The sequence below is a fragment of the Solea senegalensis genome, linkage group LG17 (assembly GCF_019176455.1).
Source record: "Solea senegalensis isolate Sse05_10M linkage group LG17, IFAPA_SoseM_1, whole genome shotgun sequence".
Classification (NCBI taxonomy): Eukaryota; Metazoa; Chordata; class Actinopteri; order Pleuronectiformes; family Soleidae; genus Solea; species Solea senegalensis.
Window position 1 is genome coordinate 6,090,708 of NC_058037.1, and position 102,268 is coordinate 6,192,975.

The 102,268-nt window shown below is 40.6% G+C and overlaps 6 protein-coding genes across 17 annotated transcripts; 3 read left to right on the plus strand and 3 right to left on the minus strand.

Annotated features, from left to right (window-relative positions):
- Positions 1-16,647: 16,647 nt before the first annotated feature.
- On the plus strand, positions 16,648-18,578 carry irak1bp1 (interleukin-1 receptor-associated kinase 1 binding protein 1). Its single transcript, XM_044048442.1, has 4 exons — positions 16,648-16,955; positions 17,810-17,891; positions 17,972-18,102; positions 18,206-18,578. The coding sequence occupies exons 1-4, from the start codon at positions 16,681-16,683 to the stop codon at positions 18,459-18,461; spliced, it is 744 nt and encodes a 247-aa protein (XP_043904377.1). The 5' UTR covers positions 16,648-16,680; the 3' UTR covers positions 18,462-18,578.
- On the minus strand, positions 18,498-22,147 carry si:dkey-261l7.2 (uncharacterized protein LOC569751 homolog). 4 transcript variants are annotated; one of them, XM_044048444.1, is made up of 8 exons: positions 22,056-22,145; positions 21,884-21,940; positions 21,418-21,578; positions 20,530-20,619; positions 20,330-20,418; positions 19,856-20,016; positions 18,955-19,071; positions 18,498-18,876 (listed from the first exon to the last, which is right to left on the minus strand). In XM_044048444.1, exons 3-8 carry the CDS (start codon positions 21,540-21,542, stop codon positions 18,766-18,768), a joined length of 693 nt encoding a protein of 230 aa, XP_043904379.1. In that variant the 5' UTR covers positions 21,543-21,578; positions 21,884-21,940; positions 22,056-22,145; the 3' UTR covers positions 18,498-18,765. The 4 variants fall into 4 exon arrangements, with proteins under 4 accessions (XP_043904379.1, XP_043904378.1, XP_043904381.1 ...); XM_044048443.1 differs by having other exon boundaries at positions 21,418-21,581; XM_044048446.1 differs by having other exon boundaries at positions 21,884-22,147.
- Positions 22,148-25,798: 3,651 nt separating this feature from the next.
- On the minus strand, positions 25,799-57,523 carry LOC122783618 (pleckstrin homology domain interacting protein). The gene is made up of 40 exons (XM_044048363.1): positions 57,200-57,523; positions 57,025-57,083; positions 56,910-56,939; positions 56,699-56,758; positions 53,707-53,857; positions 52,620-52,718; positions 52,054-52,214; positions 46,548-46,769; positions 44,518-44,618; positions 44,041-44,111; positions 43,663-43,763; positions 43,151-43,191; positions 42,558-42,656; positions 41,605-41,761; positions 40,932-41,066; positions 39,013-39,141; positions 38,647-38,872; positions 37,740-37,922; positions 37,210-37,393; positions 36,968-37,070; positions 36,580-36,717; positions 35,722-35,822; positions 35,387-35,594; positions 34,874-34,984; positions 34,536-34,643; positions 33,405-33,529; positions 32,950-33,032; positions 32,719-32,830; positions 31,372-31,433; positions 31,095-31,250; positions 30,178-30,298; positions 29,935-30,060; positions 29,746-29,821; positions 29,459-29,518; positions 29,208-29,360; positions 28,845-28,997; positions 28,550-28,761; positions 28,215-28,456; positions 27,937-28,083; positions 25,799-27,130 (listed from the first exon to the last, which is right to left on the minus strand). The coding sequence occupies exons 1-40, from the start codon at positions 57,237-57,239 to the stop codon at positions 26,421-26,423; spliced, it is 5,556 nt and encodes a 1,851-aa protein (XP_043904298.1). The 5' UTR covers positions 57,240-57,523; the 3' UTR covers positions 25,799-26,420.
- Positions 57,524-61,569: 4,046 nt separating this feature from the next.
- hmgn3 (high mobility group nucleosomal binding domain 3) lies at positions 61,570-71,424 on the minus strand. Of its 5 annotated transcripts, none has more exons than XM_044048451.1 (7): positions 71,194-71,409; positions 68,979-69,029; positions 68,703-68,732; positions 65,256-65,306; positions 64,698-64,796; positions 64,356-64,455; positions 61,570-62,619 (listed from the first exon to the last, which is right to left on the minus strand). In XM_044048451.1, the coding sequence occupies exons 1-7, from the start codon at positions 71,206-71,208 to the stop codon at positions 62,612-62,614; spliced, it is 354 nt and encodes a 117-aa protein (XP_043904386.1). In that variant the 5' UTR covers positions 71,209-71,409; the 3' UTR covers positions 61,570-62,611. The 5 variants fall into 5 exon arrangements, with proteins under 5 accessions (XP_043904386.1, XP_043904389.1, XP_043904388.1 ...); XM_044048449.1 differs by lacking the exon at positions 61,570-62,619 and adding an exon at positions 63,631-64,050 and having other exon boundaries at positions 71,194-71,419; XM_044048454.1 differs by lacking the exon at positions 64,356-64,455 and having other exon boundaries at positions 71,194-71,417.
- Positions 71,425-76,012: 4,588 nt separating this feature from the next.
- Positions 76,013-82,002, plus strand: enpp5 (ectonucleotide pyrophosphatase/phosphodiesterase 5). 4 transcript variants are annotated; one of them, XM_044048407.1, is made up of 5 exons: positions 76,013-76,163; positions 76,259-76,296; positions 77,428-78,338; positions 78,689-78,865; positions 80,018-82,002. In XM_044048407.1, the coding sequence occupies exons 3-5, from the start codon at positions 77,450-77,452 to the stop codon at positions 80,419-80,421; spliced, it is 1,470 nt and encodes a 489-aa protein (XP_043904342.1). In that variant the 5' UTR covers positions 76,013-76,163; positions 76,259-76,296; positions 77,428-77,449; the 3' UTR covers positions 80,422-82,002. The 4 variants fall into 4 exon arrangements, with proteins under 4 accessions (XP_043904342.1, XP_043904340.1, XP_043904341.1 ...); XM_044048405.1 differs by having other exon boundaries at positions 76,013-76,296; XM_044048406.1 differs by lacking the exon at positions 76,259-76,296.
- Positions 82,003-83,168: 1,166 nt separating this feature from the next.
- Positions 83,169-97,264, plus strand: clic5b (chloride intracellular channel 5b). 2 transcript variants are annotated; one of them, XM_044048401.1, is made up of 7 exons: positions 83,169-84,095; positions 88,690-88,812; positions 92,253-92,362; positions 92,448-92,573; positions 93,196-93,302; positions 93,533-93,714; positions 95,696-97,264. In XM_044048401.1, exons 1-7 carry the CDS (start codon positions 83,286-83,288, stop codon positions 95,858-95,860), a joined length of 1,623 nt encoding a protein of 540 aa, XP_043904336.1. In that variant the 5' UTR covers positions 83,169-83,285; the 3' UTR covers positions 95,861-97,264. The 2 variants fall into 2 exon arrangements, with proteins under 2 accessions (XP_043904336.1, XP_043904337.1); XM_044048402.1 differs by lacking the exon at positions 88,690-88,812.
- Positions 97,265-102,268: the final 5,004 nt, after the last annotated feature.

The following is a 102,268-nucleotide window of genomic DNA, read 5'->3' on the forward strand; positions in this document are numbered from 1 at the left end:
AACCACTAGGGATCGTCATCTTCGTTTGATTTGACCATCCTGGGATCGTTTAATGTTCGCTCATGTACATAACATGCAAAATAGATCATTTTCAAATCAAAGTAATTATATTTATTTTACGTTCTCAACCACGGTTTGGCTAAATGCCCGTTGACACAACTTTGCTTGGAAAAGAAGAAATAAAGAGTGAAAGAAATGAAGACGCAGATTGCAATAATCAAATAAATGCCCCCTTTTCCCCCTGTTAGAGGGTTTCTGGGTTTAAAATAGCTTCAAATAGAGACATGAAGGAAAACAGGGGCCACTGAACTAAAGTCTTTGAGGTTGAGGGAATTTCTCACCATTTTACTGCAAGTGCCAAAAACCCGCATCCTGCCCCATGAACAGAACTGGAGAGTCTTACACACACACACACACACAGCAGAACCCCCTACCTGGCAGCCTCTTTGTAGCCATGTTGTGATTGTATCGGATGTAGAGCGATAGAGGTTAGGAGTATGGGGGTGTCAGTAGGGGGATGTGTGAATTTGTAATGTGCTTATGCTGGAACCGCAAAGACAGGAGATACGGGCTCTGAAGCGATATTACACTCCCACACACTCGCTCAAACAGACACACACACACACACACTCACACACTGTAGGGAGTGCAACTCTAGCTCCCTGAACTCCTTTCATCCTCCTGAAGGTGGAAGTGAGTGCAGGGTTTCCTGGAGTCACAGTGAGATTCAGCACTCTCTATATCCTCTGCAAAACGATTGCCTGCTGCCGGTGTGTGTGTGTGTCTTTACAGTTCAAAGACTCAGGGTGCATAGTGTTGAGGTCAGCTATCACTGTGTGGTCTCCGAAGCTGTGTGTAAAGTTGGAATTATTGCATTAGCACATACTGCATAGCACGTATAATAAGGTAGTTGTAAGATTGAAGGTAGAGAAGCGGCAGATTTGTATGATTTACTTTGATTTGACTGTACACGTGCTGCTGATTTCAAGTCACAATTTTGAGTTATTTTAGATGATGACGTTGTTCCTCTGAACACGTGCACCGTCTTTAAAGATGACATTGTTACGCCCCCGTGTGTGGTGGCTAAAGTCCTAGAAGGTCACTTGAAGCGAAGGAATGAGCAGCAAATAGTGTCGCCTCCCCCCCACCCCCCGATGCCAGGTTGGAGGTCAAAGGGGAGCCACACTGGAGTGATAGTGTGACAGCATACCTACAGCAGACTGCAGTGGTACACATGAACCACGGTAGATTGTCACACTCGGCCTTATTACCTTTATAAACCTTTATTTCATGTCTTTAACTTGATTATGGTTGATTTTTATTGTTTCAGTATCAGCTGACACGTCACGTTATTTAAACTCATCCAACTCTTCATACTGTAACTGTTCCCTCACCTTTACCCCCACCTCCCCGCTTCCCAGGCTTCTACAGAACATACATTAGCAAACACCATTAAAAATGAAAAACTATGTCTTTTACTTACCAAAGGGTTTCTTTTATTCCCTAAACTCACCACATCTGAAGCTCGACAGGCTCACTTGTAGACTGTGGCGATTTTGTGAATGCAGTGGACCATGACACGCCCTGAGACATACATACTGTATACACTTAACATATGTGTAGTGCCTCTAAAGCTGGGGACACGCAAAAAAAAACCAACCTCTTCTTTGTTCATAATTTAAACAGCATTTACTGTTGTTTCCCACAGGTCGTAAACTCATAATGTGGCACAAACAAAGCTACACATTATAGAAATCACTTGTAATTTTACCATCTGCCTTCTCCGTGTACCCAAATTGACATTGTTTGTCCACATGTCTCTCTGCACAAACAATCAGTGGGTGCTCCACTGAGGGCAGATGCAGGCTTTAGTGCTGCAAATCACACATTTGACTTCATTTTTGGACAAACACCATAGTAACTACAGTCACAAGTTTCTATGAGAGAATGAAATAAGTCTTTGAGTTCTGCTTTGATATACAGTGCTTAACACATTTATTTGACCACCTGTCATAAAAAATTAGAAAATAAACATTTTAGAAATCTTTCAAAGACTTCTTAAAAACTAAGAAAAAAAAGGTATCTTTATTATTTATTTGGCAAATAAACTGAATTCACGTTCTTATATCCAAATTTGAGTCGACTCACTGGACTTCTCTGAATCAAGTAGAACATTCAACTATTAAAACTAATCTTTCTGTTCAGGAATGCAAGTAGATAACTATAATTTGACATCTTAATCAAGAAATAATAATGTGCATTACCATTTTTTCTGTTTATTTTTGGGAAACAGCACAATTGAAAATTCATGGATAACAATAATAAATAGGTCCTCGCACACTGTGTGAGTGCTTGGTCCCCAATTATATTTTAGCATTAAAAATCTCATTTTGGTTAAATAGGTGTATTAACCATTACAGAAACATAAAAACAATATTTTCTATAATTATCAATGTTGTAAATTAGGGGCAGCTGTGGCATAAACCTTAGATTGGGTGGTAGTATAATAAATGTGTTAAGCACAGTATATCTACATATACTTATACGAGTTACATATTTAGGGTTATACATATATGGGTAACATATGGGTCATTTGTGACACTATATTTAATTGAGTTTTCTTATACTGTGTCTACAAGTATACTATTCAGTAGTCCTAGTGTCATTGCACTTTTTATTATACACTACTGCCACCAATTCCTGGACAGTCACAGACATCATGCATTCCTATAGGCTCTTACCTTAACCTTTAGCATCACAACTGAATGTCTAAACCTAACCTTAAGCCAAGTCTAACCCTGAACCTACAACCATGTCCTCACAAAGATAGGTTTGGATCTAAAGTTGTCCTCAGAGCCTTCTACAGACATACAACACACACACACACCACTGACAGATCTGTCTCCCATCCTCCATTTCTTCTACATATAATATATCAAAGCACCTTTGGGTGTCTATGGATCTCAGAAAATCCACCCTCACTTCCTCAGCTGACATTCTCCCTCTCTCTCCCTACACACACGCACACACACGCGCGCACATACACACCATGTGTGGTGATGAAGGATGGTACCTCTTTTCTCTCCGGTCTCCAGCTGATGTACATACATTATTCCTGACAAAACACCTGGAATAACACCACAAACACATGTACACACAGACACACACACACACACAGTGGCTGAGTCTCTTCACTGCTGCACACACTGCAACACACCCAAACAAAAAAAAAAATCACAACTGAACTGCTGTGTTACACATGACTGTGGTATCACAATGCTTAATGAGAAAAACATAGGTACATGCTCCAGTGAAACTCTATTTCTTGTATGACACTTCAAACAAGGACCAAGAAAGTCAATCATCAAAATCTCTTAATTGTTTTTACAAGTTTACATTATTCATCTGACCTTAGTTTAACTTGCTGGACTTGCCCTTCTCTCTGCCAAAAGGCCGACACGGTGCTCAGAGGGCAAGACCGAGGTGGAGACAGAGTCGAACAAAATGGCCTGAACCATGAAAATATAGGGGGGGAAAAAAGAAAACAGAAGTCAAGAGACAAAGAGAAATAAACAGTGTGGGTGTTTAAGGTCATGCACAAGTGCGTCTCTGGCAAGACGTACAAAAAGCACATCTATATGTAAATGTTTGCTATCTGTGTGTCTGTGTACACTGAAGCAGGAGTGTGAGTGAGTAGACTGTACAGTCTGTCTCAGTTCACTTCCTGGTCAGGAAGAGGAGGCGAAGGAGGAATAAATAAGATAAGAGAAACACAGTGGAGCCATTCATGAAGCATAGTCCTATAGGGAATATGGCTCTTTGTCCAGAAAGGAACAGAGTGTGCATCTAAGAACCAGAGCGAGAGGAAAATAAATAATCCCAATAGCTCCAAGAATCAAATGTGTCAAAAAAAAGTGATAGTACTTGATGTAGAGATATGTACAGTATAAACTGTGGTATGCGTGTGGTCCCGACTTCTCATCCGGTTGAAGAAGGCGAGGGACCCCCTGTTTCCTTTGGCTCCGAACGCTCTGTTGTGACTATATTACCGCCCCTCCATTTACACACCCAACTACATATGTCTCCCATACTATAGCAAGAGGGGTTTATACACTGCGTATAAATGCTAGGTTTGGACAGACCCAGAATGCATGGATTACACTGTGAGCTTTTAACAGACATCTGTGTAGCTTTTAATCAATTAAATAACTGTTTTGGTCTTCCTACTGCTTTATACCAGTCAGGTGATTGTACATGGAAGGTTAGGGAAACTTGAAGTGTCTGTCAGTTCATTAGCATGGTTTATAAATGCTGTAAGTTTATGGGATGCAACAATTAATCCATCGTTAAATGACTGCTAGATAATTAGCCAACCACTTTTAATAATGGATAAACAATTTGTTGATAAAACAAGTGTTTTTATTCAATAGAAAGTAGACTAGTAACTAGAGCCTCTTAAATGTAAATATGTTGCCGGTCCTTTAACTGAATATCTTTGTGGACAAAACAATAGTTGATGTCGTCATCATTTAAAAAAGGTTTTAGAAAGGCAAGTCACCATTTTCCATTTTTCCTGATATTCTATGGACCTAATAACTATTCGAAAATAACACGGTAGCCTCCCTTGCGTGACACAATCATGTCCAAATAATGTGATACGAGGCATTAAGAGAAAAGGGAGAAACCTGGAGCAAATTTCTTAATGTTTATTCAAAATATACAGAGCCCAGTGTCCTTTCTTCTCATCTCAGCACTGACAAATCCGCCGGCCGCTTATCAAATTAAACCCCCATTAGCAGCAAAAGCACACTCACCCAAACAACCTATTACCAACACAAATATGCTGGAGCCCCACACATGTTCTGCTACCATTCCCGCTCCGAGTAGGTCACAGGCTCTTTCCATTAACCTGAAAACAAATCTACTTGTCTCTACAAGAGGAGCTGAAGAGCACATGTGCTCACTGCTCCTGACCTGTGACGTCAATTGTCAGCGCCTGTCACTCTGCGTGTCCAGAAAAATGTGCAGATCTAGCCCCATAACATCACACCTGATGAGACGGCATCCACTCCACAGAGCAATTCTTTCCATCCGTGCTTGTAGGGTTTTATTTGCAGCCACACCATAAAAAATAAAAAGCAGTGTACGCAGGTAACTCGGCCTTATGGATCTTCCTTCTGTGTGGCAGCTGCTAAAAGGATTTACCCCAAAATGTGGTCATGTATACCCTAAAAGTGAGACATTGCTATAAAAAGGACAATTTCATCCGTCTTCCTTCCTCTTCCTGCGTGGACCCAGGGGACGCCCTGGCCAGTGGTGGACAGAGACATTCTGGAAGACTTAATATGCACTCCATCAGCATAAAGCAATCATCAGATGAGCTTCAGGTAGATGTTTAGATGAACATGGCTGGGTGCGTTTATGGGCCGTGTCCTATAGCAACATACAAGGATAAAAACCCAACTGAGGTGTCTCAGTGACTGCAGCCAAAAGCTAAACTGAGGAGGATGTAATACAAGAAACATCGATTCAAGTGAATGCTGCTGCTGCTGCTGCTGCTGCTGCTGCTGCTGCTGCTGCTGCTGCTGCTGCTGCTGCTGCACTGACACGGTTAACTCAACCTGCAGCTCTTAACCTTAAATTACACAGATATGAAATTACGGACTCAAACATTATAAGCACACCAGGAATATGTTTTCCACACTTCCCTCTTATTAAACTAATGCAAGGCATGAGGGCCACGTCTCCAGGTCTTAGTAAAAGTACGACCACTGAGCCAGAACTTCTTTCACACATCGTCAGGGGTACGAGTGACTTTCAAAAGCCTGCTGAAACCGAGGTAACTCATACGACCGCTTCACTCTTTGGTCTTGTTTGTTAGAAGTTTATAGTCATTTGGTGAACATGCCGAGGAGCCATTCTGCTGCTGGTGAAGTGATTTCTGAAAGCAGAGCCCCATATTTGGATTACATTCACTATTCTAAGTGAAATTTCATTTCTCAACATCTTTTATAGCCTGGAGCCTTTCCAGTCTTACCACTGTAAAAAGCATCTAATCACCTCTATTTAAATGCGTTTGCTCATAAAAAGTGGATCAAGAATCTTTTTCTTTTTTTTGTTGTTTGTGTGTTTCGTTGAGATGCAGCCTCAGGCTTTTAGATGTCCTGAAATTAATCCAAACAGAAACTCTGTAGTTCAGCCTCTTTTCTCTCCTCCCCCCCCATCCTCCTCTTCCTCCTCTCTGGAATTCTACTCTCTTGCTTTTTTTTTTTTTTTCTAATAAATCTGAATGGGGCCTTTTCCACTTTTACAGGAACAGCAACTCATTAAATGGTTGATTTCAGATGGCAGAGTGTGAATGTTTTGAGTTAACTTTATTGATCTGAGTGGGTCTGCAGGCCTGAGAGGAGCGGACATGCCCTTCAGCACATGGGTAGTAGATTTACACCCGGGTCATTTAAAGACACCTCTAAGCCCAGATGGCCACTGGCCGACATTCTCTCTGTGCTGTACCTGGAATAGACACTGCGGTCGTCTCTCCCGCGCACATGTTCACGTAAACTTGGCAAAAACACCTCAGATAAGATTTTATTCACCTACCTGCATGAATGCACTCTTCTCCAAGAACGGCAGTGATGCGTAGTTGTCTGATAGTTCATGCCCGGTTTACATCCTTGGAGTCCGTAGAGCTTCACCTTTGGCTGCCTGTAGCACATACAGAGGTTTTTCAAATGAATAAAGAAATATTTCCATTTTTAAATGACTGTTTATGGGGCATTTCTGTTTTTATTATTACACACTATATAACAAGGACAAAGATTGAGCAATTGCAGGATGATTGCGAGACAAGGAGGTTTGACAAATACCACGGACCAAATATGAGTGTATAACACAGAATTAATCGCACGCAACTTAAATCAATGAACCTTCCATGACATTTTAGAAATATAGCAGCGCCTTCACCGAGTTCTTTGAGCATGAACTCACGTTAACAACTCAGGGGAATATTGAAGGTCTGAGAGAAATCGCAGTTCAGCTTAGTTAAGGAGGTTTTGGTGTTTTTGATATTTGCCCTCCCTTTACCATATCAGCGAGGGAGAGCTCGGTCTGTCTCCTATGTATGACATCACTCCCCATGCATGAGCCATTTCCCACAAACCTCTGCGGTCCCCAGGGTTTCCCACCCATGACATCAGTGAATAGGCAGGATGATTATGGAGACCACCTTTCACAAGGAACTTCATTTTTATCGCGTAAAATACCTCTATAATGGAATCAAACAGGGAGGAAATGTCATTCTGCTCCCCAGTCTCACTCTCTCTCTGTGTGTTTGTCTCACTCTCCGCCTCAGGGCTGGGCGCTGTGAGGCTGTAAGGTCCCTCTCTTCCCACAACTGCTCTCAATCGCCCCTGTGACTACTCTGCTGTCAATCACTCCCAACATCAGACCTGCGCTGAACAGATCGAGCCTGTTGGCACAGACACGCACACGCACACACATATTTATATACTGCACAAAGAAAACAAGGTTTATAGAGGGAGCGGAGATGAAGGGGGTCCTGTCAGCACCTGCTGGGCCTCACCAGAGAATCTGTGGAGACACAGATACACCCCCCCCCCACCCCCCACACACACACAGACACACCACAGGGCACTAGTTGTGAAGGTACCACTTTAATTTCCCACATATTTACTCAGCCTCCCTCTACGTTGCCTCCGGCCATGCCGTCCCGCCCTGCAGGGTCAGTGTGAAGCTGCTCTGCCCTCTCACAGAAGGAAGCACCGGGCAGCTGAGAACCACATCGCCAAACACACACAAATTACAAGTGTACGAGAAAAAGGGGGGAGGGTGGAGAGTCTGAGGTCATACGGCTTGTCAAATGTTAATGTAAAGGCACGCCGACATTTCAACACACACCTTAAGTCAGGTACTTCATACATGCAACACAATCTCGCAGAAACACACAGACTCAATTGTCGGGCTCCTCTCGTACGAAAGCAAAAGTCTATTAATTTCATCTGTTTCTGTCCGAAACTGCGCACACATGCAGATGTAACGCACACAAACATACACACAGAGTCCATTAGGCTCATGTGTTGGGCCTAACCCATGGCCCAGAGTGCTCTTTCATGGCTCCATCATTACATCAATAAGTCCTCACATTAATCTCAGCGCAGCAAGAGCACACAGGCTATTACCAGACCGGCCCTGCACCACAGAGGCTCACTCCCAAGCAGAATAGAAGTCAAATATATTCTGGATAGTTGAAAAACACACAAGTGGTGCTTGCTTTGCAAGTGATGTGTCCATTTTTGAGGCTGGTTAGAGGATAAATTACAAATACCTTGAGTAGTTCAAATGCATGAAAGCATATCTAGATATACAGTATTTGGCCACGTGTGCTCTGAAAGGCCATCAAACAGACTTTTTTTTTTGTAGACTGCTGATTTAATACAGAGCGCAAAATTATTTTAGAGGAGCTGGTTTCAATAGTGACTGAGATTAATCCTTGGCCAAAGCCTTTTCAAATCTGTGTAACATAAGTATCATGCCCCCTTTAATGAAGCTCTTGAGAGCCGTCTGAGAAAAACATGGTAACTTTTCTGAGATTAACTTACTCCATCGCATTATTAAATCAACCTTTGCTCTGCATTAAAGAGCTCCTGTGAGGAAAAGGCGGCTTGGTTAATAATCATGAGGATGAGCTAAGGCAATAGGCCGAGGCTACCATTACAAACACGGCATCAATCACAATCAAAAACACACACACAAAGAAAACGTAACTGCAGTGCAATGAATTTCAAACTCAAATGGAAGCCAAACAAGAAAATGGCATAAAGAGAAAGCAATGCTGTGGAAGTGAAAGGAGGGGCGTTTGGCCCTCGTCTGTCTGGACAGGAAATGGGGTTCTTTAACCCTTGACCCTGGTCCACCATGTCACAGAGAGCGCGTATGTGTGTTTATATGCCTTAGAACAGGTTCTTTCAGACACGGGTTTGATGGACACATGGTCCTTGTTGTCATGGTAGCCCATGCAGGTGCGCAAGTATGGGGTTTCCTGCCCCTAGGTGCAGGATGGTGGTGGGTTGGGGTGTTTATTATCCGCAGTGCCAACAGGCAGCAGACTCCTGCCGCTCCCCAGAGGTAAGAAGAATGAAGGAGGGGAAGGAAAAGAGGGGGAGACCGAGACACGGTATGAATGGAGAAAGGAAAGGAGTGAGAGTGGTAAGTTGTTAAAGTATGAGCATCCATTTTTATCGCTCTGGATCTGTTCTTGGATAAAACTTTTTCTTTTCTTTTTTTTTTATAAAAAAGAAGCTGTGAAGTATGTTTTTCACTCTTCTGAATCACTGCCATAACAAAAAAGTAAAAGATTATTGCCTCAGAAACCTCTGCCGTTCCTGGAATGGTAGCCGCCGCTAAGATGACCTCAGACATTGTTCCGTTGTATTCTTTTTATTCTCCTTTCAACATTTCGGACCACAAATGGGAGACGGGAGACGGTAGTGGGGGGGGGCAGCAGTGTGGAGGGAGTCAAGCGGTGGGGCCAAAGGTCACTGCTGAAGATTCGCCCCTGAAGGCAACTCCACTGCAAATGGGCTAATAATAAACATTTGGTGTTTTGAGTTTCTAAAACTTTCTGTCCCGACTCCACTGGCTTCAGGTTCTGGACCAAAAACACATTTATCAAATGTTAAACACTTGTGTTTTTTAAAAACACAATACAAATATTCATAAAAGGTATTTGTGGCATAATAATCTATATTTAGGAGTCTAAATTTATAACCTTTAACTCCTGAGTAAATTACAGGATTAATTTACTTATAGTAAATGTCTCATTTGGGATATTCTACCACAGCTGTATGTGGGCACAATGTATATATTTTAACTAAATAATACTTCTTTAAAATAAATTCATAATAGACAGAAACAAAAACTTGCCTTTAAAGATATAACCATCATGATTTTTAAAGTGCAGCATATATTCTGAATGTCATTTACTCATTAAAATGAGACATTAAATTAAATCAAAAAGTATAAGATTAAGAGAAAATTTTAAGAAAATTAAGAAATAAAGAAACACAGTAGATTTCCTGAAGATAACAAAGCTCCAACCATTAAAACAAAAAATCTCAGAATAGAGAGAGGGAGAGAGAATTTAGAATGGGCAAATATGTCTCTACCACCAGTCTAATCCCAGGCCTCACTGTCTGCGGTGTTTGTTTTTGTGTTTACTCTGGAATGTCAGACATCCGAGGACACGGCGGAGAGGAAGGTCAGAACTCCAAAGACTAAACAAACATTATTAAATTCTAATTTGTTGCAAAACGTTTGTGGAAAGTAGTGTTGTGAAATCATTAACGATTTCATTCTGGTTATTTACTCGTCTGTAATGCGCTGTGAGAGCACGTCCACTTTAAAAAGGTAAATTACACACAGCACTTGACAACTGCGACATGCACGGAGAAACAGCAGCTCAGCATATCGCGTATAATCTCAAGCAGACAGAATATCCTGTGAGGAAACTTGATTACAGGAAGAAATACAGCACCATAAAAAGTGGGACATGAAACCGAGACATAACTGAGGAAGTGAGGGCTTAAAAGTATAAAAGAGTTTTAGTGAGACTGTCGTACTGCGACAACGTGTGACCGGACCATGCAAGAGAAAAACAGCGCTCTCGGACGGAGACGGCGATAATGACAAAACCACATTAATTGACCGAGTCAGATCTTAAGAGTTTTGATTGTTTGCATCTTGATATTAAATGTGTTTGGACATAAACAGAAAAATCGGGAAAACATTTTCTCACGAAACGGAGCTCTGGCCATATCTGATGTTAATGATCGTATGAAATCACACATCTGTCAGTGTGATCTGTTGTTTGGAGGAGAGGAGCAGGAGAAGTGGACAGACGGAACAAACGGGGACAGGGCGCTGAAAGGGTTGTTAAGTCTGTGATCGATCTTTGGCACTCAAACGGACACGATTTCTACGGACTCTGTGGGGAACAGCGTTGTATAGCCTTCATGAGGGGAACATGTGTTGTGTGTATTGTACTTTGCTGTGTGTGTGTGTGTGTGTTGTGCACTCATTAGTGAAAAGCCTCAGTGCAGACTAGCTCCAGTTACAGTAGTAAACGCTGCCTTTGAACTTTTAATGGAGTCCTGAAACTCAACTAGGCCTTAAAAAGCACAAATCTTTAAGAGAAGACAAAATGGAGAGAAAGGGGTATGGAAAGCAGTCAATATAAAGCTGTACATTTAATTTTAAAAAAAAAGGTAAGAATAAGAGCTGTGTTCATAAATAAAAGATCAAGTTCAACAATTCTAATGAAGCATGAATAAAATGACACCTGTTGACCCAATTAAAGCGAGGCTAAAGGATCAAGGATCTCAGTGTGTTTCCTTTCTCCAACACACACACCTCATTATCATATATATATATATGGGGCAGTGCCTATAGTGTCGGCACCTGTGAGTGCGCCTGCACACAGTAATTAAAACATGCAGACCTTTCTATGTGTTTAAGTGAGTGGGTATTTATCTGGGTGGGTGTCTGAGCTGCACGGCCCTCTCTGGTGTGCAGTGCAATAAACAGATGTTGGGTCTTTATGAGGTCTTTACAACAGGTTCAGCCCCAAGTGTGTTTGTGTACCGTGTGTGTGTCTTAATGTATACGTAAGCTATATATAAATATATACTGTATGTGTGGACCGAACATAGAAACCTGTCATCAGAGAATCATAAAGGAGACCACAAAATGGATCCAAACAGGAAAGGTGCGGCATTCATCCCAAGTGTTGAGATATGTAATCACTTCATTAATGCTGCCATAATTTCACAGTATTCTTTGTAACGCACTGTACATACAGTACATGACAAACTATCTATTCACTGATGGGAGAAGAGAGGATTTGGGGACATGACTGTTTATTTGGCTCTGAGCTGTTTACAGAGATGGACAGTGTGGGGCTGAATGACAGCATGAGAAAATACCTCTGATAATATACCGACATGCAGAGAACTCAGCAGTGAACTGGCCTCGTTCTTCCTCTCTCAGGACCTATGAGCGTCACTCTCACAGTCGCCGCAATGTCTCTGCTTTCAACGGCACGTATTTATGAGGAGTTAGGATTTTGTGAAGCATCTTTGCTTTTATTAGCAGTTTGAATTGTTTTTTTTCCCCTTGTACATTTATTGAATTATTACACTAAGTGTATACATTATTTAATTATTTAAAAAGGCACAGAGCATATTAATGTACCTCAGTGTACACTATAGATGTAAATATGCCACTGTACGTTCGTAGGTGACAGACAATACAACATTAAACACAACTATTCAGATGGCTTAAAAATGTAGCAATTGTGCAATAGTAATAGTAAATCCATGCACTTTGATATATTAAAAAATGTAAATAAAAGCTACAAAACACCATTTTGTCCTTCACGTTGGGATATATAGAGAAATAAAACCAGAGTTATGTGAATACGTAAAATATGAAACATCCAATGAACTGTTTTCTTGGAGCATTGGGAAGTTGGTCTTTCAAATTCCAGAATGTCAATACGCTGTCACAAAGACTCGTTCACTGATACAATCCATGCTTTCTTCCTGTACATTCTAGAAAGGAATTATACACAAGTACACATGAAATGTTTTTATAATTAAAATTTTACATACTAGACAGCCTCTGTGCAGGGCCTCATTCCATCATATTTTCACAGCTGAAAACCCATACATGAAACACACTTTGCATTAGCTCAATTTAAAGATCATCTCAACAACGACGTTCCAGCTCGAGTTGTGATTTGGACTGTGAGCTCATAAGTTCACAGAACCTCCTGCTGATGAAACAATGATCACCACCTGAGCTTATTGTTCAACACAGCTGAATACTGTTGCTTTTATAACCAATAAAACTGTTCATTGGAGGAGTCTGGAGACGTAAACAATGACATCTACGTTCATTGTGGGGTTTTTTTCTCTCATTCTATCAGCATCTGTTTTTAAACAAAGAGGGAGATTTGTGCAGGAAATAAAAAATGAAACTTGACTTTTTTTTCTCCCCCTTTTACAATAAAGTCAGAGACAGATGACAGCTGTGGACACACAGAGTGCATGCTGCATGTTTTATCGCCTCCACTCATAAATAAAAAAACGCAGAGTGGAAGAAATACAGTCAAAATATAGGATTTATGGCAACGGGCACAGGAGGGAGTCTGGAGATTTCTTGGACAATATGAAAATAAAACTGCAATAAAACTGAACGGGCCTTGATTGTGGTCTATGGAGAGACATGGAGGGCCTCCAACACGGCTAACTTTATTACTTCATCTGAGAGAGAGGGGGAGACACATCAACAGATTTGGAGACCATTACAGTCAAATCTTTTTTCCCTAAGTGGCCACAGTCTCCATCTGAGGACCCCCAGACCCTTTTCACCCAACAACCAGGGACAAAATGGAGGCCAAAAACCTCCTCGATCCAGTTTGCCCATCTTTTTATTTACACAAGCACAATCGTTTTTTTGGGGTTTTCATAAATCTTTATAACATTTCATAGCACACATCACAGTGTTCTGTTAAACTGGTGGTAGTTATAAAAACACTGGGTAAACAAAGGAATTTATGCATTAAGAGTAAAATGGATTCATGTTTATGTAAGTGGCCACAAACCTTATGATGATCACCAACTGAACAAATAATTTACCGTCAATTTAATTTACCACACTATGTTTCTCTTAACATTAAACATTATTTGGAGTGAACTGGGTGAGAGGTGTGGAGGGACTCTAGACAGTGTTTTTGAAGAGATTAGAACAACAGATGGACCGGAAGGTGGATGAAAATGTCCTGATGGTCTGTAGGCCACAGAAGGAAAACGGTCAAGACTTTGACTGTGATTTAAAAGTAAAGGTCTCCTTATCTTCCCCATTCTCTCACATATGAAAATAGCCTATTGTTGGCTGCGGCATCTTTCTCGGCCAAAGCCGCGCATCAGATCTTGGGTTTCACAGAGCATACTGGGGGACCAGAGAAACCAGAGACAACAACAACAAATATGGCCTTGTATTTTTAGGTTGTGATTATAAAGTCCATTTCACAGTTTAATACTCCAGGGAGACCAAACAAACTTTGCTGTTTGAAGAAACCAGAATTGGATCAAATCTCTGCAGCTCCCCACTGTCCTCAAAAAAATGAAAGAGGGCAGCAAATCAAAGGTCCACAGTGCATGGAGAGACTGTGGCTTTACAAATACCTTGTTGCTTTCATATGAGATGCACAATCATGCATTTCCCTTCACTACACAGGGGGGAATAAATAAGATACTATACTTTTTCCAGAAGGCTAATTTCATTAAACAATTGTTGCACTATTTGTTTTACAATTATTCAACTGCATAGGAGGCAAAAACTAGATAGCTAATGTATATTAGCCTCTATTTTTGCTGCAAGAATATGTTTTTTGTTAAATACAATTAAATGACAAAGTAAGAATTCACAAAACTAACATTAAACACATCAAACGTCTTACAAGAGGCTCTGTACGGTGTATAAAGGCCTGATCTCTCATGCTGCATCACTTACAGCATGTGCCAGTGAAACATTTACCACCACCATTATACTTTGTTGCCACCTGCTGACCAAACATGGCTACTGACCAACTTAAATGGTGAATGTGAGCTGAAATGGAGCTTAAAGCTACTCAATATGAAACAGAAAGCTATACTTTCTAATAAATATAGAGACACAATCTCGATGTATACATGTGGAGTTCCCATCTCATTAAAAGCGATTTTATGTGATGCACAGCATGAAAATTTATTAGTCTGAATTGCACGTTGATCTTCACCATCTCGACTACCGTCTCAAGAGTTTATGTCTAGATTTCTGCTATAGATGTGAAAGTGATAAAATGCAGGACACAGAAGTTCAATTAAACTAAAGGAAAGCATTTCCTCCATATATTGTCTGGATTCTGACAATATGTGGGGAAAATTAATTAATTTGTGGCCACACACTATTTTGTTGCTTGTGCATGTTACACATTTAATATGATGTAAGAAATAAATCATTCATTCTATGGGATTATTCTCATTTACTGCTGCACATGGAGTAGTTGTGCCACTGTGCACTAAAGACCAAACCACAAAAGACAATTGAATTAAATGTTCTTATCAAGACAATTCAGGTTTGACACTCAAAGCCAGTGTGGACAGACAGACACAGCATGTTGACTAGCAGAGCTATCAATGAGTAAACATCGCCTTCAAAATGCTACTGAAATGTTTGTTTGTTTGTTTGTTTGTTGCACCTGTGAGATTGAACGAGTGCGTGTGCTTGGAGCAATTGCAGCACTGTTGCAGCTTGTTGTCCCCAACACTTCATTTAGAGAAAAGGCTCAAATTGAGACATTTATGTTAAAACAGTTCAGTCTAAATCATTATTCAAACAGAAAAGTGACAGTTTACCTGATGTTTCATCTTTAAAGTCGGAGAGCAACGGTGAAAAGACTCTTCTTCTTTCTCTTTTTTGAGTTTTAATGGCGGTTGGCAAACAACGATTTGGTGCATTACCGCCACCATCTGGTATGGAGTGTAAGTCAAAATGTGGATCTAAATGTACTACTACTGCAAAATAAATGAATGAATAATAATCATATATATATATGCATGTATACACATACACACACATACAAAACAGTGAAAAATGTATAAGTTAAATAACAAGGTGAAAATCCTCAATTATATGTAATTTAGTCTAATCTGTCACATTGTGCGACGCTAACCTCGTGACTATTATGACTGTGTGTGTGTTACCTCCTTTTCTGGCATAATCACTGACCTTGTCATGTTATCATTAATACCTCATGATTAAAGTCTGCTTTATTTATCAAATGTAATGCAATAGTCACACAAGGACACAACCTGCACATCCTGCTTGTTTAGCGACACACCTTATTTGTCTGTCTGAAAGTTGATCAACAGAAGCAGTCTGATGATGTGTGAGGAGAGTTTTAAGTCAACTGTGAAGAGTCCTGTGTAGATTTGTTGTCGTGAACCATTCTCTGTCCGTGTGTTTCCAGACATAAAACCACCATAGGTGGAGAAAACGCTTTGGGAGCACCTACTCCCACCAAGGCTCAATCAAAAGCTGGTAAAGGAATCACATCATTTTCAGTTTTCAATTTTATTAAAATTGGTCGCACAACACAAGACAAACTAATGAACTAATGAACACAAATTGGGTTATACTAATGAAACACATTCTTTTTATTATTACTACTACTGCTACCACTGCTACTACTAATAATAATAATAACAAAAATAAGAATAATAATAATAGTAATAATGTCCCAATCACCAAAAAAACTACTTTTCTTTAGTTATGCTCTCCCTTCAAAAGACATTTTATTAGAAAGCCATATTCTAATTTTAGCTAGCTGTCAGTTATATTTACTTGTTAATTTTTATTAGTAGTAGTAGTATTTTAGTTTGGTTAATTGAATACAATTTTGTTTTTTATTCAAAGTTACCGTTTTTGCTTTGTTATATGACTTTGAACGTCAACTGCTCTACAAATAAAGATTGAAGAACCATATTTTGGTGGGAAGTTCCTACAAGTCCCGACATGCACCTCGGCCATAACCATAGCAGCGGGAAGTTAGTTTCCACCATGGACGGCACGAGCAGAGTGTTTACTGCTATACTACCGGCTGCAGGGCTCGAGTTTGCCGGTAACGGAAAGGAGCAGGGGCTGGAAGTACGGACAGTTAACCGGCCGAGTCCCAGTAACCGTGTGAGGGAGGTCCAGGTGACGGGGACAGCGGAGGTTTGTTGTCCGGCGGACCGAGTCTCTCTCCGGGTCAGCGTGAGCAACAGTAAGGAGTCAGTGAACGAGGTCACAAACAGCGTTTCCCGACGACTCGAGTACATCGTGCAGACTGTCAGGTGAACAAAACAAACATACACTACATACACCTATTGAGAGTGGATCAGCAGCATTAGCTTAGCATTAGCTGCTACGTGTTTCTATCTGCATAGGATTAAGTTTGACTTCTTCAAATGTGCTAAATGTATTCTCTCCCACTGACATTAACAATAATTACTTGTAATATTCTTCTCAGTCTCTTGATATCTACTAGTGTACTGGATATCCGACAATTTTACTGTACAATTTGAGATAAATTTCAAGTTGAAAGTCCTTTCGTCAGAACTTATGGATTTATTTTTTATTACATCTCAAAGTTGATCATTTCTTTGATTGAAAGAGTGTGAATATGGGACTTTCTACTTGAAATTCCAGATATCTGATATCCAGTACACTAGATAGATAGATCATGTTTACAGCGTATGCTAAGTGAATCATTTAGGTTAAATTTACAGAACTCTCTGTCTGTGTAAGGATCCAATACAGGTAAACAGAGTATAATCTGCTTTTGTGCAATACATTTTTAATTGTTGGTGTTGATTTTATTTAACTTATTGTTAAATGTTTTAGTTTGATGTTTATTACTTGAATCATTTTAACACTTGCATCATTAAGGCACCTTGTAGCTGTTTTGAAAAGTAAGTAAAGGTATTACTGTATTTAGTGTCTACAAATCATATTGTTTTTTTAACTTTTATCTTCCTCTATATTCAGTGCAGGTATTCTGACCAGTATCTGCCTTAGTATCAGTTGGCCCATCCCTGACACCATTTCTGACATTTTATAAACCAAATAACTCTCAATTAGTTGAGAAAATAAAGTGAGTTTGCAGTAGTCATGTGTTTACATTCATTCATTCATTCAATGTGCTTAGACAACATGGCGTGAGCGACACAGACGCCACAGTGAGGAGGTTTCTTCACAGAGAAGCAGACCTGTTCCACATGGATGCAGAGGTATTCAGATACTAACAGACAAACATATAGAGTTTTTCTGTGGAGTTGTGTTTGACAGTGTAAGAAAATTGCTCCCCCAGGTGGTGGTGACTTTTTTGGATTTTGAGAAGATGGAGCAAGTTTGTAGTGTCCTGCTGGAGAAGCTGGACAAGAGTGTCTGTGTGGGATCGCCACAGTTTTACCACAGTGAAGGCTGCCTGAGTCACCTGAGGTAGGAACACACAAAGCACACCTCTCTACAGCACTGTGGGTAGAGTACCAATAAGATTTTCTGGATGCAGCACTTGTAATCGGTGCGCTTTTGTCTGTTTTAGAAAGCAAGCTTGTGTATCTGCAGTTGAAAATGCTCAGCAGAAGGCCAACGAAGTCAGTCAGCTCCTGGGACAAAGTCTGGGACACCCCCTACTCATCAGAGAGGAAGAGACGAGGGAGTGGAGGAACGAGGACGAGGACTATGGGAGCAGAGATCAGGGAGCTGCACCCTTTTCTCATCTTCCTCATGCACCCACAATCACTGCCTCCTCGCGGGTGACTGTCTGCTTCAGCCTCAGAGATAGGAAAAAACTCTAAAGACATTTGCCATTGGCTCATGAAACCAAACCCCTGTTTGCCACAGTTTAAAACACTTTATTGCACAATTGCAGCTCATCCAAAGCGTGGACAGTCAAGGTTATTTTTAGACTTTCGCAAACACTGTCATGTAAATTTAAATTTACAGAAAATCAACAAATTTCAAGCATTGATAATTATGCCAAACACTCATATGTTGTCTTTTAAAAAGACATGAAAACCTCATCAAACTTTTGACAAGGTCAATAACTGACCACAGAGGGAGAAAATTATCAGATGGATGAATGTTTTTAAGACGGATTCTTCAGGTGTCCATGACCTCATCTTCAGGAAACAGCTCTCTGAGCCAGGGCTGCATGATGAACCGCTCGCCGTCAAAATGTGTGAAGTAATTCTCCAAGGTGGGAATGTCTGGCTACAGAAACATCCAACAGTGAGTCCAAGGCCATCATGTGTTTGTGTATTTGAGTGTGCTGTGATTTCCACGTCTTACCCTCATCCCAGTGATGCGCTCCAGTTGCGTCTGAGGCAAATATGCAACCATCAGAGAGGAACCTGCAGGTCCGCCGAACAGAACTTTGTAGTGCGGCGTCCTCTCTGCAGCGTTGCCCTACACGTACAGACACACACAGTCACAGAGGTTATGAACTTGTTTCCAACATTTGAACACATTGCATTTCCATGTAAGTGGAGCTGTAATCTGGGTCACTTGCAGTTCTGAAGCACTAGTGTGAAATCTATTTACTGAATGTGTGTCCAACCCCTTTATGTAATATTGTTAGTATTAGGCATTTTCTAGTTAAGCTGACGGAGCAAAAAAAAACTCCAGAGATGATTGTCGGGTCAGGTTCGGCACATCAATTGCCTGGTAATTCCAAATTCCAAGTAAATGTAAAATATAGGGTTGAACAATTAATCAAAATGTTATCAAAATCACAATAGAGCCTAATCAGAATATTTCTTGAAGCCAAAATGTGGGAAAATGATCATTTTAGATGAAATATTGTCCAGGCCTGTTCACATCATATTCTACAGACTGACGTGTATCTTTGTCACAGTTCTGCACAAATATCACACAGTCATCATTTTAAATATGTATTTTAACTGAAAATTAGAAAAATTATGTAAATAAAAATACCATTCTCTATCATCACAAAATCATATTGCAATTGCACTTTCAGTCAACTGCTAACTAAAGCAGTTATGGTCAATTACATATATCTTCAAAATTGTTCATCCCCAGTAAACAAAGGCCAGTTTGTGTTCAGTAGCTCCACTTTCACTTACATTATGTGGGAGTGTCCAAAACATGTCTTTTAAAAGTCTGGTTTTGGTCGGACTAACACATATATTCAGTTTCTTCAATGGATAAAAAAATATTTGTGGATGCTAACCTCAAAGCTGGAATATATCTTGTTAATCCACTCTGAAGGGGCTCGCATCTCCGGGTCCCAGCTCACCACCACTCCGACCATGTTACCCTTCCTCTCCCTCACCACCTCGCCGACTCGTAGGAACACAAATGGAGGACGAGGGCTGCGCACGGTCGTGGACGCTGCAGGAGAAACGATGAAGGAAACAAGACAAATTGTCACTTTGAATAGTAGATTTTCTTTAAAATGGTCGGATTAACACTCTTTGTGACGTCTTATGAAATGCTCTTTTTGATAAACAAGGAAGAAATAACTGAAATACAAAATGTAGTTTCACACAAGACTAAAGAAGGGGATATTTTTATTCTTTCATTTGCTGATCCACATAGCAACAATGCCTGTCTAGGCTACAAGTCAAAGCCAATTAATCCTAGATTATTTCCAAAAATGTCCAGTGATGTCACACGGTATATAAATATACACACAGACACAAACCTCCAAAGAAGCCCTTGTCATTGTCAAAAAGCATTGTTTCAACGGGAGGTGAGTCCATTTTCACTTCCTGCTGCATGCCAACCATAGACCTTCAGTGTCAAGTGAAAACGAGGTCATTGGGAGTTGAAATGATAATGATTCTAATAGTAGAGGAGCAGCAACAGTTGTTATTGGCTCTACAAACACTCCAGTGCACTTACATAACATCGGACATCTGCTGATCTGCCCAGTCCATCCATGCTGTAGCATTCAGGTATGACTTTCTCCAGTCTTTCCAAATTCTCATCAACCTGAAACACCAAAGTCACCTGATGAATTTTTGAAACGGCACTGACAGCAGAATTACTCAAAGTGCATCATCCAAATAGAATATCAATAATGGTGACTCAGAGAATACAATGCAGTGTGTAGTCCTAAATCTGATGGGGAATCAATGGATTGTCATGAAATAAAAGACATAAAAAGGCAGTTCCTTTAATATTTGATTGCAAATGTTACAGATTATTTTACAGCTTGGTTTTTGCTCACAGGCCCAGTTAATATCTGCTTTAGCGAAGGTTAGAAAACATTACTAAAAAGCACATCCTTAATGTCATCATTAATAGAACACACTAAGATATGAACTTCATTCTTAATGTCTCTGAGCTCACACAGTGTTGGTTTGCAGTGACATTAAAATTAAACCTGCGAGTAACAATAACTGATACAAATATGTTTGTCCCATTTACTTAGCTTAGATTTGTTTTCCTCCATGTGATAAAATATAACTCTTTAATGATAATATCAATATGCAATCATTTACAGTATTTTCCTTTAAAAGAATAATGTATACACTACATATTAAATACATAAAACAGGTCATCAAAAAACGTTTAGTTTTACTGACTTTTACAAACATCCATCAAGTTCTAAAACACAGTCACACCCACACGGATGTGTCTTTGTTTACATGTATGGTAACACCTTCCTAAAACACTTAAAAAAAAAAACACTTTCAAACTTAATGATAATGTGGTCACACGCACACACACAAATGCATTTACATACGTCATAAAGAAATGACAGGTCCCGCACACACTCCCACTTACCGCGTGGTCGCGTGGTAGCGCTGCGCGGCGTTGGTTCCGGTCCACTGGGAGATTAAGTACTGCGCGGGAACCGCGGACAGAATGAGCGCGAGCTGCAGCGCCACGGCTACGGGGACCTGAGGCATGACTGCGGCTGCTGCTGCTGCTGCTGCTGATGTCACCTGCTGGACGGAGTTTGGTCACATATCAAAGACAAGAATAATAGAAGGCAGTGACGCAACACTGTGGCGGCCGTAAAAACGTGTAAGAATAAAAATGACGACGGGAGCGGGAGCGCGTGACAGGTGGATGTGGATGTGGCAGCAGGTGCGCAACCGGAAACTTAAGAGCAGAGTTTGTTTTTTTATTATTATGTCGTAAAGTGACATTTTAGATGTCTCAACCTTAATTTACCAGAAAGGAAACCAATACAGAAACAGTCAACAGCAAACTTTTACCATTAAATGATCAACTTGTGAGTCCTTACCTTATGTTAGAGTCCACAGTTTTTCCTGCGACTCTCTGCCAAACATAGTGAGCGCGTCTGCAAACCAGAACAGTGACACGCTTTCACTCCTGTTTTATTTACATAAACCACGCGCCACCGCCACCTGTTTATCCCCATTATTGTCAAAACTTTTAAACTCGTAGTAGTTTACCCAATAGCAGGAGCCCACGGGTGAAGTGACGGACCTTTAGCTGCTCGCCACGTCAGGACAACGCGGCGGAGCGGGAAGTGACGCACTTACACTCTGTGGACACCAGGTGTCACTGTTGCTGGTGTTTTTGTTTTCATATTATTGCATAAAAACTGTGTTTTGTTCGCATGTTATTTACTTGTATGCGCACAGCCCTAAAACAAGTGACATTCACAGTTTAATATTCTTTACTGAGGAGCCAAGATATGGAATAATCTGCCAGTTAATAAAAAAAGAGTCTTCACAGTAGTTTAATAGAGCTCTGAACTATTTTCCCTTTATTAGTTGTAACACGTTTTATGGTCTCTTGTGTATAAATTGTAATGTTTTATGCTGTGAAATTGCATTGACTTAAAAATGACAGTCTAATTTTGGTGTGCGACTGTGCCTGATTTGTTTTTTTAAGAATACTATGATAGGTTTGTGTGTGTTAGTGTCGTTTTTGTGTAAAAGGTTACCATTTCCTGTAACATGCTCACACAGGAATGCAGATTTTCACTCCCTCTGAAGGCAATTCTCCCTCATATTATCATGGAGGTTATAGTGGCTCTATGAATTTGTTTTTATATGTGAACATAAAAACAAATACTAAGTGTTTTTATCTTAATAAAAATCCATATTTTAACTATCACTTTGTGAAAAATAAGTTAGACCTTCACTATGATGGAAAACATGTATTTAAGTCAACAAAAATAAATAAACCAGGAGTAAAAGTGTATATGGAAACACAACTGTTTATTTACTTAAAATATTGGTATGAACTAACAGGACAGCAGTACTCCCCTACACATACATTCTAGCTTTATGCTTCTTTTTTTGCATTAATTCTTTTATATATAAAAAGTATCCAAACTAACAAAGACGTCCTCGCTTAGTTCACATAAATCAGCTTTCCCTTTCCCTTCCCCTGCTTCATTCGCTCCTATTCCACATCCAATTGCAACTTAAAAACAGCCCCGAAATGTTTCCCAGTGGCTCAAATGCAGCCACTTCACACACACACACACACACACACGCGTCCATACTCTCACACACACAGTGACCTTTCAACTTCTGACCCAACACTATGATGCGTGGTCAGAAAACCACACGACCAGCCAAACAGCACAACTCTGCCACACGTTAGCACAGGCCCGTGATAAATGAACGCAAATGTTCAGCGAGGGTCTAAAAAAAGAGCGAGAGCTGAGTGAAGTGAAGTGCTGACACCAAAACCTCAATGAGGTCGAGTCAGTGCAGAAAACCAGACAAGACAGACGTGACTGGTCTGAAAAGATAAGAATCAATTAATTACACCCATTTGACTAGTTTTAAGGCCCCTTTTTCATGATTAGAGGTTGTGTATTGTCACAGACACGGTTAAGGTTAACCAGCAACACTAAGTCAGCTCTTTTACTTTGACAGATTCAAAAGTATAAAGAAAAATGGGTGATATGATTGAGAGACTGCAATACACAACCTTTTTTATTAACATGGGGAACAATGGCTTCTACGTAGCAGGCCCGTGTAAACATTACGTTTAAAACTGACGTCCTATTTAAGATTTGAGAGGAAGTTTGTTTCTGGAAACATTGAAATCATGATCATCTGTGTGTAAAGGTAAATATTAATTGTGACTGAGAAAGAAAAACCCTTTATGTGCCTATGTCGAGTATAATAAATCCATTTTATGAATGAGCATAATTAGTGAGCCACCTAAAACAAACAACACTGCTGCCCGCAAAATATGGATTTGTTTAGGGCAAAGAATAATTTGCTTCCTACTTTGATAAAAGAAAAAAACATTTACTTTGATGTCAACAGGAAGACGGCTGTCACTGTTCTCAGCCATCTTCATATGCAATAAAGCTCTTTATATACACAATATAAACAAAGCATTGGTAAGTAAGGAAGTGTGTCCTCGGATAAGTGTGGCAGAGTATAAAACACCATTCCAGCAATACAACTCCACAGATCGAGCGGCTGAGACATTGTCCAAAATGGCAGGGACACAGACAGAAAACATTTGACACGTCGTAAAAAAGTCGCGAAAAGAAGCGCAACACACTCACTGCGGAGACAGTAAAACTAAACGAACAACGACAAGAAAAGAAAAACACATTCAAAAGCCATGTTCTAAAATCTCAGTGCCCAAACACAAACATTTGGCATCAACTTATCCATGACAACAAAACAACAATGATAAACAGATCAGATATATGTTGAATAATACGTGACAAGGAAGATCAGTGAAATCAATGCAAACATCCAGGTCTCTCCGGTACTTTGCCCCACAAGTGTCATATTTTAGCCTTCACTTGCCAAACTCGGAGGCCGCCATCTCTGTAAATTCGGTCCATTCAGTGTACAGAGCAAGAGAATGACACTATATATTTGTTTTCTGTCTGGGTTAGACTGTTCATTTCATTTTTCCGTCTTCTCTCGGCCTTCAGTACAAGCCTGTCAAGATCAGTCCTGGCCCCAAAGTCCAGAACCCCCCACCACCACCCCGTCAAGTACAAGAACCAAAGAGGAAAAACATATATCATGCCAGAGTAGCGAAGGCACACAGTCAGAAAGATGTAGAAATCGTCTTTCTCTTTCTCGGCTTTTTGTCCAAAACTCAGTCCGAACCAGTTTGATCTGCCTCTGTCCTGTTTCTTCAGACGTGAGAAAGTGTGGGAACAAGTGAGACAGAGTTGTGTGTGTCTGTGAGTGTTTGTGGTCAAATAGAAACAATATCAACATTTCAAAAGTCCATTTGTCTATGTTAACAGTTGTAAAACACACAGGGTTACGCCCTGTGACTGCATTGATAACTGGTCTGTTGTAAGTGCATCTCAAAGCCCAGCGCTCCACTCGCTGTACCTTAGGTATAAACTGACGATAGGTTAGTTATAGGACCATATATTTGACATGAATAATGGTATGTTCACAATAACAGTTCAGTCTTTTTTTCCCCCTTCTTTTCAAACTGCTCATAAATACATTTCTTTGAGAGGTTTCACAACGATCAAACCGTATGCCACTGTCTGTACTCTGAAAGTGAATGACACACTCAGTTGCGTTGTTAAAAAACCCACGCGCGCGCACGCTCCTTCAGTTTCACACACGCTTGCAGAATCGTGACACAAGTTCATACGCACACAGGCACATGTGCCTTGCAGGGCAGAGGCCAAACACACACACACACACACTTATACTCACACACACACACGCACGCACGCACACACACACACACCGGAGACATAAAGGCACAAGGTATTGCTAATGTTGAGGACACATTGACACATGAATGATCTAAACATACAAATGAATCCTTTCATCCACTCCTCACAATAAAAACAGTGTCTATTAAAAAAAAGATTCTTCATCTTTCAAACATGCAAAAAAAAAGAAGAAAGGAAAACACCCACACCCCCAAGCACGTCAATAGTAAACAAAACCTACTAATCTGCGGTACCTGCAAAGGTACAACATTTGGTATATTAGCTCAGACAGACACACTCATGTCAGCCAACGTGTAAGACTTCCAAAACAGAGAGCCCATCATTACGTACAAATCTTAGAAAAAGCTAATTGTGGGTTGTATGTGTATATATATATATATATATATATATATATATATACACATATGTATGTATATATATATATATACATACATATATACACATATATCATATATATGTATGTATATATATATATATATATACATACATATATATGTGTGTATATATACATATATATATGTAAAAAAAAAAAAGGAACGATGATGACGCGGATGAAAGATGTTATCAGGCCAGCGGTTGTTCTCCAATTCTAGCTCAGCGGAGCAGGTTTGACCGACCCCGCAGACACTGGACCAGTTCTCTGAAATTGTAAGACGGAGATGAGCTACGTCCATCTGTCCTCATGACATCTTCAAGTACTAAAACTCTGTTCAGCTACTGTCTTGTCCAGTCAGACAAGGGTGAGGAGTGGTTCACCAGACAGGAGCCAATCACAAGACCACCAACACAGGAGTCGGCAAACATCTATCAGATCCAACATGGACCAATAACGTAAGAGGAGCTTGAACATATGTTGTCTGAAATCCAACTGGTTGCCATAGCAATGTGCTTTCTGGGCCGAAAGAGGGAGGACTAGACAGGCCACTGCACTGCTGTGTCTCTCCAGAGCCTCGGCTTCCAACAGCAGCAGATGAAGCAGCAGCTACCCAGAGGCACATACACATACATGCACACAAATAAGCATGACTTCCACAACGTGGCCCTTTGCTCCTCTGATGCACAAATAAAGAGATTATAATCTCTTAAAATCTCTGTCACATCCTGTCTATCTCCGAAGTTACCAGCCTATCAGGTTGGCTTTGGCCTTTTCTGTTAGCTTACGGACACGCCCCTTAGAGGAGGTGCCAAAGGTGATAGACGAGTCCTCAAACAGCAGTTGCCTCTGCTCCTCCTCAGAGTCCTCCTCCATGTACCAGGCCGACCGTCTCCCCTGGTTACGTGTGCGCATGGACCCACTTGCTTCGTCCCCCTCTTCCTCCTGTGGAGACTCCCTGCGATTGGACCGTTGAGGGACAGTCTGCGGAGGAGGGGTGACCTCCTCGTTTCCCCTCCTGCTGCTCCTCCTCAGCGGCTCAAGCTCAGGCGACTCTGTGGGTGGAGTGGATTCCTCAGTTCTTATTGTTCGGGGCCGACCGCGCCGCCTAGGTGTCGACGGTGCACCAGAGTCCGACAGCACAGATGTCTCCTGCGCTGAAGATGTCCCTCCTTCATCGCCAGTGGACTGGTCGAGCTCATCGTCAGGGGTGGAGCTCCTGTGGTTCCCGCTCCTCCTCATCTCTTCCAGCTCCTGCTTGCTCTTCCTGCCTCTCTTCTTGCCTGGAGGGCGACCTCGGGGTCTGGAAGGGCTTGCTGGAGTCGTGACTTCTGGAGGACTCAGCGGCTGTTCCGTTCTGGACTTCCGCCCCTTCTTCCCAACGCCCATCGTCATAGGACTGCTATGACCGTTCAGGTGGACTGTGGTCTGGACGGAAGGGCTGGCGGGAGAAACTGTGCAAGAAAAGACATTAAATCAAAGGGAGTAAAACATCAATAACAGAAAGTGACATTTAACACTTTACTTATAGTATAATTATATATTATTAAAGGTTATATGTAAATTCTATTAAGTCATAACATTTAATAAGATTAAGGAAACACAGGTTAACTTGAAATAATGTCTTCAGTATATTCACAACTGAAACCTTCATTTGCATGTTGCAAACTATGTTTTGGTTTGGTGTTTTTCTGTTTCACCGCCCATTGCCACCCATCAAATAACGCCTCAAACCAAAGTGCTTTGACACACAGGATGCCACCAGAGTTACTTCAACACAGTGGGCTGCAGCTACGGCTCGGAAATGCTGAACATTACCAAACCAAAAAAAAAAGCCTCACTATCCCTCTCAAAACATCTCAACCAGAGGAGAGGTAAAATGAGGATCTGCAGTGGAGATGCATTAAAATATCTGACATCAGAAAGTGGAAAAGAAGTGAAAGACATTACCGGTTATTTAATCATCTATGTGAATATTTAACATTTATAAAGTTTTTAAAGTCAGTTATTGTCACTTTGTCGTCTCCTCTCACCATGTGTTATTTCTCTGCTGCTCTAAAGCAGACACACTTTCACTTTCGATCTCTGACTCAAACAGATTTAATGTTTGTAAAAATAAAACTGACAGTGGGACAATTATGTAGATGTATGATTGTGCACATTAACACAGATTAATGTCAGGTATAAATGCAGCTCCATTTTGAACTGGGATTGCAGTGACAAATTTTTACATATATACACTTTAAGCATCATCTCTTACCAGGTGTGAGTCGTACAGGCGTCCTGAGTTTCCGCCGGGTGCTTCCTCCACCGCTACTCTCTGGGGCCGGAGAGGGAGTCACCTTTTCAGGAACCGGTGGCGTTGATGCTAAAACAGAGTTATGAGCCCTAAGTGAACGAGTCGACTCTGAAAAAGGCAAAGAGAAATAACTAAAGTTAACTGCTCCACACATTTAACGCGAGACACTTTGCTCTTTTACAACAACGGTATCTCCTGAAGCAAAATTGACATGTACTGCGCAACATAAGCAAGCTCACCTGCTGTACTCTGTGTGTTGCTTGTGGCGTTTTGCGAGGAGGACGGGGCAGGTGGGGAGTGTGCAGAATGGCGCGCTGCACTTCGCGTTCGCCCCGCAGCTGGCGTATCCGCCTTCCCGTTGACCAGCTGTTGAGGCTGTTTCAGGGGGGTGCTCTGTCTCAGGGAGGAAGGCCGCGAAGGAGGTGGCGATGGCTCCTTTTTTGCGGTCACCCTGGATGACACGCGTCTCTTCCTCTCTGGGCTTGAAGCAAGAAAGAAGGAAATAATTCAAAAGATTAAATTATATTCCAACAAATGGGCCACAAAATTGAAAATAAAACATCCTTCCTTCTACCTGGATGCAGTGCTGCTTGTTGGAGACTCGCTCCTCCTCCTCCTCCTCTTCATTGCGTGCCGTGTCTGTCTGTCTGTAGTGTGTCGTGTCTGCCTGTCCGCGCCCTGTCGGGTCAGTTTATCTGTCAGGCCGTGGATGGCCTTGTAGTCAGCCAGGATGGAGCTGACGTGCTCCTCAAACAATGCAGAAAGCCTCAGACTCATACTGTAGATCTGGAGACACAATAAATGATGCACTGGATCAACTGCTGTACTTACTGTGTGTGTGTGTGTGTGTGTGTGTGCTCATGTCTTACCCGAGACTTCTTACTCGGCGTGTAAGCTTTGGAATTGCTGAAAATGAGCCGGACATCTTTGCAGAGGTCAATGGGAGACTGGTACTTTCCTTCTGTCAGTGTGGAGAGAACGGTTCCAAAGTCCATTGGAGAGTCAACTATTTGCAGGTAGTCCTGGGTGAAGGAGATGTAAACAAAATAAGGATTAGATGAGAGCAAGAATTAGGAGATAGGGTTATTATCAAGAGTTTACCCCTAACACTTCCCTTTTTAAAGTGTATCTAGTGGAAATTCACACCCAAAATAGTTTGCCAGGTTTCTGGGTTTGCAAGTTTGTGTGCACCACCATTAATTAAGAGAGAGGAGCAGCTGTTGAATAAGTACCGGGTACTCCTGGAGGTCCACAGGTTCCCTGAAGGGCTCCGAGTCTTCACACTGAAATATCAGGTCCAGCAACTCCTTACAGCGCCCCCTCCACGCTTGAGGGTCGTACGACGGAGGTCGCATTCGCCGCTGACGCTGCATCGGCCGACGTCCCTACGTTACAAAGTTTCATGTGAAGAATGAAAGGCTCATGGTGTGTTTTCACTCTTGTGGACGCTGCAGTCGGGAATCTACACAGTGAGATGTGTTACCTTATGGTTTCGAGTGGATGTTCCAGGTCTATTAGTATCTTCATCTTCCTCCTCCTCATCCTATATAAGACAAGGGGGAATGATTGTGATGGTGAGTATTGTACTGTAGTAATTTCTTTATATTTAACAATAATATAATACAGTATTGTATAGCTGCCTTACATGTGTAATTTTAGGTTCCATGAATTAAAAGAGAATTTTGAAATTGTGTTTGCTACCCTGATCTACAAAAAACAAAAGAAATACATATTTGATATGTTACTGTGTAAACATGTTTACAAACACACCTCATCTTCGGAATCAGAGAAGGTTGCCTTCTTCATAGTTTTGTAGAGGGGCATGATGTCAGTCAGACTCTGGTCCCTGAAGAAGAAAAAAAAAGTAGTTAACAGTTCAAATGTTGTGAAACTTAATGTAACATAGCTATAACTAAGTACCTAACACTTCATACTTAATACCCTATTTAACACACTCACTTAATAAACTGCAGCATGAGGTCAGAGACAAACTTGGCAGTAGTGACGATGAAAGATCCCGGTTCATTGAACGTTTGGGCGTTGTGTTCAATATAACGAACCTCCCACATCAGAGAGGACAGTCGTCTGAAAGGGAAACAAACAATCGCAAACAAACCGTGTTTGAATTCTATCTCTTCCATATACTGTATACTGTACACTTTCAGTATCTTCTGCTGTCTCTTCTGAGCTGATGCGAGTTACCTGTAGAAACGGTTCACCAGCCTTTGGCGAATCGTGCTGAGGTCAGTGACATAGGCCACGACTGTGCAGTACGTGGGATAAGCCTGTAGGTCCACTGGAAAGGCAAATGGCGCTGCCACATCTGTGATGAGAGAGAGGATTAGTACTGCGGCACAACAGATTTGACGTACAAGCATTTTGTACAACTCGGAACCAAAACAGTTTCAAGAAATGGTCACGTTGTGAGTGTGTGTTTAGTCAACACATGAGTTTTCACGATCAGTTACATCAAGCTAAAATAAGGGAGGTGAAGGTAACAAAAATGGAAACATCTCTGAACCTATTTATTGTGAGAAATTGATAAAGCGATCTGAAATCACCTTAATCTAAATATTGATCCCCAAATCTCAGCATGAAGCTCACAGCTAATGAGGAGCTATCTAGATAACTGTGATGGTTGTTGATGTCTGAACTGTGCAGGGTGTAAACCGGCTATCACACTATGTCAGCTGAGATTGGCACAGCACCCCCCCGCGACCCCCATGTGGAGGATAAAGCGGTAGAAAATGGATGGATGGATGGATGTTGACACGCTATGTGTGCATGTTTTTCCACAAACTGTCTCTAGAGGGAGCCCTCTAACCAGTTACTTCCACCAGGATTGCAGAAATACAAAGTCTCTAATGTGACATTACATCACTTTCCAGGAATACAAGCAAGCACCTCAATATCTGACTCAACATGTCAGCAGCTTATTCTTTTAAACATATGACACTTGGTCCTGCTGATGAGCTCAGAGCAGTGACTCACGCTGTGTAAAGTCATGCTGCCGTTTCTTTACCAGATGAAAGCCTCTGTGGCCTAATGTCACATCCCTGCTTACATGACATAAGCAGGCTGTTATTAATATTATTAGAAAAGGTCTGACGACGTCATACCGAGGGTGCAGAGCTGGTCGATGGCTTTGATGATGCGTTCACACTCCTCCGCACGTGTGCGGCAGCCCCATTCCCCGTCCAGAGGGACGTACAGCAGCTCCTTCTGCTCCTCTTCTACGAGTGGGACGCTCAAGCCCAGTTCGTCAGGGAACGTGGCTACAAAATGAGAATTTCCGGGGACTTTAAAGACACTTGAACTTAACTTTATTGAGAAAGAAACTGCGTGCATGTCTTAGTGTGTGTCCACAAGCGTGTGGGTGTGTATTAGATAACTCACCATCATCAGGAATAGGCTCCATATCCCACGGACTCATCTTCTCCGTGTCTCCATTGTCCCAGCTGGATTGGAAATAGTGTTGATGTGAATCATTGACATTCAACAAATTGCAAGTACTTTCTTTTTTACTTGACATAGGTGACAAGCAGTGTTGTAAGCAGTGACGCTGCTTTGCCACAACCTACATCTGAAGAAAACATTTCCAAAATGTCTCAGTGTGGAGAGGGAAAAGAACGAAACACGAACAGAGAACATAAATATCAATCGTTTGAAATGTCACGGTGAGTGAAAGAAAAACAATGCAACATAAAGAGCAGCGTCAGCCGGAATCATTGTAAATATCAAATTCACAATTCAAACTTTGCCAGGATCTTTTCCACAGAGTTTGTGGAGTTAATGAGTGTTACATGCAGCTATTTGTTTCCATCTGAGTGGGTTTCTCCATGCAGACAGACTTGTTTTTATTTGTAAACCATTTTAATCAAGCTGTTTCAGATGTCTTTTCCCATTTGTGTTGGTGTCTGCCAAGTCAAGAAATCATTAAATCCTAAACGTAACTAAATTTCAGCTGAAATTTCACTGGACATAAAATCACAAGACCTTTTTGTGATGTTTTTCCCCTTTTATTTGAGAAATGTATCGCTGCATGAGAGAGCATAAAACAAGAAAAGGGATTGTCTTACCAATTTGTCTTTGGTCAAATTACACTTTATTGTCTAGTTGAATTTTACTTTAAGTGCTATTGATATGGTCCAAAATGATCTATATGGCATATAGAGATGAAATATAAGGTACATAACCCCTTAAGTGAAAGCTACTGCAGCCTCTTTGTCCGTGTGACGACAGATTATATGTATATGATATTTGGCTTTGATAGGAGCGGCAGTTTTATGGCTCTTTTTCATTATACAGTTGTAACACTACTCTTCTCTACTCAGTTTGGTATCAGGTATAAACGTGGCTGTAAAGGTTATGATTCGGCTCACGATCGCCAGCGCTCAGCAGTGCTGTCGCTAAATACACCCGACTCCTCTGTTAAATATTGAGATTTTAGAAATGTCCGTGCCAAATGTTGGAGATTGTTTTCCGCATGTTTTCAGGATCTTTACGTCTTTTTAACTGATCTACAGTCCGGGAGTGTTCGGTTTGATTCTCGTGTCGAACGTTGCACTCCTCCTGTGACTCCTTCAGTCACATGTTTGAATCGGCTCAGGTCACTTGGAACGTCATCAGAACAAATAAGCACCAGATTAAAAAAAAACAGACGAGTCGAGTAGTGCTAGAACTGTATAATGAAATGTATAACTGTATAACTACAGGTCAAGTGAATCCAGAATGTGTTCATACCAAACATTGTAGCACTGGAACAGACTGTCAGGATACTGCGTCTGGTACGGCTCCTGGCTCTCAATGGTCCCGAACCACCAGGCATCATCAATCACTGACCGAAACCTGTCACCTACACAGACATCACACAACTATTTAGACATTTGCAAAAAAATGAAGTAGAAAATATGTATATTTTAGATTTGCTTAAAAATCCTATGCATGTTTTTAGTGATTCTAGCTTTGGCTGACCTATTCTCCACTGCCTGTCTCTGGCATTGTCAAACTGCTGCCGCAACACCAGGAAGTCAATTACATCAGCCATGTCGTGGTACCTACAAGAGAAGAAGAGTGTTTACAAATTACTAAAAGGAAGTGATGAAACATATGAAAATATAACCGCAACCATAACAATGTGAAATAAATCAGAGTTTGCAGGACAGTTCATTACTCTCAAACTCTGTAAATCAGTGGATTAAATGAGTTTATGGAACTTGACTTGTGTCAAGATGATAATTTATTGAAAAAATGTGCTGTATTTAAATGTAATGATTTACTTCATCTGCATATTGTTGGAGGAAAAGTGGAAATGAATGTAAGAAATGGAAAGTTTACATGAACATATGACACTATACTATATTAAATGTTGGCTGTTTCACATGTGTAACAAGCACTCACTATAAAAACAACAGTGGGTGGATGCTTACTTCATAGAGAAGGATCCTCCGGTCAGTTTGCCGGTGTCAGGGTCCAGGAAGGACAGCTTCAGGCAGCACAGCGTGGGCAAACCGACCTCATACTTGATGCCAACTATCTTCATCAACTCCTGCTCCTGAACATTACAAGTAAAAGAACAAATAACGCAAATTAACAAACACTGTCAGTGGAATTATTTGTTCTATGCACTGTTTTTTTTCATTTGTTGGGACAAATATGACCCGTGTCATGTTTACGACCATATACTGTATATTTATTACATAAGCATGCTGATGTCTTTACACTGTGTGTGCTTGTAAATAGAAGAACATACAAGCAGTAGCCATGGTAACAGTTAACATGTCAAGGACAAGCTACTAAAACTAAGTGCAGCTTAGCACTGCTATACTAAGTTATTTCCAGCAGTGAAAACATGATACTGAAGTCATTCATGGTTGTTAGAACTACAAACAGAGAGAGAGAGACTGCATGCGCATATTTACTTGTATTTCTGCCTTTATTTGAGAGTTAAGTTTAACTTGTGGTGAGGGTTGAGGTAAGGAATTTAGTTTTAATTGTTATGGGTAAGATAATCAGCGAAAGAATTCCCTTTATCAATAGTTATTTTCTTATAAAAAAGAAAACAGGCACGTGTGACCTACTTTGTCAATAACAATGAAAAACCAATCAATGCTAACATTTATTGAGTTTCCATTTCAAGTGCTCTGCTCTTTTAGGCCGTAAGAACTTCAGCACCTTTGTCGAATAGACGTCACAGAAAATATAACACAAACACAAAGTCTCATGATTTGATTACAAAACAGAATCCAACATCAAACGTCTGCCATATTTATTGCTCAAAGACTTTGAGGTGTCTTGAGCAGCTTTACGATTTGTAACAGTGAAGTTTACGTTTATGTTCTTAATGAAAGACATTATTATACGCTTTACTGTCCAAGAACTGTTCCTCTGTGTGAAGCTTGTATTGATTTTGCGACATGGCTCTACTGTGATCTTTATTATGGGCCTCTCCTCAGTGGTTGTGGGTAAAGAGACAATATAAATCTACAAATACATTGGTAGCAAGAGCAATGTCTCTCTTCAGACAGTCCTAAATCCATCTTTGTCAGACTGTTCCTTACCCGTAGCTCCATCTTGTGCCAGGGCTGCTTCTTGGGATTGATGCTGTAAATCTTTTTCTGTTTGGCCATCTCCACATAGGCTTCATGTCCCTGTCTGAAGTAATACAACTGCACATACACACATACAGTACATGTGAGCTACAACGTTACTTACTGGAACATCACAACATTACTTGACTAGAAGGGTATTGTCTCTTTCCTCCAACATTATCTCCTGTGGCAACACATTTGGATGTAAGCATCTAATCATGTTAATATATAAGCCTGGCTTTTTGATGTGTGCAAACATGTGGTGCACATGTGGTGGGAACACTGTAACAGAGACAGGCTGCATGTACCTCATCTCCCATCTGGGGTATGTAAGGACATCTGCGCGGGACTGTGTCTGTGATCCAAGCAGAAGGAAGCCACTCCTCCAGAGTTAGGCCTTGCTCCTGAAACTCTGTCCTCTGAAAGACATACAACACAATAGATGCTGTCACAGCTCAGGAAAGGATTTGCATTAATCTCAGAGTTACTTAACCACTTTTACAACAAATTATCAAATCAAATTTAGTGCAAAATCGCACCATGCATTATGTCAAGGCATTTTACCTAATATGACAGATAACTTACAATATAGAGAGAGAAGTTCACACAATGACCAAGCACTTGGTGACATTGGAGAGGAAAAAAACCCTTTGAAGGCGAAGAAATCTCAGGCAGAACCAGCCTCAAATATGTGCAGATTTATGCCTGGGCCAGGTGCATTCTAGGCCTAGATTCTTGTGATTAATCTTAGTTTGGTCCCTTACTTGTGCAAGTAGCTGATTGGTAATAATACCAAGGAATATAAAGGTTTTTAATCTAACCTTTCTTTTCTCCTTTGGCTGCTTCTTCTTTGGTGAGGTGCCATCTTTGTCTGGTTTGTCTTTCTTCCGTTCTTTCTTGCCTTCCCTCTTCTTCTCCCCATCCTCCTCAGAGCTGCTGCCCTTCTTTTTAACTTTAACACTCTTCTTGGGCGGTTCAAGGTTGATTCCTGCGTCCGCTGTCCAGTCAGAGTAGTCGCTGGAGTAGTCGCTGCACGGAGATCAAATGCATCCCTGTATCAGCTTGTGTTTACAATAATGATTTGCATACGGCCCGTGTATGTATGTAGGAGATAGTTGATATGATTAATGTGTGTGATAAACTGCGTCTATCTCACCTTGAACTGCTGTGGTCATCTGGCCACGGCTCTTTTTCCTCCTCCTCCCCCTTCTCTTCCTCTGAGGAATGCCCGTTAATCTGACGCACCTCCACCTCTCCCTGGAAACAGACACACAGAGGCAATTAAACACAATGAATGCCACTAACAATTATTGTCATAAAGATTCATCTCTTGCTTATTTTCTTGATTCGTCAGTTCTTTGTGGTTGTGGTCCATGATGACCCTCAGAAATGATAAGTTCAGAAATATCTTGTTTTGACCACAAACCAAAATTATTCAGGTCTAATGATTTCTTTGTTATATGAGGCAAAGAAACTAGGGCTGCAACTAACGATTATTTTATTTTCATAATTTCATAAATGTTTTTCAAAGTGTCTTCTTTCATCTACAAATCATTATTATTCAGTTTTAATGATTTTGTTGTTATATGAAGCAAATAAACCAGAACAATTTACTTCTAAGAAGCTGCAAAACAAATCAGTGAACTTGTTCGTATTGTAAAAAAAACATTCAAACCCATAAATTGATTATAAAATTAGATGATGATTAATTCAGTTATTGATTGATTGATTGATTGATTGATTGATTGAAACCAGAACATTCACATTTAAGAACAAAGATGAAACAAAGATTAACCAATGATCATAATAATAGTTAGTGATTAATTGTTGCAGCCCAGAATTAAACATCATATTATTATTGGAAAACAACTTTAGCAGAGCTCTGTGAATATAATGAAATGCAGATCAAATATTGAGGATAAATTACTAACTCATTTTAGCTAGTACACTAGTTGGAATTTAATAAAGTATAAAACCAAATCTACAACACGGCAGTAGCTGTAGTGTTGTCTACCTCTGAAGTGCTATCATCCTCGTCTGCAGCCTCAGCACTCTGGCGACTATTCTCCTCCATGGCAGCCCGAGTCTGATAACCATGGTTACCCAGGCTCCTCCTGCCCTCATCAGCTACACCCTCTGATGTGGGATGAACCTGCAACGTGAAGAATAGAAAGAGAAGGACAGAAAACAAAGGTAAGATGGTAACACTGTGGCTGATGGAATATTCATGAAGTTGCTGATCATCCAGCACTGACGCCGTGAGGGAGAGTCGGGACTGAGCTTGACTTAACTGAAGTTCTGAGACATGAAAGCATCAATAAAATGTCTTGAGAAGAAAAATGAATACTATTTCTGAAGTGTTGTAAAACAATAATGTCTGTTGAGTGTGTTCATTCACTTACCCTGCTTTCCTTGGGGAGAGAGTGGATGGTACGTCTCCTCCTTTCTGACTGATAAATATTGATTTCTTCCTCCCCTTTAGCCTCGCGCCAGTTCACCTGCCTCCTGCACGAAACACACAAACACACAGGGTCATGATGTGCACCAAAAAGCTACCACCTCCAAGGCAGAGAAATCATATAATATTTGACCTTCCAACCTCTCGCTGTTTGTTTGTATGTATGTGTGAGCACAAGTGTTTAACCTGACAGAGGCGTCCTCCAGCTCCGGGACCAGCACCCTGCGGCTCCAGGCCACCAGGTCGCCCTCTGTGGCCATCTGGCTGCGTGGAGCGTTGCTGTGCATCTGGCGGACTCCCTCGATCTGACCGCTACGACGCAGGCCTACATTGGGTGGGGAGTGCACTTCTATTGGCGATCCCACCGATCCTAAGATTGAGACATCAAATTAAAGAGAAAAACACAAGTGCTTTGTGTCAAACTGTGAAAGGAGACGTGTCATTTTCTATTGTTTATTGTCTGTGAAATATCAGAAAACAAGTTACAATTATTTCAAAGCATCAAATTCTCACATTTGAGAAACTGGAACCGGGAAAGACATTTCAGGTTTTAACAAAAATCAAGTTACATTGTCTATAACAATATTTAATTAATTATAAAAAAAGGGAGTAGGAAACCACTTCTCATTTACTTCTCAAGTGACAGCATTTGAATATTTTTTAACTCAATCAAGATAATAAATTGAAAACCATTAAGTCATGAGATTTGCTCCTACCTCTGCTGGCCCTGGTGTTTACATTAGCAGCAGCAGTAGTAGTGGAACCAGCAGCAGGAGCAGCAGCAGCAGGACCATCATTTGCCCCCAGTCTTTGGTCTTGTTCCTGCTGCAGCCTCTGAATGATGGAGTCCAGAGGACTGGGACCGTCCACAGCCTGCTCACTCACCACTTGGTTCAGGCCTGATAGAAACATGAAAGAAGAAAAAGAAATCATCTTAAAAAGGTATATAGAGAACCTGGTGAAATGTAATGTTTGAATTCCAACAGGTATTACTGCCATAAAGATTGCTACTGCCAGATAAAATGTAAACTCAGCCATCAAACGAATGATGAATGACGAATGATTTCATCTTTTTTGGTGTCGGCCAACAAAGAAAACATTATTTGTCAAGATTAGTACTGCACAATTCCACCAAAATGCTACTGTCACACATTTTATCCTAATTAAATAATTACAGTGTCTTTTCAGTTTGTTTATTGCACTTGGTCATAGAGCAATTAGACTAAACTTTACTGATCCTTCACTGGGGAAATTCACTTCTCATAGCAGCAAAACAGACAGAGGTAGACAAGACTAGATACTTATATATATTATAAGATATATATATATATATTAGATATACTGACTAGAATAAGCAATCGAAAAGATAAATAAATAACAAATACGAGTTAATAGAATTGATTAGGTTTAGATTATTTTCCAACTAATTAACTAAATGCCAGTTGCTTCCTTTTACATTTAAGATTGTGAGCTGCCTTATTAATTCTGTTTTAATTACTGACGCTAGTGCACTTAAGATGCCTTTCACTAAGGAAAGATAACACAGACGTCAAATAATGAGCTACAAGAGCAATGTAATCAGCTTGACAACAGAGTCTTTGATCAGCTGATCAGCCTCAATACCTGAGGAAGTGACGCCCATCTGTGGAATCAGCTGCTCGTCCCGGCAGCCCTCTCTGCCAGGTACCAGCCGCTGGTACCTGGGAGGGTGGGGGTTACCGTCCACGTCCACCAGGAAGGGAGGGGGCATTAGGTGTGGCGCCTGCTGGGTCTGCTCATCCAGCACATAATTGTTGGCGTCCCGGATCAGCGGCCGATAGTCTGTGTGGAAGAACATCTGGTCCGCTATCTGAAACAAGAGGCAGAGAGGAGCAAGTTCATTTCACAGCACATTAAAGACGCCTGATCATTCGTCCCTGCTGATGTCATCAGTTGCTCACATCAACATTATACGTCAAGTTGTACAAGTATGTGATCCTGTCACTTTACCTTGTCGTACTTGCTGCTGGAGCCAAACCCAAAGATGAGCAGGTGTCCGTGGGAGTCGGTGGCCGCGAAATGCTGCCCATCTGGACTGCATTTGCAGTCAAACAACGCTCCGTGTCCTTGACCCTCAATCTATCCACAGAGACACGGAGGGAGATCATAGTATTACACTGCCTGGTGGAATTGCATGCAACTGTAGCACTTTGAATGACATGGATACAGTCAATTCCACATGGCTGGTACACAAGTGTGCAAACACTATTTAATGAGCCACAGGGAGGTTGTTCAAGATGATGCATTTATGTTTATGGAACAATGTAATTGACCAACTGCATTTAATATTTCCAGCAACAAAACAGAACATCTGTGGAGGTAGCTTTACTGCCGGTTGCTTTTTGTGTTTTGCGTTTCTTTGACTTTTTCAATAATCAAATAAAATACGTGATAAAAACATGTTTTGAATTTTTCAATGTTCATTAATTAAAGGTACTGAACCCTATTCTGCTTGAGCCTAGAGGACGTCTTGTATACAAGGTGTGAGTGAGTGGATTTGAAATGCAATTCAAGTTGAAATGGGCACAATATGCTTCCATTTTTTTTCGATTTTTTTTTTAACTTTCTTGGTGAGAGTTAGACTGATACAACTCTTACAACTCTACACTCTATGTCTGTCTCACTATATATGATCACAGGGAGCTGCTCGTGAGCTAAGTCTCACTCAGACAGAAGACAAGGGAAGCAGCAAGTCTGGATTTGTCTAGAAGAAAAAAACCTGTCCATCAACACCTCTAATGCTCAAACAGTTTTGTATGAAATGCCACTAGAAAAAATTCACGATTTTTACAGCTGCACAGTTCAAGTACGTGCAGGTATAACTGTTTCTACCCGTTTCCTTTCTTCAATTTAACAGCAAAACTCTTTATTCTCATCTGTCAACAAGAAAGTAATAGGTTAATTTCCAAGATGCCGCATTATCCCTTTAAGTTTCATACTGAGAGTTGTGCCTTTTTTTTACACAATTTGGGTAAAGACTAAGGCCATTTACTGTCTGTGATCTACACCAAGTTTCAGGCAACTGACCAGCTCACTGAGTGACTCACTGCGATGAATGCTGTCCTTGGTTACCATAGAGACACAAGCAGGAAATACAACAGTGTCTTTAATGATTATCACGCTGGGTGAATATGTACAGCAGCATACGCACCACAAGTGTGGACGACATGGTTTCACTCTACTAGTGACTCATGCCTATGGACACACTTAATAATATACACAATAATACAATACGTGGAGGGGATAAAGTGAGGCAGCAAAGGGAGAAAGTGAAAGCACCGGGGGAGGTGGTGGTGGGGGTTTGGTCTGTGGGTGAGAGGGGAAGAATGCGAGACAAAGAGTGACACTGGGAAAGGAAAGGGAAAGAATGTGTGGTGGGAACGAAGCAAATAAAAAAAAAAAACACTGTATCCCTGTAGTCCACATCACACAACGCTAACTAATTCACTGACTTCACATCCAAACATGACAACACATGTCAAAGAGAGGAAAAATATACTTGTACATGGACTTGAACACTTGACAGAACACTCACTAATGTCTCGTCTTCAGTGGCAAAAATTCCAATTTGTCGAGGTTAAGACTCACAGTTATGCATCTATTCAAGCTCAGATTGTGATGATTTTGTTATTTGGTATGCAACAAGTGAAAAAGTAGTCATTAATACATTAATACATCAATTCACACCAAGATAAAAACTGAAAAGAAAACAGGCAGTGGAAAGTAGTTAATCATTTTCTTTTGGAGGTTTAATATGATTTTTTTTTTTTTTTAATCCGTCATTATGGTGTAAAAATAATTTTCCAGCTTCAGAATGACTGTTTGCAAAAAAAAACAGCTCAGAAATCCAGTGACAGTGAGAAACTTACCATGTTGAAATAGGAGCGGATCTTGACCCCTCTGGCCAGGTCCCAGACAATACAGTTCCCATCATGCCCCGCTGAGAAGAGGATTCTCGGATCAAAGGGGTGTGGCTCCAAAACAAACACCTCATCCTCGTGACCCTGTCATTAAACGACACGAACGTCGACAATAAGTCACTCATGAGAAATAAATGAAGATGGGAAAAATCAATGGCCGTTTGTAACTGTGAATTAAACTGATTTCATGTCATTAGCATTTAAGCAACTATTACGCAGACGGAGCTGCCTGTTTATTTACATGAACTTTGAACATTTCAGCGGTTTAACGCAAGCAACAGAATCAATTAACACGATCTTTTTTAACAACCTTTTTTTGTTTTTCCTTCAAGGATAATGTGGTAAGGTTTTGCATCCAACACTTCTACATCCATGAATGCAACACCATAGAGAGTTTCCAGCAGAAAATGCAATGTTCGGGGTGCATTTTATGTATCAAGGTAAGACAGCCACTGAAAAATCCATAGCTTTTTTAGTAAGCAAGCAAGCAGGCAAGTTTGAGATGTTTGGTCACGTGTAGAGGAGGGATACACTGCGGCGACCCCTGAAGAGACACCTTTAACTCTTTTAAAAGTTTCTTTGCACTTGTGTGTCTGTGTTAATGTGTTTTTCCACTTCATACCATCAGCACATGGACGAGGTTTCCGGTCGTGGAGTTCCACACCTTCAGCGTCAGGTTGTTGGCTGCCGTGATCACCGTGCCGTCGTGGCGATCCCACGCTACCATGGTAACCTTCAGCTTGGTCACCTTGTCTTCCAGTGGCGGAGGGTTGTACTTCCTGGAGGGAAGATGTTGATGTCATGTTTACACATTTATTTATTTTAATATTTAAATACATGCACAGTATATACAAGGAGAAATGCGGCATAGATGTTTTCTCATCTTTTCCAGACATTTCCAGGTCAGACGGTGCACAAATATTCTTGCGCTTATGCACTGGAGATAAAATACTTTCACATACTTTTATGTTTTACACTATCTATTAAATTATCCAGGGGTTTGAGTGCAAGCAAAGCACAGATTAAATAACTGTGTTGTGGGCATTTACTGCCATTCTTGCATATTCCTTGAGTTCATTGTGTTCAGGCAATATAGATTTGAAATGCCAGTCAGTGTCATCTCCATTCATCCGTTGTCTGTGATTCCCACAGTAAATCGATATTCTGTCTGCAAGCAATCAGGTCATCAATCACTGCTAAGTTCAACCATCATGCCACAGGTGTGAAAGTGTTGTTTAAGTTGATCATTTATTGTAAGTACACTACAAATCCCCTTGTGTAGCTGTGAATAAATAAATGCTGATGGTGATACAGAGGGATTTTAATCACTTCAAGCTCCATTTAAATGAATGTTGGTTTTTGGGGGCGGGGTTTTGTTGCTTCAGACCAGTGCACAGTTTTCAGCAGGGATCCCTCACATATTCATATACAGCAGGTCTGGGACGCTTTGATTGATTTGTATGAAATAAATCTTGACATTATAACCCACAGGACCTTCCAAGCCCAAGGCTCTGAGCTCTGAACACAGCAGTGCTGGTGGAGAAAGCACACTTTGACAGCTGTGCACACACTTACCCGGGTAATTTGGTCTGCATGTCCAGCAGAATGCTTCTCCAGCCCTGAGGCTGCAGCTGCCAGATTCGTGCTGTACCATCCCTGCTGCCGCTCACAAACCTACAGCACACGGACACACAATAATGCAGCGGCTAAACTGTAAAGATGGCACATGGTTCTATTTCAGCGTTCTGCTGTACAATGGCTGCTTTCATCTACACACATCAGTATAAACTAATAGTGTGTATCCTCCGCTCCACCCCTCCCGTTTGCATTGACAGTCTACCGCGCGCACTGCTGCGATTACAGCAGCCCAGGAGAATTAAAGCTGAGCTTGTTTTTCTGCACATTCAACACAGGCACACATACATTTACACTCAGTGAGTTCATGAGATATACAAGCATGTGTGTGTGTGTGTGTGTCTGTGCATGTAAGAGAGAGGGGGGGAGGGGGGGAGAATACGTGCATGTATCAGAAAGTAACAGTGGGGTTTCTGCTGACACTAACAAGTCACATTACAACACCCTGCGGTTCCAGATGCGCACACACAGAAATTAAATGCACCTAACTACAGTATGTGGCTCACACAAACACACAAACTGTGCAAGCTCACCTGTCACTGCAGTGTGAAAATTGGATGCTGTCAACTTTGTCCTAGGTGAGAAAAAAATAACAGGAAAAAAGTCATAAACGCATATTTCTTTTCTTCCTGTCTTACAAAACTCTTTTATCGTGAATTACAATTAAAGGTCTCTAATTTTGGCAAGTCCTTTGCAGAGCTTTTACACCACCTCACTATCTTCCTTGGTTAGATGGGAGTTTGCTAATTGTCATGGATAATGGTGAAAACGAAAACTATTCTTACTTGACAACAACAAAACAAATCCCAACCTTCCAGCAGCGGCGGAAGACTATGAGATGCACTTAAAAGCTTTGAATAAAAAGCAAGAGTAAGTGGGCATTTGTTTTGTTTGTGTTATTTTAATACTTTTAGCATTTTTGTACATCACACTTTTGAAGCAGGGCATGTACAAGACACACAGACACCTAAAAAAAAATAGATCCATACATTTTAATAATAGTCATAACAAATGAAAACAACAATAATTGTCTTAGTTGACTCACTGTATGGGACTCAAGTTCAGAGATCTTCTCGGGTTGGCCTGAACCAAAGTAGTAGACCCTGATAATATGGTCTGTGCTTCCTGTGGCAAGAAACATCCCACCTGAAAACACACAGCGAATAAAAATGATTTCTATTATGATACGGGACACATGCATTCATTTACAGTTAATTAAAATGTAACATTATTCATTATTCATTCCTCACGCCACAGTAGCGTAACAAAATCCACATATTCCAGTATTTAAATGACTGATTAACTTAACTTCAATGATGCACACTCATCAGATAATCTGGGCTAATTTGGCTAACTTTTGTTTTAGCTCTGCTTCTACGTCTGGTGGTGTGGAACATGTGTGATAAAGGTTTGTGGTGTTAACCTGCGCTGAAGGAGGAGCAGATCATCTGGACGCCAGGCCTGGAACGCTCTGTGAATTTACTGGGCCTCTGACTGAAAAATGCACGTAAGAACAGTAAAGTACATATTAAATACGGTGAACAACCATTCCCGCCTGAATATACTGATACTGTGCATGCTTTAAAGAGAGCGGGTTTCACAGGCAGGTGTGCCGATTTAACATCATCTTTACACAGTGTATTATGTAAATAAATATATATATACAGTAAAAGTTATGATACACTTAAGCATCAATGCACTATAAACATAAAGATGAAAGTGACAGTAGTCGTGAAGAAGAGTGTCAGTGAATTTTAAGTGAAGTGTAGATCAAAACAGGCCAATAATATACTGCATAAAATATTTCTCTGTATTAAAAAATACATTTTCACTGACTAAATGTGAATGTGAACAGCAGTCGTGCAGGTGAGACACTGGGAGCTACGTTCGTGTTTCTCACCAAAACTTGAGCGTGCGTGCATCCCACTGCCAGAAGCAGATGGTTCCGTCAGCTCCGGTGGAGGACAGGTAGCGCTTGGAACCACAACAGAGAGGAGAGAACTGCAAACACAACCAGGAAGAGGTTACAACAAATCAATGTCAACACTCAAATCATATTCCGAAAAAAACATGTGGGACCTAAAGACAGACAGACAGAGAGAGAGCACAGAGAGGGCACCACAACCCTTTAACACCTAAACCTCAAAATGTCTTGTCTTTTACTTTCTTGCTTATTTTAACCATATAAATGTTTTTTCCAGAATAACTTTTAATATCTGGCAGTTATTTACAATTAACTGCATGTTAAAATAGTGTAATAACAATTTAAAATGAACAAAAACAAAAAGGTTTATTTAGAAAAAACACTGTAGCTGCATATGAACACCAGATTGTGCGTGTTAAATTTGAAATTTGAACAGTATAAAACATAATTTAAGATAACATGTAACTATGTACAGGTGTTCTTCCCACTCTCTCCTCTCTGGTGATAAAGATGCTGATTCTCCGGCTTCTTGCAACAGCACGAGAGAAATTACCATAATGACCATGTGTTGGCTTTGACATGCAACTTCTCAGCTTTCAGAAACCGTTGGAATTTTTCCAGTAGCACAAACTGACATGTAATTACGGTAATGCAAAGTGTCATCTATGTGTTAGAGGGTTAAACTCTGTTGGTGATATAGAGAACGTATACAGTATAAAGACCATAACGATCAATAAATTATTCATACAGAACAGTACTGACTGTCTTGCAAAGGTCAACATAGATTTCTCTAACACTGTTCAAAATCTAACGTACTACTGTTGATTAAATCATGGCTTGAAACAGCACCCAACTAATACCCTATTTTCTCTCGTTTAAATAACATCTGCTAAAAAAGTCAGTGACAACATATTTCATATTTATTTGCCTTTCCAATGGGGATTTTAACAATAAAACCACATTAAGTGCCATACCTGACACTCTGCTCACAGAAACAATACGGAATTGTTAATCCATCACCCACATGTTGGACGATAAATAAAGAGTTTAAGTGGCTCTCCATTAAATTAGCAATATAAGATTAAAATTACATCATGATACATTCATCCATCCACCCATCCATCTTCTACCGCATTATCCTGCACATGAGGGTCGAGGGAGTAATAACATGCATGATGACGTTCCAAGCGCAATTTCAAAATAAAAGCATTTGATTTGATATGTGGAGCTGACAGGCTTAACCAGCATTGTGTGAACCCATTTGACAACGATTTGAATGTAATGAGCATTAATTCAAATTTTAAAGTGATGCACTACAAAAAACATCATGTGGAGGATAAAGAATAAAGACAGATGGATGGATACCGGAAAGCAGAGAAATAGACTTCTCCAATCACAGACAAGATTCACCAGCGCGTCACACGTTTGTGACGTCAGGTTATTCTTAAACGGTTGAATAACTGCCAGATATCTAAAGTGAAAGTTATCTTGGAAAAAGGAGGCAGAAGCACTCACTCATTGAACATTTTTTTGACAATACCACAGCCATAAAATCAATATAAATCCAGGCAGCCCCATTATCTTGATCCTCGTAAGTGGGTTAACGTAATATATGTTATATGTAATAAATATAAATTAATGTAATTTCATTTAATTAAGCATTTATTGCAGTTACTTTCACTATATCGGTCTCTGCTTCACTCCAAGTGTGACGTAGTGCTCACATGAGACAGAGCAGACTGAGACTGCAGTGTCGTAAGTGACATAAAAGAACTGCCAGCCTAGGTGAATGAAGGGGAAACACTGCGTCATCATGCATCTCAATTATATCCTCTGAATGATACAAATATAGATACAAGTGTCTGAAGGAGTGAAGTTTTGATAGACCAAGAAACAAACGTTGGGGTAAGGATTAAAAAGGATTAAAACATTGGGGTAAGGATTTGTTTTTGGTCAAAACAAATCAAGACACACATGTAAATCCACATTCCCTAAAATCTTCCTACCTGTAGTGAGGTGATGGAGGCTGCATGTCCCTCCAGTACAGCCAGCGGTGCACACGTCTGTAAGCACCACACTCTGATGGTTTTGTCACAAGAACCAGCAGCAATCATGGTGTTCTCATAGCTGACGGCCATGTCTGAGATCTCGGCAGCGTGGCCGCGCAGCGTGGCCAGCAGGCGTCCATCGTCTGTTCCCCAGATTTTCACAAGACAGTCGTCTGAGCCCTTTGAAAGACAGACAACACAACAGTCCCCATGGCTATCACATGTGAATCAGGACTGGTATTTTAGACTTTTTTTTTTTTTTTTTTCAGAGAAGTGGCCTGAAGCACACGTCCAGTAAAACAGATGAAATAATTATGACAAGTTCAAAAAGACTTTTCTGTCCGAGCATGCAGCTGCTCAGGGCTACAAATCCGCAAACTTGGAAGACAAACAGCCTTCTAATACGTGATTGTATATATAATTAGATGTGATCAATCTGTAGTGTGAGAAGAAAACAAAGTGGACCACTGAATGTACCAGATTATCCATCTATCTGGTTTGTGAGATTATTATCAGTAAAGATAAATCTTCATCTGTCTTCCAGAGCACATTCCATACATTAGCCTGGGCGACATAAAGCATTTTCACTCATGAATAAGCAGATCACTACTTCTGTGTCTTAAACTAAGATCAGCTTACTTTAACTTACTTAAATTAAAAGTACATTTGAGTATATACTGTATGATTGCTCTCGTGTTGGTTTCCATTATTTAAAACACTGTACACGTCTGAATTATTGAGGGAAATCAGATTCTTGAGACCGTGTTAATGTTTCATCGGGCTCCAACCTTCATTTGGCTTTTCACAATGACAGGGCTACAGTGTGCAGGTAAGTATACTGCACACAGTAGAAACAAGTCCACTGTATCACCACCCAGGACTGATATTTTTCACACTCCTGCGAGACAGGCTGGTCCGTACTAAGAGGAAACCCAGCTCCCACTGAAATAAAGTAGAGCTACACAGAGGTAGATAAGTGTAATCTCAAAGTGTAGAGAAAAAAATAAGGTGTATCAGCCGAGGCTTCAGTGAGACTTCACGGGATGTCTCATTTTGACAAAAGCTACTCTGGGTTTAAAAAAAGGGGGGGGAGGACATTTTTAGAGGGAGAATCCTGTTTGTAAAACACTATATTTAGCCTTAAATCAGAAAAGGCAAGGCATGAAAATAATAGAGAACAGAGTTCAAGAAAAGAAGGACCACAAATCAATAAGGTTGGGGAAAAGAGTCATAAAACGATATATTCATTGTGGGGGGTTTTGTGCCCCAGAATCGTGACACGTTCATGTTTCATTAAAGGTAACTCAGCGGAAAATGTCTGCTGTCATCCACCTGATCAGAGGTTAAACATTTTCCATTTGTGCTTTGACTAATAAACCAATCAATATATCGAACACCTGGGTTAAGGTTATAATTACACCTAACCAGCATCACAAGTGCTGGTGACACAGTGTGACATATTCACAGCATACTACGTCCTTCCAACTCCTCTGAACCCCCACAATAATACCATATTTAAAAATACCAGCACAAGTCCTGCAAGTATGGTTACAAATAAAGGTCATTAATGGACTAAAATGCCCTCTGTGAATGTCAAACTACTAGATTAATAGTTACATGATACAGTTGCAACTAATAATTATTTACATTGTGTATAAATAATGTACTATCATTTTTTTTAATTCCATCAGTAATTAGAGTTCAAAAGTTCACCTTCTTCCCCAGTGGGAGACATCAGACACATACTTTGATCTGCATAGAGGGACAGTGTGTTCCAAGACGAGACAATCCCATGTTCAATTTGGAATATCCAAACTCACTCGTAAACCACAGTAAACCTAGAATCAAGACTAGAATATACACTAAAAGACTAGAATAGTGACTAAATATTGCATTTAGTGGGGGCAGCCCATGGCTAAGTGGAAAGGGAACTTGGCTTCTAACCAGAGGGTTGCCGGTCACCAGGTCAAAGGGCTCCCCAGGCGCTGCTGAGTGGCTGCCCACTGCTCCTTATAGAAAGCTTCCTAGTAGAGGATTAAGTTGAATGCAGAGAAAGAATTACCCCTAGCGGATTAATAAAGTGTATATATAATTTCAAGAGTCTAGTTTTTGCAATTTATTAGGGACAGAAATATATAGGGGCCCTCAGACAAACAATTCTACATTTGAAAAGAGTGTTATAGAAAGTAAATGTTATCATTTATTTTACTTTCTTCTACTTATTTAGTAGTTTTGAAAATTGACATTAACAAAATTGAAATTGAATAGTGACACATAATAAATGGTGTAAAAAAAAGCTCACAATAAAAAGAAAAAGTTAGTAAATGTATACTGTATTCACTTATCTGTATATGAATGTATATACATGCATACAGTTTATAAGGCACATACTCACCTAAAGCTCTGATCAACATGAATTGAACTTTTAATTAAAATCTATGTCTGACAAATAAGTCAGGCTCCTACATCAGATTATAAAGTTGTTTCTTGTTTGAACCCATACACCAAAACATTGTAAAAGAAAGGCCAGGCAATTAGATTGAAGAGAAACATGAGCTGAAAACACCAACTCCCCCACCCGCTTCGAATAAATCTTAATCACTTTCTCCATCACCACCAGTCGAGCAGAGTGTGACTCGAGACACAGTTGTTTCCCGTGGACTGACTGAACTACAAGTGGTCCCATGGCAATGTAAAAACCCCCCACGGTGACATGATGAACAGATAATGGACGAGATCAAATGAGGGCCTGGATTAAAAAGGTGCTTGACATGAAACATATGAAGCAGCACAACCTTGGTATAGATGTCAAGTTACAGTATATTACGGCCAGTTGAGTTAGCTACAGTTACTGAGACAAACAATCCATAGCAGCTAGTATAATTTGTCCTTGTGGCCATGATAATGAGCCCCGAGCCTCTTCCAAAGCTATATTACTCAAATCAATATGGCCGTTTGCCAATGAACTGTTTAGCCAAACCTTTACGCACATGCCCATTGATCACACGCGACTTCAGTGAATGTTTAGGCTAAACTATTTAATCAATTACCCATGCTGCCACTGCAGCAAAGCCAGGGAAAAACACACACACACACAAAACTGATCTAAAAATAAGAAAATATTTAAATAAAAATGATATTGCGATGAAAGGAGACAGCAAGAAAAAAAAAAGGGAGAGGGGGAAAAAAGAGCTGAGAGGGAAAAAAAAGGGAGATGGAGAAAGTGAGGGAGACTAAGAACGAATTTTAATTCTGGCACTTAGCCAATGCCTCAGAGGAAACATTTTCTCCTGTTATGATGAGAAATAGCAAGGAGAAGAGAGGGGGTGAAAGGAACAAAGGAGATGCAGTGTAGGATAAGGGACGAGGGGAGAGGAAAAAGAGAAAGAGAGATAACATGAAGAGAGAGACAGAGAGTCAATCGAAAAGCCCTCCTCCTCCTCCCCCTGCTCCCTCTCAGCAGACAGCCATTTTTAGAGATTTAAGAAGTGAAAGCTGAAAATGGTGTATAGCAGCAGGCAGAAAGCAAAACGAGGGCCGGCAACATTAAATCAATATTATCTCCGTGTTGATTTAATATTCAAAGCATAGCTCGCACTGTATCACCAACACGTCTGCACCAAAGCTAACACAGCAACATCTATGTAAAGGCAGCGACATCCATCTTTTCATGAACATGTCTTCTTTCCCTTTTTTAAAACGTGATCGCTGTCAAAAAAGTTGTGTGGATTTTTCTTTTCTTTTTTTTCTTTTGCTGCAAGGTGAATTCAGTTACAGCTGTGAGTCACTGAGTGAAAGATGCTCCACCCCAGTGAGGTAAACATTAATTACATCCCGCCACAACTGTTACTGTTAGATAACACAAACAGATACTGGGTCATCCTCGCAAGCCAAAGACACCCTGTAACAATCAAACATGACCACAACCGACAAGGAGTGAACCCTCAACAAACAGCATGCCGCTCGGGAAACTTTCCCAGTCATTACACATTTTGAAAAGACTTGGAGCACACACTTACTGACTGGTTTCAACAGATTTTTTTGTGGATCAAACATTTAACGACAGCGCCTGACGACGGATCACAGGCGACATGATTTGACAAACCAACTGAACGCATCACAACTCCAACCGTGTCTATAGGAGCAACAGTTTAAAGCATAAACAAACATCGCCATCACTGTTTTGATCCCCGCTTCTGACACAATTTCCTGTTTCCCCTACTCTTTCATTGGCTGCTGGCAGCACGTGTTTGCAGTTAGGTCAGTAATCAGCACACACTACCCGATTGCGTCCAGAGTCGGCTTAAAAAATTCAAACATGTTTGATTGACTGTGACTGAGGTCGTGTCTGTTACCCTCACACACTTGCTGATTCAATTCTTTCCCGCTCACACACTGACAGATTTCTGTGCCAACCAGCCATGCCAACTGTCCCCAACTAGTGCTGACTGGTGCAGACTCTGCCCGACAGCGAATAATGGGCAAAATAAGGCAAAAAATCTTGTAGCGTGTCCCCAGCATTATGCTACACACAAACGGAGGCATCACACTAAAGCTGGACAATTAACAGTTTTCAAATACAATTCCCAAATCACCAAATCAAATCACAAATTCTGCAATTTAATAATACAATGATGATGATAATACGATGATGATAACTTCACTGATGATGAACTCTGTTGAGCGTAATGCTTCCATGTAGAAACGAACCTCAGCGATGTTGGTTTAAGTTATGGTAATAGTAATATGTGGTTATGTGAGTTTGCTTATTATTATTCTCTAGCTTTTAAAGCATTGAAACTATTAAAAATACTTTATACTTGTTTCATTGGAGCTCTGTTTTACAGGAGCATGTACAAATGCTGTTGTATAGAAATAAAGGAATAGTTAGTATTTACATAGCACTTTTCTAGTCTTGATGACCACTCAAGCTGCTTTAAACTACAGTTTCGCCATTCACCCATTCACGCACACTTTCTCAGAGTGCATTTTCTATCACTCATTCACATGCTGCCGGGAAAACAGCTGTCAGGAGCAACGTGGGGGTTATGTGTCTTGCCCAAGGACACATCAGCATGTAGACTAGCGGACTAGTGGCTACATACATATAATAATCTCAGTTACCTCAGTTCTGTCCCAGTATATTTAATTATTTTTAATTTAATTAGATGAAATTTGTGTTCATATAACAATTTCATTTGAATAATACTAATATGAAATTGTGTTCATATTGTTAAACATAGTCTTAAAAACATAGATAATATGTGTCATCAGTGTTTTTTCAGTGCTGTTCCATCATGTTTTATATCTATGACACAGAAGAATTTGAACTGAAACTTGACTTAAAACCACATTGATCATAGTTACAATATCTGTCAGAAACATAGCAATGACATATATTCTCATTCAGCCCCTACATCACAACACCACCACCACAAGCAAAAAAAAAAACACGCTGCCTTACCGTGAAGATGCGTCGTCCCGTCCTGTCAAAGGTGACGCAGTAAACGGACGACAGATGTCCCAGGATCCTCTTATGCATCTTCATGTGCTGGTACACAGCGGTGGGCACCAGCTGCCGCAGACGGTAGGAGCCGATCAGTCGACGGCCGGAGCTCGTCTCCACTGCACGTCAAGAAAATATTCACACATCAGGAAGGGCAAAATGATGCCTGGAGTCAGGTGATGCGATGCAAATCGACACAGGGGTGTAGATATGACATATTGTGAAATTGCAATACATTCAGATACTGTAAGCAAGGTACTAACTTGTTTACTAATTTTTCCCTAAAAAATAACAAATGTTATATACAAAATCAATATATCTGGGGTTTTTTTTGGCTAGAGAGAGGATGAATATGACAATATTTGAGTGTATCTATATTTTTCTTACACTCCAAGCACCAAGAAGACAGTATCCAATGAAACGGGTTTATTTCATTAAAACATGCAAATATACAGTTGAAAGAGTAAAACTGGAAGGGTGTCACTAATTTATTTTATTAATTATTATTTATTTTTATTACTTACCAATATTAGGTGGGCTCCCATAGATAACTGGTGGCTCCGGTGGTCGTCCACAGTGAAGTGCAGCCAGTGCTGAGCCCTTCCACACCACATGCTTGCAACCTAAATAAAGAAAAAAACATAACAGATAATGTAATTACTATATGATTTGTGGCGTTACTTTTATTTAAGTCAAGCATTTGTTCAATTGTCACAGTGTAACAGATTTAAAACATGATGGAGCAACACGAGATAAGATCAACATATATATATATATATATATATATATATATATATATATATATATATATATATATATATATATATATATATATATGTATATATATATATATATATATATATATATATATATATATATATATGTATATATATATATATATATATATATATATATACATATGCCGCTCTGTTTTCTAATTCGAAAGAATGAAATGAGAAGCTGCAACTGCGTTTAATAAGTAATTATCCACAATAAAATAATTTTCTAATAAGAATGTGATACACTATTTCTGTAAACAATCCCAGACACTGAAATAGGTGGATGAAAACCAGTGACCATGAAGAACAGACCCTGGGTCTGACCTATATTCTCGAATGCAGCCTTTGCGATTCACTACATCATTTTGAAAATTATTACATTTTCAGCCCTAAAATCAAACATTACACAACTGTACATTAGACCTACACTGACATAATATATTACCATAAGCTTTAGTCTACTCTAGAGCTGAAACAATTACTCGATTAATTGATTATTAATCAATTACTAAATTAATCGTCAACTATTTTGATAATCGATGAATCGGTTTGAAGCTTTTTTCATGATTAAAACAACATTTCCGATTGTTTTAACTTCTTAAATGTGAATATGTTCTTCATTTATTTGCTCCATATAACAAAGAACCCATTTAAACTGAATCATTTTGGTTTATGGACAAAACATGACATTTGAGATTATCATCATTTCCAGGTTTGACAAACACTAATGAAACAAACTATTACTCGATCAATCGATTATGGAAATAATCATTAGTTGCAGCTCTACATGTGTGTATACATCACATCGGCAAACGCATTCAAATGCACTCACTCTTGCTGGTGCGGAGGAGATTCTGCCTGCCGGCCCCCAACAGACTGATGAGCCCCGGCACGCTGGCGGGAACTTCTGTCTCGAGCAGCGGACAAACTCTGGAGCAGACCTGCAGCAGGTGGTCTGGACTGATGTGCCGGTTGAGCTTCACCTGAGCAAAGAAACATCACACACCCGTATTTATCACATTTTGCAATCCAACGGATACAGTTCCTGGTGAGCAGGAGCAGCAGAAAGAGATGTGTGTGAGCTTTTGCCAAATGCTGATGCATCGAAACACCAAACATCAACAGCTCAGTGACCCTGACAAAAAAAAGTGGTTAGTGCTTACAAAAAAAGCACCCAAGGAGAAAAACAAATGTAGTATCGGTGTTAACTTAAAACATTTAAACTGATTATTTAAAGTAAACAAAAAATAGTCTGAAATGATGGATTGTAATTTTTTTTCTCAGCAATATTAAGTGACACAAAACACAAGGTCACAGCTTCTTTTCAACACAAACTCAATAAGGATAATTTGGAGAAAAAAAATTAAACGACTAAATAATTACTTTTTAATTGAATTGAAAGGATTAACTGACATGTGCAACCAAATGAATGCTGCTGCAACCAGTTTGTCTTTTAAACAACAGTGCAGTTCAACAGCAGTGGAGGGGGCGTGGCATGCAACATAAGCATGACACCGAATGAAAGGCACACTCTTATAAACACAGTGTGTCTCTGACACATGGGGACACTCCTGCATGGCCTACTTCTGAAGACACACACACACAAAGCTAAGTAAGAGTAAAGAGCAGGATGAGAGAGAGACAAACACAGTGAGACGTGCAGCGCTGTGTTTATGACAGCACTATTTCAGGAATGTTCATTTAAATGAGATATGTGGAGATCAGCTTTGTTTCAGACACATCTGATTTAAATATGTGAACTGGGTCAAATAACCCTGAAATTAAACAATTACTGCTCGCTCGCTCTCCCTCTCTCTCTCTCACACACACACACACACATAAATAACTCCTTTATTCCTTTATCTGAGCACCAACACACACACACACACAAAATTAATGACCCCTTAATTGCTTTCAACATCCTTGCTGGTTCAGAGACATGATCAGTAATTCTGAACACATCCAAGCACACACACACACACACACACACACCTCAGGTACAAGCACAGCCAGGACCCACACGAGCAGGTACACACTCTCAGACACACACACACACACAAGCACATTATGTGATGTGTAAAAACAATTTGCACCATTTTACTTCCTTCTGATGGGTAATGGATAACAACCACCGCCTCCCCACACCACCACACGCCTACAGCAGCAGCACCAGAAAGCACACACGTGGTCCTACACACACGTCTGCAGGTTCCCTCTGTGTGAATCACCACCTTTAATTTCCACGCACTGTTTTATAAACACATACATATCTATGGCACCTAAACTCACGTTCCCTTTAATCCAGATCACACATTAAAAACCAGCAAAATGTTGAAACTTCATTCATCAAAAATCAAATTAATATAAATTAATAATTGCACATATTTATGATCATATAATATTTTAAATTAATATAGTCGGTCTATATATGTGTGTGTTCCACGTTCCTGGTTGGCTTCATATGCAAATTTGAAATTAACAATAATTATTATTATTATACATCTAATTAACCCGCCTTAATTAATTAGCCACAACTAACAATGTTAATTATGACAATATCGCAGAGGTGTGCAGTTGATACCTCATGGCTGCCCAACCCTCTGACTGTGCGTCAGCGCAGGCATCAACCTCACACTACTGACAAGCAACCGCCTCTATACTCACTCCCTTTACATTTGTCCTGATAATTAAACACTATCCGCAGTATTTTTCCTTTTAATAGAGGGAATTATGCACAACAGACAGGAGGCAGGCTGAGAGGCTGAGCATGGGAGGAGGAGGAGGAGGAGGAGGAAAGGAGAGCTGAGTGAGCCAAGCAGGAAGACAGACAAAAAACACACACACGCACACGGGCAGCAACACACTGTCGATAATTCCTAAAAAACGTAAAGATCTGCATCCACTTCAAGCCACACGACATGCGATCACACCATGTCTGCCTTTTTGGACCCAAGAGGAAAAAACCATGACAAGCCAAATCTTCGTGGATTCAATAAGCCAAGGGTGATTAATATAATATATTAAAAAAAATAACTTAAACTAAACAGCAACAAAAATAAGCGACCGTGATGTGTACTCTGGGCAGACTGGCTAAGAAATAAATATGTAAGCAATGATTAATTCTCTCCACGCCCCCATGCGTAAAAGCCGCTTTCAGGCGAGCCCCTGTTTGTTTACATGACAATTAGCACGTCAGTTAATAGCGCGATTAAAAACGCACCAGCTCAAACGTTACCTCTCATCTTCACATCAACGATCTGCCTCCTCTCTTCAACCCGGAGCTGAGATCACAAACCCCCGAACAACAAACTCAACAAGACTCCGACACAGACAGCAGCTGCCTCACACACGAGCTGCAGCCCCGGCTTTACTCTCTATATTGTTTATATTCTCCTCCCAAAAAAAAAGTCCTGTTTTCAAACTCTTGCCCCCTTGAGTGTTTTTCAGCCCATGCACAAAATTATGCTTCTTGCAGGACAAGAGCGCCTCCATCTCTCTCTGGCTTGTGGCGCAGGGAGTCCCTCCTCCGGATCCTGGCGCTCCTACACCACAACACTCATGACGTATCAACATTTCACACACATTTTCACAACAACTATTAAAACCTTTAGGACGTGCATGGCAACAAACCCGCACACCACGGTGCACACCAGGCTGGGACCCGACACCTACGGTGCCCCAAAACGACCCCCAAGCTGCAGCCAACTCGCCCAGCAGAGCCCCTTTTCCACTTTTGACTTCACCACCTGATTTAAAAATTGCGGGAAATTCAATTTTTATTTTGCTCTCTAAAAACTTTTTCCTCCGTTATAGAGCACCCTTACCAAATTTTCGTACGTCCCGGGGTGTTCCTGTCCTGTCCAGTCCAACCTTTGTGGCAGCAGCTGAGGTGGAAAAACAGTGTCGACTGTGATCACCCAGTTCATAAATATATGAAGTGGTGTTTTTAAACAGTAAATGACAAATCAGAGTGAAAGCAACATGACAAAGTACAGTGCAGAGACAAGCATCTCTCTCCCACTGCTGACTGCTTACCTCCTTCTCCTCCACCTCCCTTATCAGAGTCTGAAAATAGGAAACAAATACAAAATTACGCCCCGTGACCATTTCGGACATATTCTAAATTATCCTAAAATGCAAGTACACCAACCTGGGCAGCTTTTTGACACGGTCCAGCTTCTAGAAATCGGGCTATTAGGAAGTACAGTTCTGGTATGGTTGGAGGGAGAGAAGAGGACGGGGAAGCTGCGTTAGAAGAGGGCAGCGAGGAAACTGGGGGGATATTAAAACAACCATGACACATTTTTACGAGCTGCTTTACTCACCAGAAGTCAACTGCGCGATGTGTGTACTGTCTGAAGCCATTTTGGTGTTGTTTGCCAGGGCAGCGCCAGAGCCTGTGTGCTGGGTCTAGGTGGCTGCCCTGTAGCTGTCACTGTTTATCCACCAGGAAGAGGCTGCCTCCATTCAGCTCTGCTCACACAAAGTCCCGCCTGCGTCGAGTATTTCTCCGCGAAGCGACAACTAGGGCGCGCCGCGCGACTTCGCTCGCAAAACACCCGCTTTCACGCGAAAATACCCAACCGCCTTAACGTGCCTGCTCTGTCTAACCCGCGGGGTGAATTTTAGTGCCAGTCGCTTTGTTGTGGGCTCAAGTTTGTTTACACCCCCTCCCCCTCAAAGGAAAAAAGCGCAAGCCCCCTGCGGAAGGACACACGCGGTGTGTAACACGCACTCCACTGTAGAGGGGAGGTAGAAATGGTAGCCTGCTAAAGGAGCGGACACACTGCTGCAGAATTCCTCTTATTCCGTAGTTAGGTGACATTTATCGCGTTTAATAATACATTTTTTTAGCGTACATACATTTTCATTTGCTTGTGGAATCATCAAAGCGCACATTTGGTCACATTTCCTGTATTTTCTTTAAAGGCGGATGTAAAACATGGCTCCCGTGGTGTTTTGAGGTGGATTCGTAACAGATCTCATCGTTTCGGCGAGGTTTCACCAAATCATACACCTTGCTGTGATGTGTCTGCGGTGTTTGTTACGGCCTCGTTTGTTCTTACTGTGTCGTTATTGTGTAACAAGATGTCTCGCTAACACACCCACTCGCTCTGGGAGCCGTTTGGTGGGGAAGTCGTCCATTTCTCCTCCAAATACTGCCAGGCAGTAAAATGGGGGAAGGGTTGGAGAAGAAGGGGAATGCAGCTTAATGAATGAAACCTCGTGAGTTACAGGGATTTAATGGCAGTGAGACATGTATGCAAGATACAACTAACTAGGAACATTAATAAGGGGATAGTTACATGGCAGCAGTGACACACTTCCTCTGAGGTTAACACAACGTCTGCGAATTAATATGACTAACACTAAGCTGTTGCATTAATTTATGCTATTTAAAAAAATATATGTTTTTACCAAAGCAGCAAACACATTTTAAATATAATCATTTATTTACTAATATAATCCCTGTACAATCCCTCTCACTCAGTGGGATCTGTAAAGCAAGTTATCGCCTCTGTTTTCCATGGATCCACATACTCGAATCTAATGTGTGATTTATTTACTTACCACAGGAACCACATTATATATTTCAAGCAAATTGCAGGTGTTCAATGTCCTTATTTTTTAAAAATCAATGTTATTCCCACATTTCTCAATATAAACCATGTGAGCGGGATATGAGCAGCTGCTTACATTGTGTAATTTACCCAAACAAATATTTATTCCCATCTTTTTATACAATGTCTGAATACATGAGCCTACAGCACCACTTATTGCAAAGGTCAAACATTTTCATCTTAAACACAATCAAGCCCTGTTTTCTGTTTCTCTAGAACAAGACTTAAGGCCTCGTAGTTAGGAAAACATTTAGCAAAGTCTCTTCTCTCACAAGACTTTTTTTTGTTTGTTTGTTTAATCCTGATCCATGTCTGCATCACAGGAAAATTGAATAATTTCTTTCTTAAGCTATAACTTACATTCCCAGAAAACTATTCAAAATTCCTCCAAAAACACAACCTCTTACCTGGACAAGTAAGACTAATAAATGACAGGTTACAATTTCAAATAATGGTTCAATTAGCTGTGATTAACTCGTAAATAAGTATTTTGATTCTATAAATACAATATATGTTATTATTTTATGCCATAAATGTTTACTTTTCCCATCATTAACCAGTTAGGACTTTTAAAAAGGTATGTGGGTCAAGGTGTATTCTGACTTTGAATTTGACCTATATTCATTTCCATCCATCTTCTTCCACTTTATCCCTCACATGAGAGTTGCAGTGGGCGCTGGTGCCAATCCTAGCTGATGAAAAGTGGAGAACATTTAATCAATTAAATTTCTTTGGAGTATGAACTGTAAAGAATGCTTCTCTACAATGTCTAAAATCTGGTGTTCTTGCTCATTTTATTTAGGAATTGGAAAATAATTGTTTATCACAACTGCTATGTCATCTTGAGATGAAAGAAAACTGAATCATCAGCAGCAAATTAAATGGCTAAAAGATGTGTAGTTTTCTGATAAAAAAAAGAATGTAATAAAATTTAAAATACGAAGGCCCTTGTACCCATGGCTAAGCCATTCTGCGATCCTTGACTGTGAATGAGTTCCATTTAGATCAGTCATCTGCCTAAAGTTGTACAGATATAAAATGAACCATTGAGCTCTCTGCAAAATGCAGTACGGCATTACCACTTCATGTTTAAGTGGAAATTGTTTTTTAAAATATGATTACAATGCATGTACAGTAAAAGATGACTTCATGTAAAATACAAACAGAGTAGTTTATTTCAGTTTGTGTAAGAGGTGACATGATTTTTACTCATCAAATTGATATTTATTCCATTTGATGGAGCCATATTATGTCTAATGGTATTTGTTTTGTGAGACTATATCTGTCCATGCGCTGTGTGTGTGTGTGAACCTAATCTTTGCACCTGTTAGGCTTGTTATATGCTTTGCATTTATGAATTTGTTTCAAGATACTACATCAGGCGAGCAGGAATCCTCCAGATAATCTGATTAGTGACTACAATAACATTCTCTTGCTTATTCCCTTACTTGTGTACACACTGGATGCTCTCATATCAAGTTGGGCTGAGTTTGACACTTTCTGTAGCAAAGATGAGCAAAAGGCAACTTTTCATGACAGAAATGCAAAAAACTCAGGTTTCATTGTTTATAATATGAGATTATTTTGGACCTTGGGAGAGTAATAAAGTGATCTTCTTTGTTTTTCTCTTTCTTCTTCTGATCATTGCTATTCTGCTGCCTCTATTGGTACATAACTCATTGTGGAAGTTCATCATCTTCACAGAAATCCCACAGTTCTTGGGAAATTAGGACTACCATTTTAAGTGCCTGCCACTTGATGGATGGTCCTCTAAACCTCCAGTCCATCTTGCAAACTCTAATACATATTTCACTGGTTTTATGACTCAAGTCTAAACACTGTTGGGTGGAACAGGGCCAGGTCTGAATTTTTAGTGCCAGGTCAATCTCTTCCATTTTACCTTTCAACCTTAACCGTCAAGTGTATAGTTATTATTGTGCTGACTGACATGGCCACAAGGAGGCAATCTCTGTCAGTTACACACAGTTGGGCAGGGGGCATCGCTGTGTCAAAGGTTATGGAGGAGGGTAATCAATTACACAGGTCCTCTTCTGGTAAAATGTATAGACATTTGCTTAATATTTGCCTAAACTTTTACTCATGATAATTAACACATTAACATGCATGTATACCACTCGGAGACGGCTTTTTATATGGGGACCACATGGTCCAGAGGGTGATTAGGAATTCTAACCACCCATTTGTTTTTTTAACAGCCACCAGTTAACCTCTTATTTTGAAATTCTTAGCACTAAATAGGCATTGAACCTTCACCCCTTTTGCCAAACTGTGCCCTGTATCTTTTAAACCACCTGCACATACACAAAGATAAATGCTCGAAGCTGAGATTTGTTTAGATACTGTGTCTCCTACTTCCTGGGTCAGAGAGTCACTGAAATACACCAAGAACAAAACAGCATTACTCAAAGAGACGAATATCTTCATCATCCTCTTCTTAGCCTCAGGTCTGCTCATGTAAAGATCTGAACAGTCAATATTGTACCTGTCAATTACCTTAAGTGGTGTAGCGGATGAGTTATAAGGTAAGATCATTCTAGTATGGAATTTTTCACTTGGTTTCAATGGATTTTTTTTAAACATTTGATTAAGTCTCCTGAGAGTAGACTTTAATTGGACTTGGTATTTGTGTTATACAAGCATCACAATTCCACATGTTAAAAGGAGGAAGTTGTCATTGGCGTGTGACTGAGTGACAGAAAGGACTGTCTTTCACTGAGTCCCACCACTCTTTGCAATCGCTGACCTTTCACTTTCTGACACAGCAGTTGTATTTAACACAGCAATGTGCCCCAGTCGACCTCACGCACACACACAAAGACACACAGCTTTGGCTTTGTGTGGGTTAAAAACCCATTTCTGAACATGAACGTGTTGAAAAGGAGCTCAAAGAGGACACACGTTGAGCGCTTCGCACAGACTACCTGAGTTTTACAAACTACAAAAAGCAGCACGAGTCAAGGTTTTACAAGCACAAGTGGTTAGAATGAAAACATGGCATCGCTGTCAAACCAGAGAATCAGACACACGGGACTGAAGGAAAAAAAACTTCGCGGTGACATCAACTTTTTCTTTTATTTCAAAATATTTTCCCAACAGAATGAAACTAGAGGGTCCAAAACCAATAGAGCTGTCTAGAACAGAAGCACCACTCGTTATTGCTATATCACTCTGCTGCAGGACAAGGCCTTCGGGGTGGGGTAACACGAGGGAGCAAAGTGAACAAAGTCGAGCACTGACCCACAGACAAATTCACACGTGCACACACACATTGTTGTACGGCATTCTTTGTGAGGACACTCATGGACATAATGCCTTCCCTCACCCCTTATCCTAACCTTAAATCACAACTAATGCCTGACCCTAACCCTTAACTCTAAAATCAAAGTCTTAACCCCTAATCAGTCCTTTTAAGGTGTGACAGAGTGTGAGGACCAGCCAATTGTCTTCACTTTCACAGTTTACTAACCTTCCTGTGGTTTTTTTGGTCCTCACAAAGACATATGTACAAGTACACACACACATACAAACACAATGGTGGTGATTTTTTAAAACTAAGAGTTCTGTTTTTTTTTTCTTAAAAAAAGAAAAAGCTGCAATTGTACTATATGGTGGTGACAAATTACAACACATCCTCAACTTAAAAAAGGTGGGGGGACTGAAGCATCCCCTAATTTGCCAGAGTGCCCGGTAATAATGATCATCGTTTGTGGAGAAGATTCACGACAGATAGGCAGAGCTGGTTTAAAGATCATAACAGTCTTGTTTTAGGCCCACCTTTAGGCAAAATGAGAAACATTTGCAGCCGCCTCATAAAACCAATTCATTAGAGAGGCGTAATGTATAGCAATAAAGAACGGTGGGAGGGAGAGAATTGCGGAAAAACATACTGAGAATGAACAAACTGTATGGGGATTGGGCTGCTGGTTGTCCGTCTTTACTATCACAAGTCTAAAATAAATTCTGCATGGTACAAAAATTGTCAGTAAAAAAAAAGATGCTGCCATGGAGTCAGAAGGGACGAGTCAGTGGACACGTCCATGTCTTCAAGCCTTCTCATCCTCCGCCTCCTCCTCCTCCTCCTCCTCCTCTGCTGCCTCAGTTACCTAAAAAAAGAAGAAAGTAAGATAAGGTAAAGAGTTGTCTGCTTTGGTTTGCCAAAACTCATCAGGCAAGTCTGCAGCAGTTGAAGACGGAGTTCATTCTCCATGTAACTACATCAGCCATGAACCAGGTAGAGGATTAAAGATGATCTCGAAACAATCAGCACTTTGGTCACTGAAGATGCTGAAGCATATTTAGTAGAACAGAGAGGTGCATTTGTTCATTTTTCTTGCTGAGCGCAAAGTCAATACTACTCTAATGTATGTGAAACAAATGTGAATCCAGAGTGACACGTGTTATGACATTTGCATGTTAGTTTAGTCATACTGGTGATGGATGGGTGGAACCAGTATCCTGGCTATGTCCAAAATAAACAAGATCTGAATAAAAACTTTATGCTAAGATAAGGTACATCTTGACAACCTCAAATGTTATTATTCTACCTCTGTTTGGTCTCTGTTGTGTGTCTCCTTCATCTGAAAACTGGCTCTGTCAACAATACTATCAGACGTGACTGAGGGAGTGTTTGTGTGCATACAGCAGCAGCGCATGGTCAAAAAGCTTTTTATCCTGTCAAGCCACTGAACGATGCTTTTTTTGGGTTTTCAGTCATACTCTGACCTGTCAGTTTACCAGCAATGAGATCTGAACACTGCTATACTGAGAAACACAGAGAGAGTCGTGTGGTGCTAATAGGCTTTATCAGCTTTGTGTAAACTTATTTGACAACAGCTTGCATGTAACAGGCATTTGTTTATATTTAAAAGTGACGTCTGGCGACTGAAACTGACAGGAAGACACCGTTTACTTGAGTGCCTTAATTAAAGGCGTATTGGTTCTCGTATTGTACAAGGAAGGACGATACATTAAGATTATCATTACTGTCTGCAACCTTGTTTCTGCAGATAAATGCAGGTTTTTGAGAGTGTTTTTTTTTATCAATTTTCAATCACTTTTGTAAGTCGCTTTGGATAAAAGCGTCTGCTAAATGACATGTAATGTAATGTAATGTAATCAATGGATAAAGCACTGAAGAGTTCCGTTCATGCCCAAGGTTTTGTGTAATACCTCAAAACGTGAGCAAATAAAATCCAAAGCTACATGAGTACAAATGACTAAAAACATGTTCGGAATGAGTAAAAAAATAGTGACAGCAGCTTTAAGCTGCTGGTTAAAATGATCCTTTATGTATGTTTTTCAGACTAAAATAAGTTCACAAGATTGTTTTGCACAGGAAATAAGTGCACACTCTTATTATTGCTATAAAAAGCCACTCACTGAATCCCATAACTCCTCTGGTATCATCGGAAATCCAAAGTATTTTCAAGAAGAGAATCAAAATCTTGTGATAGTGCATGTGAGTTTGCATGATCTCCCTCGAGTGGACCCCTCCTGTCTGTTTTCTCTGGCTGGCCACTGGTGGAGCCAGTTGTCTGTGAACCCACGTGAGCCAATCATCTTCCACATCACAATACTGTAAACAGCACTAAACCGTCCTGCTCATGTGTACAAAGTTGTCCTTGGCCCACTTCACTGCACACAGCACGGAAAACACCCGACATATTCCCTTCTTCTTCTTCTTCTTCTCTCTCTCTCTCTCTCTCTCTCTCTCTCTCTCTAGCAAATACACACAGCACTGCAAAGCACACTGGGTAAATGTTTGCTGCATTATTGTAAAATTGAATATATGTTAGTGTCCAAAACACACCAAGAATGGATTAGAAACACTTCACCGTACCCTTGACTCTGACTGTATCACTCTGCCCTCTCACTGACATCAAGGAGGGAGCTGTGCTTCTGACGGACGACACACTGACAGACGGACGAGACACATAGATCTGTGTGTGTGTGTGTGTGTGTGTCAGTATTCATTGGTGTAAGTGAAGTGAGATGTGATTATTAGTGATAAGAAATAGATATGAAGGGGGTAATGAAGGAAAATAGGTGCGTGTGTACATGTGTTCACGTTGATACACACATTGACAAAAGAAGGGAAGACAGGTTGTTATTGTCTTCTTCTCTGACTGAGTGTGAATTGTTTTCCTCTTTGAGGACGTTTTCAGTTTTTCCCTCCATGTACCTCATTGTTCTTGGTCTCTCCATTCTGGGTGTGGCCATCTTCCTTCTTACCCTTCGCACTGCCTTTCTTTGCCTTCGCCCCCTTCTCTTCAGCCACCTTCTGCGTGGAAGCAATCAGAAGAACATACACAGCGTATTCACTGGATGTTGGCGGTCATCACCACACGTGAGAATGGTTTTCCACAAAGATCATCATGAATGTAGAAGACTCACCTACACCCAAAAAAATCTATTTTTTTTAATACACTGGCACTGTCAAATGTGATTTAATCCCATTTGATTTAAGTATAAAAAGATATTTTTATCCTACTTGTTGCAGAATACCGTAATATTTAAAATACCAGTGAAATCTCATATTATTTTAGAGCAAAAATAATCCCTTCAGCACAAAAGACACTGTTGTCCATCTGCATATGAGGACTCCTGAGTGAGTTTTAGTTTTCCACATCCAGCAACCTTGGTTATTATGCATATAAATCAGTAGAGAGAGATTTGCAGCCGTCTGCCTCTGACGGTTGCAAATTTATGGTCTGTGTGTGTGTGTGAGTGAGTGCTTTACCTTGACGATGGCCTTCTTGGGCTTGACCTCAGCCTTAGGTGGAACAGGTTTCTACAAATTATAAGAAAAGTAAACTCACTTTATTAGTGAAAAGCACTTGGATAGACATTAGTTCTTGTCTACAATTGTAGGGCTACCTGCGTGCTGTTTGTTCTGCTCCATCAGTATTTTTTTTTTAGCTACAATAGATTATTTGGATGAGCATATACAGCGGAGAAAATAAGTATTGAACGCGTCAACATTTTTCTCAGTAAATATATTTCCGATGGGGCTATTGGGATGAAATTTTCACCAGATGTCAGTAACAACCCAAGTTATCCACACATACAAAGAAATAAAAACAAATGAGTCCACAAATGAAGTTGTGTGTGATAAAGTGAAATGACACAGGGAGAAAGTATTGAATACACTTGCTGAAATTTATTTAATACTTAGTAGAAAAGCCTTTGTTGGTAATGACAGCTTCAAGACGCCTCCTGTATGGAGAAACTAGTCGCACACATTGATCAGCTGTGATTTTTGCCCATTCTTCCACACAAACTATCTTCAAATCTTGAAGGTTCCGGGGGCATCTTCTATGAACTCTGATCTTCAGTTCTTTCCAGAGGTTTTCAATCGGATTCAAGTCGGGTGATTGACTGGGCCATTCTAACAGCTTGATTTTCTTTCTCTTAAACCAATTGATTGTTTCCTTGGCTGTGTGTTTGGGATCATTGTCTTGCTGAAATGTCCATCCTCGTTTCATCTTCAGCATCCTGGTGGATGGCAGCAGATTCTTCTCAAGAATATCACGATACATTTCTCCATTCATCCTTCCTTCAATTACATGAAGTCTGCCAGTGCCAGATGCTGAAAAACAGCCCCACACCATGATGCTCCCACCTCCAAACTTCACTGTTGCTATGGTGTTTTTAGGGTGATGTGCAGCGCCTTTTCTCCTCCAAACGTATTGTATGTTATGACAGCCAAAGAGTTCAATTTTGGTCTCATCTGACCAGATTATATTTTCCCAGTATAACATTGGCTTGTGCAAATGTTGTGCAGCAAACTTTAATCGAGCTTCCACGTGCCTTTTCTTGAGCAGTGGTGTCTTGCGTGGTGAGCGTGCATAGAGGCCATGGCGGTGGAGTGCATTACTAATAGTTTTTTTTGAAACAACTGTACCTGCTTCTTCAAGGTCTTTCTGAAGATCTCCGCGAGTGGTCCTTGGTTCTTGGACAACTCTTCTAATTATTCTATGGACTCCTCTGTCAGTAATCTTGCGAGGAGCACCTGGTCGTGGTCGGTTAATGGTGTAAAGATGTTCTTTCCACTTCCGAATAATGGCTCCAACAGTGCTCACTGGAACATTCAGAAGTTTAGATATACGTCTGTAACCGATGCCATCCGTATGTTTGTCCACAATAAGCTTTCGAAGGTCTTGGGACAGCTCTTTGCTTTTACCCATCTTGAAATGCTTCTTGAGTGTCACCTTGGTAATGAGAAACCTTTATAGGCCACCAATTAGGACTTATCCAGCTGATATTAATTTGCACTGATAGGGGGCAGGATTGCTTCCTAAATACTGACAGATTTCAGCTGGTTTATTGGCTTCCTGTGCCTTCTTGCACCTTTTTTTCTTCATGTGTTCAATACTTTTTCCCTGTGTCATTTCATGTACTTACACATAACTTTTGTCATGGACATTCATGTTTTTATTTCTTTGTATGTGTGGATAACTTGGGTTGTTACTGACATCTGGTGAAAATTTCATCCCAATAGCCCCATCGGAAATATATTTACTGAGAAAAATGTTGACGCGTTCAATACTTATTTTCTCCGCTGTAGATTATTGGATCCCACTGCAAATGTTAATAATGATGGAGTATTTCTAAGCAGTGGAATCAGACAGTATTCCTGGACGAAGCAGTTTTAAATATCTGCCACATCTAAAAGTGAACTGACCTCAGACCACTATGCAATGACTACATCATTGAGTTTAAATTCTGGCCAGTCAGTGCGAGCAAGTTGGCTGCAGAGCTTTTTCCAAGATGCTGAGTGTGGACCATGTTACCCTGAGGCATGAGCTAACACTAAAACTACTGTGACAAAATTAAATAACGTGATTTCCTCTCAAAATATCTCTGTTTTTCTCTAAAAATCACTGACACTGTGCACATGAAACAATAAAAACATTGGGGCTTTGCATTTACTGTAACTCTTCAAAGACTATATTTGTGTCCTCCAGTCACGATGGTAGCTTATGAAAAACATGGCATTGCAACATTGGAAATAATGAATGAGGGAACATGCAAAGATGTATGGATTCAAAGTGTGAAGAGTAAAACAAGTAGATTAACATTTTGGGAAAACACATTTACTTTCTTTCAGTCTTTCGCCATCTCCGTGTCTGCTAGTTATAGTAATATGTAATACAGTAATATGTATATGTATATACTGTATATACATATATATATACATATACAAGTATATATATATATACATACATATATAGACATATATATATATATATATATATTCATTTATAAATACCTAGAAACTGTCCAACAGTGACCTGTTGCTAGGGTCCCCACCTTAATCCTTATGCTAAACTAAGCTAACTGGCTGCTAGCTGCATGGTAGAAAGAGTAATTGTATTTCCCAGAATGCCAAACTACTCCTCCAAATTGATCACACATAAATATACTGTGCAAACACATGCAAATACTGCACACTGGTAAGTTCAACACATAAAGAACAACACAGATAAAAACACATGGTCTGTGTGGCAGAGCTGCATGCACACTGAAATGTTTTTTGGTGGTCAATATGGGCCAGTTTTCATTATAATTTTAAACATGTAGGGCCGCAGGACATCGGCTGGGGGGCCCCCGCAAGTTTGAGACCCCTGGTATAGAGGTTAAATGAGCATAATTCTCACTTGATTTATAAAGTGAGCAAACATTTTCTTGAGGCGTCAATGTTCTCAATCGCTAGTTTCAGGTCTCAGAACATGATGTCAGTTTTGTAAATTAAACTCTAATTTAGAGGACAATAAACGATAAAGTAGGGGAACATACGAGTACACAGCTGTGGGACTAACAGCTGTGTAGTGTATGTCAAATCAAAGCCTGGTTGCCGGGTAATATATTTGAACTTCCGTTCACGAGATTAGAACACCAAAGCAATATGGGCAATATGAGAATATTGCCATTTTAATCATGCAGCCTTGCACACACGGTGTCAACAAGGTGTCGCAACAAGACCACGTAGAGAGTGGACAAAGACAACAGAGAAAAGACATGCATACCAACAATGATGCAAGGAGGGAGGATGTTTATGCAATTAGTGAACTGCACTGTTAAAATCCCTACATTGTGTTTTCGTAATACGTCTGTTATTGCCCCACAGGACTGTGTGGAAGGAAGGAGAGGACAGTGACAGAGGTGAGGACAGAGCAAAACTTACCGCTGACAATCTCTCTGACCTTCTGGTGGGCTACCGGAGCGAGGGATGATCAAAAAGAAGAGAGAGACAGAGAGAGACAGAAAGACAAGGAGAAATCAGTTGTACCTTTACAAGCTGACGTGCTTGGTGACTGCGCCAAGAGTGCTAAACATTAACATGTCATGTGTCTATAGTCTCACTCACTCACTCACTCACTCAAACTGTAAGTTAAAAAAAACCACAGCACACAAACACACGTCTACACACACACACACACTGCAAATAAACAACATTTACCTCTTGTTTTGTGACTTTGGAGGACTCCTTGCCCTCAGAACCCTCTGGAGACTGGAGTTAAAAAAGAGACAAAAATAACATATATACATTACACTCAGTGATATAACCCCTACTTTACTGTTGAGAATGGGTCATAAAGGAAATGAATGAATGAATGAATTCATTAATTTCATAAAAAGAAATAAAATAAGAAAACAATAGTGACAGAAAATAATTTTTTCTCACGTTGCTGTTAAACACAAAAATTAAATATACACGCTACTTAACTAAAACCGAGTCTGGCTCACTCGCACACATAATATCTTATCATTTCTGTGAAGAGCTACAATGAAGCAGGAGGAATCATAAATAATACAAATCACTCAGCAGTGCAGCTGTGGGAAAGGTCAAATGTTTCAGAAGTGATAAATAAAAGGAGACTCTTGTGTTTTCAGAGCAAGGTTTTATCTTCCGAACAGAAATATCACTTACTAATGGCGACATAACTGATGTGTGACTATCATTATCAACACAAAATGAACCAGCAACTGCATCTCAGAGACTGTTTTCTGAGGTTTTAGAGTCTCATTGACTAATGATTGAGAATGACATTTGTACAATAATGAGAATTACTATTGGACACTTATCATTTTTTTAGTTTACAAAATCCTGTGTGTGCAATTAAATCATACAAATAAATGAGCAAGTAACTGTACAGCAAACAAAATGAGCGTCTTTTCTTCTGGTGACATTCTGATCATTTGTATACTGTCAGGTGGCCTATGGATTAATTGTACTATAAAGAACTTTTTCAATTGTGTATAATATAGAGTTTCTAATCTTTTAGGCAGAATTTGATCAATTAATCACCCGACTGAGTAAAAGGGCTGATTTTCCCATTTGCTCATAAGCAGCAGTGGGTGATTTTGTTCTTGGAAAACCAATGAATGGATCAAAGTGCAGTTAAACTTTATTTTTAGTTGAATTTATTTGGTAGGTTAGCAATATTGTGTATTACCTGTTATTGTTATATTCTATTGTTATATATATGTATATATATATATATATATATATATATATATATATATATATATATACATATATATATACATATATATATACACATATACATATATATATACACATATACATATATATATATATATATATATATATATATACATATATATATATATATATATATATATATATATATATATATATATATATATATATAAAAATATATGCATATATATAATATATATAATTAACCCATAACACAAGCAGGTAAGTGAGGTGCACAAAGCCTTATCCCTAACCACAATTCAACTCTTAATCTGCTCCTGAGAAATGAGGTTCTGTCTCATTAGGACCACGTTTTGGGCTCAGTGAGGACAACTGGTCCTGACAAGGTCAATATTTATGCCAGAAAAAAAAGGTCCTAAAGAGGTAACACACACAAAGAGAGAGAATGTCAGTCCAGCCCGCAGGTTGCCAATCCAAATAATGCCCACATGCGACCTCCGCCCCTAGAGGCCCCCATTCTCTGTCCTCAAAAGCGAGTGTGCGCAGACAATGGCAGTTTTTAGGTGATAGAAAAGCTCGTGTCCATGTTTGCGCTGATACAAAGCACCGGAGCCCGTCGTGCCTGTGCCTCTGATCCCCTCTTTCTTCATTCATTTCTATTCATCCTCCGGTTTTGTTCGATCGGCTAAAATTCATCTCCACTGGATAATAAAATAATAAGAGGATGTGCTTTCTCTGAGTTTTCACATGATTCACAACCTGTGGGGAGTCTATATTTATGCCTGAATGCGCGCACAAGAATGACCATCACGCACATCTCACACGGCTTTTACGCATCCGTCTATCCATCCACTCATCCATCCAGCCATCCGGCGGGTCGGTGTGACTTTCACCAGTGCGCACAGTGGACACGGTGACAGATGAGAACGACCACAGGCACGGCCATTGAGATAAGCACGGGGGCGTTTCACGACACAAAAACAGACGGAAATGTTGTTGACCGAACACCTCGCACACAAACAACGAAGCTGTAACCACCGCGGACGCCGTGGAACACAACACGCTCCCTCAAACTTTGGCATCGTCTCACCTGCCTCGACGTCGCCACACACACACACACACACACAGACTCAAAAATCGCGCACCGCAATTTTCTTCAAACGCAAGAGCAGTGAAAACTACAGTGAAGTGAGCGGCAGACCACACTCACCTTTCTCTTCGGCATTTTACGCGTGAAATATTCTCCACAGAACACGGGTGGGGAGCAACAAAATAAGGTAGAGCCCAAACGTGCAAGAGAGGTGAATTTGAACTACCTTGAAATACAGGATCAATATCTAAGCACCTTCGATAATATGTTGATTATATGCTCTCCCCAAAACTCTATACTTCCGCCAGCCATTGGTTAGATGAGTCGAAATCCTCGACTGTGCTCACTCCTGATTGGCTCCTCCCGCCTCTATGTAAATAATACTTTATCAGTCATTGGCTGAGGTTTATCAGAGGCCGCCTGTGATTGGCTCCGCGCTCTTTGTGCGCAGATCCCACCAGAGCGCGATGGCTGAGAGGGAAAGTGGAGACAGGCCAATACAAGCAGAGACGACTCTCGGTGGATCTGGGTAATGTAGGATGAGTGGAGCGACACGGAGGGAGAGAACGACTATGTTGTAAATAAAATACAAAGGACCAGAGAGAAGCGGACACAATGACAGTGTCATTGAGAGCAGCTCCAGAAAAGCTTTGTGTCTTTGGGGATTGTCCTTTTTTTAAAAAGAACTGGACTAATGACGCAGAGGCACCAGAATAATAAACAATACAATGAATACATTAGACAATTTGAGTAACACTACCTTCTGGATAGTTTCTGGATGATTTTAAGAACCACAACTGAATGTAAAATCATTTACAATCTACAATACACCTATCTTTTCCTTTTCAAATTTAAAACTTGTACACCTCATTTTTAAATTAACATCAGGCCCCTACAGATGTTGTGGCATCAAAGGAAACACTATTTAATCGTGATATAGACAACTAAAGCACATGTTAATGTAGAAGAGAGGTTTCCAGGATGCAGAAATAATTCCTGATTAGAGTTAAAATGTTAGAGTTAAAAATGCGTCTTCAACTTCCACCTCTCCATTTTTCACTCAGATGAAGAATCACTAAAGGATTTGTTTATGTTTTGTGCCTCTGATGCTTTTCTTTTAGACAGCCACTTATACTTAATGAACTTTCTCCCAAGAGTAAAAGTTGAATAGATCTGTGATTTCCTCTAAAACCAGAACTTGATTAATTGTCCCCTGAGGTCACAGGCTGTTTGACCTCATGATTGGCCCATTGTGTGTGTGTCCCACCCACACCCACACCCACAAACACACACATCAACAAGTGTCTCCGAGGACATCCAGAGAAGACGTAGCTTGTCTGGACAGCTTGTGTTGTTGGTCAGTGTCCTGCAGGTCAGTGCTTACTGTGATGACACACAACAACTTTGACCTCTGATTGACCTCAGAGATTCACAAAATCCTCAATATCTTTTCCCCTCAGCCCAAGTTACTGATCCTGTCACTCTGACTTTAGAGATACATTAATCCTAAATTCTAACTCTGTATTCTTCCTCTTCACAATACTGTATTGCTTAAATATTCTTGATTGGCTCCTCTCACCTCTCCCAATACTCTGTAATCTAGTTTCCCCAGTTCAGGGGATGGTTTAAAACATAGAGTAGAACACCTTTCATGTAAATGCCATCTTTTGTGCTCTATAGTATTGAACAACTGCATTAACTTGAGCTTTCATAGATAAGTTAAGTATAAGCTGTTACAATAAACGTTGTAAAGGATACTCAGTCACTCACAGCCTGTTTTTTTTGTTTGTTTGTTTGTTTTATTTAACAAATGTATCACACCTTTTCAAACATAACACTGTCTGGATGGTTGTTTGTCTCTACATGTGGCCCTGTGATGGACTGGTACCCTGCCTTTCACCCTATGTTGGTATAAGATGAATGGATGAGTGAGGACTGTGTGTCCTATTTGTTCTATTCTACACAGAAACAGAAGCAACCACAACATTCTTGAACAACATATCATATAAGAGAAAGAGGCACGCGCACACACACACTCATAGAGAGCACATCTCTCACAAATCTCACAAAAGACAGAGAGACAAACATAAAAAAACAACAACTGAAGTTATAGCCTGGAACACACAGGAGCAGGTAACTTGATGCTCCACTGTTCCCACACACAGATTTGACACTGTCAGCTAAAACGGAAGCTAAAACACAATGACAACAACATGAAAACATAAAGGAAGGCACAAAACAAATGAACAATGAAAAGAAATAATAAGCCCCAAATGATTTCTGAAACATTTCAAACTATTTTAAAACAAACATTATTGATTTTTACTCATCACGGCTCTGTATGTGGTCTACATTTTCTCTTGTTTGTCAGATATAATACACTTATATGTGCATGACATTTCAAGATAAAACACCCTGGAAAAGTGTTAAATGTAACTCCTTTAGTTTTAAACAAGTTACATTTAACACAATTACAATAAATACTGATTATCTGGACACAAACTATCCTCAGCAGGGTGGACAGCACGACCACACACAGGACAACAGCAGATAAAACAAGTGCAACATAAAGACAGTTGTACAATGTACAATATACTATAGTTACTTAAATGCTGCAGTGCATGTCAGGGTAAATTTTATTTGTATAGTGCCAAGTCTCAACACACATTAGATTCGAACATGTGTGGCCATCTGCCTCGACTGGTTGGGGTGAAAGGAAAAATGGGGGACAGAGGAGAGGTGGGGGACAGATAGGGAAGGGAGGAAATGAAAGAGGGAGGTAAGGTAGAGACAGAAGAGAGAGATAACACTTGTCTCAAGTTATAGGTTAAGACAGGGGATTAAGCATGTTTATAGTACTGCAATGTCATTTATACTTGTACTATTAATACTATATTTGTTTTTACCCTCTGTTTTTAATGCTAAGTGTCTGTAATGCTTTTATTTTGTAAAGCACTTTGGTCACCTGTTGTAAATGGCTATAGAAATAATGACATTGTATTATACAGGCAGCAGCAGAGATTGTTGATGAAAAAAAGTATACCAGTATCAACTTTATTACATCATAATAATGACAATTATACGACTGCTAATGATAATAATAATAGCCTCGAAACTGGATTATATATTCTGTTTCTTCCTATGTATTTTTAAACTGCAGACTCTTCCTGCCTGCACAAGAATTCCAAGGTACTTGTGCTGTAAATATCTACTCATGGCAAATAAAATCTTAGAAATCTTGAATCATAAAATTGCCTCCTTCACTGTTACTTTAAAACTGCAAATTTGACAGTGTGACATTTCTATAACACCTAATATTATTTTCAATAGTGTTTGACTAACCCTATTATTTAAAAACAGAAAAGACTCTATCTGGTGAACTATTTGCCCTCCAAAAAAATCCCCCATCACCCATTTGTGAGTGTGATTTAGTCTCTTGACTAATTCAATTAAGTCTCCTGTTCTGTTAAAATCCCTGATAGAATACAGACAATGATGGAGTGGAGCTGTTGAACGTGCCATGCGCTCATGGATCGGCATCTCAGTTGGGATTGAATTGATATTGTCGAGGGACGTGTTTCTATGGTAATGTGCACTTCTCATATCTGGTTGATATCACAGATATAATTGTGCTTCAAGCATGTCATGCTATTTAAAAAAAAAAACACTTTCCAGATCATATGGGAGTTAAATTAATGACAGCGTTCACATTTTATTGGCCAAATGCCTGGTTAATTCAAATTATGAGCGGCTGAATGAGTCAGGTCTTTGAACTGGGGCCTCATGTTTCAGGAGATTTTCTTTTCGTTTAATTAATTCTGCAAGCCCACTTTAATCCTAATTATTAGTGTGTGTATTAATGTGTTAAAAAGATGCTACTCAATGTAACAGCATATATGATATGATTATATATGGGGTGTCAACCATACCACATGATCTCCATCAGCTGGTGCAGTTGCACGGTTGTAGTGCAATAGATTTATTATAATACATTTCCATTTTCTCCCTTAATATTTTGAATGTTCTGTTTGTGTTAGTGTAAATAAAACAAAGCAATCTCACCTCAGCGTCAACTTAATGTGGATTTTTTCATAACCATGAGTCAAGGTCAAACAAATCATTTTGCCTAAATAGAAAATACGCTGAATCAATCAAGCTCAGGTTGATAAGAGTGTGTCGGTGTATTCGGGCAATAAAAAGCTTCAGTAAACTGATCTGTGCCTCTGCAGAGGGAGAGGGATCACAGGGTCAGAAATAGGCTCAGTGTGACCACGCGGGGACATTACTGAGATGCCAGCTTTCATTTATTTCACAGCTCAGATCTGGTGTGAGGCGTCAACACACGCAAACAACACTTGGATGACACCTAGTGGACAATTGTTGTACTGTCACTGTTGCAGGCAGGCTTCATGGTATATCCTGTAAAACAATACTAATGTAAATCAGTGATCACATCTGTAAATAAATCTTCTTCTTCTTATTATTATTATTATTTGTTTAATATTGTGTAGAGCCGGTGCACATGAATGGACATGCACATGTAAATGTGCCATATTAAAGGCTGATTTACATATTTTGTAAGATATTTTTGGGGCTTTTTTTGCCTTTAAAGATCAGCATGAAAGGAGGGAGACACCAAACCTGAGTTGCTGCAGGGGGGTGGGGTCTTGCAAATAAAATATTAGATTGACCAGATTAGATTAGATTAGATTATAAAGAAATTACAAATTACAAACTTTTATTGCATCCTGTTTTACATATTGCATATCCAAAAGGTATATAGTATATATAAAGTATTTGTATATATGTATATTGCAGATCTACTACTACTACTACTACTACTAATAACATAATAATAATAACTAAAGCGGAAATGACACCATTATGTCTTATTCTTCCTGCTCCTGGCTCCTCCTCCTTACTCCCTCCCTCTCCTCTTCCTCACCCTACATTACGTCACCGGGACCTGTGCGCTTGTCGATCGCAGTGTATTATGGTGATGCAGCTCCTCAGAAACTGAAGCATGCACTTGCAGGACGCAGCGGACAGACGACTGCTTTGGTTTAACATCTGCAACTAAAACAGTACAGGTAAACAAAAATAAAAATAAATAATAAACAAACAAACACTCACACCCAGAGGAGGAAGAGAACAGGCCTGGCTGACTGTTTATCTGTGCGTGCAGAGCAGCAGGGGCGAGCCGGTGCAGGATCAGATAACGAGGTGAGCTTGTTGACATGCAGTGCAGTGCAGCGTTTTGACATTTTTTTTGGATTCATGCGTATTTTTTTATTCTTCTTGCTGCTTCAATGTCGCGTCAACTGGTGTGAAAGGGACTCGCTGTTGTGTGTGCGTGTTTATACCTGCAACACAAAAGCCTGCTTCCTCTTAAATGTGAGCATTATTATGTGACTGTGGAGAAGCGGTGTGCAGTCGCTGTGTCTCCTGGCTGCTACACGACTTGTTATATCATGTCTTTCGTGCCTTTAGTCGTAGAAACTGATGGTTATATAAAGCAGACTCTAAGTACAGTGTTTTAAGAAAGGTTACTAGATACTGTATCTGGGGGGATTACAAGAATTATTAATCAGTTGCTGTTTATTTTCTGATGAACTGATTAATATTAAAACCTAGAACCATGGCTCTCAAACTGTGATACGTGTACCACCAGTGGTACGCAAGCCTCCTCTGGTGGTGCTTGGAGTAAAATCACAAATACTGTTCTACTGTATATACCAGGGTATGTGATCTGATGAATTTTGAATGGAGTGCAATAATAATAATAACACATTAAATAATGTTAAATTATAGTCACCTTATCTCTCGATCCATTCTAATCAAATGTCACTGTACCAGTGTGTGAAGTGTATGTGAGGAATAGGAGGATGACGAGAGAGTAAATGATCTTATTTGGAAAAAAATGTGCGTCCTGCCAATATTTTCTCAGGTGCTACTTAGTATAAAAAGTTTGAGAACCACTGATCTATAGGTCAGAGAATAGCTTTTATAAGTGTGACACAAGCTAACTAAAATTAAATTATGTAATAACACTTGAAACAGGCTGGTGGTGTTGGATAAATGACTAAAGTTTATCCAAATAGTCGTGTATTAACCAAAGTTACTTTTTTCTAGATACACACTGTTGTTGCCAAGGGTTGACAAGACACACATATGATTGTCTAATGTTAAAACTTTAAAAATGTTTGCTTTGCTCATTGTTGAATAATGTAGAATGACTAATGTCAGAATAAAAGGCCACACATGTACGTGGACTGGTTTGTGCACATACATATGTCTGTATTAAGAGGTTCATTACTTTGCCATAAGCAGTTTTGTTTTGCATGTGTTTTCTAGGTGTCATCACACACACAACACGATGCTGGGCTGCTCGCTGCGAGGAGGCTGCAGTCCTCTGGTCTTCCTCTGGGCCCTGCTGCTGCTTCCGCCTCTGGTTTCCCCTCATAGCTTGAATGAGCAGCATGGGAGCAGAAGCCACAGTGTGAAGGACAAGCCCAAGCTGCTTCTTGTGTCCTTCGACGGCTTTCGCTGGGACTATATCGATCGCGTCCCGACGCCTAACTTCCGCCTCCTCATGGATGAAGGGGTGACGGTGGAGCAGGTGGAGAACATTTACATCACCAAAACGTTCCCCAACCACTACACCCTGGTGACAGGCCTGTACGCCGAGACGCACGGCATTGTGGCCAATGAGATGTACGATCCCACCCTCAACCGCTCTTTCTCCATTGAGACGGAGAGCATTTATGATCCGCGGTGGTGGGAGGAGGCGGTGCCTCTCTGGGTGACCATCCAGAAATCTGGAGGCCGGAGTGGGGCTGCAATGTGGCCTGGGTCTGATGTGAAGATCCATGGCATGTTCCCCTCCCAGTTCCTCCCCTACAACTCCTCAGTCTCCTTTGAAACCCGAGTGGGGCGGATTATTGACTGGTTCTCTGCACCTAAAGAGGACGCGGTGGATTTTGGAGTCCTGTATTGGGAGGAGCCCGATGAAAGCGGCCACCTCCTGGGCCCTCAGAGTTCCCTCATGGATGCAGTCATCGCCGGGATCGACGAGAAGCTCGGCTTCCTCATAAATGAGCTAAAGAAAGCCGGGTTGTTTGAGAAGGTGAACCTGATAGTGACCAGCGACCATGGGATGACGCAGCTTTTCGCTGATAACATCATAGAACTGGATGAGTATGTCAGCAGGGACCTGTACACTTTGGTGGATAGGAGTCCGGTGGTGGGGATTCTGCCCAAAGAAGGTACAGTATCACTTCCAAACAATCAATATAGTGTCACTTGAGAAAAGCACTTGCTTTCTTCCTGAACATTACAAGAGAATAATGATGGAAAATCACAAATCTGCCTGTATAACAAGGATTCTAAAACTCACTGAAAATAGGGACAAATAAGTGCCTTTTCTGTATATTTTTTTGCAATGTTTAATCAAATTTGATGATTTTTATTTACTTACATTTTGCTATTATTTCGCAATATATACACATTTCAGCAATATGGCCCTTTTTTTTGGGTCATATATGAACATTTGTAAGCTCTCTGAAATGTTTTTCTTGTCAGTTAAAAATCATCAGCATCTTCATCTCTCCTCCAGGGAAGCTCAGCGAGGTGTACGACAAGCTGGTGGATGCAAACCCCAACATGATGGTGTACAAGAAGGAGGAAATCCCCACGCGCTTCCACTATCAGCACAGCGTCCGCATCATGCCCATCGTCTTAGAGGCCAAGGAGGGCTGGACCATCATGCAGAACAGGAGCGGGCCCTTCATGTGTACGTTTTGAAACAGTGTGAACATTCTGGTTTCTGTGGATTTACACTTTAAACGGGGTTTTAGTTGTTCGTATAAACACAAGTGTCTCGTTTAAAGTCAGCTCATGATATATGAGCTATTTTTGTTTTCCCTTTGAAACAGTAGGACCGTCTGAGTGAGTTTGAATGTTATTTTTGTGCTGCTTTGGGATTTTTTTCAGTCCATTTCAGATCAAACGGATCTCTTTTTTTTTCTTCTTTTTTTTAAACACCTTCTTTTGAGAGTAGGGATCAGAGATGTTGAATTTTTAATGCCGACGACAGCAGCTAATTTTACGGCTTCTCTCCTCTCTGGCGGGGGATTGGTTAAAATTACCTGGTGGCAGGAAGGAAAAACCTGCTGACACTAAGTTCTCAGTGATGTGATGAGAATAAGCCGCTATAGCTCAGCGTTATATGATTCTGTGGAACATATGAACATGTAAAATATGTAAAACCACCAAGATACCTCTACTCTGTGAATGTTGTGAGGCCAGTTTTGAATATTTGAAACCCTGCGTTCGCAACCATGTTTATTTACTAGTCTTCACTGTGTTAGTTTGTGTAATGCCAGTTAGTTTCATTACACAGTCCATAGATTGGTAGAATACCCAGAAACATGCACATATTGCACACTTGCATCCATATTAATACAAACACAATGTAAAAATCATTAAAGCATTTCCTCCATCATGTTACTACTGGTCAGAGACTCCACCAGAGTCACTGTATCTGATTGGGTGGTTGCTGCCATCACTGATTAACTGTATTGATTTGACTCACAGAGAAGCCTTTCAGCGAGGTAATAGTGCTGATAAATGTCGGGAGCAACAGTTAGACAGTCCAAGCTTCCGTCGGGACTTTATGCTTGTGTCTCTTGATTTAATCTCCGGTTCTGCGTGTGTGTTGTGTCTGTGATTGATGCAGCAGTAAGCGGCTGGCTGGATGGTGGAGGCAGCGGTGGCTGTAAATCTTGATCGAGAGCGGTTGAATCTGATCCCATAAATCTGTGGACGAAAAGTGCTGCGTGGGAACCCACGCGACGTGGAATCTCAAGATTCAAGACGTATAATCAACACTAAAGCGTCGCACCTCCTCATGCAAATGTGTTTCTTGTCTCTTTTTTGTCTCCAGTGGGAAACCACGGCTATGACAACACCCTGCGCAGCATGCAGCCTGTGTTTGTGGCCCGTGGACCAGCCTTTCGCCAGGATTATGTGAAAACCACCATGCGCTCAGTCGATCTTTACCCTCTCATGTGCCACATCCTGTCTATCCGGCCTCTGCCGAACAACGGCTCCCTTGCCAACGTTCAGGACCTGCTGTCCCCGGACTCGGCTCCACCCGCTCCCAGCGCTCCTCCCAGGGTCGATGAGTACTCCTACGCCCCCGTCGTGGGCTCTTTCCTGAGCGTGGTGATGGTGTTGGGCTTTTTGGTTGTCTACGTCCGAGAAGTGACGCTCAAACAGCTGCCCTCGCTAAAGCACAGACGCAGGGAGATGTCGCAGCCTTTACTGCAAGAGGACTTGCACCTGTAGCTGGAAACAGGAAGGATAGCCCACATAAAAGAAGAGGAGGTAATGCTCCCCAAGGTAGCCCGCTCTGTCCAGAAGCATCCCTGAAATGCCTCCTTCACACCGCTGTTTGTCACTGTGCTGCTCTGTTCTGAGCTTGTCTCCATGTACAGAGTTTTGCCTTTAAGTATGAAGGAAATGTGCAGGGTTTGCTTCTGGATCAGGCTTGATCAAGATATTAAACCTGTTACATGGGCTTCTAGTGGCTTTGCTTTGATTGTGAATTTCACCTGATTTCATCTCATCATTTTCATCGTCACTCATAATGCAAAAGATTTAAAGCAAAGAGTGAAAGTAGAACATGTGATTCTGATCCTTTGGTGGCTAAAATTGTGACGGGGATAAAGTGAGGACACTTCATAAAAAGGGTAGGACGCAATAATTCTTTTTAAAGGGGGTATAAGTGCGCACACTTTAGACAATCTTTCTCGATGGCATTCATGGTGTTGCATTCATCTGTGTGTAGGAAACGTGTGGAAAAAAATTCAACTGAGAAGAAAAGAGTTGAAATTCTACCTAAGGTATCAGTCAGTTCCTCCACTCGAGCACTGAATTAACCTGTGATCAAGCTTAAGTATTTAAAACTCACCTCACTTTTTCTTGGAATTAGATGTTACAGTTAAGGCTATACTCCTCATATGTATCCATGAGCCAGTCACTCCTCTGCCATGCTCTTTACTAGTCCGTTACCATTTGCCTTTTACCTTAAAATGGAGAACAGCTCTCCAAAGTGTGCAATCATGTGTGTGTCAGTCCATTTTTCTGTGAAGATGACCGTGTGCTAAGCTCATCCTCATGTGTTGACTGTCATAACCATGGTCATTTGTTGGTGAACATGTGAAGTGCAGTTGCTATTGGTCAGTATTCTGTCGTTAGGATTTTAAGGGTTTTCGTTGTTGTTTGCTTAAGTCGACTATTTCAGCCTGACTTGCAAGAACTGTTCCTCTGATTTGCACTACAGGACAGAAATGAAACAGTATGAAAGAGGCGGCGGTAGAACGCGTTTTAGGTCATGTATTATTTGCACTTCTTATTCGTAGTTGCTATTTGACACATTCAAAATGTTAGGTGCCTCTTGCCAAAAAGCTTTTGGATCAACATAATCGCAGACAGTCTAGTAGAATCCAGATCACCCGTTTAATTATTCTGCTTTTGTTTTTCAGCATATTTTAATTCTGCTGTTAGATGCATCAACTAAAACCTGTGCCCAAAAATGACAGACATCACTGTGACTAATTCCTTTTTACAAATTCATAAATTGAAAGTATTTTATGGAAAAGGTTAATTTTCTGATAACTGTCTTGTTTTTGGAAAGAAAAGTGTTGTCTGATAATTTTTTTCCCCCTTAAGAGAAATTAAATCTGTCCATACTATATTTAAATAACGTACTTGAAATAGTTAGAAAACATTAACTATCAGGTCTTTATAACCATTTATTTGAAATATGGATACTGATATGATTTAGAGATTAACTATGTTTGCCATGTTGATCATGTTGATGCAATTAAAGACTTCTGAAAATAAAGGGACTAAAGAGAAGCTAAATGCTATGTATTTGTTTCATTTTTTTCCCTATGCATGAAGTTCCAGGTTTGACACACTGTGAGTCACTGATTTTCTGATAAGAGAGGAGTTCCAGAGTCCAGAACAGCTGAAAAATCCATAATAAACACCAACTTGCTTTATTTGTGAAACAACAACAAAAACAACTCTATTCTGATGTGTGCATTACACTATTTTAACAAGGCAGAAATAAACTTAATATGTTAATAAATCTTCACAACTTCAGCAAACAGAGAAACAAGTTAACTTTACAGGTACAGCACATGTCATTAAACAATAATAATAAATGTTTCCCACCATAAACTGCTCCTACTGGATTGTCATATTGATTATCAACATTTAAATCAGAGATGTCAAACTGGAGGACTGCTGCCCTCGTGTGGTCCCCCAATTAACTACATGCAGCCAACAACTTAATATCATAATGAAAACATGGCTGCAACCTCCTTTAAACACAGCAGACATAGATGATAAATATACTCTATTTGCTAGCGATAAATAAGACATTTGGTTGTAATGATCACATGATTAAATGCGTTCCATCCAATATTAAATGACAAAAAAGAAGATTGCTTGGTGTTTTAATTAGAGTTGTCCACATTGTTTACTTAACAACAATGATATATTTCTCTGTTTTCGACATGAATAGATTTTTTGTTTTTACTGTGAAGTATACATCATATTATCCATATCAAAAACAAGCACTGTTCATCATGAATATCTTTATTGCAATATCACAATGTGATATGTGTTAGAAAGTTGTTTTAGAAGTTGTAGAAGAGGCACCAGTTGTTTTTTTCCCTACACTTTTTGTTCCTCTAGGCCGGCCTACTTTTGACCAAACTAGATGTTCATTGGCCCCCAGCTCATTTGACTTTGACACCCCTGATTTCAATTAAAAGTCGAAGAAACCCTTTAATCTTCAGCTAGATTTGGTCACAAAGCAAGAATCTAAGTGGACAAAATCACAAGCAAGATTTAAGAGATAAATAACGTTTCTTCCACTATTCTTCAAACTTCAGACTTGAAGCTAAAGTCACAGTCAGGTGTCCTTGAAGGCACAGTCTTCAGCTTTTGCATTAATCACTTGTTAACTCGCAGGACCAAAGGTCTTTTTTGTGTTACTGCTGGAATTTGCCCAGCAGGCGCTCAAACAGTCAGTCAGTCAGTCAGTCATTCAGAGGCAGGCGCACTGTGCCACCACTCCAGCCCCCTTTTCCTCCACTTTAAACCTCAGCTCTTGTCCAAAAGAAACAAAACTAACCATGAACAACACAGTCAGCGACACAGTCGTTGAGGGAATTGTCAGTGAAGAGCGCCGCGATGGCGCAAACAGTCCTGACGCAGAGCGCACAGGTGAGGCGAAGGCGCAGCTGCACAGCGAGGCGCAGGTCCACGTTGCTGCCGAATACATGGAAATCAAGGACGGGGACAGAAAAAGCTCCTCGTCCTCTTCATCCAGTGACGATGACGACGATGAGGTTAAACGTAAAGGAGCAGCTGTGGATCCAACTGTAGAGGTACTGGTGGACCTAGAACCTGTGGTATTGGTTGATCCATTACCAGAGCCTGTGTTACTGGTTGATCCATTACCAGAGCCTGTGTTACTGGTGGATCCATTACCAGAGCCTGTGTTACTGGTGGATCCATTACCAGAGCCTGTGTTACTGGTGGATCCATTACCAGAGCCTATGTTATTGGTGGATCCATTGCCAGAGCCTATGTTACTGGTGGATCCATTACCAGAGTCTATGTTACTGGTTGATCCTTTACCAGCGTCTATGTTACTGGTGGATCCATTGCTAGAGCCAGAGGTTTTGGAACCAGTGCCTTTGGTACAGGTGAAAGCAGAGGCGCACGACGGATCCAGGCGGTCATCGACCTCTTCTTCATCCTCTTCCTCCTTTGGTGATCCATGCGACGACCCGCCGATCCAGCCGAGGATCCAGGAGGTGGAGGAGGATAAAACCGAGCACACCCTGACAACTCTGGAGGCCGTCACTCTGGAGGAGAGCAGCGCTGCACCTGAACCTGCTGAAGCCACCGGTCACCCCGACATCGCTCTGTTCGTCAAGGTGAGACACACACTGACACAGACAGAGGACAAGACAGGACAGGACAGACACAGGGCAGAAAGACCAAGACACAGGAGACAGGTCAATCTCCAGGTGCAGGTTTCTGTGCAACTTTCCACTTCTGTCACTGTTTGACTTTAGATTATAAGTTTTTATACATGTAAATAAGCAAAAACAGAATATACAAGAGGGATGTTTAGCTTATGTTTAATTTTATTACTTATCAAACATATCAAAAAACTCATTGAGGAGATCTTGTATATATTTTCTTTGCACTGTGCAGCTTTTTTCCTTTTGTAAAACAACTGTCATGTCTGCTGTTTGGCTGCTGCTGTTGATGGAACACCAACACTGCAGGGTGTGGCCTTAGATCAGTCTAATGAAGTGATCAACCAACTGGCTCAGTCTGCAAGGACAATAATTGTTATTTTTCAGACAGTAAAACATTGATACTCATTAAGTTCTATACATGTGTGAGGCTGTTTTTGATTCCCACTGATGAGTAATGTGTTTATTTACACATATACATGTATAACATATTTAGTGACTTAGCTAATTCATATCCACTTACATTAGCCCCAGAGGTCATGATGTAAAAGCAATAATCATAACATAACAGCCATCATTGAATTGTCACTGTCATGGTGCAAGTCTGAATACATTTATTTCCTTTGCAAATTAGCACAATTAAGATATGATGATTCCTTAAAGGCCTTAAGTACAACTATTTAAAACCCAATACTTAATGTATTTTTGCTCATTAAGAAATAAAAACATAAAGCTGCATGTGAAGCGATAAAAAAAAACACATTTCTTACAACTTTGTAAACTCAAGGTCAAGGTCAAGGTCACGTTTATTTATATTGCACATTTAAAAACAACCCTGTTGCCCTAAAGTTAAAGGAAACAATAAAACACAATAAAGAAATTCACCAAATAAAACACAGCAATGGAAACAACACATTAAAAATAGAGCGGGGAATAATAAAAACTGCACCCATTAAAATAAGAATTTAAAACAAGAATAAATTAATACATTTTATTAATTAAAGACTCAGCTGGTATTAAAAGCCAAAGCAAATAACTAGGTTTGAAGTCTGGAGCTATGTCCAGGACATTGACATTGTTGACCTCAATGGAGTTTGATGTAGCTCTTATTTTGCAAGGATTTAAAAACAGGTAATACAATTTTGAACTGGATCCTGTAGGTGACAGGAAGCTAGTATTATGAAACCAGAACAGAGATGATGTGATCACATGGTCTTTTCCTCGTCAGCATATACGTGCATTTTGGACCAGCTGAAGACGGTGAAGAGATGATATTCCCCAAAGCCCACAGGAAAATGTTACTAGGCACCTTGCCAAAAATTAATGACAAAAGATAAATAATTAGTGATTAAAAAAAAAGTGTTAAATTTCAAATGATGTAAAATTCCGCAACACACTTCCACTGTAGGGGCCAAACACACACCCACACGCTTTATTTATAACACTTTGCTTTATAAAACAGGTGAACGCCACTGTTCATCAAAGTTTGTACAGAATATATATGTAAAAATAAACCTTTTGTTTAACAAGTATGTAGAGAAGTGATATTTTCACTACTTTGGTTACAGTTTATCAACATATTGGAAACAAACACAGAGAAAAAAGTAACATATACAATGTAAATACTTGATGACCATAAATCACCACATTGCAGATACATTTATTTATTTATTTATTTATTTATTTATTTATTTATTTATATGTTTATTTTGGTCATGACATTTAGATCACTCATCACACAGCAGTGCAAGGTTGTTAATAAAGTGAGCGTTTTGGAATTATGGACTTGGTGCAAATGTCTTATTCCAAATATCTTTAGTAATAAACAGAAATACGTGACAAAACTGTTGATTTCAGTCAGAAATGTCAGTGACCTGTGTGTGTGTGTATGTGTGTGTGTGTGTCAGGACCATCATCAGTGACTTTGCAGAACGATATAATAATTAACTTCTTGTCTGTAGGGCCATATAAAGCAGGGGTGAATGCCATGGCTGAGCAAATCTGACTGTGTGTTTTGTTGCTTTTCTGATAGAGCTGCTCTGTGAGGTGAACTATCAGCACACGCAGGGGTCACTTTGCCCATTGAGTCATTGGCCTGGAATGAAGGCCCTCACAAAAGCCCTCGTAAAGAGGAATGACAGCAGTGATTTATGCGGAAATTTAAAAGTGCCCTGGTCTTTGAATAGAATAGAATAGAATAGAATAGAAAATAGTGTCATCCTAAAAAGCGTTAGAATCTGATTTGGATAGATGGTGATTTTGTGATGTTAAACTGTCACAGGAAGATAATTAGCTTCATAAACAGTGCATTATCACCAAACCCAAAATATTCATTATTATTTGAGGTACAATTCTCAGTAAACCTAAGTAGTAAAAGGAACATGAATGAGTATTTCTGTAGAATATTATATCACTACAAACATCAGCATAATTACACATTAAGAGGACAATTCTGACCCATACAGGTGCTATCTTGATGTTGTTATATCACAATTATGATAAAGACTGTAGTTCACCAGTGATGTGACAACATACTTGGCCCCTACTCCACAAAGCTGGCCTTCCTATCTGATGTAGTCATGTAGTGAGTGCATTTCCCAACAGTTTAATCTTCAACAGTTGCCATAAACCAAAGTGGAGGGACTATAAAAGTAGGTATAGTAGAGTTACAAGGTCAACTATCTGCGCTCAAAGTTTATGCGACCCCACTCTCGCGTCCTTTGATAAAGCCGACCACAGCAGAATAAACTAAACTATCAATAAACAATAATCTGTCTTAATCTCATACTGAACGATAACATGTTCTTCTTAAAATAAAAGCAGCCATTTAGCATGTGGCTAAAATGATTCCATGTGTGAGATTTGTCACATTTTGGAACCACAGTTAACTCTGGTGATGTACAAATTGTTCAAGTGAATTATTAACCCAACAATCAGTCAGTGATTTCAGCTTCCCTTTGTCTCAAGGGAGCAGGAAAAAACCCACTAATGTTATTTTATAACCGTCAAAGATTTATAAATCCTCGCAGGAATGTGGAGAGCTGTGGGAGAATGTGATTATGCACTGGTTTGCTAAACTTTAAATAGATACAAAGTAATGAAGAAATAAAAAGGCTATAGTCCAAAGATGACAAGGTAAAACAACAGCCTGGTTCTGTTTAAACAGTGAAGAAACTCACCTAACACCATTTCCTATTAATGACCACCATTAATGAATGAAGGACTTTCAAAATAAAGTTGAGGAAAAGTGGAATGCTGCTTGAGGATGTCAATGTTAAAAAGGCTATAGTTTTATGTTTTGTTATAAATACAAACATAAAAAGTTCAAATTGTTCCAACACTAAATTGAATAAAAACAACATCACCAACAACACATGTAATACCGAGACAGTACGTGATAGTACGTTTAGACTGTTTTTCCTTTATATTTCATTATTTTTGGTTCATGAAATAATAAGACTAAAACAACTAAGACTGGAGTGAGAGTGTAATTAATGAGTGATTAATTAATGCTCACACCTAACCCTAAAATGAGACTCAGTGGCCCAGCAAGTGGTTTGTGCTGCATGTTGCTGTTTCTGCCAGGAGATGGAGCTGCTCTATAAATACAAACAAAAAAACCTCTCTTTTCTCTCCATGCTTTCATGTAACTTTCACACAGGTGATATGATTTTTTTTCTTTTTTTGGGGTGGAGGTGAGGGGGGAGGGGGTGTATTTGACATAATCAGCCATAATTCCCTCACTGTGTTGTAATGATTACAGTCAGGCCTGCTTTTATTTGTGTTGCCCTACATAGCACTTGTCTGTAAATGTATGCCAGTTCCTGCCCTAAAACCAAGGCCAAGCATTAATAATTCAAAGAGGAATCTTCTGCAGGTCTTCTACTGGTGATCAAATATAACCCACGCTATCCTGTCTCTGTGTGTGTGTGTGAGAATGCACATTAAATATGAACGACACCGTTCACACACCCTTATATAATGACGGAGACATGAACGCAGAAAGAAAAAGTGACGCAAAAACATCACCGTTTTTGAGACACATCATGGGATGTGGTAATAGTGTTGATTTAGTTTAAAGATTTGTATGAAAAACTTTTATTCAATTTGGCAAAAAAGAAGAGAATAGATCATGAATAATAATACTGTGAGGTGACTAGTTAAGGAAATCAATGCAAGAGATAAGAGAGAGTGGTGCTGATGATGTGTGTTAAAATTGGTTTGCAGTGTTGGGAAGAGAGAGAGATGGGGCTCCACCCCCTGGTGCAGACTATAGACTGACACCTGTTGCCCACTCTGTGTCAGTGAGAGGGAGCTCTGCTGTGCATCTGTGTCTAAATCAGAGCACGGGCTGTACCTGCCACCTGGACCCACTCTCAGCCTCACCTGCACGCTAAAAACAAGGGAGGCAAAAAAACGCCCTTTTTACGGGACTGAAGAGAAAAAAAGCGCTTGACATTTTCAGGAACCTTAAGTGTGAGGACTCAGAGGAGAGGATCACACAGAGAGGATAACAAGGCTTGTTCTCATTTCATTGAGGATGTAGACCACAGGAGGAGAATTTAAAAGAACAACCGATTCTGAAGAAACAGCCCGGTCACAGCCCGAGTCAAGCATCATGTCCACAAACGGTGCAGACAGGGATCCAGATATCGAACTGTTTGTCAAGGTAAGACAGACACAAATCTATGATTTCACAATGTTCTCTAGTTTTTAACAGAGGGTGAATGCAGTGAATCAGGAGATTTTCTTTATACTGCAGCATCTGTGTGTGTGTGTGTGTGTGTTGGAAAGCTGGTGTAACTTAATAACACAGGTTGAGTTACAGCGGCACACGGCGCTCCATGCTGACCTGGGGTTGTTGTGACACTGATATTGAAGCTGCATGTTGATGGTGGGAAGCTCTACATCGTCAAGTACCGTTATTATAGTGGCATTTTCATTAGGTGGTGAGCTAATGCTGTGGTAGGACATCAATTCGATTTCATTTGTACAGCGCCAATCTCTGACAGACTCAGAGCATGCAAACATCTGCCACAACCGGTTGGGGTAGGAGAGAGGAGAGAAAGGAGGGAGAAGGCAAGGGGGTTAGTGAAGGAGAGGTGTGTGAAAAGAAGAATGGAAAGGACAGAAGAAGATAGAGGAGAGAGAGAGATTGGTTCGATCCAGCTCCTCATGTGACCCTCAGAAAAGGACAAGTCATAGATGAAGGGAGGATGAGAATAATATTAACGTTAGCAGCGATGAGTATATGATATATAGTAATAGTTAAAGTTGTGGTGAATCTACTGCTTTAACTAAAATGTGTCATCCTTCACTTGATTTTGCGATAGATTGTCCCCTGAAATAGAGCTAAAACAGATAAAAGTACCAGTTGGCAATGGTGGGAGCAGTTTAGATGCATCTGAGGAACATTATAGGCAGATGAACATGCAGCACCTGAGGCAGGTGAACTGGAAGCAGATGGAAAACGCTGATGTGGTGCTTGGATGCACTGACCCAATTAGCTGCAGTGAGGGTTCCTCTCAGCTAATTCACCTCCCAGGAAACCAAAGTTCACTCACAGCTCAGCTTGCATCTGTCTTTAGCCTCAGCATTCATTTATTTACCATGGCTGTAGCTATACTGCAGTTTGCGATATGTCTCATATTGGGTTTCAAAGCTGCAACTCTTGAATTAGACATGGTTTTTAATGAAAATACATTGACTGGACTGTGTCAACACAACTTAGACAAACCATGTTTATACTGTAATCTTTCATTATGGGAAGTGTATGATGCATCATGTTTCAGGCTTGGCCAATAGATGAGTAAAAGTCTGGATATTCTGGCCTATTAGATACAGTCATACTGTATTTTTTGGAGTCTTCCACCTCCATCTTAAGTGTTTTACAAAACAAATACTGGAGTTGAAACTGAATCATACAATATATTAACTGTGGAACTAACTCTAACTAAGAACTTAGTTAGTAGCTTTGATTACACTCACTTATTTATTCTCATTAAAATGATAACAATCAATGAAACTAACCCCCAGATAGAGTGTAATATACATGAATATGTATGTGAAGGATCATATGAATTGACTCTGCCTCCACTGGACCCCACACATCCCATCACTCACTGGCTACACACACACTCACTTTCTTCATACATAAAGGGATTAGATGCGTGTGTGTGTGTGTGACAGCTTTTGTCCTCCATGTTCTAGAAGTTGATTGGCTTTTATCAGTGACTGTGTATTGTGTTACCGCCGTGCTACTGAGCATAGCCATAACAATGCACACACACACACACACACACAGAGGAATCACATGCACCCACAGGCAGCATGACAGCAGCGTGAATACAGTCAGCTCAGCTACTTTTAGACTGACAGCGTGTGTTTTTTTCTGGTCTTTACTTGGAGCTGCGTTCCTCTGGGAACATACACCCCTTTTAGTACATGCAGTGTCTGTCTTATATTCATGTTGACCAGTGTGGCAATGTCAAAGTTTTATATTTAGGCTTTTTTTTCCCCTTTTCTGGTCAAATATACCAGGTCCATAATAACACCTTACACAGACTTACAACACTGCTTAATGTTACTAAAAATGTATTTTACATTGAAGGTCTGTCTCTGCTATCCGTATTTGTGCACTTGTGAAAAAATAATGTATAAATTAAATATCAAATAAATAAAACGGTGACAAATTCAAGACCTTTCAAAGAAGTCTGAGTGCTGTTAGCTGCATTTCTCAAATTGAGAATAACAAAATGAAGTCCAAACTTATATAAATGAATAATAGTCTGATTCAAACAGCCACACCAAGTGATTGAAGTGTAAGAGTTTGCTTACTAAATCCTTCATGAGTTCATGAAATGAAAGAGAACAACTCCACTTGTCAAATCTCACCCTTCTCTCTGCCGACCTCGAGGTCAGCGCTCTTACTTTGACACGGCTTGTGGATTCTCACCACGTGACCTGCAGGCCCTGCACTCTGTGCTCCGGCGGCCACTGAACCAGGTGATGGAATCACTATGTATAATTCAGCAAGGCACAGTGGATCGGGTGTCAGTGTTTGTGCTCTGCCGTGGATCTACACACGATGACATGTGACGTCACCACGTGTCGACGATAGCTTATTACTGATGAGGAAGAAGTGATTCTATTAGTGGCACCGCCGTAAAAAGGAAAACCCTTGTCTGTATTCTATCCTCATTTGAGTAATGTGAGGTGATTAAAATGCTATGGAGTAACCGATGAATTCATTTCAAAGCCATTTGGATAAATGCAGAGCTATTTGTAAAAAAAAAGCTTTTATTTTGGCATTTGACCAAACGCTTTTACTGCACAAAACTACTGAGTTGTTAACTTGTGTATTTCCTGCTCAACCAGTTATAATAATAAAATACACATTAATGCACCAGTGTAATCTGCAATATAATATATATCCACAGATGTTTCTTTTTTTCCAAATAGTCATTACTTTTAATGCTTTGAATGAAAACATTCTCTTAAAATACTGTTACTAAAGTGACATTTAGGTAATGTTGTATTAAACTAGTGAAGTGTTTTGCTGCCAGGTTTGAATATGTGGGAACTTTTCCCAGAAGGTACTTTCAGTTTGACTCTGCCCTTATGTGATTTATGTGTTTGCACAGTGTTATTTTCATGCAAACAATGAAACTTCTCTTAACAGCCTTACTACTCAAATATCAAGATAACAGCCAACGTTCATGGTAAAAGTCATGTAACACAAATACGCGTTTACATGTTAGCATCAAGGTCACAACCTTGTTACTAAAGTGCACGGAATTAAGTGTATTTTTTATTTGGGATGAGTCCTTCATGTCACAGCAGTGCAATACTGGTCAAAATCACTGGCAAAGAGGTGTCGAGACAAAGTGATAGCAACAGAAAACCATGAAATCCTATGGATTTAAATGATGTAGCTCTTGTTTTACATGGTTATGTTTCAACATGTAGTTGTTTCAGTTGTGAAATGGCTTGTACTACACTATGAGCCATTCACCCACTGAGTGTGTCTGCATGTATGCACCATAATCCAGTATTTGTGTTGTATTTCACTCTGACTTATTTCCTGTCATGCTGTGTGTGTGTGTGCAGGCTGGCAGTGACGGAGAGAGCATCGGAAACTGTCCCTTCTCTCAGCGTCTCTTCATGATCCTGTGGCTCAAAGGAGTTGTGTTCAACGTCACCACCGTCGACCTCAAGAGGTGAGTGACGTGAGTGGCGAACACACGCGAGCGCACCCGCGGCCTTCGACTGAAACGCTCCTGTCACTGTGTGTCCCCTGTGTAGAAAACCAGCAGATTTGCACAACCTGGCCCCGGGGACGCACCCGCCCTTCCTCACCTTCAACGGAGAGGTCAAGACTGACATCAACAAGATTGAGGAGTTCCTTGAGGAAGTGCTCTGTCCTCCAAAGTAATTTCACTGGAAGGTTTTATGACATGTAGTTTACAGTATCAGATTATATTACACATACACACACACGGCATTTAAGCTGATTTATTTCACTTCAGAAACACTGTTGAAAGGACAGGAAACATGTTAGTCTTGTAAAGAGTGTTGTTTTTGATGAGGGCCGATGTTAACTGATATGGCTGCTTGTTGTTTATGACTGTTGTAAACGTTTGTTTAAATGTATGCCTTTGAACATTCGGCTCCTCCAAACAACAACAACAAAAAACTGGACTAATCTAACCTAACTAGTCCCCAAATGCATATATGCATGTGTGTGTTATTTAAAGTGTATGTGTAATTTTAGCATTGATGAAGACACATTTGTCATTTAAAGAAGTCAGAGTCAGTGTGGGGGAGAAACATGTCAGATTAACTAAATCTTTCTTTTATTGCCCGTAAAGTTTTTTACATTACAAATGGACCTTACTGTGAGAGAGCTTACGGGGCAGGCGGCCAACTTGGTTTCAGTGTGTAACACATTTTTAGTCTGAGCTGAGCCCCAGTCCAGGTGTTAATGTCCTCCAGATGCTTTGGTCTGACTGTGTCTCCTGCCTCCGTCCCCCTGTACGTCTGCTCTGCTCAGGTATCCCAAACTGGCCGCCAAGCAGAGAGAGTCCAACACAGCTGGAAATGACATCTTCGCCAAGTTCTCAGCCTACATCAAGAACACCAAACCAGAGGCCAATGCTGGTGGGCTGCTCATTTACACACACAGAACATGAGTGTGTGTGTGTGTGTGTGGGCGATGTCACAGTCATGATTTTATTCCACCACTAGGTCGTAGCAGAGTCCAGTGTTTGTGACTCACAGTCACTGCTGTGCTGCCACCTAGTGAGATTATCACTCAACTTTTTGAATTCATTCTAATGTGATGTGACGTGTGTGCGTGTGTGTGTGTGTGTGTGTGTGTGTGTGATCAGTCCTAGAGAAAGGTTTAACCAAAGCCCTGAAGAAGCTGGATGAGTACCTGAACAGCCCGCTGCCAGATGAGATTGATGCAGACAGCATGGAAGAGGAGAAGAGCTCCATCCGGTGCTTTCTGGACGGGAATGAGCTCACTCTCTCTGACTGCAACCTGCTGCCTAAACTGCACATAGTCAAGGTAAACAAGGAGTGTTTCCGAAGACACCATGACATGTGTCAGGGTCTAAATAGAAGTGAAACACAAGTGGGTCAAAACCAAACAAGTACCTGACTAAAAGATAATCAGTAAAAATAAATAAAATCAAAAATAAAAGCAATACAAATTGATTGAATAAGAACAACTAATCAGATATTGCCAAAAGGCTTGATTAAGAAACATGGTTTTAAGACGTGATTTCAAAGAAGTTAAGGATAGTTGATCTTAGTGGTTATGTGGAAGTATACCTGCTTAACAGAGCTGAAATGTGTATATATATATATATGTTTATATGTGGGGACAAGACCATTTAAAGCTTGAAAGGTGCGTACAATTGTTTTTAAAATCAAAGCTGAAGCTGACAACTAACTGTTCAGTAGAAAAGTAAATTCAGTCAGCTTAAAGGCAGTACACAAAAAACACACTCCATGATAGGAAGATCTCATTCAGATTAAAAGGATCTTTTACAAGAGGGTCCATGGCCAAGACAGGCAGCAGCACATCATTAACCTGATTCCACACCACAGACAAACTAACAGACATATCCCCATCCAACATAACATGAAATACAGAATTATTATGATTAAAGGCTGAGTCAGTGATGAGACTAAACACAAACACATACACACAAGGGCTCAAGATGAACTGGCAGTGAAGTGAGGGAAACACACAGATTAAATACCCAGCAGAGGCTAATAAGGATAATGAAACACAGGTGAAACACGTCAGACAATCACAGAAGCGAGAAGTCAGACAAAAGGAGGGAGTAAAGAGGAGAAGCACCTACAAAGTAAAACATGCACGGACAGAAACAATAATACAAATCCAAACCAACTCATATAACAAAAAGTCAAAGTCCAGAAGCAGTTTTTTAGAGCAAAAATAAATGGATAATCCATTTCCTGTGTATTTTTTATCTTACATCTCAATATATGTGTCTATTTGAGGTTATTTTAACTGTCACAAGTCACAAGTTTCAGTTTATCCATGTATAACATCATTAGATCAGATATACATTGATTCTAATTCACAGATTACTAAAACCCAGGGAATAAACAACCACAAATTCAAACTTTTTGATGGAAACAACATCATCTATATTTTAAACTGTTAAGAAAAACATCAAATTACCTTATCCTCCTTTCAAGATTATGGTTATTATTGAGCTAAACTGTCCACAAGGTTGCAGTTTGAGTATAAATGTGACCAGTGAAGACCAGGTTTTAGTCTTTTAATCTCAGAGAACAGGATTCATTCTCAGGTCAAAGTGAAAAAAACAAACAAAAAAAGACTGATAGTACAATACTTACTGCTGTACAACTGCTTTTCATTTAATTATGTCGTTTAGCGGCACGGCTCCGTGGAAGGCAGTGTCACTTTTTCGAACTATTTCACAGGCTGCAGTAGACATTCATGGTTGTTATGTGATTTCACAGCAGTCATTCTGGGAACTTTTCATCTTGCACCAGTGGAGGACAGTTTAAATCTCGAGTTATCCAATACCTTGGACCAAAACACCTGCAAATCTTATGGTATTTCAGCTGATGTGGGCGTATAAGTGCACTCCAGCCCCACTGAGCTTAGACTTTTAGACATTTCATCTCATACGTATAGATGTATGATTTTTAAGTATTTTTGAATAAGTGCAGCAACTCATAACGTTTTTCTTCTCCTCCTCTCACATTTCCATTCCTTTTCTCTGAAAGAAGCCATCACTCTTTTGCTATAGTGCTCTCTTACTCGGCCATATGAAAACACCGGGTGGTTGTTTCAAGTCATTTATTCTTGCATTTATTAAGTGAAGAAGCAGGAAATGAGGGCAGTTTAAGCACTGAACTTGACAAATTGATGATAGAGGTCGACCGTTGACTCCTACATGAGCCCAGTTTTTTTTTTTTTAAAGGTTTCAAGTTTCGTTTAATCCACGTTCAAGTTTACAGCGCGGCCTTCTCTCCCTCCGCAGGTTGTCGCCAAGAAGTACCGCAACTACGACATCCCGTCGGACATGACGGGCGTGTGGCGGTATCTGAAGAGCGCCTACAAACGCGACGAGTTCACCAACACCTGTGCTGCTGACTCTGAGATCGAGACCGCCTACAAGGACGTGGCGAAGAGACTGGCCAAGTAACTCGCCGAGCAAGGCCGCGCAAAGGGAAAAGTGAAAAGTGAAAACTAGCAGCACAAGACGAGAGAAAACACCACTGTCGCACATTACGTACACATGCATTTCCTTTTAGAGTCTCTTCCAGTGACATTTTTCAACAAACCTGTGACTTCTTGTCTGTCGTCGGGTGTCTCATACAGCTCTGTACCGCCGCGTGCATTATGGATATATATATATATATATATATACATAGCACTGGAAATACAGAAACAGACACGTCAAGCAGAGTATAAATCAATCCCCGAAAACTTCATTCGCGACTTTTTAAACCCGATGTTGCTGCCGTGAAACTTCTGACATAACCATTTCCACTCGAACGCGATTGTGTCTGTCTGTGTTCATTTCTCACAACACAAGGCTCTCTTTCATACGTACTCCACTGGCCCGCACGGCCAAACATTTTACTAGTTGCTGATGTCAGGGTTGTTCACTTTATTTATTCCAAAGCCGACAGAAGTCTAGTGTGACTGCAGTGTTTATTGTCATGCTCTGGCTCCTGGAGGGGGAGACACCTTTGATTCACATGTGATTGATGCTTCTGATTGTTTGCTGAATATGACTGTTGCAGATCCATCCTGACTGTCACTCATCACTCTGGGGTTGTGTTGTTAGGCTTTCCTTGTAAATGCACTCCTGCTTCTAAAGAAGGGCTGATTTGAGAAAATGAGATGATCTGGTTAATGACTCTGGAGTGAGGATTAGCAGCTCTGTCTGCTTGCATGCACAAATCTGTTTTAAATTCTAATATTCAAACGTGATCTTGTTATGATATGAAAACTCCTCGATGACTGTGTGCCTTAATTTGAAAGTATCCAAAGTCCATGCCAATGTCAATGATGGACTCATTCTAAAAAATGTATAGCAGCCAGAGCTGAGATGTTTGTTTTGCCTCCAGCTATTAGTGTTCACTCTAGCTATTGATTTCGTCTCAAGTTTCAGATGATATTATGAATGGAGAGAGTATTTATTTTGCAGTCCCAATCAGGCCTGATTAGCTGGAGAGCCATTAGCGCTGCGATGAAAAGCATCTCCCAGGCCGGGTCCAGAACAGTCAGGAGCCCTGCCCTCCAGCTCTTCATCAGAGAGACATTTCCGCTGCGCCGAGGAGTCCATCAACTTCCACAGCCTAAAAAAAGTTTAAGTTCAAAAGTTTCATTAGGAGGAGGATGGAGTGTCAGAGGACAAGGGAAATTTGTTTTGGGAGCTTATCGTCTTTGGCTTGGTGTCAGGCTGCAACTACAGCGAGACTTCCTTGAAGAACCATAAGGCTCTTGTGTGGTTTGGACAAACGTATGAAATGAAATTGGAGCATGATGACTGAGGGGCTTGCTCATTGCAAAGCTCTACAAATAAAATAATATTTTCACAGATCTGCTTCTGCCTTTTCTTTTCTTTCCCGGCTAGGTGATCAATCAACACTGATACTTATAGGCTGTCATGGAGGGAGAGCTGGGCGCTGTGTGTCTCACTGATAAGCAAAGGTGCTGGTGAAGTCTGGATCGCGGTCCTGCCGTCCTGAAAAGGGTTAAGTGTATCTGACTGAGTTGATCAAATCCAGCGGTGCAAGTCTGTTTCTCCATCCATGACAGAGAGAGGGAGAGGGAGAGGGAGAAGGAGAGAGAGTTAGAGTGATGACCGTTGACAGGCTTAAATAGAGGCTTCCATGCCAGGGATCAAACGCCATCCCTCTTCTCCACTCTCTCATTAAGACGGAAAACCCGAGCACCGCCATCCGATCTGTCTCCATTTTTCCTCAAAGGAGTCTAACTTGAAAGATCTGCGCCTGTCGGATTTACAATGGTGGGCGAGTGGTGTTTACTGAGACGCAGCCTTGCCAGAAACAACAGTCAAAGAAAATAAATGGAGCCTGCCTAGTGTTTCCACAGGAGTAAGGAAATATGGAGCGAGACTTGTGCCTTGCTGTTTGGTAATTAGTACCTAAACATCCCTGTCCTTGGATCCCATCGCTCACATCCAACATTTCTGCACGCTGGATAATATACAGTGGAGCATTAACGTCAAACATGTCTGGTCATGGGGCCTGGCACGGCACATTAATCTGTTATTACACTCCCAGTGGATCTACCAGTCCCTGGCCTTGGCTTGGCCACCATCGCACAGAGAGTCTGTATATCGGCTGACAGGGACTCACACATGGCGTACTTTTATAGCCACGTTTAGTAAACCTTTTCAGCTCAGGCATAAATTGTGTAAATTGAGTCCTGCTTTGAGACCTGAGCTGATTAAAACAAACTGGTGTGTTTGACGTGTGAGGACCTACCAGAAACAGACCTGTGATCCAATTAAGGGCCAGACCCATAGTTTAAGAAATACTGCCTCAGGCCCCCCCCCACCACCCTCACAAGAACAAGTCAAATTTAGCTGCTGCTTACCATAGATATTGTTCCCAGGAGACAGACAAATATGTTTCAGGCTGAGGTGAAGTTTGCTTTTCCCCTCTCCTGTCATTGTGTTTTAGTAGAAACTTTGTTTTATTCATGTCTTATAGCGCCGGTCTTAGTAGAAAAGGCTTCGTTGGTTGTTCAGTCTGGAACAAGTCCTCTGCCTTTCACCTCACATTCAAAAACGTGACCTCAGTCTGTGCCTCTCATGCATTATTTCACCTGTTTCCATGGAAAATAAATGATTAATTAATCCAATGAATTCATTTAGAATTCATTGGATTGTAAAGTGAGCAAGATTCTGGGTTAAAAAAAATTACACATTCTTCAGGTGATTAGAGCCAGGGCCAGTGTGTAAAAAATAGTGACATCTAAAGGTGAGATTGTAGATTGCAACAAGCGTTGGACTCCTCCACTCAACCCTCCCGCTACCAAACTTGTCAGGGAAACTACGGTGGCCTTCACGGACCAGAAAGAAGGTTGCGCTTGTTTTTGTAGCAAGCTTCCACTTCATAATGCAAGCTCTGGCTGGTTTGTCTATTCAGGCTGCTGGTACAAGATGGCAGCCTCTGTAAAGCAAGGCATTTGCTTTAAGTACATATAAAGGCTTATCCTAAGGCTATTGAAACCATTTTTATTTCAAAGTAATTGTACATGTCTACAAAAATACTTATGGGTCGTATATCTGCCGGTAAATCCTCCTAAATGTTACATCCTGGACGCTCAGTTTGTCCAGCGTCACCAGCAACGAATGATTTATGCAGAAGTTCAGTGCTTTAAATCCGCCCCTCCATCCACGTAAGTGCAGTGAAGCTAAACGTATCATGACTGACATGTGACATTAACATCAAAAGGTGACAGCTGAGGTCCAACAGGCCTGAGAGGGAAGCGTCTAATCACAACACAGGAACCATGTCATAACAGGAGATCGGGTTTAAAGCGCAGACAGAGCCGCAGCAGAAGAGTCCTCGCCTCTTCCACTCTGAGACAGAGAGCATCTCAGAGAGTATCAGATTCTCTGCAGCCCCCCAAAACTCCACAATCCTCCTCCACTCGCCTGCCCTTGGAGGTTTGAGTGACTTGTGGTGAAGTGTGATGTGGATTATTGATCTGCCTGGCGCACGCCTGCGGTTTCGGCGCAAGACTGACGACCTCACCAGAGAGAGTTCTTGGCACACGCTGACCCCTGTGTCTCAGACAAGTGGAGGAGGCGAGCGGTGGCCGGGACAGACCTGAAGCGTGCAGGCCGACGGTTTGAGCTTGGAGCCATTTGATCAAGACATTTTGACTGTGTATTTAAATAATCAGGCCCACATTTAGGCAGAAGATAACAATAAACATATCTGATTGGCTTTTTGGAGAGGAGTCGCTGAAATGAATAACCATGTCTGCAGACAGCAAAGCCCCGGGGTTTTTATGCCCTTGGTTAAATTTACTGGCTGTAGTTTCAGTTCCAGTTGTGAACCACATGAAATAATCCACGGTCACTGGAGAAGGATGTGGACACTGTGCTAATTATGTGAGATGATGATGTCAGGTATTGATACCGACGAGGGAGCCAAAACTTTTCCTCTCTGTGCTTGTGTTCCAATGTATATAACCGCACTGTGCGACCACACTCACATCCACATGTCGGACATGTCTGGATCCTCAGCAGCCCTCACACATCCACACTGTCAGCCGGGCCCTCACTTTATCATTCACGGTTGTAAATCATCGCTTTGCCTGCAGGAAACACGCAGCATTTTTATTTTCCAGTCATAAACCATAAAACCTGCCTCTAACACGAGTTATGATCCTTGGAGACAGAGAGGATGAATGTATAAAGCAGAACCAGACACGATGGCGGGCATCCTTCATCCCCCTCTTTGCCTGGCATCCCCACGTGGCCATGGTCGCGTGGTGGATTTTTCCAAACAGCTCCAACATGATCTAAATGTCACCAGGGTTGTGTGTCATTCAGCCGTGAACTGGATCTGTGTGACTGCGCTGAATTACCAGTCCATTAGTTCTCCATTAACACTCGCCTGATTAAGTTTTCACAGGCCTTCATCTCACAGGAAGAGCACATAGAGCTCCTTCATGCTTGGTTTCAGATAAAGATGGGGCCCCTGCTGAAATTTTTCAAATTCTACTGCCTGGCTGAAACGTATGGAAAAGGCCTGTTTTGCGTGAAGATCTGGCACCGAGCTGAGGTTTATCCTGTTTTATGTTCCGTGCACTCGCAGCGCTGCAACAGTTTTGCCCTTCTTGACAGTCGAGATGGGGTATAATTTGAAACACTGACATCAAGCAAAGGCCTCGGACAAAGAGGCCTTTTGTTTGCAAAACCCTGTTTGCATGTTTGGTCGCTGTCCATGGTCCTGACACTTGAATTTTCACAGTAATTCCCATTTTTGGTGCTCAGGCGATGTGGTCCCGTATCACATTGCATAATCTGAACTGGCAGAAGTCATTAAATGTGGGCATTTTCAAGGTTGCATAAGTGCACTTTTCTGTCTCTGCGCTGGGCTCACTTCGCAGCAAATGGTTTCACGGAGTCAAATGTTTCCAAAGCAGGCTGAAGACACAGGCACGCTTTAATCTGGTGATGAATGGATTCTGCTACAGGACGTCAGGCAGCCTTACAACCTACCGTGTCTGTGAAGTTCTGGGCCGCTGCCTGGACGCAGCTCGCCTGCCAATTGATCATTTCTTTTATTACAGGTCAAGAGACAAGTCATCGTTTACAACCCTGCGCTCTGTGAGAGTGAGGAACTTTTCATATCTGGTGTTCATTTTGTGTGTAAAAGCCATAAAGCAGGCGGCAGAGACAACATGGGGGGTGCCGCTAACATAAAATCTGCTAGTTTGGCTACATTCAGTCTGCGTCTGGCTGTATGGAACACCATATGGGTGGGCCCCCTCACACAGTCCCTTAGGTTAAATAAAAAAGCCACTAGAGTGCGCCAAAGTACACATTTATTGTTGACTCAGTTCGAAATTCGCTCAGACTGTGAGGGCAGTTGCTCAATTACAATCAAATCAAATTAGGTTCAGGTTTGTGTACTTTATGGTGGGCATGGACTGATCTCAGCGACGGTTTTCCTGTGATATTTAAGTGGCCTGTCACCATTTGTTAAGATCGGAGGACAGCAGATTAGAGAAGTTCAAGGAGGGCAAGACATCACACCGATCCAGAAGAAGGCGCACCCTACTGAGAGCCCCGAGCTTATCACTGGCTTAAATGAGAAATCAAGATGCATGGGTTCCCTGTCTGAGTGCACAAAACACACACACACACACACACACACATTCAGTCCTGTTAGTGTGGACAGAATCATACACAGAGATATACAGCTCTGTGAGTGGTATGGGACCCTTGAGGATCACTTCCCGCCTGAGCTGCTCCTCTGAAACGTTTGTAGAGGTCAAGTAAACAGTTTGTGTTGGGCTGACAACTGTGTGTGTGTGTGTGTGTGAGTGTTAGTCTCCTGTCTAAATCGTGTTTGTATGCCTCTCTGCTGATTGCATAATATAAGGGAGAAAGTGGCGTCTCCTTTGTGCTGCTGCAAAACTACTTATAATCTGGTATAAAAATCAAGTGTACACATCATCACTGGCATAATGTTCAACCATCAAATTTACCAGGGACAGAAAAAAACAAAAACCCCACCCCTCCATGCTGGTGTCTCTGCCGTGTGTGCAGGACATTATGCTAATTTCTCCTGGTGTCTGGGTCCTGTTGCTCCTCCAGAGTTCATTATTATAATTGCGAGACACGCGGCTGAGAACGCTAAGAATGTGAACCTGAAACCAGTCGAAGCTTTTTCCACTCAATCTATATTCAGGGAAATCCCGAGAATGTTCCCAATCTGAAAAAAAAAATAAAATCCAACACATGGGATGGTGCAGCTCGCCCTCACTCTCTCTCTCTGTTTCAACATGTGTACGTACGTGTGTGCGCACATTTAGACTGGCTCTATTATGT

What these genes read in the sequence shown, in the direction of transcription:
- irak1bp1 (XM_044048442.1), top strand. Translation starts at nt 16,681, where the DNA reads ATGGACGGCACGAGCAGAGTGTTTACTGCTATACTACCGGCTGCAGGG. An exon ending in TACATCGTGCAGACTGTCAG is followed by an intron (nt 16,956 to 17,809) that starts GTGAACAAAACA and finishes CAATGTGCTTAG; the next exon opens with ACAACATGGCGTGAGCGACA. An exon ending in TGTTCCACATGGATGCAGAG is followed by an intron (nt 17,892 to 17,971) that starts GTATTCAGATAC and finishes TTGCTCCCCCAG; the next exon opens with GTGGTGGTGACTTTTTTGGA.
- clic5b (XM_044048401.1), top strand. Translation starts at nt 83,286, where the DNA reads ATGAACAACACAGTCAGCGACACAGTCGTTGAGGGAATTGTCAGTGAA. An exon ending in ACATCGCTCTGTTCGTCAAG is followed by an intron (nt 84,096 to 88,689) that starts GTGAGACACACA and finishes TTGAGGATGTAG; the next exon opens with ACCACAGGAGGAGAATTTAA. An exon ending in GAAGTGCTCTGTCCTCCAAA is followed by an intron (nt 92,574 to 93,195) that starts GTAATTTCACTG and finishes TGCTCTGCTCAG; the next exon opens with GTATCCCAAACTGGCCGCCA.
- hmgn3 (XM_044048449.1), bottom strand. An exon ending in GGTCAGAGAGATTGTCAGCG is followed by an intron (nt 65,307 to 68,702) that starts GTAAGTTTTGCT and finishes TATAATTTGTAG; the next exon opens with AAACCTGTTCCACCTAAGGC. An exon ending in CCAAGAAGGCCATCGTCAAG is followed by an intron (nt 64,797 to 65,255) that starts GTAAAGCACTCA and finishes GCTTCCACGCAG; the next exon opens with AAGGTGGCTGAAGAGAAGGG.
- LOC122783618 (XM_044048363.1), bottom strand. Translation starts at nt 57,239, where the DNA reads ATGGCTTCAGACAGTACACACATCGCGCAGTTGACTTCTG. An exon ending in ACCTCGTCCATGTGCTGATG is followed by an intron (nt 41,067 to 41,604) that starts GTATGAAGTGGA and finishes GTTTAATGACAG; the next exon opens with GGTCACGAGGATGAGGTGTT. An exon ending in GGCACAAGATGGAGCTACGG is followed by an intron (nt 33,530 to 34,535) that starts GTAAGGAACAGT and finishes TGTAATGTTCAG; the next exon opens with GAGCAGGAGTTGATGAAGAT.
- enpp5 (XM_044048404.1), top strand. An exon ending in GGGGATTCTGCCCAAAGAAG is followed by an intron (nt 78,339 to 78,688) that starts GTACAGTATCAC and finishes TCTCTCCTCCAG; the next exon opens with GGAAGCTCAGCGAGGTGTAC. An exon ending in CAGGAGCGGGCCCTTCATGT is followed by an intron (nt 78,866 to 80,017) that starts GTACGTTTTGAA and finishes TTTTGTCTCCAG; the next exon opens with TGGGAAACCACGGCTATGAC.
- si:dkey-261l7.2 (XM_044048446.1), bottom strand. Translation starts at nt 21,542, where the DNA reads ATGCCTCAGGTCCCCGTAGCCGTGGCGCTGCAGCTCGCGCTCATTCTG. An exon ending in TGACAAGGGCTTCTTTGGAG is followed by an intron (nt 20,017 to 20,329) that starts GTTTGTGTCTGT and finishes TTTCTCCTGCAG; the next exon opens with CGTCCACGACCGTGCGCAGC. An exon ending in AGCGCATCACTGGGATGAGG is followed by an intron (nt 18,877 to 18,954) that starts GTAAGACGTGGA and finishes ATGTTTCTGTAG; the next exon opens with CCAGACATTCCCACCTTGGA.